This window comes from Silene latifolia, chromosome 5 (genome assembly GCF_048544455.1).
Source record: "Silene latifolia isolate original U9 population chromosome 5, ASM4854445v1, whole genome shotgun sequence".
Taxonomy (NCBI): domain Eukaryota; kingdom Viridiplantae; phylum Streptophyta; class Magnoliopsida; order Caryophyllales; family Caryophyllaceae; genus Silene; species Silene latifolia.
This window is the reverse complement of record NC_133530.1, coordinates 12060772-12199925: the sequence shown is the minus strand read 5'-3', so window position 1 is coordinate 12199925 and position 139154 is coordinate 12060772. Positions and strand designations below refer to the sequence as shown.

At 35.9% G+C, this 139154-nt stretch overlaps 6 protein-coding genes, 2 long non-coding RNA genes and 2 other non-coding genes across 14 annotated transcripts; 3 read left to right on the top strand and 7 right to left on the bottom strand.

Annotated features, from left to right (window-relative positions):
• Nucleotides 1-14554: 14554 nt before the first annotated feature.
• On the bottom strand, nt 14555-16357 carry LOC141654834 (uncharacterized). The gene is made up of 3 exons (XM_074461949.1): nt 15617-16357; nt 14887-15003; nt 14555-14776 (listed from the first exon to the last, which is right to left on the bottom strand). Exons 1-3 carry the CDS (start codon nt 16355-16357, stop codon nt 14555-14557), a joined length of 1080 nt encoding a protein of 359 aa, XP_074318050.1.
• Nucleotides 16358-20325: 3968 nt separating this feature from the next.
• LOC141656724 (calcineurin B-like protein 7) lies at nt 20326-26525 on the top strand. 3 transcript variants are annotated; one of them, XR_012548554.1, is made up of 10 exons: nt 20336-20596; nt 23178-23323; nt 23601-23683; nt 23815-23874; nt 23985-24093; nt 24367-24419; nt 24503-24583; nt 24666-24778; nt 25436-25685; nt 26336-26525. XR_012548554.1 is itself a non-coding variant. In XM_074463731.1 (9 exons), exons 2-9 carry the CDS (start codon nt 23245-23247, stop codon nt 25530-25532), a joined length of 675 nt encoding a protein of 224 aa, XP_074319832.1. In that variant the 5' UTR covers nt 20326-20596; nt 23178-23244; the 3' UTR covers nt 25533-25858. The 3 variants fall into 3 exon arrangements, 2 of the variants coding, with proteins under 2 accessions (XP_074319832.1, XP_074319833.1); XM_074463731.1 differs by lacking the exon at nt 26336-26525 and having other exon boundaries at nt 20326-20596; nt 25436-25858; XM_074463732.1 differs by lacking the exons at nt 20336-20596; nt 26336-26525 and adding an exon at nt 22917-23019 and having other exon boundaries at nt 25436-25858.
• On the bottom strand, nt 26089-29523 carry LOC141656725 (protein TRANSPARENT TESTA 16-like). 2 transcript variants are annotated; one of them, XM_074463734.1, is made up of 8 exons: nt 29310-29523; nt 28570-28783; nt 27478-27571; nt 27049-27213; nt 26918-26959; nt 26763-26804; nt 26502-26655; nt 26089-26399 (listed from the first exon to the last, which is right to left on the bottom strand). In XM_074463734.1, the coding sequence occupies exons 2-7, from the start codon at nt 28758-28760 to the stop codon at nt 26530-26532; spliced, it is 660 nt and encodes a 219-aa protein (XP_074319835.1). In that variant the 5' UTR covers nt 28761-28783; nt 29310-29523; the 3' UTR covers nt 26089-26399; nt 26502-26529. The 2 variants fall into 2 exon arrangements, with proteins under 2 accessions (XP_074319835.1, XP_074319834.1); XM_074463733.1 differs by having other exon boundaries at nt 27049-27216; nt 29310-29393.
• Nucleotides 29524-42424: 12901 nt separating this feature from the next.
• LOC141655904 (uncharacterized) lies at nt 42425-44974 on the top strand. Its single transcript, XR_012548232.1, has 3 exons — nt 42425-42591; nt 42690-42798; nt 44614-44974. It is a non-coding gene; the product is annotated as an uncharacterized LOC141655904 (long non-coding RNA).
• A 12989-nt stretch (nt 44975-57963) lies between these two features.
• Nucleotides 57964-58070, top strand: LOC141658064 (small nucleolar RNA R71). Its single transcript, XR_012548974.1, has one exon. It is a non-coding gene; the product is annotated as a small nucleolar RNA R71 (small nucleolar RNA).
• A 14178-nt stretch (nt 58071-72248) lies between these two features.
• LOC141655903 (uncharacterized) lies at nt 72249-74009 on the bottom strand. The gene is made up of 2 exons (XR_012548231.1): nt 73780-74009; nt 72249-72840 (listed from the first exon to the last, which is right to left on the bottom strand). It is a non-coding gene; the product is annotated as an uncharacterized LOC141655903 (long non-coding RNA).
• Nucleotides 74010-74550: 541 nt separating this feature from the next.
• On the bottom strand, nt 74551-83563 carry LOC141656723 (putative pectinesterase/pectinesterase inhibitor 61). The gene is made up of 4 exons (XM_074463730.1): nt 82924-83563; nt 79225-79661; nt 77166-77305; nt 74551-75419 (listed from the first exon to the last, which is right to left on the bottom strand). The coding sequence occupies exons 1-4, from the start codon at nt 83422-83424 to the stop codon at nt 74722-74724; spliced, it is 1776 nt and encodes a 591-aa protein (XP_074319831.1). The 5' UTR covers nt 83425-83563; the 3' UTR covers nt 74551-74721.
• Nucleotides 83564-87708: 4145 nt separating this feature from the next.
• On the bottom strand, nt 87709-90467 carry LOC141656722 (GDSL esterase/lipase At4g10955-like). Of its 2 annotated transcripts, none has more exons than XM_074463729.1 (3): nt 90192-90467; nt 89226-89304; nt 87709-88870 (listed from the first exon to the last, which is right to left on the bottom strand). In XM_074463729.1, the coding sequence occupies exons 2-3, from the start codon at nt 89291-89293 to the stop codon at nt 87847-87849; spliced, it is 1092 nt and encodes a 363-aa protein (XP_074319830.1). In that variant the 5' UTR covers nt 89294-89304; nt 90192-90467; the 3' UTR covers nt 87709-87846. The 2 variants fall into 2 exon arrangements, with proteins under 2 accessions (XP_074319830.1, XP_074319829.1); XM_074463728.1 differs by having other exon boundaries at nt 89226-89318; nt 90192-90377.
• Nucleotides 90468-92233: 1766 nt separating this feature from the next.
• LOC141654833 (GDSL esterase/lipase At4g10955-like) lies at nt 92234-97368 on the bottom strand. The gene is made up of 2 exons (XM_074461948.1): nt 97286-97368; nt 92234-93276 (listed from the first exon to the last, which is right to left on the bottom strand). Exons 1-2 carry the CDS (start codon nt 97366-97368, stop codon nt 92250-92252), a joined length of 1110 nt encoding a protein of 369 aa, XP_074318049.1. The 3' UTR covers nt 92234-92249.
• Nucleotides 97369-120894: 23526 nt separating this feature from the next.
• On the bottom strand, nt 120895-121001 carry LOC141658124 (small nucleolar RNA R71). Its single transcript, XR_012549028.1, has one exon. It is a non-coding gene; the product is annotated as a small nucleolar RNA R71 (small nucleolar RNA).
• Between the last annotated feature and the right edge of the window lie 18153 nt (nt 121002-139154).

The window sequence follows — 139154 nt, the reverse complement described above, 5'->3', positions numbered from 1 at the left end:
TTCCTAAAATATTTATATAGCCAAATGAAGATGCATTTTATGACTTTTAGATTTTTTTTTTATTATCAAAGTTAATATACATAAATATGTAGAAAGGTTTCATGACTTTTGAGTATTCGTTTTCATTATTAGTATATTTATTATAGACATAAATATAGAGTAAATAGAAAGAAATGTAAAAGTTTTTTTTTTCTTTTTTTTTTTTACAAAATTCACATTACATGAGAATTGTTTAGAGAATTATCTTACGAAACTAAAAGAGTTGGATATTTTGCCTTGCCTTTTATTTATAAATTATATTTATAGATTTATTTATTTACCAAATTTAACAAAATCGAGCAAGTTTATTTCAATAAGATTTAAAAGGGAGTTGCACATATAAAAAGTTTAAAATTAGAGTGGTGTAAATTTTTAATTTTTCGTTTAACTTATTCTAGGTTTAAAAATTAAAATATTAATGTTTGATGTTCAGTATGTTATTATTTGCTCTTAATATTTACAAAATATTTATTATTTTATAAATGGTATATAATTATGTGATATTTATTTGTTGCTTAAAATATTCTAACAATAAACGTAAAAATTTTAAATTTAGTATGAATTTATTTTTAGTGGTTGTTTAATTTATCTAAAAATTTAAAAAGCCAAAGTTAATGTTTGTCATGCTATTTACATGGTTCAATTTTTTTTCTTTTTAAATAAGAAATAATGACGTGGCTTTCTATAATTGGTGACATGGAATTTTGATTATGCAAGGTGGCATTTAGTAATGCTAGGTGGCATTGTCTACGTGGCTTTTAAGGTTTACCCTTTTAATAATATTTATAGATTTATAGATATCTTTGTGCCTATATATACACATGCATGATTGAACAAATTATTCATCTATATCTCTGCTTCTCTAGTTTCTTATGCTTGCATGTTAGGCGAATTTTTTATCGTAAACATTGATTGTATGTATATATTAAATGCTTTTTTTAGGAAGTACCCCGTATGTTACAAATATATAAAGTATCGATCTCTAATATTATTGTTTGCAATAAATTTTCAGGTACAATCGGGATTTTGATTTGTGCGTAGATGTGGTTGTTGAATTCAGAGATGGAACCTTATTAATGGGTAAAAGTGTTTATTATAAGATACCGTTTTACGGTAACTTTTTGTAAAACCGCCTTACACAAGTATTTGTGATCTCATAAAGATGTATTTGGGTATATATAAAACCGTATCGATTTGATAAGATGCGGCCGTGCTGGCTGACATTAGATATATTATTATTGCTTTCCCTTATATTCTTATTTTTGTTTGTGCCCAACTTTTTATATTGTCATATATACAATTATTCTGTACTTTGGGTATTAATTTCTTTGAATTTCGTCTCTCGGAACGAGTCTACGAAGAATATTGTGGAATTGGAGTGCAAAAATATTGGTAAGTCAATAAGTGGGATGACATGTACAAGTTGATTCATAGGTTCCTTAAACCAAACACTTATACTCTGTATATATTTAGAAATAATTTTGTGAGTACGGACTATTATATATGTGAATTTAAAACATGACTATTATATATGTGAATTTAAAACAGTACATAGTTTGATAACTTTCAAGGTTTTTAATGTGGGTTTTATATGGAGTATATATTAGTTGTATTCTGAAATCCTCAATTAGATGTAATAATAACAAATTTTAAGAATACATGGGCAACAATCAATAAAGGAAAATATCAAAATACATCGGCACGCCGAGTCCAAAGCATATACCATCCATATATTAAAATTTGGGTTGAGACAAAATTCTTATAAGCCGAAACTCAAAATATTAATGAGTGTAAACTTTTATTATAATTTAACGACTACGATAAAATCTATTTTAACTAATTTAAAAGATGTTATTTGCATGACAGACTAGAAAATGGGGACAAATAAAATAAAAAATTAAATAGCCATGATAAGATTATCGTTACAACGTTTCATATGAAAATTGATGCTAATTCAAATATAAAAATATACTCTCTAGCTGAGCCAAGAGAAAAAAAAGTCACAAATACTATTATATAACTGGTTGTACAAGAGCATTGTACAACCATAATCAATTTTGCTGAGCTTATGTGTATTTTTTTCGAGCTCTTATAATTTTTTATTTATATTTTAATTTTTTAGTGTTAAAAATTAAAATTTAATTAAGCTTCTATACATTATTTTTGAGTTTCATTATAAATTTTTAAGTTCAATACTTTTATAATAGAACTCAGATTCTCTTAAACAAAGCTCATAATCTATAGGTCTAAGCTCAAGTAAATAATTCTAAAGCCCGGGTTCTTTTCTATACAACAAATACAACTGGTTATATAGTCTATTTACTGGAAAAAAAAAAGTAGTCTTTTTTGAATGTCTTTATTCACATATCACTCAAACATAAAGGAAAAACGGAGTTTTTATAAGATGTTTATATTATAGACTTTTATATTTTAAATTCGTTGGACTTTTTAAACATTTTTTTATAAAGTGCATTTTAAGTGGATAATTTTAAAAAAAAATATTAGGGAGTTATTTTAGAAAATAGGTATGTAAAAGTGAATAATTGTTAATTTACCCTATTTTATAATAACTACATTGTATACGACAGAGGATATTACAATAGGCCCGTGTATCGCACGGGCATTAAATCTAGTATCTATCTATCTATCTATCTATCTATATTAATAAAGGAAGCTTTTTTCGAGCGATTATAGAGAGTCCAACTTTCCAGAAAGACTTAGAGTCTCCAACTTTTTCAAATTACCTTAAATAATAAATCTAATAAGTTTTAATATATAATTTTTAAATATAGGGAGGGAGTATATCAAGTTTACTAAAACTGTAACAAATATAGCTACGTAAAACCTATTTGAGTAGGACATAATGTCTATATGATAGTGTATATATAAACGCTTCTCATACATACAATCACGGTAGATTTCTTCTTCCCTCAATAACAAAATTTGACTCATGTTTTATGTAGTAGTATATGTTATATATTTGTCTCATATTTTATGTAGTATTATGTATTACGTGTAAGTTGTTGACTAGGAATTTTTTACTAATGATTTTTTTATTTGTGTTCATAGGATGAAGATGCGACAAATATTGTTTCTAAAGGTATTCTTAATCGATGATATTGTGTGGCTTGATTTATTCCCCATTTATATTACTATTACATTGTCTTAATTAAATTTGAATTTGTGGCTGTAGTGTTGACGATAGCCGGATTTCATTTATTTATTTGTTGTGTACGATCCTAAGAATTACTGAGAAATAATTAGCTAACGTAGGAGTTACGTATAAAAGGGGTAAAATAATTAATAATTCGGTTTTTCTATCCTATGCCCACTAGGCATAGGATAAGAAACCTAAAAAGGAAAGAATTAATGATGTTTTTCTTATAAAGTGATAAGATATTGCAATTTCCCATAAAAACATCATTAATTCTTTCCTTTTTTGGTTTCTTATCCTATGCCTAGTGAGCACAGGATAGAAAAACCCTTAATAATTTAGTATCCATTTTGCAGGAAGCATTCAATTCGTTCAAGTACGAACTACAAACAAATTAACTACCTACGAAGTCTGGCAAAAGGAAAACTACGTATGAATATTTCTAACAAAGTTACCGCAATGAATCTTTGAGATAAAAACTGAAAGACTTTAAGAGCCAAGGTAGCTTTGGCCTTTGGAGTTTTAGTAGTTTTCGACAAATAAAACTTATCTATATACCGGAAATAAGATTCTTAGCTTTTTTCTTTATTCATCATTTATATAATATATGTATGTACTTTGACACTTTTAGTCTTAACAAAAGTGGAAAACTTTGTTTGATATTTCCTTTGTCTCAATTATTTGTTTGCTTTATTTTTTGTATTCTTTATGAAGGTATTTTAATAAAAGTCAAATAAATGATTGGTACAAAAGAAGCTTGTCAAATAGATTTACGGTAATTACGGAGGAAGTACGTCAAAAATATTAAAAAGAATTCTTGGAGTGTAAAAAGAAACCTTGATAATGTATCGTATAGATCCTATATTTGTGTTCAAGGAGATACTTCCTATGTTCCAGTGATATGTTTACACTTCCTTTATTTCCCCCTCACAAAATAAAAGAGTGTAAATATATCACTGGAACAGATGGTGTAGTTGTCTTGCTAAGTGCTAACTAATTAATGAGTTACTCCACTCAGTTTCTTTTGGTTTTATTTTTGTATAATAAAAACGTAGTAGGTGAAGAGATCGTTGTTAATAAAAAATTTGTTGCACTAATGACTAAAATTCAAGGTTATTTCTGATCAACGTAAATATTACTCTATCTATTAATTTATAGAGTACTAATAAGGATAAAGTTATAGACCTTGCTTTATTTTATAGATGAGCATTCATTCCGAAATCAGCAAGAGATAGATAGCATCAATTATAGAACAATTGTAATAGTAATGACATAATAGTTTTTTTCAAACATCAGTTTGTTAACTGTTAACTTTGATGTACCGATACATGCTAGAACATCAGTTATGCGCTCATGTGTGCATAGAACTTGAACTCTGATGTACTTCAAATTTCATTTTCTAAAGTAAGAGATTCATATGTGCAGTCATCTACTTAACCAACTTTGCGTTGGTTGCTCCCAAATATCAAAGAGTGTTTGTCATGTACTCCGTATTAGATACACTCAACATTGCAGAGAAAGGGAGAAGCGTCTTTTATCTAATTGTACCAGTTTCAATTCCAACCGTCAGTTCTTGGTCGGAGATACATTGCTGAAATTGTATTACCTAATTGTAATGAAATGAAATAGACTCGCACGTTGTGATATATGATTCCTTACGTTAGCATAAATATATATTCCTTTTATTTGGCACACTTTTAGTAACAATTGTACTGATTTAATCATATATTGCAACCATTTTTTATTAATAACTCTTGAGTAATTCAAAAGCTTCTACAACTAATAAGTTTAGTCGAACTTTTATAAATTACCAAATTATTTAAACAAGTACAATAATAAATAAATATTACTATTACATAGAAAAGTTATAAATAAAGATTTTACCACTTTTGTTTTATTTAGGTGTGTGTGATCGTATGACTGCCATCCAAATTTTGTAAATACAAAAATATTATATAGGCTATGTGAGTTTTAAAAGAAATTAAAACAATATTGCATACACGTTTCAAATCACTTAGGACCTGTTCTTTTGAACTTAATTTTAGTTCGGTTAAGTTCAGGTACATTATGTTCAGGTCAGTTTAGTGGCTCTGTTCTTTTCGACTAAAAAGAGCTGAACTAAACTGAACTTAATGGAGCTGAACTGGATTGAAGTAAGCGTTAGGCCTTGTTGTTTTGAACTTAATTTCAGCTCATTTTAATTCATTTCAGCTCTATTTCGTTTAGTCCAGTGCAACTTCATACAGTTCAGTTTAGTTCATCTCTTCACAAATTAGCTCCATCTGACTTCAATTCAGTTCAACTATCCAATAAGTTTAGGTCATCTCTTTCAGCCGAAAAGACAAGGCCTTAATTTGTGAAGAGATGACTTCGCCACTTCGGTTCAATTTAATTCAAGTCCATTAAATTCAGATCAGAGAATTTCATTTCAAAAGAGCAGCGCTCAAAGTTAAGCCCACTTAAAGTTAGAATATTACATAATGGCCCGTGCATCGCACGGGTATTAAATCTAGTATATTTATAAAAGAGATTTTTCAGGCAATTCTAGAGTCTCAAACTTTTGTAAAACACCTATATACTTTAAATATTAATATGTACGAAAAGATACAAATTTGGCCACACAGATAATGCAAAAGATATAATAATTATATTATAATTAATCACAACTGACAAAAGATCTATTTTCCAGTTGAATTTGTTAAGAACTAAAACACTAAATGTGTTTTATATAGAAGTTAGGGCACCAATAAATTTGCTATGCTAAATAGTATTTTTTCTAGCACAAAAAAAGGGGCGTTTCGAAACTGATCCCACCAGCCATCTATTGTGCACGTACCTCAACATCAAGGAGAAAATCTAGAGAAGCTCTAACAAACAAAAAAAGGCAATGCAGTAGAATCTTATAAGTGCATTCTCAAAAGAAATCAGAGCAATACAAATCTCCAGACTACAAAGACACCACCAAAACTAGAGTATTTGAAATCAGTAAAACAAAGTTCAAAGATGAAAACAATGTGTTTATTTTCCGAAATACCCTTTACTGAAAATCTTGATGTTCTATCCTCTTGAACCACAATGACAAAAAGGAGACACCAGCAGGAGCGGATCTTCCCTTGGCTGGCCCTGGGCCCGACCCACCCTGGCTGAAGAAGATGCCCAAGTGTGCTAATTAGCCCTTTGCTTTATACGGACCAAATTGCGAGTAGTTTAAGTATGGGCTACGGGGTATCTAAGTTTTACGGAGTATTACAAGTTTGTAATACTAACACTTTTAGTTTCTTGGGCCATAACACTTTTAGTTTCTTGGCCCACATCATTATCAACTTCTTTATTTAGTAGCCTTTATATATTCTTTGGGTGAATTATTTGTTTTAAGTCATTTTTTTTCTTAGTTCATTTTATTATTTTTCCTTTTTTATAATCCAATACTCATATTTATTTGATCCCTTTTAAAATTTGTAAAAATGTGAGTATGTTATTATTAACATGTAGATATGTTGTTTGTTCCATTCCATTATCTACCTTTTTTTAGAAGGATTTTAAACAACGGTAAATAAATCGACTCTAAGTTTCGGTTTTAATGTTCTTTGCTTATGAAACTAAAATTAAAATATCTTTTTAGTTAATAATTTTAAAAAACAGACTGCGAATTACAGTTTTTCTATAATTATAAAAGTTCTTTTAATCATATAACTATAAAAGTTCTTTTAATCATATTATTTCCCTCCTTGGACCCCGTTTATTAACATCTTCTCCTTACCTTTTTTTTTTATAATATGTAAGCATAATTTGGAACAAACATCTAAAAGTGAAATAAAGTGAGCAAGTATTAGATAAAGTCACAAATATACAGTAGTTTTTTCTATTTTTCAAAATGGCACTCCATAATGTTTTCATATTTAAATTGGCCCACCTTGAAAAAATGTTCAAGATCCGCCACTGGACACCAGCAAGACAGCAATGTAAAATTTGAAGTATATATATAAACCAGGCATATTATCAAATGAGGATATAATAATGCAACCAGTATGTACCCTGTCAATACTACTACTACTACTCCTAAACTACAGTTTCCGTTTCTTTCTCTGAAAATTCTTTCAATATTCATGATTATTAACACCCTCGCCTAAAACATGGGAGAAAGAAAAGTGGTCAATAAATACTATCCACCGGATTTCGATCCATCGAAGATACCGAAAAGAAAGAAGCCGAAAAACAAGCATGTGACGGTTCGGACAATGTTGTCTATGAGTATTCGCTGTAATACCAAGATTTTTGAGGATGTAGGTACTCCAACAGATGTATTGGCAATCAGTGTGGATACAAAGAAGTCAGATTCGTCGAAAATAACATTTAATGTGAAGAAGAAATAAATAGACATGAAGAAGGACAAAATCAAAGAGGGAGTGTCTAAGAATAAAGTTAAACGTTTGCTCGCCAAATACGACAGTCAAGATGCTGGATGTTGATAACCTGATACAATGGGGTATACTGGTTATTTTCCATTAATTCTTTTTGCTGTGAAAGTTGCTAATGCCGTTGCGGAAACGAGTTGGCTACGCCTGATTTGGGAGTTAGTTTCCATTGCATTATATACTGTGTTTACATAACAAACAAGGTCAAAGGATCTCTACAAAATAAGGAGAAACCTAGCTAACTTAGGAGAGGAATTAGGAGAGAATATTGACTAAGTATATACAATAGATAACTACTAAATATATACGTCTAACACTTAGCTCTGTAAAACTTAGCAGAGTCACCTGAATTCAATGCAAATATTACAGCCTGGGTATCACCCGAAAACTCAAACATGAAGCACTCTGCAATGTTAGACCTTACAACTGTCCTTATACTGGATCCGAGTGTTCTGTTGTCGGTGATATACCTTTTCCTGGTTTCTTCTTATCTCAGGGATGATCACAAGGTCGACATGCACTCTGGATGTACTTTCAACCATCGCTATGTTAAATCCAATCGTCGTGAAGTAGAGAAGGCCACCTGGATGTTAACTGTAAGTTAAAACATTCCTTCCTAATTTCCTGCTGCATCTAGGAGTGAGCAGTTCTCATCTGTTAAATAAAACTACTTATCTGGTTTTGTTTCATTTTCTTTCTATATACGTGCACTGCGGATTTAGAGAATTTCTTTTCAGGGTCCCGATGAAATATTGAAGCTATTTTTGCATAAAAAGTACTCCCACCGTCCCGATCAATTGTTGTCCTTTCGTTTTGGCACAAACACCAAGGAAAGAGGATAAGGCCAATAACAAAATGACAAGAGAATGATCAAATTACTCATCAAGTTCATTCTTAAAATAGAAAGGACAACAAATGACTGAGACACCCTAAAATAGAAAAGGACAATAAATGATCGGGACGAAGGGAGTACATATTTTCTTTTTTTTTGACTGAAAAACTGTACAAAATACATAAAAGAATTAGTTGTGAAATATGATGGAATAAAGTAAAGCTACATACATCCGACCCTTTTACCCCGGGATTATGGAAACTCTTGTGACATATAATCCATGTTAATGCATGCTGTTGTAAATTTAAGTAGCATCATTTATCTAATCACAAATTTGTACTTGTGACAACTCACATCCGATTTAAATAGTGTTAAAAAAGAAAGGGGATGTGAGACGCTACAAGCCTGTGGACGTCTACAGTCTACTCGGATCATACTCTCCCATCTTTTGAATGGTAGGTGTCACCCTCAGTTGTTAGATGAAAAATCATTTTCATAAACATTAGTTGTCACATTGAGAGGTAGAAATTGGCATTGGAATAACTCAAACTAGATTGATATTTGCTCAACTTGTTTGATTTCTCTTATAGTATTTTTAGTCAATATTTTCCATCTGTGGGAACTATCATTTGGTCATTGTCATTCATCACAATGAAAGATGTCCTGATCTAGTTAGTACTATTCCATTAACACAAATTCTCATTGATGGCGGCCTATATCCGTCACAAGGTGTAGACGGGTCAAATAGTTGAGTATTTAGCTGAAATGGGCGGGTGGGGCAACTAGTGGGCTTATTATTATATTATGAAGACTCTCGTTATTTGTGCTCCTCACAATTATTCTATTCTACCAAACCCCACAGACACACCCAACCCATCACCCTTTTGAGAGACCTTAGTCACACTCAATCAGCTTTTTAAAAAAAAAAATCCTATGCAATCTTCTTCTTCCATGAACTTCTTCATTGTTGCATAATTTGTTGTAAAATTATGTAAATCTTCACCAAAAATATCAAAACAAGAAATTATTTTTCACTTAAATATATGGCAGAGGAAGAACTTTGCTTAGCTTTAGAGACGGTTTTACAAGATAATGTATGTGTTGTTGATAACGATGATATTGTCGTTCCAAATTCTTCGATGATGAATTTGTGATGATGATAATAAATAAAGGTTCGTTTTTTTCCCTTTTTATTATGGTTAATTTTTTTGTTGTGTTTCTCGTTGAAATTCATGGCATTATAGATCAATTTAGGTCATCTTTTGTTTTTGTGTTCTTCATTCTCTCGTCTTCTATATTTGGTTGTCTTCTACATAATATCCTAGCTATTTTTTATGTCACGATTTAGTGTTGTTGTTAAAAGATATCGGAGGATGATGAATATGAGACGATGATTATAATACTATTAAATTTATTATTATCAGATCTTCAAAATATGAGCATTCCTTCGAAATTGTCATGAGCTTGGAAATCCGACAAACAAGAACTCTCTATATATTCATCCCGTTGTCTATAATTTTCTCAAACTGCTTTTCTCAATTTATGATACATTGTATGTTGTTTTGTTGTTTCAAAGAGAGTACTATTTTCGGAGACCGTTCCACAATCACGTATTTAATGTTGTATTTCCCGTTAATCGACCTAGTGGGTCTCTTCTTGAATCAAAGTCGCCAAATGGGAGCACATTTACGCTCTCTATATCAAACATTCGCAATGATTGGATTTAGTGTGAAGAAATCCACATCTCGTAGGGCTCAGACTAAAGAACGACCGTTCATTGAGCGATACTTTCGATGTTCTTGCGAAGGGAATCACGGAACAAGAGTAAAGTCGCCCTCAATGGTGGTGTTGAAATATTAAACAAAGAACTTGAGGAATGTCTCAATTACTCGTTGTGAGTGCAAGGCTTGTGTTCGGACGCAAGTAAATGAGGCAGGATTATGGGAGGTAACGCAGCATGAGATTGAACATAATCATCCGTTAACCCCCGAGTGGCGATCACCATCGGTCCGAGCGTAAAATTTCGAAGCCGGGGCGAGTTAATAAAGGCAATGACCGATGGCCACGTGCCCCTTCTCGCGCAATTCGAGTTGCTGCAGCCGGCTGGTGGTGATGAGTTTGTTGGCCACACAAAGCGAGATCATATTAACTATGTTAATAGACTACGGATGAAAAAAATCGAAGGAGGTGATGCAAAGAACATTGATCAACATGTTAACAAGATTAAGCGGAGGAGCCGGGTTTCTTTTTCCGTGTCCAATTTAATGAAGAAGGAAGATTAAGTAACATCTTCCTCGGCGGGATGCGATGATCAGGGAGGACTATTTGTTGTACCGAGACGTTATCATATTTGACACTACCTATCGCATTTAATAGGTACAATCTTATTTGTGGCGCCTTTGTTGGTATCAACAATCATTGGTCGAATGTTATGTTTGGTTGTGCTTTCCTGTCAAACGAGAATCAAGAATCATTTGAATGGTTATTCAAAGTTTTCAATGAATCCATGGGCGATGAAATCCTACCAGTCTCTATCTTCACTGACCAAGACCAAGCAATAGCAAATGCCATCAAAGAGGTTTGACATTATCTCATTACAACTGACAACATAAAAATGTTAAACAGACCATGTCACCATATTTGTTTTTAAATGTTATCAAGTTCACCTTACATTACTGACTAAGCTATCAACATCTTTTCGCTCTAATTATCATGTCACCACCTGAGCTGATATATGTTCCTCCTGCTACTAATCTTAAAAGTGGTAACATTTATGAATGTTACTGACATTTTAACACATTTAACAGATGACACCATTGCCAGACTAATTAATCTTTTATAGTGCCTACATTTAGGTCTAAACTACCAACATTCGTATTTTTATATACATGTTTCATTATGAACTGATTTATGTTCCTCCTGTAATCAATATTAGGCAAATGCCATCAAAGAGGTTTGACATTATCTCATTACAACTGACAACATAAAAATGTTAAACAGACCATGTCACCATATTTGTATATAAATGTTATCAAGTTCACCTTACATTACTGTCTAAGCTATCAACATCTTTTCGCTCTAATTATTATGTCACCACCTGAGCTAATATATGTTCCTCCTGCTACTAATCTTAAAAGTGGTAACATTTATTATTGTTACTGACATTTTAACACATTTAACAGATGACACCATTGTCAGACTAATTAATCTTTTATAGTGCCTACATTTAGGTCTAAACTACCAACATTCGTATTTTTATATACATGTTGCATTATGAACTGATTTATGTTCCTCCTGCAATCAATATTAGAAGTGGTGACATTTAGACCCCGTGACAGTAACATTGTAACACATTTATCAGTTGACACCATACTCATCTACAAATGTTATCAAAACAAAATAAATTTTATACTGTTTACATTTCTCTCTAAGCAGCCAACATTTCCTATTGTAATTACTATGTCACCATCTTAACCCTTATATGTGTCTCCTTTTAACAAACTACACCACGTTTGACATTTCATACAAATATTTTGTTTGTACATCTTACAATACTGTCTAAACTACCAACATTTGTTATAACTCATTAATATGTTGCCATATGACCTGATTCATGTTCCTCATTATATCAATCTAAGGAGTGCTTACATTCTAAGACTTTAACTCTAACATTGTACCAGGTTTATCAAATGTCACCTTCTTCAGTATAAATGTTGGTGTTATAAGATCTTCACACATAAAATAAATAATTTGAAAACTCATTACTATTTTGTCTAACCTATCAACATTTATATTTACAATGAACATGTTACCATTTTTGTCAATTTCTATAAACAGCTACATTTGGAAGTTGACACATTACTGAACATTACAGTGGTTACATTTATGCACTAAACCATGAACAAAGCATGTAACCATCGTCACATTGATATTTTTTGTGATCACATATATTAATGGTGACATGTCCACAGGTGTATCCCACATCAAGGCATAGGTTATGTCAATGGCATATTCAACAGAACGCCATATCTCACTTTGGGAAATTAAAGGGTGATCGGCCGTTTCAGAATTTATTCAACAAGTGTCTAAATGGTTGTTACAATGAGGTTGAATTTGAAGATTGTTGGCGGAAAATGCTGAAAGACTGTGGATTAGAGGGCCATAAATGGTTTAAGAGATTATACAAACATCGTGTCAAATGGAGCACTGCATTGAACAACGAATACTTTTCAGCCGGTATATTATCGTCTCAGAGGAGCGAGAGCACAAACCATGCTATAGGTTTCCAAGCTTCAAAGACCACTTCAATCACTGCTTTTTTTGGGATATTTGAAACCACGGTGAAAAGATGGAGAAATGAGGAGGAGCGAAAAGAATTCAACGGTATAAGATCTACCCCAACCTCCGTGTACCCTCTTTCTGATCTCTTGCTCCATGCATCTCAAGTTTATACCGTTGAGCTCTTTCGCATCTTTGAGAGAGAATTTGCTCTTGCCATGGGAACTCGGGCCACTATCTTACCAGTTGATGATCCTCTGTTGGTGTACCGCGTCCAACCTGGTGTTTCTGAGGAAGGGCCACATCATGTTACATATGATTGCTCTAATCAGTTAATAGAATGTACTTGCCGAAAGCTTCAGGTTATGGGAATATTCTCGATCACATTATCCGTGTCCTCCACATGCATTCGGGGGCGAGATACCGTCCAGTATATATTGCGCCGATGGACTAAATTTTCAAAAATTGTGTGGGGAGCGGCTCCTCCCAAGCGACATTCGAAGAAGCGCGCTTAACGACGCCATTAATCAAGGCGTCGTTCAATGTTGATAGCTACGAACCATCTTATCACTAAATGCCACAATGTGGCCGAGGCAAGAACTATTTTTGAGAAACTCGTGTGTGAAAGCTAATGAAGAAGTGCAAATCGTTACTTTCCAAACTTAGTATGGAAGAAGAACTACGATCAAGATCCATCCAATGTGCGGACTGATCCCCCCCAACACTAGATCCAAAGACGTTGTACGACAAAGGGTCGTAGTGCACGTAAAAAAAGGAATTTGGGGCCAAAGAAAAGGGCTAAGAAAGCGACCAAGAACGCAAAGACCATGTACACCGCTGTTCCGCGCCTCATTTGAATTCCACGGTTCCAAATGAAATAGGTGAAACATTTTGGGAAGTTTTTGGTGAAGGTGAAGTGTTTTGTTAGACCGCTTAATTTTGTGGGAACACTTTGTACTCATATAAGTCAGTAACATATATGAAATCAGATTTATATATCTGCGTTCATACATGTTACCATTTTATGACGATACAAACTGGTCACATTTGTAGAACAAGGTGGTGACATTATTACTTCTACTCCCATGTCACCGTTTTTATTGTAATATATGTATTTTGACTTGAAGTTTAGTGTATGGCTGTTTATCTTGGATAATTTGTGACCTTCGACATGTGTGTTTCTGTTGAAAACATGGGTCACCCTTATCACATTTGTAAAAGAAGGAGGTGACATTATTAGTTTTACTCAAATGTCACCATTTTTTGTTATAAACTTATTTTATTCGAGTTCCTTTGCCACCTTTCACAAGTGGCTTTTTGTTGATAAGTACAAGGGGAATTTACCTGTGGATGATAGCATTGTATAACAATTGATTATTAACATTTCGTTTCATACAAAAGTTAACATTGTCAGTTAACTGTTAACATGGGTACATTACTCATTATTTATGGTGACATGTATGGAATGTTAATACTTCACTGCAACAATGTCACCATGTCTGTTCACACATGAGGACAACCGTGCTTTATAAGCTGCTGACATTTATGGTCAACATCAAAATGTTACCACTTTACTACAACAATGTGACCATTTTTGTTCACAGATGTGACAATATTCGCCCAACATAAGGTTGTTACAATAGTAGGAGTGTAAGACAACCTCAAAATGTTACTACTGTACTGGTAATAGTAATACCAATTTAGTCTACACATCGGTAGATCATAAGTTGTTAACATAACGAGGACAATACACCAAACCATTTCACAGTACGACGGACCAAAAGTGGTGCCCCAAAATACATCATTATCAACAAGCTGCAAATATCAGCCCCTTCCTCACTTCCTCTTATTACCGACAGGCTTTGTGACTGGACGGCTCGTGGCACGGGTGACATCGGAAGTGCTACTCTGAACAGGACCTGCAGGCTTAGGGACTGGACGGTCTCTAGCACGAGTGTACCTGAGCCCGTACGAGCGGCTTGGTGCTTCCTTGCCAATGTCATCTATCCCCAAGTCAAACGATGGTGGGGGTACCACGTTTTTCAAAGCTTGGTCCACCTGATCGAGCATGGCAATGAAGTCAGCACAGAACACGGGATCGTTATCCAACTTTTGCGTCAAAGACTCTGCTACTTCTCCGGTCTCTCCAACATCAGTTGTCTTGTCACGTGCCGCCGCCCGCCGAGACAGGGAGGATCCGATGTCCAATCCGCTACCATTTCACGATGTAAGCGTGATACTAATTGTTGGTTCCTCTTTGACTGGTACCACTTCAGTACACGCTCCTACACATTCACCAATATCGATGTTGAGCATATTTAACTAATCAATACACTAATATGGGGATAAACACACATACATATAATGTCACATTTATGCAGAACTACTTTAAGAATGTAACCATCCTTAATCAAGATGTCACCATAATTAGTCAGAATGTCACAACTTTAATTTCTCAACAAACACCTACAAATCACTGTTATGCTGGTCACATCTCAACTGTCCATAAGAATGTAACCATCTTAAGTAAATATGTGACCATATAATGCTTGTTATAACCAACACAGAACATGCTGACAAATATCAGACTACAAGAACCTGCATATCAGAACCAACATTGCCACATTTTAACATTATACCATAATGTAACCATCTTATCTCAGAATGTCACCATTTTAATTTGTACACACACACACCACTTGCTGTCACAATTAATACTACATCACCTACATATCCCATCTATGATGGTCACATGTTATCAGTCCACGAGAAATTGAGGTTGACAGTTTCAAATTTAAAGAGTTAATCAAAATGTATCTAACATGCTGATTAAGGGTTGTCCTCATATATCATACAATATTAATTAATTTTCAAGGGAAGGGAATTGTTGGTACTTACGTCGATATATAGACGGCGGAGATCCTCGTCAGTAGGGAGGTCATCTGGCAGCGGTAAAGACACAGTCCTACATCCTTGGACACGTGCAGCTGCACTGTTCTCTGCTGGACGAGCTTCGTCTTGCATGGTAGCTTCTACTTCAGGCACCACAGTTTCAACCGTCTGTCGATAGAATGACTTTTCCAGATAAAGGGAAACTGGGTATGTCTTCAGATCCCACACCCCTATACCAAATCCCCTATGAACTGTGTAAGCCTTGCATTCCTCCTTAACTCGCCTCTTGAGGTCGTCATAGGTCCAATGTTGTATCAATGGTATGGTACTTGGTGCAGGTAATCCCCTCCAAGTCAGTCGGTGAAAGTAGAGTAACTGAAAGAACATTAGGCATCCCCCAATGCTTTTCGAGTTGTTGCCCTTCCATGACCCCACTGAATAATCCAAACGATCCATAATGAAAGAGCACCAGTCCATCTTCGGGATTCCAGCCACATCCTCGACCGCGCCAATTAACCTCGTGTCAACTCGATTGTGAACGGTTGGGGCCAAGAACGATCCCATTGAGAACAACACAAACAATCTTTTAAAATCTGGTCCACCGCCTACTAATTTCAGCATCTCATCTCTAACCTTGTCCAACGATATGTCTTTATTCGGCAACGCACCAAATCGCTTTCTCCAAGACTGCACTAACTCTTTATCATCTGTACCCACTGGTACATCCTCCCCCGCACACGGCAGCATGAAAACGGATTTTGAGATCAAGCTGATGACGGATTTTGAGAAGCTAAAATGGCGATTCAAAAGAGAAAACAACAATTATTGGTGATTTGGTGTAGAGAGTGATAAGAGAGTGATTAAAAAAATAAAAGCTTATGTGAGAGTGTGATGAGAGAGAGTGGATTTTGGGTTGTATAATTACCCTGACACAAGACGAAATATGGGGAGTTCCCCCATTGTTTATTAATTTCTCTGTTTGCTTTCCCAACAATTTCTTCAATTGTTTATTATGTAGCCTGCCCCACTTCTATCCATATCCATTAATATGGTATTAATTTGACCCGTCTACACCTTGTGACGGATATACTCCGTCACAAGAGAGACTAATTGTTCCATTAATTTTGGTGATATAATAATGCTGACTTTATGAGGTCTTCCATTGTTTTGGGCAAGACTTTTGTCTCACTTTGAAGCATTCCAACTACTTTAAGACCACCATATCCGTTTTTATCAAAAAAAGGGCAAATAGATACTCCCTCCAATTCACCATATTCTTCCCTATTTCCTAAAACGGTTATTCAGGTTTTCTTCCCCTTTCTATTTTTGGTAACTTTTTACTCTTATTTTATTCATACCTCTCTCCTATTACCCACTCACCCAACTCTTTTAATCCTATTTTATTCCTTACTTTACTATTTATGGCTCACAATTCATTATTTAACTCTTAATTATTCATCCCTCCCTCCTATCACCAAACCCCACCCAACTTTTTATCAATATAATACTCCATTTCTTAATTCTTGTGCCAAAAGTAAAGAGGAAGAAAATAGAGAATTGGAGGGAGTATCATTTATGTAGGGCCAACTGTAGAGGAGCTACTAAAAGTTTGACTCTATATACTGTTATTAAGTAGTAGTATTTGAATCCGTTTTAATAATTAAATGGGTATGTCCGTCATCCTTAGTAAAACTAGCTGTTCCAACTAGGGATGGACCTGGTATACATGGCATTTATGCACTTCATGGGAGATGAAAATGACGGTAATTGCTCTTCCAAATATTGCAACCATTAGTTATGACGTATCATTTACCTATCAATTATTTATCTTTTATAATCTTTTTAAAATTAAAGGTAAACAAACGACTGAGATTTTTACAAAAGCTCAATTTGATGCGGCCAATTTTGGAGTCCGTAATTTATGGTACCCATAACATTAAGTACTCGACTTTAATGGCACCCGCCAATTTGAAAGATATCAGGTGTCCCCTGTGAGTTGAGACAGGTATAAGGCATACGGAGTTTTGGTATATATAGTAGTATATTAGTGAGTTGCCGCGGTATGTTACGAGTCACGACACTCATAAGTCATGAACGATGGTACTTATGAATTGTGACTTGTGAATCTTTAGACAATAAGTAGATTAATGGAGAGTAGATAACTAAGTTGATGGATTAAGTTTATTTTCAATCATTCAACTAGTTTATATACGACTTTACATTTTACTAAAACACGCATGCAAAAAACAAACGTAAAATACTAATACAATATAGAGTTTTAAAATAATAATCCAACGTTACAAGTAACTCGTAGAAGCGTAGCGTAAATATAGAAGCAAACTACCATGCAAGAATTCTTTAATCGTTAATGGCGTCGTGTTCTAATCGTTAATTTCAATAATTGTTGCTCTTTTTGGTAGTGAGAAGCTCGTCACTTTTATAATTTTATGTATTTTAGCAAATTTTGACATTTAATAGCTTAGGATGAAAATCGTGTCTAAGTTCTAAAATTAGCAGATTGAAAGACGATATAATGTTACTTTTGTGTACGATAAGTTATTAATTCGTTAATGAAATGAGGATGTTTATATATAATTAAAAAAGGTTTGATGTAGTATATATATCCAAATCGAATGGCCTTTTTTAAATTTTAATCGTACATGTGAAAAGTGATCACTCTCTGAATATATAAATTTTTGACATCTAATCTTTGTGGTAAGACTAAGATTATTGCCTCAACAAGCGTGAAAAGGAGGTCGAAATCAGGTAATTTAATTTTAAAAGCCAATACTTTGAGCTTATTTTATAAATAGTTAATTAATCTACAATAAAATTTCGCACTTCATATGAGAATTTATGTGATTTGTTTGAGTATTTTAGCAAATAAAGGAAGTCAAATCCACAAGTAGTCACACCATGAAATGATGAAAGTGAAGTCTTGAAAGAAAACCGTAGAAAACTGTATGAATTGAAGATCTTGGTTGCATCATTAACGTATGCTATATAAAGTGTATTTTTATAATCACATAGGTTCCAGATTCGAATTCCTCTTCCCTTTAGTGTAATGCGATTGAGTTTGCGTACTGTTAGACCAAAAAAATAATCATATAATATGAGTTAACGTATATTGATCAACAATTAATAAGAGAGCTCTCATTTACGAAGTATTTTAAAATTTTGAGATCATATTCTATGTGAGTTGAACACTTAGCTAGGGCTGGTCATTAGTGGGGGTCGGCCTTGCTAATCCGGACCCGGCCCACCTACGACCCGTGTATGAATCCGCCCTGCCTAACCCGTGCATGGACCCGGCCCGACCCGCCTTACATCCAGGCCGGTTCCGAGTCCCCCAAAGCCAAGCCCGATCCATCCTAACCCAGACCCGACCTAGGCCCACCCTAAAACCCGCCTCACGAGTCGCCTTTGACCTGATCTGCCCTCAATCTCGAGCCGGTTGTTACGGGCCTCCCAAGCCAAGCCCGACCCGCCCCTAGACCCGGCCTAAACCCGGCCTACCCGCACTGATGACCACCCCTACCCTTAGCTATAACTTTTCATCATCTAAAAATGCATTTGACTGGTTGAGATTCAATCGAAGTTAAAGTAAAAACTTAGGTCGGTATAATGTGGATAAGAGAGTGACTTTCGAGTTTGCTATTTTTTCGACAAGTGAAAACCAATGATATTACATAATCCCTCAATTCAATTTTTATCACTTCAATTCAATATAATACTCCTCACATATATTGGAGAAGTAGGACAGGGTGATAACAATAATGAGGATTCTCTGTCCCATATTTGTGTCTCATCTGACATCTCATGTCCCATGCTCTCTCCTTTTGACACATAGACTTAAAAACCATATATATGGTATATTTATTATTTCCTATGTTGATGTGTCAAGTAAAGAGTATCATGGAACAGGAGATGAGACACCATATGGGACAGAGGATCATCACTGGGGTGCAATGATCCTCATTGGGGTGATAAAAGTAGGATGTAGGGAGTAGTGATTAGCAAAGACGAAGGAAAACATCATTTTTTTTTCCGACTTTGGTAATATTGAAACTCACCTAATATATTCCATTTGTAATTTCTCAATTCTATTTACCTAGAACGAGAGGGAATTGATAATCTTATCCTTTGAGAGATTTCATTAAACCGGAGCAACTATAAAGATTTAATTTAAAATACTATTTAAGAAAAAATGATTACATAATTCTATCGTTTATCCAGCTAATTATATATTATTGGCATTCTAAATTTCTAACTAGACCTAGCAAATTAAAACAGACCCAACCCGACCCAAATGACCCGCAATTAAGACCCGAATCTGACTCAGAACACGAATTAACCCGACCATATTCAACTTGACCTGGATATTTATTATCGCAAACAAATTGTTATTCCTAAATATCTTGAGAACAACCGACATGAAATGACCCGACCTGAATTCTTGAAAACCCAAACAACTCAAACTTGACTTAACCTAACTCGAACTCGACTGATGGACCCATTTACCATATCTGATTCTAACCGAGTGGCAATATATATCCAACATTTTACACACATGCACAATACGTCCGTCTTAATCAAAGTAGCTATCCAACATTTTTTTCCCCTTCACGAGACAGTGATCTTGACTAGTTGCAAGATATCGAAAGCAAATTTGGCACATACACTACATTTTCACTACTTGCCTACGAGTTGACTAAAACAATAGATAACGACATTTACGGAGAAAAAGGCTAAAATTAGTGACATCTTTCCTAATTTAAATCTCTCTTTATATTACTGTATGATCTTGGATAACGAACCCAAATTTCATACTTACATACTAAATAAAACATAAATTTAGATTATTATATATCGTTTTCAAGACAACTAATAAGCATTTTGACACCATAATAATAATTAGTTCATGTCCAAGCAACTTAATCTCCACAACATTGCTTGTTTTCTGACATGCTTAATCTTCATACACAGGTTAGTTAACTATGCTTCGTCTCAGTCATTTGTTTACATTTTATATTCTTTGCGAGGGTTTTTTAGTTAAAGGTAAACAAATGATTGACGCAGAGAGGCTATGTGTTTATTGCTTTAAATGTTAATGTCTAGGATTTTCATTATCGAGCGGTGGCAAGTGCCCCTGCTAGCCCTCCCCTGGCTCCGCCATTGTTGGTAACATAGGGAGTAATGTTTGATGAAGGTGTAATGTTTTGCATGGAATAATTTGTATTTGCATTTGATTTTGGTGGGTATTTCTTAGATTTTCTTGTTTGATTATTGCCCATTTCCTGATATGTTTGTTTAATTGTTTTTATGTTCCAAAGTTTTGATCTTTTTGTTTTGTTGCTTAAAATTTGTGAATTTTTATATGTTTTGGTTCTAGTTGATTCCTGGGTTTTCTTAATTTTGATTAGGCGGTTGAACTTGGTTGATCAAGTTTTGATCTTTCTACTTCAGTATCACATTGCAGAATTTCCATTTGTTCCTTAATTATAAAAGACGGTTCTAAAACAACTCATATGCGCGATTAATAATGAACATTAATTAGTACTTCTGTTTCACAGTTGCAACGGTCTTAAGAGAGACTTACTGGAAATTGGAAGATATTTATGGTGTTTTGTAATGAAAACTATTAGTTAATTTTTAAACAGTTGAATTGATGTGCTAAACTGTTTTCTCCACTTAGTATTATACTAATGATGATGTCAAAACTTTTGTTACATTTTTGTGTCGGTTGATTAATTCTCTACTATAATGCTATCAGTATTAGAATATTGAAGACAAGTTGCTTATACCGAGTCTTTCACTATCAAATTCATGTATTAATGCTTAAACTGTTAAAATAACACGATTTATTGACTGTAAGGGTCTATCTAGTTTGCGAAATTTTATGGTTATTAGAACTCTTCTGAATAAATGAAAAGACTCGGTATGGTAGATTACCCGTAGCCTTGGAGGTAATAAGGTAATGTTGTGGTTGTTGACGTTACTGTGGGGTAACTTTAGCTCGTATGCCACAAATTAAGCTTACCTTTTGTACATCTGAGGAATATAGTTTGGTATCTTAGGCAAAGTGTTGCTGTCACATGTGCATGTATATGATGCGTATCAAAATGGGATGTCCAACAACCATTAGTTGCTAATCAACCTATGCCTCGTTTTGGGTTGGTTCCTTTAGTCTTTCGCAAGGGCTTATTCCTTTGTTTTCCGTTTTTACTAATTTGAGATTGATGTTGCCGATTTTGACAGTTGTAGATGACTTCGAATCTGATTCAGCTTTTTGTCGTCGTTTCAATAATGAACTTACATGTTCAGCATTTTCTGATGTAAAATTTTGTTCTAAGTTCTACCACCATTAGTTGTGCATCAACCGATGTTTTCCTTTGGTCTTTTTACTCTTTTCTAAGTGCTTATTCACCTTTTATGGATTTTGGGATCAATGTTACAGATTTTGATTGTCACAGCAGACTTCGAATTGGGTTACACTGTTTGTCGTAGAATATTGAATTTATCTGTTCAGTGTAGATAAAGTTTATTTAGACAGTTCTATCATGTTTCTGAGTCTTACATGTTCGGACTTCAGAGAAGGTCGGATTATAATTTACTTATGACGTGGGACTTAGTCCTCTATGGAAGGCGGATCCATTTTTAAGTATATAGGGTCCTAACTCCTAAGACATCATAGGAATATATATGCATATTGCTCAATTTCCGCGTTGATTTTCTTTGTTTGTTTAGTAAATCTGTTATCTTTACATAATACTCCCTCCTTTCAAGTCATTTCCATACGTTTGTTAATATTATGCAAGGGAAATTTTGAGCAGATGTATGGAAATGACTTGAAAGATGGATGACTAGGAAATTTGCATAATTTGGGAATTATGTTTGTATGAATGAGTCTTTTAGGTTATGCTGTCAGAAAGATACACCAAAGAGCCCTAGATACAATTGTGTAACACTGTTGATTTCATTTCGGACTTTGCAAACAGATGAAAAACTTACATTCACATCGGGAAAATTCTGTATCTAGTTACTGAGGGTAATTAATTTAGGTATCCAAACTCGAAATGTCATTGTTTGGCGAATTAGAGAATCTTGCTTTTTATGAAGGATAAGAGCGATAAATAATCGGTTGTTGAAAAGTTACTAGCCTGTTGAAAGTCTTGAAATGGACTGTGCTGTGTTTGTGGTCATGATTGATGCCAAGATCATGCAATTTTTGACTTTATAATAGTGGTTAAGAAATGGACTTGTATTAGTGAACTTCGTTGTTAAATGATTTTCATAGCGGGTCTCTCTGATACAAACACTGTGGGCTAAAGTCTGTCGTATACGATTATACTCTTTATCTTCAGTTCTCTCTCCATCCCATTTTTATTGTCTTATTTGTGAGAGAAAAGGTCCGTTTGTTAGTTTTTGATCCATGCTAATATCCTGCTTCGATTTGGATATTTATCCTTTAAATTATTGGATCCTTAATTATTGACTGCGATAGCACATTAACAGCCACACAACAATTTCTCAAGGCTTATCTAAGAACAGTTCTAATGTTTTGCAGATTTAGTTTTGGTTTATAGCATGCGCTTTCCAGTTGAAAGAACAAGTGAGTGATTAATTTGTTTTCTATGGGCTGCTGCTATTCAAAGAAAGTAAGCCGCACACCTGGATACGAAGATCCTATTATTCTTGCCTCCGAAACCCCTTGTGAGTAAGCATGCATCATATTCTTGGTTCAGTACTATTTACGAGTATATGTTTGCCCCTAGAACCTATATGATTATAAATTTACAGCCGTCTAATTTTGGTCATTACTACTTTGTCCACAAGAAAGCTGTGAAATACTAGTACTTTGTCCAGGGCTTTATATGTCTAAGTACCTCCGTATGAGTCTGAAACACTAAGCCAAGACTTTCTTGATAGTTTATGCTTCAGCTTTTGCATTTGTATTCTGATATGTTCTTTGGTTCTATAATTGATGTAGTCACAGTGAGCGAAGTAGAGGCTTTGTATGAACTGTTTAAGAAATTGAGCAGCTCCATTATCGATGATGGTCTCATTCATAAGGTAAATGTGCTATGTAGAGTATGTACTTCGTCATTTCGCCTCTGGTTTTATTTTGCTCTGTACTTATATAGTTATATAGACTTCTGCAGTTCAGCTGCTAACTTTAAACTTCTTTTTCTCTTGCGAAACAGGAAGAGTTGCAACTTGCTCTCTTCAGGAATAGTAAAAAGACGAATCTTTTCGCAGATAGGGTTAGTAGTCGCCCTCCACTTTTACTGGGCTGTTAAACTCCATGTTCTATTCTAAAACAATGAGATTCTGGTCCTTTGTCAATTTATTATATCTGGTGTTTTTTCTGTAGATCTTTGACTTGTTTGATATCAAGCGCAATGGAGTTATCGAATTTGGAGGGTTTGTAAGGGCACTGGGGATATTCCATCCAAATGCGCCAGTGGAGAGCAAGATCGACTGTATGTAGCTCTTTGCTGGTCTTTTTAAGCATATTTTCATTCATTAGTAATACGTTGCAATTTTCATTACGGGTCATATGGAAATAGCGTATTTTTGTGCTTACTACACAGGGGTAATATTCAACCGTGTACATTTGACCCCCTAACCTCATCGTAAGTCATTCGAGAATGGCGACACTGCCGTAGTGCTGTTTCAGTCATATACTAGGTGCATTAATTTTTCTTAGAAAAGTTCTAATTTCTTTACTAAGGTTAGCAGTTCCTTTTCTGCAGTTGCATTCAGATTGTATGATTTGAGACAAACAGGCTTTATTGAGAGAGAGGAGGTGAGTACTCACTACTTTGCAGTGTCTATTTCCTTTAATTCTCTTAGAGCTTCTAGTTCACACAATCAAAACTTGATATGCAGTTACACGAGATGGTTACGGCACTGTTACTTGAATCAGATTTAATCCTCTCAGATGATGTAATAGAGATAATCGTCGATCAGGTGAAGACAACTTCCGTCATATTCCTACTTATCGTTATGTGTCTGAACCACCTGCTCATGAAATTTTATTTAATGTCTACAGACTTTTAGTGAAGCTGATCTGAATCATGATGGTAGGATAGATCGAGAAGAATGGGATGAGTTGGTCAAGAAGCATCCAACTTTGATAAAGAATATGACTCTCCCGTATTTAAAGTGAGTTGACGTTCCTCAATTTTTTGGTAGGGGGTAGTTTACAGTAACTTAAGTGAAAAATATGTTTTGGCTTTTGCTTCTGCGAGTTGACGACAGGTTTGGGTAAGGCTGTCCTATGTTAAGCTGACGATATGATGTGGTGAGTTCTAAAGGTTTTTGGGGTGAGTTCTAAACTTTAAACTTCTATAATTCTCACCGCGAAACCTGGAACTCTCACCTGTACCATGAGATAGTCTTCCCTAGATTTTTGTTGACATTATAAAAAGACAGGCTTCATTTGCCTCTCACTAGCTCACTCTCATTTGTGTTCGGAATTCTTGTTGACATTTGAGCATTTCTGAAAACTGTCTTTTACTTTGTCAAGCTTCTGAGAGACGAATCATGGTTGATTACGCACTTGTTTTTCTTGATTACAAGTGAAACTACATACTTGAGGCAGTGCCAGCTAATACCGGGGCCAAAAATGAGTGTACAAATTCATCGGCGAGCTTACCATTTTTTTTTGAGTCATACTTTGAGAAGATTATTACTTTGTATTAGATAATTTGGGTTTCTTGAGCCTTGGCTTCTTGACATTATGGCCTCTGAAATAAATAAGACGGCCGGACGGTCCTAACCCACGGTTATACTCATTTTGTTATTTGCTTGAATTTGCAGGGATATTACACTAGCGTTTCCAAGCTTTGTTTTAACGTCAGAAGTTGAGGAACTAGAAGTGGATTGCTTAGAAGAAATTACACTCAAATGTGACTGAGTAGGATTTCTGATATGTATATGGCATCCCATTCTACTCTACGGAGCTCGGTTCAAACTTTGATGTCTATCTGAGACTTACTGAAGTCGGTGATGATGACAAGGATACGCTAACACAAAGAGTCGACTGAACTCAGAATGGATCGATCATAGGGTGAGTTTCAAACTTAGGGTCTCATATCTACTATACATACATAAAACGTCAAAATTGAAACCGATGGTCTCAATTAAGGCATAGAACTGTTGTAAACTTGTATGTCCTGAAACATGTACCTGAATGCTTGAAATTAGAAACTGTTCAGTTGAAATCTCAGAATTGCTGTTAAACCTTAATCTTTATCTCCCATTCATTTGCGGAGTTTTGATCTCAGTCATTACCCCATAAATATGGCCGATACTACATCAAAATGCAGCAGCGGTATCATAAAACCAGCGATTGCTGACAATCGCTCTGTTTATCCAGATTTACAATAAAACTAACATCAGTCGGGAACCTGACTTTCTTGTACCTGCAGCATTTCATTCTATAGGCGATCATTTGAGTTGCAAATTTTAACTGGAGAATGAGTTAAACGATCATAATATTACTAGTTAACAGCGAATCCAGTTTTGCACAAAAGCAAACTAATTTGGCTTGAAACCGATATATTCCTCTAGTATATTCCTGAAATGAAAACTACAGTTCAGGCTTTTTTTTTCAGTGTCTTAAAGCCTATAAATAGTAAATAAACCGTAGCTACCGAATGTAACAATCAGAATATATTTCTGAAGTAATACTGAAGTAAGTTCTATGTTGCTGTACAGGAACCGGAATTGAGCAAATGCCATCTTCACTATTCTTACTTAGCCACAGATTTCAGCTGTCATTCTGCGAAACGATTAAAAGACATTAATTCAATGATCAGTGTGAAACTGATAGTAATAATGTTAATGATTTATGATACTGTAGCCTTGAAGTTGTAAATATTACATTAGGATCAATAGGATGAGTTGATTAATTAATAGCGGTAAGGATAGAGCTGAGGTGACGATGTTGAGGCAGCGAGCTGAAGCATAGTGCTGCTACTTGGCTGATCATTTCCAAATAAGGGCAGTTCTAGCTGCTCTTGTCCACCTCCCATCAACTACACAGGTATAAAACACGCATCCCCAAAAAAATTCCGATTTTTTCAGATTAGATACACCAATAAAACTCCGGTACAGTTCAATAAAACAGATATAGTTAGCATACCCAGTGATACATGCTGCCATTGTCAACCTGCAGCATTTGTTCCTGTACATCAGCGACAATAAAACGCGTCAATGAATAAAGAAAGGTTCAGAATTAACATAAGAATTTTGGATGATTAAACTAAAAATAACATAACACAGTTTGATGAAAGTAACCTTTCGACGAAGATTATCTAGCTGCTGCTCCATGAGTTCATTCTACATACCAATACAAACAGTGTTATACAAGTCGATAAATTAAATGCGACAAATTTAACAATGTATCTCTATATAGCGTATGTATGTACCTTCCTAGCGCGAATGAGACTCAAGGAAGAATCGAGTAATTGTTCATGTTTGAGTAGTTCTTCAAGAGGAAGAGGAGGTAGATCTTCAGCCAAGAAATGCCTCATGTTTTGCTCATTTACTCGAATTGCCTCTTTTAGTGCTTCTATTTCGTGATACATTTCTTCCTGCTATACGACACCAATATCATCATTTTAGTTTCAAAATAATTTCGTAGTAGCTAACAAGGATCGATTTTAATATATTCCGTATAAATAATGTTATTATGGATAAGATATGATCAATATGTCGTGTTTCACGTCTTGTAAAGTTAAATAGTGAAATTAAAGATCAGTAAGACTTATACAAAATAACGATTTTATTTGTAGATAGGTCGTCATAGATTCGAGCTAAATAAAATTTAATTTAAGTTGTGCATTTGGTTGGTTTACCTTAGGATCATGCATTGGCAGCTGATTGAGCTGAATGTGGTTGTCATCTAGATATCTTTGTATGATTTGGTTTAGGCCAACATAACCTGGATTACTGCATGACAATCAAATGAAATAAACAAAATTACTATGATGCATTTCATTAAATTTTCGGTATAATGTCATATGTCGTCTTCTTATTCTTAAATTAAAAGACGGGTAAAGATAAGTATATCTAATCCGTTATACGGAGTATACACATTTGAGCCTTAGATCCATGGAAATTCGATTTATTACTGGAATCGGGAACATTTTGACTATTCAACATTTTGAGAGGAGGTACGTAAAAGAAAAGAAAAGAAAAGAAAAGAAAAACTCGTATATTCACTTATTTATGCTTACAAATGTAATCCAAGGAACATTTATTAATTCGACATTTAAACTCGTAAAATATATTGACAAACAATAAAAAATTGAAAAAATATCCTAAGAAATGTGACAAAATCTATTTAAAAAATTTGTTTTTTTTTTTGGAAGATGGTCAAAGTAATAATTTGTTGAGTTCAAAAATCTGCAACCAAATTAAAATACTCTAGTAAAAAATAAAAGAGTAATCATAACAAGCCACATGAAGAATCTCAGAAGAATAAATAATGCTCTAGCTAGCTGCTGAAAATAGTTGAACAAATAAAGAATGTGTGACAATTGTGTGTGACTATGTTTTTTTTTTCACTTCACAACAAATGCAAATTGACAGTTTTTTTACCTCATACCAATAATAATGTTCTTAAAAAAAACACATTGATGGCAGACCTAAGATCATGTAAATATAATCTTTTTCCCTATCTATCGTGTCAAAAACTCACTATTAATTTACTTCCAAATATGATTTAATCGAATAAAAATGTGAGTCCTTAGATTGTTATTTTATTATCTCATAAAAAAAAAAACACCAATCGACACAATTTTTCACACAATTTTCATTATGAATCATCTCAAAATTAACCAACCTCTCTAAATTTCCAAAACAAGAGTAAGGTAACGTACATCTGATTACAAAGAATAAATAATTAATAATGAATGATAATTAACATGGATTAGTAGAGAACTAACCTAGGGTTATGATTATTAGGGAAAGTGTAGACCTTGTTAGTTGAAGAGAAAATGATAAGACCAATTTGAGCATCACAAAGAACTGATAGTTCATTAGCCTTCTTAATTAAGCCTTGCCTTCGCTTCGAAAATGTTACTTGTCTATTAGTCTTGTTCTCGATCAGCTTGATCTCTATTACCCCTCTTCCCATGCTTTGATGATAATCTTCTTGATCTGTTGATCAAAATACATAAAATTATAATCGAGTCACAAATTATAGAAATTTATATTAGGGTTTCATTTTGTTGTGATGTAAAATAAAACAAGACATGTTAAGATGGAGGTAAAGAGTTCTTAGTGGTGAATGGTAAGCATGGTCGAGGAAGATTCATACAGAGGACGACATCTGGTGATACTGAATTTTAACATCATGTTCAATTTCACATGCATTATGTAGATCTTTTTACATGTAAAGCGATATATAAACCCAGTAGTACATGAGACGACGCTATCTCATTTTCCTACTGTGATACTCAGAAACAAATATGAAATTAAAATTAGTACCCCTTGTCATTTTCGAGAAAAAAAACTATAGGTAATACTTTGGCATATAGGGAAGTAAAACATGAAAATAAACAATGATATCATGCATTTATGATTGAATTCTAGAAAAGCTTAGGCAAAAATAAAAATATGAAATTATAAAAAGTTTACTTTAACACCATTTGAGGAGGGATTAAGGTATAACAAAGAAGCTTACCTTTTAGTCTTTCTCTACTTGTATAAGGACCTCAACAAGAGGAAAATAACACACTTTAAAGTAAATTAAATGCTTTGTTTTTAGGTTGTATTATTATAAATGATGCTCCTTATATAGGAGCAATTTTGGACTCTGCAAAAAGAACAATTTATTTATTTATTTTTTTCATTATTTTAAGATAAAATGTAATATATTCTGAATTATATGTTGTTGAAGACTTAACCAACCTTAACTCTCTGAATATATACACATTCTATTATTGAAAAAGGTTGAGTAAAGTCAATTAACTTGAGTTAATTTCCTAACTTCATTCACATTACACTTTGGATTTGTTTTCACACTACAAAATCCAACATTCATAAAATCTATTATGTTGTTTGTTTTTTAAAGAAAAAATTAGAATAATTGTATCTCAATTATTTAATAACTAGTGTAGATCCCCGCGCTATAGTACATACATTATTTTTTAGTTTTGTTTTACAAAGAGACATTCTCATTAAATTAATTGCTTAAGTTAACTGTACATTTAATGTTATAATGTACTAATCTATCTATCAATCAATATATATACTTAAAAGAGGAACTTTTGAAGCGATTTCATTGGTTATTACTTTTGAGCGATTTCATTGGCTATTGCTTTTGTTGAATAATATTTAAATATTGATTCAACTCTAGACAGATTATATATTTGTAATATATGATGTTCTAGGAGTCTTTAAATAATTGGATACATATGCCAATAAAACTACGAATTACACAATACGTCAAATAATTTATATTGTAGTATGTGCTTGATGCGTGTGTATTTAAAGCCTTAGATTTCCTTTAGAATGGCAACGGGTGCTTTAGCGCAAGTACAATGTCTAATATTATGAGCACAAAGGTGAAGTTTGGATAACAAAAGTTAACTTGGGTTGCAGTGGAATCATTAACAGATGAGGGTAGATTTAGAAACAACGTGTTTTAGACTTTTAGTTATTAGATCTTAATACCTCTTAATTTTGTCAGATTTTTTATGGTATTTTTGCTTTCAAAAATCTACCTATGATACCCTTGAGGTTCCATTTTTGTGTCCATAGTACCCCTAATGTAACGGCCGTTAAATGAACGTTAAGTTTTAATGATGTGACAATAAATTAGTAATTAAAATTATTAATAAATATGAAGTAAAAATGGAAAGTAGGGTACCATGAGAAATCTAACAAATTAAGGGTACCTTGAAAAATTACCGTAATTTTTAAGTACTAATTTATTGTCACATCATCAAAACTTAACCTCCATTTAACGACCGTTACATTAGAGGTACCATGGGCCCAAAAATGGAACCTCGAGGATACCATAGACAGATTCTTAAAAACATGGGTACCATGAAAAATTTGACAAAATTAAGGGTACCATGAAAAATTTCCGTAAATATATTAGTACTTAATTCTAAACTATTGAAAAGACAGAAAGAAAAAAATAATATATCATCCCACTAACTTAATGGGAATTAATTGGAAACGTAGCCCCAACAGAAGTTAAAATATAATTTCAATCTACTATATATATTCACACGACAATAGCTTCAACATCGTACATTATTTTCATTCTTCTTTTGTTTCTTACTCTGTATAGATTATTGTGATTTTTAACTCTGTATATATTATTATTAATTTGGTGTGACATGTATGATAATAATTTATCAAATGCCTTTCTAAAATATAAAAAAAAAAACTTTTCTAGAATAGGATGATAGTATTAATATATTACTATAAACAAATTGTTCAATAGTGGAGGACAAAATCAGTATTGATGATCAGGTGCATAAGAGATTGGACAACTGATCAATTTGGCCAATATTCGATTTTTTTGACACTATGAATTCTACCAAACGTTTGATGTAAAAATTACTTTTGTACCGATTTTTAAAATTTTCATTTTTTTTATTTGTTTTTAACTATAGTGGTATCGAGTTTCAGTACAACCCGTGAACTCCCTAACACTTTTTTTATGAGCATAACTTTGGAATTTTGACTTTGAATTTATTTACTGGTAAAGATTCGCTAGCTGAAGAATATTCATAGGTTTTAGTAAAAACAGTTTGGACTTTTTTCGAGTTTTCTATACCATTACCTGTTTGCCCTCGCTGATTTCCGTTATTGGCTACGCCACTAATTGCATTACTGCAACCGTAATTCACAAACTTAAATCATAAATATATCGAAAAAGATACTTCGTATGTATTTTTGGTATTATCGTCATACGAAAAATATTAGCATTGTTATAAAAAGAATTGTCTTACAATTGCACAAAATAAAGTTAAGTTTTCAACAAAAATACTACGGAATGCAATGAAAAAACGTCAAAGAGTCATCTTGAAATCCGCAAAATAATTAAGTAAAAACATTATAATGAATTATACACCCTTTTAAACTTGCAGCTCCATCATGGTTAGGATTATTAATTAGTCAAATGCTTTGTTTACGATTTTTTTAGTACCTGAACATTCATGTTATTTGGAAATTAAGAGCACGCTAATTAAAAGTTAGATATTAGCCATCTATTACAACTTAAATTTCAAACTATATAAGAACAATGATATTAGAAAAATCAACTTCTGCTAAGAGTGTAATTTTTTACACCAATAAACATCAACTTCATTTTTTTAACAATTTCTTAAAGATTATCATTTTTTAATGAATTTTGGGGAACAGAACTTACACGACATAAATCCAAGGTGTCTTATATAGTCTGAATTTACAACAGATAGTTAGCTCCTACATAAAAACTACAAAGAATCTTTATCATATTTGGGAACCTGGCATAAGTTATACGTAAGGTAAAACTCTAAGTAGTATACGCTTTCTTACTCTCAGAGTGCTGCGACCTATGGGCTATGGTTCGAGAACTTAGCCAGATACGCAATATAAGATATTGCATAAGAAAGCAATACGACTTAGAAATCTAAACAAAATTAAAAATTTAATATGACATTGACCAAGAAAGATTAATTGAAAATATATTAATAGTAGTTGGTTACATTACTCGGGACAATTTGCATTATGAAGCACCGATTTAGGTTCAAATTCGGAAAATATTGAATTTTCAATTGTCATGAGCTGCATAAAAGTCATGAGAAATCAAAATTCTTCTATTATATTTGTTATAAAAATGTTTTTAAAGCAACAATTTCAAGATAAATATTCAGAAATTATTTTTGAAATTACCCGGCCAACGGCCGGGCATGAAATCTAGTATATATATAAAAGAGAGTTTTTTCGAGCGATCTGAGAGCGTCCACATCATCAAAAATCAATTTAGGAAAGTATAATTTTTGATGTAAAAGATAAAGTGGAAAATCTTTTAATTATTATAATATGTATATTTCCTAAATTATATTCAAGTGATATTTCCAATTTTTATATCAAACTTGTACATTTCATTTGGCAAAAAAATATCGTTAAAAAAAAATTATGAAAATAATATAATTAGCTTTGTGGTAAAAAATGCTATTATTAGAGTATAAATTTCATATTATTTGCATATATTAAAGATGGTGTACTTCTTAATATGTAAAATTGTGTAATTTTTAGTGTGTTTTGTCCCACATTGGAAAACAACGTAGGTGTGGTGAATATACTACATATAAATAGTAGAATTGTCCAACATCGAAAGATTAGTATAAGGTGATGTGATCCTATGATTATAAATAAGAGGCATATTTGAAACTTATGTATCCACCCAAAATTTGTTGAGTCTCATAAATATTGTTTTAAAGAGCTCTTAAGATTTTCTATCATTATCTACGATATGATATAAAAAATAAAGTGGAAATCGTTGGGAAATACCCAGGAAAGAGTTAAGAACATGAACATGAAAATCAAAAAAATACAAAACTAAAGGTTTTACTAATGGTAGTCTCCTGACACAGTACAAAACTAAAGATTTTACTAATGGTTGTCTTCTGAATGCAGTAATAAAGTGTTAATGAGTCGTTATATGTACGATGTAGAGATCCCTATCTAATTAATGATCGAGACTAAGTGGTTTTACCTTTAAAGAAAAATAATATGTATACAGTAGTGATTTTTTTAAGAAGAGACATGTAATTCTTGGTATGTTATATCTTTCACATTGAAAAATAATGTAGGCATGATGAACATACTGTCTAAATAATTAAATTATGTATCTCACATCGAAAGAATAGTATACGGTAGAGTGATTCTATAAATATAAATATGAGGGATCCTTGAAACTTAGGTATTAACCCAAATTTTTTTGATATAAAAAATATACTTTTTAGTATGTTATATGTCCCACATTGAAAAATAATGTAGGTGTGGTGAATATATTATGTATAAATAATAGAACTGTCTCATATATATACATTTTCTATATTATATTAAAGTGATGTTTATAATTTTAATATAAAAACTTTATATTTCATTTAACAAAAAAATATCGTATGAAAATTATATAATTAGATTGTGACAAAAAAATGTTATCATTAGATTGTAGATTTTATTGTCATTTCTCATTATTAAATCGGGTTGATGTCAAAGTAGGTACAAAAAAAAATGGTGTATTTAGTATGTTATTTGTCCTACATTGAAAAGTAATGTAAGTGTGGTGAATATCCTATGTATAAATATTAGAAGTGTCCCGCATCGGAAGATTACCATAAGGCAAAGTGATCTTATAATTATAAATAGAAGTCATAACCCAAAATTTTTTGATTCTCTTAAGTATTGTCAGAGAGAGCTCTTAAAAGAGTTTGTATTACTGTCTCTAGAATAATGATCTCTAACCTAAGTTAATCTTTGGAAAATCTTTTAGTTATAATATATAATATATACTCTGTATTTCTTATTTTATATTCAAGTGGTAATCTGGGAAAGAAAAAGGTGAACACATGGGTACCATTTGTAGAAACTTAAAATTAGGGGTACCATGTGTAATCTATCAAAGTTCATGGTTACCATGAAATTTCCAATATTATAATGATATAGTAGTTAATTAAATTTTCATTTAAAAGAGAGAGAAATATGTACCAATAAAACAATAAAAGTGGTATTATTTTTTAATTTTTATTTTATTGTCACGCTATCAAACTTAACGTCCATTTAACAACCTTTACATTAGGGGGTACCATGGGCAAAAAAAATGGAACCTCAAGGGTACCATAGGCAGATTCTTAAAAGTAGGGGTAACATGGAAAATCTGACAAAATTAAGGGGTACCACGGGAAATTTCCGTATCTCAATTATGATAAAAAAAAATTGAAGAAAAACAAAATACAAATATTAATGGAGAGTGTTTTATCATATTATTAAATTTAAATATAACTATTAGATAAATGAGTATCAATTGTCCGTATTCGGTATTCAGGATCTGGTTGGATGTCGAACTAAGTGCAAAAAAAATGGTGTAACTTTGAGTATGATATTTGTCCCACATTGAAAAATAATGCAGGTTTGATGAATATATACTACGTATAAATAGTAGAATTGTCCCACATCAGAAAAATAATCCAAGTTTGGTGAATATATTACTTATAAATAGAAGAATTGTACCACACCAAAAGATTAGTATAAGGTGGAGTGATTATATGATTATAAATAAGTTAACCCACGTATATATTAATCCTTTATTTTTTTTAAAGAGATATTTTAATAATATGTAAACATATCATTAGACATAGTCTAACATAGAATATAAATATTAAACCCTTATAACGTTTTTTTACATTATAAATAAGTTAATTACCCCGTTGCAACGCACAGACACTCTAACTAAGTTAATGTCGAACATTATTAATGGAGAGTACTTGATCATAGTATTAAATTTAAATATAAATATTAGATATAATGAGTAGCAATTGTCCGTATTCGGTATTCGGGATCTGGTTGGATGTCGAACTAAGTGCAAAAAAAATGGTGTAATTCTGAGTATGATATTTGTCCCATATTGAAAAACAATGCAGGTTTGATGAATATATACTACGTATAAATAGTAAAATTGTCCCACATCAGAAAAATAATCCAAGTTTGGTGAATATATTACTTATAAATAGTAGAATTGTACCACATCAAAATATTAGTATAAGGCGGAGTGATTATATGATTATAAATAAGTTAAACCACGTATATATATTAATCCTTTATTTTTTTTTGCAACTCACGGGCATTCAAACTAAGTTAATGTTGGAACATTATTAATGAAGAGTACTTGATCATAGTATTAAATTTAAATATAACTATTAGATATAATGAGTAGCAATTGTCCGTATTCAGTATTCGGAATCTGGTTGGATGTCGAACTAAATGCAAAAAAGATGGTGTAATTATGAGTATATTATTTCTCCCACATTGAAAAACAATGCAGGTTTGATGAATATATAGTACGTATAAATAGTAGAATTGTCCCACATCAGAAAAATAATCTAAGTTTGGTGAATATTACTTATAAATAGTATAATTGTCCCACATAGAAAGATTAATATAAGGTGGGGTGATTATAAATAAGAGTTAACCCACGTATATATTAATCTTTTATTTTTTTTGAAAGAATATTTTAATAATATGTAAGCAAATCATTAGACATAAAATGTGAACATTAAACCCTTATAACGTTTTTTTTTGCATTATAAATAAGTAAATTATCCTGTTGCAACGCACGAGCATTCAAACTAGTATAATCTTAATAAGATGTAGAAAAGGAAAGTTTATTACCATCAAAAGACACTTAAGTTAAGTTAGGCTCTGTTTGGCAAAACTACCTAAAAAAGTAGCTGAAACCTGAAAAAGTAGCTGAAAACTGAAAAGTTAACTGAAACCTGAAAAGGCAACTGATAAGGTAGCTGAAAATTAGGAGTTGATAAGGTAACTGATTATATAAAAATGTGTTTGACAAACTAACTGAAAAGGTAGCTGATTTTGGTAAAATGACGTAAAAGGATATGAAAATTATTTAATATTATAGAATAAAGGGGTACAAAATGGAAAATAAGTTATTTCAGGTACCTGATTTCTCAAATGCTACCTGAGGTAACATTTCATTTCAGGTACCTTATTTGACCAAATAAGCTACTTGCCAAACACTTGCCAAAAAATTCAGGTAGCTGAAATTTTAGTCAAATAAGTTACTTTGGTCAAATAAGCTACCTGAAGTGTCGTGCCAAACGGAGGCTTATTTTTGTCTTAAACTATTTTTACTTTACTATAAAAATTTAACTCTATATTGCTATATCATTGCATGAAACTAATTTATGACGTTCAATTACAATTAAGTGATGTAAAAATGTAAAATCTAATTAAAACGCGTATAAACCTTATAACAAAAACAGTTAAATACAGTATAGCACGCACTTAAAAACACGATTTACGAATAATTAGACTCATATTTTTTTATATTTTTAATTAAAAAAATACATAAAAATGGTTACGTCCTTTAAAATATACACCATATTTAGAGTGTAACTGATGAGTATAATATAAGAAACAAATTTACGTAATTTTAGGGTGTAAACGATGCCAATAATTATGTTAAAGATTGCTTAAGAAGCAGGTTTGCGTAATTTTAGAGTGAAACAGATGAAGAATAATATCTATGGAAATGGAAATGATTGCATAATAAATTATGGATTTTGAAGTTTTCCATTTTGCACATGGTACCCAACTTTTTAAGTTTGTGTACATTATACCCTCCATGTTTGATTTTTATGCACAACATACATTTTTTGTCGCTGTAAAAAAACTCAATTGCGCATAACTCCTAGACCGAAATTTTGAATCGACCAATTTTTTTTCCTAAAATGATTATCTCATCATAATCTACGATTTGTGAAAAAAAAATTGTTGACTGACATTTTATAGGGTTTTTTTTAACGGAAATCTCAAATCAACCATATCTTCGATCTTAAATTTCCGAATTACCATTTTCGTTTTATCAATATATAGATCTCGAAGAGATAATCAATTTTGAAAAAAAAATTAATCAATTCCGATTTCTGGTCTATAATTTATGACCAATTGAAAATTTTAAAAACGATCAAAAGGCAAGTTGTGCTTGAAAATCAAATTTTAAGGATATTATGTGTGCAAACTTAAAAAGTTGGGTACCACGTGAAAAATGACAAAATTTGAGGGTACCACGTGAATTTTCCGTAAATTAATTAAGCATATGTATATATGTTATAGTATTTACAAATTCTCATTTGACAAAGTTGTATATAGAGCTAGCTTCGTGAATATGTGAGTACTTTTCGCTTAACTCAGCTAGTTGGTATGTAAAAAATCGTTTGCTTAAGAAAAATAGAGATAAACCGTGAAACGTAAGAGTGTCACAATTATCTCCATATAAATTGTAAAGATATCGGGAGATTTGTTGGTTTGTAATAAAAAATTACCAATTTTTAAAAAAGTAAATTATCGATTACTCAAGTAATTGATTGATAGAAACATTATCTAAATCGTTTTTGGTACTTCATATTTGCTTTAGGTGTTTTATAACGTATATCGGTATATATATATTCCTCATGAATTAATCATTTTCTCTTAAAACAATTGTCATTGGCATTGCAATCACAATGTTACATACAATTCCCATTCTTAATAGTCTTCTATAACTTTTTAGTTGTAAACTAGTTCTATTACTCGTGAAATTCACGGGGTTAGTTGTATTGTCACGTTGGTGGTGTTATACAATCCCGGATTTGCGGTCGCACTGAGCCCTATTGACAAAAAGGACTCCTAAGAATTTTTTTTATCAATCTATACTTATACTAGCATAATATATTGTCAATATATTATCAATATATATTTTCTACAATTTACTAAACGTTTGCTGTGGATTATTAATATTTTGCCACGAATATTGTTACGTTTATTAGTGTTTTCTCACGATTATTGTTATTATTGTTATTGTCTTCAATTTTGTTTAGTTATGTAATTAATTCAACCTAAAAAAATTCAAAATAGATTTTTGGGTAAATTGATTATTACTCCCTTATATAATCCACTTTTTGAAAGTTACTACCTTTTATAAATTTTTTTGAAACTTACTCCCACTATATGTAACTTTCATCAAATATTGCTCCCATTTAATTATTCCGGTCACAGAAAAAAGAGAATATTTCATCCAAAATTTAAAATTTGGTAGTAACTCTTGTTGCTTATGACTATATTGCCCTTTACCGTATTACATAACCAATTTAAATTAGGTCTCGTCCCCCCAAATGCCCTAAACAGTGATAGATAAATTTTTATTTGTGAACAATAATTCAAGGTAGATTGAATGGTTAACATTATTTTGAAAGATTATGGTGAGAATTATATTTGTGTTTAATATGAGATATATTGGCTTTAATTTTAAGTTTAATTTTTCTTAACAAATACTAATATTTATTGTGATTTAATTAGTGTTTAATGTTATCATTTTTTCAATTTTTTTTTAAATAATAATGATGATGTGTCATGCTCTAATAGTCTTAAAGGTGAATGTTGAAAGCTAATATTTAGGCTTGCCTTTTTATATTATACTAGTTTTGTACCCGCGAAAATCGCGGACTTGTTCTATTTGTTCCATTTATTTCCTTTTGTTGACGTCCATCTTTAACTAAAATATAAAATATTTTTTTAATCGCGAATAAGCTATAAACCAAACATTTGTAAATATTTACTTCTTTTACATTATTTTTCATGATCATAGAAATATAGATAGAAGTTTTAATTTGAATTTTATTTCCATATATTTTAATACATGTTAATATTATTCATGAATATTTTGTAGTCAACAATTTAATGTAACTAATTTTATAACTATAAATGTTTGTTTAAATTTTTTTAAAAATTTATTATTTTTATATATTTATGATGTACGTCATAAATAATTAAGCTAAAAACGGTTGCGTCGTTAGATCGATAAACAAAGAACTCCAAGATCGCGGTTACATATCTAATAGGTTTTTTTAAGAAAGTTAAATGGATACTATTAATTTAACTTTTCCTAAAAATCTATACTTTTTTATCAAAAATATACAAGTAAAATATAGAATCTCGCCGATGATGAATGGTGATACTTTGTAAGCCAACTAAAAGAGTAAAAAATATGTTTTTGTTTTTCACATTTAGATCCAAACATGTAATCTCCACTTTTTAATAGCCTCCTCACAATCAATAATCTGCAAATTAAGATAGTTAAAATTAAAATTAAAATTAAATAAGCATCATCTTAATTACAAAACTAACTATACAACTTATTTAACGTTTAAAATTTTAAAATCTTAAAAGATAGAAATATGGAGTACTTTAAGAAGACTATGAACATTTGAATCACATGCACATATACACCTTATTTTTCACTTTTTCGTAAGTGTGCTAATTACAATATTTAAGATGGTTTTGAAATAAATCAAAAGTAACAATATGAGAAATTGTGAAGCTTTATAATCCAAGATATATTGGATTTTTCATTTACCACATATAAGACCTTTTGGCTACTATCTTTATTACTAATGAGGAATTATATGGATAAATTTTACGATTTAAATTTTAATAATGAGAGTAAATTCTTAATTTATTTTTGTAATTTAGTACATGATCTTATGGTTTCCACTAAAAAATATTATTAGTAACTTTATAATCCAAATTATTAGACTTTTTATTTACTACATATAAGACATTTTAACTACTATATCTATGGTTAATGAAGAGTTAGATGGATAAATTGTACGATTTAAATGATGAGAGTAAATTGTTAATTCATTTTTATAATTTAAATCATGATCGGTATTATGATTTCCATCAAAAATTATTAGTAAATCTTATGAAGAATTTTAATAAATAAGTCTGATGTAGCCTTAATATTAACCAATACTATAAAAATGACATGTGAATTAAAATTAGATGTTTTAAGTAGCCTTTTAACTATATTGTATTTTTTTTTTTACAAAAACAGAGTTATAAAAAAAACAATTTACTAAGATTCTCTAAATTCGAATTAAAAACTAAAAATGTTTGGTTTTTATATCAAGTGAGACAATTACGTACCAAATAAGTTTTAATATCATTAGAACATGGTTCAAGGACGGATATCAAGTTTTTGTTCAACTAAATCCTTCTGTTGTCTACACATTTCCCATGTAGTTTTTTTAACACACTATGTTAATATTATGAGAAGACAAAGGAAGCATCACCTACAAAAATGGAATAAGAAACAAACATACATTTAACGATAATTCAATTAATCTTGTAAGAGGGTTTACATAAAGATAGTATAAAATAAATCTACCACAAAGCGATATTAGTGGATAAATTACAAAAAACTGTGCATTTTACAATAAGCTTATATAAATTACACAAACAAAACTCGTAGAACATACCTTATGTATAACGTAATTAACTGCACAATCCAACTTTGCAATAATAAGAAAATTGTACCATTCCATCTGCAAAAATAAATCAAGGTGAGAAATACAAATTGACATCAATAAAAGTTATTTAAACAATACCAAATAAAACACAAATCTTATGTATGATATAACTTTATTTTTTTCACAAATGCAAATGATTAATAAAAATTATATGTAATGGAAAGTTTCAATAACATATGAATATGCCAAAAGCTTAGAAAAAGAGGGTAAAAAATAAAAGTGCTTATTTTAAAGACTTTATTTATATTAACTTAGCATCAAATAAGGAGTTCAATTTTAGGGGGAGAAAAGAATCATCAAAAAGGAAAAGGAAGAGCTAAAGAGAAAATGAAGAGTTAGAAATGAATAAGGGGTCATAAACGTGAAAATAAGTATTCTATCTTAATTCTATGAATGAATATTATTAATTAGTCACACATTATCAAATGAAATTTTCTTAGTGCTTCTATGCTGTCGCATGTCTTATACATATGCTCAAGGTAGTCTATTTATATTATTGTATAGATATGACATGTAGATTATGATAGGTAATTTAGCATGCCTTTAAGTTAGATATATAGATTTTGTATTTAGATTATAGAGTTATTGATTTTACATACATAAATATGGAGTAAGGAGAAATGTAATGTAAAAGGTTTGCATGAGAGTGGTTTAAAAATTATCTTATGAAATTAAAATAAGACATATAGTTGATGGTTGATAGTTTAGCTTACTTTTTAATTATATTTATAGATTATTATTATTATTATTATTAAATCCACTTTGCATGAGAGTGATTTAAAAATTATCCTATGAAATTAAAATTATCTAAATTTAGTTTTTTACTATTAATTATGAGAGTAACTTTTAAATGTGGAATTGATAATTTTTTTTTCATGTGTACTACTATGCTAGTATTTCCACGTGGATTATATTTTGCCACGTCACAATTAATTATTGCCATGTCACATTTGTCTACGTGGCGTTTAATGTCTAGCCTTTTAATAATATTTATAGATTTGTGTGAAAAGAACTACAAATGCAAATATATATAATGTTGACAAGTGTTGAATCTAAGCTAAATATATCCGCGTTTAATGAGTTTACCAACGCAACAGAATAATATTTGTCATTGTTTATCTTCGCTTAGACGTAAAACCGTCTCATATTATTGTCAATAACTTTCATATGTATCATGTATGGTAGTGCGCTTGTCAAATTTTGCTATATCTAACGACAATTTTAGGCTTGGCTGAGTCATTAACCACAAATTTAGGTTAGTTTATGTAACGCCCCGTAATTTCGGACCGTTAATATATTTCGAAAATAATTTATTAATCAAATAAAATTTGATATTTAAGTATTTAAAGTAAAAATAATTCAAAGAAATATAATTTTATTATATTGTGAAGAAAAGTATTTATTTTGATAGTTTCGAAATGTTTAAAAATAATTTAAACCGTGTAAAACTTTTTATTTCGAAATAAGGGCGTATCGGGGGGAAAATGACAATTCTTTTGAACATTGGGTAAACGAATTTGGAAATGGGTCGTATGAGTATTCAATTTTCTTGTAATCTCGTGTTTAAGAACTTTGGTCTTGTCGGAATTTGCATTTGACCTACGGTTTTAATTATTATCGAAACGAGTCAAAACCGACTCGAAAAATCCCGACTCAAACCCGCTCTTTCCTTTCTTTCTCTCCTTTCCCGCGGACCACACCCCCTTCCCCTTCATTTTTTTTTCTGATTTTTCTTTCCATCATCATCTCCATCGTCATTCTATCATAATCATCAACCAAAACACCATTTTCATCATAATTTCTTCGTTACTAGTCCGTTTTTCGCAAAATTTATATTTCCGGAATCCCCTCGTCGAGATCTACAACCTTGTATGTTTTAATTTCAGTTTTCTTGAAGTTGTTTTAAGACGAAATTTCGGTATTTTCGGTATTTGTGCTTATTTATGGTGTTTTTATTGTTTAATTAGGTGAAGATTTGGAAGACGAGTTTGGGGACTCGTATATCGTCGAGGATAGCGGCTAGTTGTTGTTAGGGTTTGGGTTTTGAGGTGCTAATTGCTCATTTTCTAGCTTAAGGTAACATATTTCGAGTTACTCGACGAAAGATCGTCACATGCTTTGTTGTTTTTGTATGTTTGGTGATTTTTGTTTGAATAGTAGTTTTCACATGTTAAAATTTGTTGCATGCATGTTTAATTTATGCCTTTTGTTAGTTTAAATTAACAAAGTTGAATTGGGAACGATTAATTAGTGTTCAGACGGTCTTTTACTAAACAAAAATGGAAAAAAAGGTGATGTAAGGGTGACGGCCAGCAGCCGGCAGGCCCACGGCAGCCCACGGCCGGCCTTGGGGTTGGCCCGGGTCGGTCCGTTGCTTGTTTTGCGATTTTTCGTACAATATTGGTCATTTCGGGTTAATTAATGTTAAAGTTGTATAAGTCACATATGAGTACACTTTTAAATTGAACCATACTAGTAGTAGAAATTATTCTTATATTGGTAGTTAGCATGTGTTAGTATAGGTTATAAAATGAAATGGTAATAAAATGGCTTAAAATGAATAATGTTAGTAGCATAGATAATAAGGTTGGTAAAATTTAGCTTATGTTGATAGTTATCACATGTTAGGATAGTTTATAAGATGAAATTGTAATGATTAGGCTCAAGGTAAATTTTATAGCAATAATTGCCATGTTTTGATGATTGTGCCGAAAACTGAGCCTTAGTCCCTTTGACTGATGCGATGTCAGTTAATTGAGTGATTGGTCAGCCGCAATTTAACCCGCACTGCCGCAGGCTAGGGTTGCGGGTAAAAATTCGGTTGAATGAATTAGATAATCGGCCTTTTTCTTGTTTTAGGCCATTCATTATATTTTTATCTCACATGTGTAATTAGTTGATTTAAGTAGCTTCTTATATTGTAGAAACGGCCCTAGATTCCCTGAAGCCTTTAATATGGTTAATATTGTTAGAATTGAAAATTGGTATTTAATACTTATTGAGGATACTGTTGGATTTGTATGCATGCTGAATAGACATTTATATAGCCTTTCACATGATAGAATGTTAGAATTTATGTTGGTAAGTAGGACTCTTTGCCCTCTTACGGTTAAGTGGGTGTCTTACTTGACTTGTGTGGTGAGTCTTGTGTGGTGTGGGCTAAAGTATTCAAGCTGGGACTAGCTGAGACTAGGTCCTAGGTAAGTATTTCGGCCTTCATCATAGATAGGTCTTTATAGTCTTTGACGAGTATATGTTCACTGCTTGATAGCCTTTGTGTTCCTGACTAGTGGATTTATATCCAAGTTGGGGCATGACCTCGATTTTATTTTGATAGTAAGGGGTCGGCTTAAGTACTAGCCAACCCTTTGGTGGACTCCTTAGGGTACTCACTTTGTTTTTAGAAAAATTGTGGGTCTTGGGTGCGGTGGTGTGTATCCGCATGTCTAGGTCTCAAGGCAGATTTTAGGCTAGGGTTGTGTTGTCTCTTGGCCATGTTTTATTAATATTAACCGCTGAGCCAAGATACCGGTTCGATTACCTTCCCTACCTCGTGGTATAGACTCGAGTTACAAAGTGACTATTGACCGTACTAATAACTTATGCCTGTCTTTGATATATTGCCCTTTCTTGTATGGTGACTTTATGAACTCGTAATAGGTGAGATGTAAGCGGTTCTGATTGATAAAGTTTGGATTACTATTTGTTATATGATTCACATGATAGTTTAGTTTGGTCAGTTAGGGGTCATAGGTTAGATTACATGATAATTACATTGTTTATCATATTGTTTACATGTTACATTAATTTTGACGATTCGTGGCTGGGAGGACTCGAAGTTACTCCCCACTGAATTGTGGCTTTCGTGTTTGTATAAAATGCGATTGACAGGTTGTTGATGCTTGTTGGGGTCACAGACGAGCTAGTGAGCAAGGAACCTTGGACCTAGTTTTGGCTATTCTATTAGTAAACCTTTTACCTTTTGGTTTTGTATATTATTTGAAGGGACATATGTCTCCCTTTTCTATTTTGGGTTTGTATCATTCTATTTTCTTATTTAGCTATGGCATGTAAAGTAGTTCATTAGCATTGCAGGTTTTGGCACCCGCTTCTGGAAACGTTGGAAATGTTGTGATTGGTTTAGAAAATTTTTTGAAATTACAGGTTTTTGGCTAGTTGAACCAATTACAAACATATCCTACCAGTTTTTCTGTAGAATTTACGTATTTAATTAAGGCTAGATTTAAGGGTGTCACAGTTGGTATCAGAGCCTATTGCTCCCGACGCACGTTTGTGCACCTCACTTAAAAACCATTTGACCTTTAAATAATAAACTTGAGAGATGGATAGGATGGTAGATTTAGGATTTTATGTGGTAGTCTGTTTGTGATTGCTAATTGTTAGGTACTAATTGATTTTCTCTTTTGTAAGATGGCTCTCCAATAGATGTAGATAATGCAATCTTACCTTAGTCTTCTGATGGTATCAAGTTATACCTCGCAAGTGCACGATTTTATCGTTGTACACTATTAAGGGTCGATCCCACAAGGAGTTGAAAAGATTACTAATTGTTCTAATCCGATCGTTTAGCTAAGTCGAAAATAAGAGATGATGGTTGTTATACTAATGCTACCTAAAACAAAATGAAATGCAAACTTAACAAAAACAAGGAAAATAAGCAAGAACGAAGGATAGGTTGTAATTCAAATGGTTAAAAGGCCTAGGACTCGGTTCTTCCCAAACAATTCGCAATTCCACATAATTAAATCCCTAGGCTAATCACAAAGGTAGTTAGGTGAGGAGGTGACGGCTCTAATTCGCCTAAGACCCCCCTCTCGGGTTCGAAATAGGACACTAGCTCTACCCACCAACCCCCCTCTCGGGTTCGAAGGTCGGAATCCCTAACTCAATACCCGACTCCCCCAAAAACATGCATTTTCCCGAGGTAGTCCGATAATTGCTAAGGTCATTAAGCTCCATCAATTCCCGGGTCATCCCACTCCCTCTCTCGAGGGTCGATTTCAAACGCTAATTTAGAGGTGTCCTACCCCGGTTCTCCCTTTCGGTCTCAACCGGGGTCAACAATAGGGTCAAAACTCGGGCATCCAAATCACAACCTAACCAACTCTCGTTGGTGGTCAAGGGTCGTAAGTCAACACTACCCAAGAGTCAACCCATAACCCAAGTCATTCCTCTAAACTACCCTCACCAATTTCCCCAAATAATTAGCCTTTATGAAATTCAACTAATGAAATTACTCATGTTTGGTCAAACCGAGCCCTAGTGGAAGACTACTCACTAATCATGTTCCTAATTGCAAAATAAACAATAAAGATGGAAACTTTGGTCACAAACATGGTGAGAAGATGAAATTCACTACTAAACATGCAACAATCTAACAATGGGTGTAAGGAAAGATGATTTAATCTAATTATGAGAGTGATTAAGCCTAAAGACACAATCTTTTACCAAATCAACTCAAAGATTAAGTCTTTGAGGACAACTACCCAAGGATGAACAAAAGAAAGAGGAACAAAGGAAAGAAGAACAATGAAAAGATAAACAATGATGAAATCAACAACAACAAACAAACAACAACAATAATTTCAACATAAACATTCAAACAAACATGAAGAAAGAACAAGATGTAAACAAATGAAAATAAGGAGAGAAATAATACTAATCCAAAGCAAGAAAGGAAATAGAATAGAATCAATAAGTATAAACCTTCAATCTTGTTCTTACAACCCAACTTCAATCCCTAATTAATTGAAGAACTAGCTTAATTAGGGAATGATTAGCAAAATAATTAACAAAGTTTTAAACTTGAAAGGGTAAATATTCTGGATCTAGGGTTGTGTGTACAAAAGGGTTTAAGAGGGGGTATTTATAGGCTTGTACAAGATTAGGAAGAAAAGAGGAAGAAAAGCCCAAATCCCGTCTTCAGAGTTTTGCGGTCCACCGGCAAATGGTGATCCTACCGGCAAAACCGTGCAAAGATTTAAAAATAGCTGGCATCTGTGTTTTGCCGGTGGGCCGGTTGCCGGCCTGCCGGCAAAACACACTCTTCAGGACTTCTTCTTCTTCTTTATGGTGCGTAATGCCGGTTGACCGGCCGGTCTCTACCGCAGCGAGGCCAAGCTTGTTTTTCACCAAAATCTTCAATTAATTCCACTTGCTGTGCTTTACCGGTGGGCCGGTTGCCGGCCTGCCGGCAAAGCACATTCCTCAACTTTTCTTCAAAATCTTAAGTCATTCTCTGGGGTGTGTTTTGCCGGTGGCTAGACCGGCTGCCGGTCTGCCGGCAAAACACACTCTTCAGCATTTCTTCACCTCTTCTTCATGTAAAGGCAATGGGGTGCCTTTCTTGCCCCGAATTCTCCATACTTGGGTCGTTTCCTACAAAAGGATGCACAAGGTAACAAGTACGGGCATTGGGCACAAAACGCAAGGAAAAACACCCGAAACCGACTCGATATGAGTCGGTATGCATAAAAGAAAGAGGGAATTAGAAGTAAATTAATCGTATATCAAACCTCCCCACACTTAATCCTTACTCGTCCCCGAGTAAGTCCTTAAACCAAATGTACAAAGCATTATTATGATAGACATGGAGAGTGGATGCACAATATAAGCATCACTCAACTAAACTACTACTTAAGCCGATCGAGTATTAGCGCACTCAACGCCCCTTCAACTCACAATTTGACACCCATGAGGGGAGAGTGCCCTATTGCAAGGCAAGTTGGGTCTTGCTACAAAACTTTTGACACATTCATCATGAAAGCACATAATCAACAAATAGAATGCATCCGACAAAATGATCCACTTTCCTCATCTAAGTGGTCGGATTTTTCAAATAACAAAACATGGTCTCGGTCGGGAGTACCGTCTCAGGAGTGCCAATTGAGGTGCCAACCCCCTAAATGTGACAAAAGCAACCCTTGTGTGACCAATGCTCAAGAAACTAATTCAAGAGCGGGGAAAGGGAAGAAAGGGCAAGTCCGCCGAGAATTACAAAACCGACACAAGATTCAACCAAAGGACCCATGACTAAGGAGACCAAGGCAACGACATCCTCACGGTTTTCACTCGTCACTCAATGAAAGAACAAGGTGATTTTTGTGACAAAAAGTAACCAAAATCACTCAACTAACTCGACTAGCGAAAACGTGCCCGCAATCTAATGTGTAACACCGTCCTATGTCCAATGAAATGCAAACAATGGGAAAAATGCACAAAACATGAAGGGTTACAACGGGGCTAAGGAGAAGGTCGAAACGGGATTGGTGCAAGCACCGTTTGGACATGTGGGGCTCAAATCAAGAATCGTCGACACATCACATCCCATCTCTTATTGCAACACATGAGACACGTCTATGCCCTAACATAGCAATGATGACCAAAACTATGCAAAAATTGCATAAACCCAACTCAAGTAGGAAAAATTTGATAAAACTCCTTTTATTTCAACAAATGGTAACGTCTACACCGTAACAACGACTCGGTTTCCAAAGCCATGCAAAAAATGTGTAGACCCGACTCATTTTTGGAAAAACATCAATTTGCCCCTTTTTATTTGGCAACGGCTTTTTCTACCCCTTTAAATGATGAGTAGGGGTGTTGCACGCCTTTTTCTTTTTCTTGACAACAAACAAATATATACAACATAACTCATTTTTCTTTTGATTTTTCATGACTTTTTTCACTTTTCTATTTTTTTTTTTTTTTTTTTGCAAAACCTCTTATTTATATATGATGCCAAATTCATACCAAGTTCCGACCCAACGGATATGTGAACTATCCATCACTATGCCCCAAATCACCTCCTACAATACAACTACAAAACCGACCAATTCTTGATTAAGGAAAGGTGTTTATGGAATGTAGTTAATTTAGTGGGTTTGCCAATAAAAAGGCTAAGGCTCAAAAGGGGGTGAATCAAAAAGGGAGATAATGTAGGGAATAAAACAAGGCTATTTGGCTATTGTGAGGTTCATATAAACTGATTTTTGCTTCATAATATATGTACAAAAATGTAATGCAATTTCATGATCTAAGGACGATGCGACACACTTATGCGTAAAGATGTGACACGCCTCGCGAGGAGACCTACTCTCAAACCTAGATGAGGGCGGGGTATGAATGTACATACCTAGGAGGCTCTACCCTTACCTTTGAGTAGTTAAGTCGAGCCAAAGGTCTAGCCTACGGCCCAAGGTCTCACAAGTTCGGTCTAGACTCATTGGTCAAGCTCCCCCTTCCTCGGCTAACTAAGAGGCCACGGGTGCGAGTCACGAGGAGGGGAAAGGCACAATTGGGCACATTAGTTCATCATGGGGGTACTTGGTTCCCTTCCTTTGACCATGTTCTTCCTTAAAAACTTATTTACAAACTCAATGCAAAAGAAAGAAATGCAACAAGTATTTACATGTGAACAAGTGCATGCGGAAATTCAAACAAACACGAAATGAAACATGCAACAAATTGGCTAAACCTAGCAGCACATCAACACCAAAATTCCAAACGGTCTCCAAAGGAGACACCCAAAGCAACAAAATTCTCATTCTCCTTCAAAATATCCAAGATACCAAAAAGAAAGAATAGTAAAAGGAGCAAGAGATAGGAGGGATTATACCAAGCGGTCTTCTGGCTCCTTTTTGCCTCAAGTGATCAATGTGCCATGCCAAAGGTTAGACAAAACATATATATACAATGCAAATTTTTTTTTTTGAATTTTTCAGAAATTTTTCAATTTTTTCAATTTTTAGGCATTTTCTCTAATTTATAAACATTTACAATTATAAACAAATATTCACAAGAGTGGATATTTCCCTCCCCACACTTGAAATGTACATTGTCCTCAATGGACAAAAGCATAGGGAGAGAAGAGGAAAAATGAAGGAACATATTTTTGATTTTTTTGATTTTTTAAAGGCAAAATAACATATTTTTGTGATTTTTGGGTTTGAAAAATTTAAAAGACATATTTTTGGGTTTTTTGATATGAAAACTCCCTCCCCACACTTATTTATTTACATTACTTCCAAATGGAAATAAATGTGTGGAGGGAGTACAAATTAAAAGACATATTTTTGTTTTTTTTAGGCCCTCCCCACACTTATTTATAGACATGGGAGGGCATATTAGTGAAATAAATTAACATGTTTTTGGTTTTTTGGTCATTTTTCAATTTTTAGTTGGTTTTTATTTTGAAAATGCAATGGATGCTCTATTCTATATGCAAAATTGAAATGACAATGCAAATTATGCTAAGTGAATGCAATTACTAAATGTGACAATATATTACAAAATTGAAATCTAATGCAATCCTATATGATGCAACTAAATGAATTATCAACTAAATGCATGCGAAAAATTTAAACATGAATGAGAAATTTGGATAAAAGGGAGAAATCATACTTGTCATTTGGATTGATTGTGAGGAGCATACCAAAGGCTTTGGATTGAAAAGGGAGCAATAATAGGCCATCAACTCGGCCTCTTGGGACTAAGACCCCATCACATCATCTAAATCTTCATCATTGAAGTCATCTCCGGTATTCAAGTCGGAGCCTTGAACTAAATCCTCGGGGTTGAAGGTGAAGTTACCTCCACTACCGCCGTCACCCATAAGACCTCCCGTGAAATCACCACTCATATTCATCACGCCGCTATCTCCTCCCGTGAAACCACCACCGGACCCCGACGCACCCGCATCACTAGCAAAATAGGGCCGAACTCCCCCTAACCATTGGGCATCATGCCCCTCCGGTCTAGACTCGGGCATAGGCGGGAAAACGGGTCGCGCAAAGTAGTCCGGTTGGAGGTTAAAGCCTCCGCGGACCAATTTCCCATCCTTTGGGTAGTTTCCATCGGGCCAAGTGAAATAAGAGGGGTGAGGGTCCTCATAGCCCACGTACTCCCGTCGAAAAAAATCATCATAGATGGGATAAGTACCGGTAGCTTGATCATAGTATATCCGGTCTAACTTTCTCCCCAACACGTCCCTCTCACTAGCGGCCTTCGCCGTGGCAATGTCCATCCTCTCCATCCATTCGGTGAGAGATGGAGGCAAGGGTGGATAAGTAGGTTGACCCGAGGAGGAGGTCTCTCCTTGTTGAAATTGCCATGGTGGTGGTTGGTGAGTTTGAGGTGCGGCATATCGTAGGGAGGAGGGAGTGTCGCGTCTACGGTCCCTAGAATAAACCCGAGGGATATTGGGAGGAGGTTGGTCGGTTGGAGGGTCTTCTTCAATGTCAAGGAGATAGAACTCCTTGTCCTTTTCAATTTTTACCGCGGTAGCATTTGGAAGCCGGATTGAATTCTTATGATTGATTTGCCAATATTCAAGGTCGTCAAAGGGGTTCACCTTTAACCACTCAAGCTTGGTGGTCATGTAGTGCTTTGTCAAGTAGGTGTCCCCGGCTATCCAATTCATCGTGGAAAGGTCAACCGGACGGTCCAAGTTGCGGGCAATTCGGGTGATCATGCCACCCACATGTATCGGGGTTCTATGCCCCGGAGAACTTGCAATCTTGGATAGGTTAAGGGCGAGGTAGTGAGCCACATTAATTCGGAAGGGGGTGGGTTTCGTGAACAAGTAGGACCCTAATATTTCAAGCTCGTGGGTCCTAAACACCCAAGGTTCATCCACCGCAAGAACGGTGCACCCCATACATCTATGCCACACCCGAATGACGGGATTGTGGCAACTTGACGCGGGCCTTTTCACCCCCGGTTGATCATCAAGGCCCGAAATCGCCTTCCAAACACGGGAGTAGTGAAAATCAGTGGGCGGGGTATGAGACGGCGCATTTTCCAGCCCAAAAATTTGAGCCAACCGACCCAAAGTAATGCTATGTTCCCGGTTCATGAGTCTAAAGCTAAGGGTAGCTACCATCCCAGATTGCCGGTGTTTGTTAATCTTAAGACTACTCAGAAATTCCCATGTGATCCGAGGGTAAGTATACTCATGCATGGTAAATATCCCCCTCATTCCGCACCCCGCAAACAAAGTTTCCGTCTCCCTAGCAATCCCAAGGGTACACAAAGACGGATGATGAAGGAACTTAGTAGGGGTGAGGGGACGAGTTTTAAAGAGAATAAACTTACCCTTTTGCATAGGTGTGGTAAACTCGACAGTGGGAAAGTCCGGATCGGGGTAAGTATCGGTCGCCGCTTGAGCAATCAATGCCGCTTGGTCCCTTGCTATGTCGGCCCTTGTTCTTCTTCCGGCCATTTTGATGATTGGAGGAGATTGGTGAAGGTTGGAGGGAGTTTGATTGAGTTTTAATGGAGTTAGGGTTGAAAAAGGGGGAAAAATTATGGAGGAGTGAAGGAGGAAGAAAGGAGAAATGAAATGAGATAAGGGTTTCACGGGTTTTAATTTTTGCGTCTGATGATGCGTTTTGCCGGTTGGCGAACCGGCAACCGGTCAGCCGGTAAAACGCACTTCCCAATTTTCTAATTTTCGAATTTCCCTTTCAAATTTCTTGACCTCGCTGCCGGTGGACCAACCGGCTGCCGGTCCACCGGCAAAACACTCTTCCCAAGTGATTTTCCCAAATACCAGGTGTGTTATGCCGGTGAGCCGGTTGCCGGCCTACCGGCAAAACACACTCCATACTCAAATTTAGACTTCCCAGCTTCAATACATGAGTGTTTTACCGGTGAGCCGGTTGCCGGCCTACCGGCAAAGCACTCCTCTTCACCAATTTCCAAAATTTTCCAAGTCTTCAGGTGTGTCATGCCGGTGGGCCGGTTGCCGGCCTGCCGGCAAAACATACTCCCAATCATCAATTCTTCGTGTTTTCTGCCTGTCAGGTGTGTTGTGCCGGTTAGCCGGTTGCCGGCCTACCGGCAAAACACACCACTTCTTTAATTTCCAAAAATCTTGTTTGGTCTCGCTGCCGGTGGACCAACCGGCTGCCGGTCCACCGGCAAAACACAACACACAGCCATTTTTCATTGTGTTCTTCAAATTTGCTCAATTTTTCTTCAACTCAACTTTGAGCTATTTCATTGACCCCGGGATTCATGTTTTCCACAATTACTCCGACGCATGATGTCGGGATTTCGGGTCAACGAAAATAAAACTTGTGTTCTTCAAAAGTGACCTCCGTCACCAATCCAAATTGACAAAATACGACTCCAAATCTCTCACTACTAGTCTAGAATGCAAGTTATTTACAAAGATGCATGGGTTGCCTCCCATGTAGCGCCCTTGTTTAATGTCGTAGGCTCGACGGAGTTATGAATAACAATCAATAATTTGGAATAAAAGTGGCAATTGAGCTCACATTCTTGATAATAGGGGTTCCGGCAATGTAGTGCTTTAGCCGTTGTCCATTTACCTTGAATGTTTGGTCTCCATCGGAAACTTCAACCGACCCATAGGGAAAAGCTCGGACCACGGTGAAAGGCCCCGACCACTTTGACTTTAATTTTCCCGAAAAGAGCTTGAACCTTGAGTTAAAGAGGAGAACCAAGTCCCCCTCCTTGAATTCCCTCCTTATAATAGCTTTGTCATGGAACCGCTTGGTCTTTTCCTTGTACAACCTAGAGCTCTCATAAGCCTCTAGTCGGAATTCTTCAAGCTCATTGAGGTCAAGTAGCCGCTTCTCCCTAGCGCTCTTCAAGTCAAAGTTAAGTAGACGGATGGCCCAATGTGCCTTGTGCTCCAACTCAACCGGTAAATGACAAGGCTTATCAGTACACCAACCGAACGGTGAAGTTCCTATTGGTGTTTTAAAAGCGGTCCGGTAAGCCCACAATGCATCATTGAGCTTGGTAGACCAATCTTTCCTTGACCGGCTCACGGTCTTTTCAAGGATCATCTTGATTTCACGGTTAGAGATTTCGGCTTGGCCGTTAGCTTGTGGGTGATAGGCAAGGCTCCGCCTATGTTGCACCCCATGCTTCTTGAGTAAAGCATCAAGAGTCCTCTCCCGGAAATGAGTTCCACGGTCACTTATCACAATTCGTGGAACTCCAAACCGTGGGAATATGATTGTCTCCATGAGTTTGGTTACTGATTTTGCGTCACAAGTCTTTGTTGGAATTGCTTCAACCCATTTGCTCACGTAGTCCACCGCAACAAGAATATACTCATTCCCATTTGATGAGGGAAAAGGGCCTTGGTAGTCAATGCCCCATACATCGAATACCTCCACCTCAAGTATGTAGTTCATTGGCATTTCATGCCTCCTTGAAATGTTACCACTTCTTTGACACTTGTCACACTTCTTGACGTAGGTGGCCACATCGTGAAATAGGGAAGGCCAAAAGAATCCACATTGGAGCACCCTCGCGGCGGTTTTTCGTGAACTACCATGCCCTCCACTTGGCATGTCATGGCAATGAGAGATTATGGGTTGGACTTCTTCATTGGGGATGCATCTTCTAATTATCCCGTCGGCACAAGCCTTGTAGAGGCACGGTTCTTCCCAAAAATATTGTTTAAGGTCATGGAAGAATTTCTTTCTCTTATGGGAATCATAACCGTGTGGGATGACCCCGGATACCAAATAATTTACATAGTCCGCGTACCACGGGGTATCCATCAAAGCTAGTGCGAATAGTTGATCATCCGGTAATGTGTCATCAATTGGCAATCCATCCTTATCCTTGACATGGAGTAGCCGAGAAAGATGATCGGCTACCACATTTTCTACACCTTTCTTGTCTCTAATCTCGATATCGAACTCTTGCAACAATAGTATCCACCGAATCAAGCGGGGCTTTGACTCCTTCTTGATAAGTAAGTGTCTCAACGCCGTGTGATCGGTGTGCACAATTACCTTAGAGCCCACCAAATAGGAACGAAACTTGTTCATGGCATATATGACCGCCAAAAGCTCCTTTTCGGTGGTAGTGTAATGTGATTGAGCTTCATCCAAAGTCTTGCTTGCATAATATATGGCATGGAGTTTACCATTCTTCTTTTGTCCTAGCACCGCTCCCACCGCCACATCACTAGCATCGCACATCAACTCGAAAGGTTCTCCCCAAGTGGGAGGTTGCATGATTGGAGCGGTGATGAGAGCTTCCTTCAACCTATTGAATGCATCCAAACACTCATTAGTAAATTCAAACGGCACATCTTTTCCAAGCAACAAAGTTAAAGGCCGGGCAATCAAAGAAAAATCCTTAATGAATCTCCTAAAAAAACCGGCATGCCCAAGAAAACTCCTAATTCCTTTTACATTAGTGGGAGGGGGTAGTGTTTTGATCACTTCAATCTTGGCTTGATCAACTTCCAAGCCCTTACTTGACACTACATGACCCAAAACAACCCCGGACGTCACCATGAAGTGACATTTCTCCCAATTCAAGACTAGACCACTCTCTTGACATCTTTTCAAGACCTTACCCAAATTAGCTAGACATCCATCAAATGAGGTGCCTACGACCGAGAAGTCGTCCATAAACACCTCCATGATATTCTCAACATATTCGGAAAATATAGCTAGCATGCATCTTTGAAATGTGGCCGGCGCATTGCAAAGCCCAAAGGGCATGCGCCTATAAGCAAAGGTGCCGAATGGGCACGTGAATGTGGTCTTTTCTTGGTCATTAGGGTGAATCGGGATTTGGAAAAACCCCGAAAACCCATCAAGGTAGCAAAAATGAGAATGTTGGGCAAGTCTTTCCAACATTTGGTCAAGGAAAGGGAGGGGGAAATGGTCTTTCCTAGTTGCCTTGTTTAGACGCCTATAGTCTATACACATTCTCCACCCGGTTGTGACTCTTGTTGGAATTAGTTCATTCTTATCATTGGTGACTACCGTGACCCCGCCCTTCTTCGGCACAACATGCACCGGGCTCACCCATGCACTATCGGAGATAGGGTAAATTATGCTTGCATCATAGAGCTTCAACACCTCCTTCCTAACCACTTCTTTCATAGCGGGGTTAAGGCGGCGTTGAGGCTCAATGGAAGATGCACTCTCATCCTCCAAGTGAATGCGATGGGTGCAAAAAGAAGGGCTAATCCCCTTGATATCATCAATTGAGTACCCAATGACATCTTTGTATTTTCTCACAACATCAAGTAATTTTTGAAGTTCGGTGTCATTGAGTGCACTATTGACAATAATAGGGTAAGTATCATTAGGGCCAAGGAAAGCATGTTTAAGAGTAGAAGGAAGAGGTTTCAACTCCACTTGAGGAGGCGTGGATCTCTCCTCTTTCTTATCATCTCTTCTCAAGCTTTCAAATTCTTTGTCCGGGTCTTCTTCAATTGTTGCTTCCATAGCTAAAGCATACTCCCGGTGCTCCTTGCAATCCTTTACCTTGCCCTCAAGGAACCCTTGCAAACCCTTGTCTTCATCAAATTTCTCCATATCAACCCATTCTTCTACCACATCAATCATATAACAAGACTTTTCTTCCGAAGGCTCTTTCATAGCCTTGCTCAAGGAGAATTCAACCTTATCTTCACCCACTTGCAAAGAAAGCTTCCCATTCTTCACATCAATCATGGCACCCCCCGTAGCAAGGCAAGGGCGCCCCAATATGATGGGAATATTTGAGTCTTCGGGGATGTCCATTACATAGAAATCACATGGAAATGCAAGTTTCCCCACCTTGAGTGGGACATCCTCCACAAGACCAATAGGGTATCTTACCGACCTATCCGCAAGTTGGAGAGAAACCCTTGTTGGTGAAAGCTCATAACCCTTCAACTTCTTGAAAATTTTGAGGGGCATAAGACTAATGCTTGCCCCCAAATCACACAAAGCCCTCTCAATGTGCACGGTCCCAATCTTACAAGGTATGGAAAAACTCCCCGGGTCTTCAAGCTTTTGAGGAGCTTCATTCATGAGAATTGCACTACACTCCTTGGATAAGCTCACCGTAGTTGTTGGGCTCAAAGAGTTTTTGTTTGAGATAAGCTCCTTCAAGAACTTGCCATAGCTTGGAATCTCCTTTACGGCATCAATGAAAGGCATGGTAATGTTGATACCCTTCATCATGTCCATGAACTTCCCATACTTTTGTTCAAGTTTGGCTCTTGCCAACCTTTGTGGAAAGGGAACCGGTGGTACATAAGTTCTTACCACTTGTTGTTGAGGCTCTTCAACCACCCTTGTTGGGTTATCAATCACTTTTGGAGTTTCCACAACAATTTCCACAAGCTCATCTTTTCCCTCCTTTTCTTCAATTACCTTTAGAGGTTCAACCATAATTTGAGGTTCAATGACATTACCCGGTCTACTACTCTTCCTTTTCTTGACAAATTCCCGGTCTTCCAAATCTCTACCACTCCTCAAGTGAATAGCATTCATGGTTTTCGGATTTTCCTCGGTTTTACCCGGGAATTTACCTTGGGAGGCTTGTAGTTGGCTCATTTGGGTAGCCAATTGGGAGATTTGGTTGTCCGTCATTCGTTGAGAGGCTTGCATTTGGGTTCTAAGTTGGTTGATGGATGTGGTTGTCTCTTCTTGTTTTTGGGTGGTATGGTTGATGAATTGTGTTTGATGACTCATCATTTGTTCCATCATGAGTTCCATGTTTGACTTTGGTTGGGTGGGTTGTTGGAATGGTTGGAAATTTTGTTGGAATGGTTGGGTGGTTTGTTGGAATGGTTGGGTGGTTGGTGGGTTAAGTGATTGAAATTGTTGTCTAGGTTGGAAGGTTCTTCCTTGGAAACCCGGTGGACCTTGATTGAATGTCGTGTTTTGTTTTTGAGTTTGGAAGTTTGGTTGTTGTGACTTTTGTTGGAAGGTTGGGTTTTGGACATTTTGAGAGCCATAAGAGAAGTTTGGGTGGGCTCTCAATCCGGGGTGATATTGGTTGTTGTTAAATGCTTGCTTGGCCGGACTAGACTCCCATATCCCGTTCACTTGCTCCATACCACTTCCATCTCCAACCACCAAAGGACACTCATTGGGTGGGTGTCCTTGGTCTCCACAAAGCTCACAACTATAGACTTGGTTCCTCATAGAAGAATTGCTAGATGTTTTGCTTGAGCTCATCAAGGCAACTTGTTGCTTAAGCTCTTCTATCATCTCTTTCACTTCCACATTGTTGGCCGACTCGACCGTTGACTTCCCTTTCCTCTTGTGCCTATCATTGTTCCAATGAAAGGTACGAGAAGCCATTTCTTCAATAAGCTCTTTCGCCGTCTTGTGATCTATCTTATCCAATGCTCCCTTCCCCGAGCCGGAATCGAGGTTCATCTTCATATCATTGTTCAACCCTTCATAGAAATTGTTGATAAGCTCATCATCCCCAATACCGTGGTGAGGACATAGCCTTTGGAGGCCCTTGTACCTCTCCCATGCTTCATAAAGGGTCTCATCTTCTTGTTGGGTGAACCCTTGGAGCTCACTCTTGATTCTTGCGGTTCGTTGGGGTGGGAAATACTTGTTGAGAAAAGCCTTAGAGACATCATCCCAAGTCCGAAGAGAGTCGGGTTCACAACTTTTAAGCCACTCCTTGGCACTTCCCCTCAAAGAGTAAGGGAAAAGCCTAAGGCGTACGGCATCCTCCGTCACTCCATTGGCCTTGAACATGTCACAACTATCCAAGAACTCATTGAGATGCTCGTTGGGGTTTTCGGTGGCTCCCCCTCCGAATTGGTTCCCTTGGACAAGTTGTAGCAAGGTGGCTTTCACATCAAAATTGTTGGCTTGAATAGGTGGCTTCACAATACTCGGATTCACCACCTTTTTCGGAGCCAAGTTATCTCTCATAGGAACCGCGGCCATTGTTACTTCCGTTTCCGGTGTTGCAAAAGGATTTTCGAAAGCTTCAAAGACCCGTGGTTCTTCTTGAAGGTCCTCAATTACTGGATTTTCTTGAGGAATCGGTGTTTCTATAAGCCCTCTTCTACGAAGTGAGTTTAGTCTTCTTGCAGTAGCTTCGATCTCGTGGTCAATCGGACGAATTGGATGACCTCTTCGAGTTCTCCTTCTCATGCAAAAAGTCCTACACACTTAGGAGAAGGATTAGTAACACAAAGACTTAGTCTAAACAAGAATGAAAACAATTAATATCTAGCCGAACTCCCTGGCAACGGCGCCAAAAACTTGATGGTATCAAGTTATACCTCGCAAGTGCACGATTTTATCGTTGTACACTATTAAGGGTCGATCCCACAAGGAGTTGAAAAGATTACTAATTGTTCTAATCCGATCGTTTAGCTAAGTCGAAAATAAGAGATGATGGTTGTTATACTAATGCTACCTAAAACAAAATGAAATGCAAACTTAACAAAAACAAGGAAAATAAGCAAGAACGAAGGATAGGTTGTAATTCAAATGGTTAAAAGGCCTAGGACTCGGTTCTTCCCAAACAATTCGCAATTCCACATAATTAAATCCCTAGGCTAATCACAAAGGTAGTTAGGTGAGGAGGTGACGGCTCTAATTCGCCTAAGACCCCCCTCTCGGGTTCGAAATAGGACACTATCTCTACCCACCAACCCCCCTCTCGGGTTCGAAGGTCGGAATCCCTAACTCAATACCCGACTCCCCCAAAAACATGCATTTTCCCGAGGTAGTCCGATAATTGCTAAGGTCATTAAGCCCCATCAATTCCCGGGTCATCCCACTCCCTCTCTCGAAGGTCGATTTCAAACGCTAATTTAGAGGTGTCCTACCCCGGTTCTCCCTTTCGGTCTCAACCGGGGTCAACAATAGGGTCAAAACTCGGGTATCCAAATCACAACCTAACCAACTCTCGTTGGTGGTCAAGGGTCGTAAGTCAACACTACCCAAGAGTCAACCCATAACCCAAGTCATTCCTCTAAACTACCCTCACCAATTTCCCCAAATAATTAGCCTTTATGAAATTCAACTAATGAAATTACTCATGTTTGGTCAAACCGAGCCCTAGTGGAAGACTACTCACTAATCATGGTCCTAATTGCAAAATAAACAATAAAGATGGAAACTTTGGTCACAAACATGGTGAGAAGATGAAATTCACTACTAAACATGCAACAATCTAACAATGGGTGTAAGGAAAGATGATTTAATCTAATTATGAGAGTGATTAAGCCTAAAGACACAATCTTTTACCAAATCAACTCAAAGATTAAGTCTTTGAGGACAACTACCCAAGGATGAACAAAAGAAAGAGGAACAAAGGAAAGAAGAACAATGAAAAGATAAACAATGATGAAATCAACAACAACAAACAAACAACAACAATAATTTCAACATAAACATTCAAACAAACATGAAGAAAGAACAAGATGTAAACAAATGAAAATAAGGAGAGAAATAATACCAATCCAAAGCAAGAAAGGAAATAGAATAGAATCAATAAGTATAAACCTTCAATCTTGTTCTTACAACCCAACTTCAATCCCTAATTAATTGAAGAACTAGCTTAATTAGGGAATGATTAGCAAAATAATTAACAAAGTTTTAAACTTGAAAGGGTAAATATTCTGGATCTAGGGTTGTGTGTACAAAAGGGTTTAAGAGGGGGTATTTATAGGCTTGTACAAGATTAGGAAGAAAAGAGGAAGAAAAGCCCAAATCCCGTGTCATTGTGTTTTCTTGGGTCCACCGCAATGCAGGTGATCCTACCGCAAAACCGTGCAAAGATTTAAAAATAGCTGGCATCTGTGTTTTGCCGGTGGGCGGTTCTTGCGGCCTGCCGCAAAACACACTCTTCAGACTTCTTCTTCTTCTTTATGGTGCGTAATGCCGGTTGGATTGACCGGCAGGTGCTCCTACCGGCAGCGAGGCCAAGCTTGTTTTTCACCAAAATCTTCAATTAATTCCACTTGCTTTGTGCTTTACCGGTGGGCGGTTGCCGGCTCTCGGCAAAGCACATTCCTCAACTTTTCTCCAAAATCTTAAGTCATTCTCTGGGGCGTGTTTTGCCGGTGGCTAGACCGGCTGCCGGTCTGCCGGCAAAACACACTCTTCAGCATTTCTTCACCTCTTCTTCATGTAAAGGCAATGGGGTGCCTTTCTTGCCCCGAATTCTCCATACTTGGGTCGTTTCCTACAAAAGGATGCACAAGGTAACAAGTACGGGCATTGGGCACAAAACGCAAGGAAAAACACCCGAAACCGACTCGATATGAGTCGGTATGCATAAAAGAAAGAGGTAATTATAAGTAAATTAATCGTATACCATCTTCCAATCTCGTTGTTTATTCGTCTTTCAAATTTCTCTTCTCTCGCCTTGGTAATTACCTTTCAATTCTTTCTCCCGATTCATTTTAGGTTCATTTTCTTCTTATAATAAAGTCCATGTGGACACCTTCCTTTTATTCCACAGGATAGTTCCCTTGTTCAAGAGAACCCGGTTTTGAGAGAATGTATCATTGGAGGGCGTGAAGGAGTTGAGAAATTGATTGTTTAAGGGTTGAGTTGTATAGGAGAATATAACTTGGGATCCTTTGGTTAATCTTGTTAATTGTGCTTAATGTGAGAGTTTAGTGAGTTGAGAAATACCTTGGGATTTATGTCTTTTGAGAGCTTGTTTGTTATAGGTGATTGAGCGTGGGTACTACCTTAGCACATAAGTTAAAAGAAACCTAAGCTACTTCATTTGAGAGTCTCGATGTTTCTTATGGAGAATTAAAGGAATGATAGTTAGCCCCAATCTTGGTAGGCCTTGAAAGGAATACAATAGTACATGGACGTTGCTTAATGAATTGGTATCATACTTTGGAAATAGTTAGTTTGTTAAACCTTTTGAGTTGACCAAATCTAGTATAGAGTAGCCCTTATTGACCTTATTAATCATATTTGAATTTGGGAATTTTGGTGGAAAGTTGTTCGATATAGTTCGTGAGTTCAAAGATGCGATTCTAGTTTATGGTATCGGAGACTAGAAGTACAAAGTGGTGAGATGATAGTGTAAACAAGCCATGGTACTTGGGGATGACATAGCAAGTGAAGTTCGATGACGAGAATTGTAAAGGAGATACCTTGGGACTTGAATAGTAACAAATGAATTTGTGTGGTGAATTGATTTTGGCTCTTAGAACCAATTGAGTCGAGGAATACCTACCATTGTGGAGTCCTTGTTAGTCCTATAATTTGGTAGACTTTTGGGGCTTTTTTGAGCACCTTAGTGATGTAACCTTATCATATCGATCATAAGCTTGGATGAGTGTTTGGTAAGCGGTAAACCTTTCATTGTGCCGCTTCTATCCTCCTTTCCTTCTCTTTAGCATTTGTTGAACCCTGTTTTTTTATGCCGAAGTTTACGTATCTTCTTCTTGCCCGAAATATCTTCTTAACTCGAGTACCTCTTATTTCTGTCAACCGTTATTATTACGGTCCGACTCCTTAGTTTCCTAACTTGTCATACTCATGCATCCTTTTTAAATTTTTTTTTTACCGTTCCTCTATTCCGTTATAACTCCTTATCTACTTAGTATAGTTGGTACCTTGTTGACCATGTTTACAGAGTTAGTGGGATGTGATTTGAGGATTTTTGCATTTTGATTTTTGTCGGGAATTAGTGTAGGAGTTTGTGTCTGTATTTGACCATGTGATATGAGAGCTAGATTTTTGATGGAATTCTTATGATGGCAATGTTGTAGTCTCCTTGCGAGTTAAGGTTCGCGTGTTTTGGTGGTATAAGACCCACTTTGGTTTCAATTTGATGATGAGACTAATGGGATTAGTTTACCTGGGTGGAGTATTTCTATAGTTATTTTGGAATTGTTTTGGCCATTGTCGTTCGGGGATTGTCGTTTGTCATTTGATCCTTTCTTTACGGAATTGGAGATTGATAGTTAAGTCTGTGGATTGTTATTGTAAATTTGGACCTTATATTTAATCCTTTGAGGAATCTTTCTATTGGAATTGGAATATTGTTGGGAAGTAGGATAGTGAACCTTGAGTAAACCGATCAGATGATTTGTGTGATGAACCCATTTATCTTATAGTTAGTGCTAATTAAGGATTTGATAGTGCAACTTGTTGCTTGTAGGCTGGTTTCAAGCAGGAATGCGTTTTGGGAATACTGAATCTTGGTAAGGGTATAGTATTGTTACTAGTTTCGACTTTGGATTTTGATTTTGTTCGGTGGAGAATATTGGTGGAAACATTTTGAGTGGGAAATGGTTAAGTTATAATTGTAGAGGATAGAATTGTCTCAAGGATTAGCTTATGCGTAGACTTGTCGATGAGTGGTTCAGATGGCTCTTTGGATTAGTGTGGTCTCTGGTTGTTGCCCTGTTGATGTTCGGAGGACCTAGTAGGATGACTCTGTGGTTGGAAAATTGAGTGAACCTTTCTCGATGTACCGATCTTCCTAATTCCGATCTCCGACAATTGTCATTCTTGCTATTCTGGCTTGTTCCGTTGTGCTCGCCTTTATGGAACTCATTTGACCTCTTTCTATAACATTTGAAAATGATTTCTCACTCTCTTTCAACCCTAGTGTTTGATTGGATACCTAAGCTATTTCTCGTTTTGTGTAATGATTACTTTTTCTTACTCTTTTTCCGCGTTACTAAGCTGTATTTAATCATAATTAGTAAAGATATTATTCTTATTATAGAACTTTGTACTAAAATTTTGAAAATGCTTTTATGATTTTAATGGCTTTAACATTAATGAGTGTTTAATCTCGTTGTTGGAGACGTCCCAATAAAGGGTTTTCTCATTTATTGGTGTAGAAATATTTTCATATCTTGATATGAATATGGATGTTCTTGTCTGATCAACAAGAGTATCACCGTTTCATTGAAAAGATACCTATATTTTCTTATAACTATAATTTCTCCTTCTAAGTTTCGAGGGCGAAACTTTTTAAAAGGAGGGGTGATTGTAACGCCCCGTAATTTCGGACCGTTAATATATTTCGAAAATAATTTATTAATCAAATAAAATTTGATATTTAAGTATTTAAAGTAAAAATAATTCAAAGAAATATAATTTTATTATATTGTGAAGAAAATTATTTATTTTGATAGTTTCGAAATGTTTAAAAATAGTTTAAACCGTGTAAAACTTTTTATTTCGAAATAAGGGCGTATCGGGGGGAAAATGACAATTCTTTTGAACATTGGGTAAACGAATTTGGAAATGGGTCGTATGAGTATTCAATTTTCTTGTAATCTCGTGTTTAAGAACTTTGGTCTTGTCGGAATTTGCATTTGACCTACGGTTTTAATTATTATCGAATCGAGTCAAAACCGACTCAAAAAAATCCCGACTCAAACCCGCTCTTTCCTTTCTTTCTCTCCTTTCCCGCGGACCACACCCCCTTCCCCTTCATTTTTTTTTTCTGATTTTTCTTTCCATCATCATCTCCATCGTCATTCTATCATAATCATCAACCAAAACACCATTTTCATCATAATTTCTTCGTTACTAGTCCGTTTTTCGCAAAATTTATATTTCCGGAATCCCCTCGTCGAGATCTACAACCTTGTATGTTTTAATTTCAGTTTTCTTGAAGTTGTTTTAAGACGAAATTTCGGTATTTTCGGTATTTGTGCTTATTTATGGTGTTTTTATTGTTTAATTAGGTGAAGATTTGGAAGACGAGTTTGGGGACTCGTATATCGTCGAGGATAGCGGCTAGTTGTTGTTAGGGTTTGGGTTTTGAGGTGCTAATTGCTCATTTTCTAGCTTTAGGTAACATATTTCGAGTTACTCGACGAAAGATCGTCACATGCTTTGTTGTTTTTGTATGTTTGGTGATTTTTGTTTGAATAGTAGTTTTCACATGTTAAAATTTGTTGCATGCATGTTTAATTTATGCCTTTTGTTAGTTTAAATTAACAAAGTTGAATTGGGAACGATTAATTAGTGTTCAGACGGTCTTTTACTAAACAAAAATGGAAAAAAAGGTGATGTAAGGGTGACGACGCTAAAGCCCCGTGAGCCCACGGCCGGCCTTGGGGTTGGCCCGGGTCGGTCCGTTGCTTGTTTTGCGATTTTTCGTACAATATTGGTCATTTCGGGTTAATTAATGTTAAAGTTGTATAAGTCACATATGAGTACACTTTTAAATTGAACCATACTAGTAGTAGAAATTATTCTTATATTGGTAGTTAGCATGTGTTAGTATAGGTTATAAAATGAAATGGTAATAAAATGGCTTAAAATGAATAATGTTAGTAGTATAGATAATAAGGTTGGTAAAATTTAGCTTATGTTGATAGTTATCACATGTTAGGATAGTTTATAAGATGAAATTGTAATGATTAGGCTCAAGGTAAATTTTATAGCAATAATTGCCATGTTTTGATGATTGTGCTTAAAACCGAGCCTTAGTCCCTTTAGTGATGCGATGTCGATTAATTGAGTGATTGGTCACCGCAATTTAACCCGCACTGTCGCAGGTCAGGGTTGCGGGTAAAAATTCGGTTGAATGAATTAGATAATCGGCCTTTTTCTTGTTTTAGGCCATTCATTATATTTTTATCTCACATGTGTAATTAGTTGATTTAAGTAGCTTCTTATATTGTAGAAACGGCCCTAGATTCCCTGAAGCCTTTAATATGGTTAATATTGTTAGAATTGAAAATTGGTATTTAATACTTATTGAGGATACTGTTGGATTTGTATGCTGAATAGACATTTATATAGCCTTTCACATGATAGAATGTTAGAATTTATGTTGGTAAGTAGGACTCTTTGCCCTCTTATGGTTAAGTGGGTGTCTTACTTGACTTGTGTGGTGAGTCTTGTGTGGTGTGGGCTAAAGTATTCAAGCTGGGACTAGCTGAGACTAGGTCCTAGGTAAGTATTTCGGCCTTCATCATAGATAGGTCTTTATAGTCTTTGACGAGTATATGTTCACTGCTTGATAGCCTTTGTGTTCCTGACTAGTGGATTTATATCCAAGTTGGGGCATGACCTCAGTTACTTATTTTGATAGTAAGGGGTCAGCTTAAGTACTAGCCAACCCTTTGGTGGACTCCTTAGGGTACTCACTTTGTTTTTAGAAAAATTGTGGGTCTTGGGTGCGGTGGTGTGTATCCGCATGTCTAGGTCTGCGCAGATTTTAGGCTAGGGTTGTGTTGTCTCTTGGCCATGTTTTATTAATATTAACCGCTGAGCCAAGATACCGGTTCGATTACCTTCCCTACCTCGTGGTATAGACTCGAGTTACAAAGTGACTATTGACCGTACTAATCACTTATGTCTGTCTTTGATATATTGCCCTTTCTTGTATGGTGACTTTATGAACTGTAATAGGTGAGATGTAAGCGGTTCTGATTGATAAAGTTTGGATTACTATTTGTTATATGATTCACATGATAGTTTAGTTTGGTCAGTTAGGGGTCATAGGTTAGATTACATGATAATTACATTGTTTATCATATTGTTTACATGTTACATTAATTTTGACGATTCGTGGCTGGGAGGACTCGAAGTTACTCCCCACTGAATTGTGGCTTTCGTGTTTGTATAAAATGCGATTGACAGTTGTTGATGCTTGTTGGGGTCACGATTTAGCTAGTGAGCAAGGAACCTTGGACCTAGTTTTGGCTATTCTATTAGTAAACCTTTTACCTTTTGGTTTTGTATATTATTTGAAGGGACATATGTCTCCCTTTTCTATTTTGGGTTTGTATCATTCTATTTTCTTATTTAGCTATGGCATGTAAAGTAGTTCATTAGCATTGCAGGTTTTGGCACCCGCTTCTGGAAACGTTGGAAATGTTGTATTACAGGTTTTTGGCTAGTTGAACCAATTACAAACATATCCTACCAGTTTTTCTGTAGAATTTACGTATTTAATTAAGGCTAGATTTAAGGGTGTCACAGTTTAGCACGCTAAATCACTCCAACAAAAATTCCATCTAGCTAGCAAACACGTTAAAAAAAGGTAAAAACTAAAACATGGGAGGCAAACAAGAAGGAAACTTAATTCAGTCGTCCTTAACTTTCTAGAGGTTCAATTAAACGGTATGTTTTTACTATGTATAAACAAACACAATTGATTAACACAACAAGATTAATTAACAACTTTATAACTAGGTTGATGGACTTAATTACACTCTTAATTAACAACTCCAAATTTACCTCTTGCTATTTAATTACACTTTATTGTTTAATATCTCGATTTCTTATGTCAGTTTATCACATGTAAACTCGTCCCGATTGACCCATTTGCCAGGTCTAACGATGATGCTAAGACTGTTGGCTTGATAATATCCCGTGCATCATCGTTAGATCTGACAAATGGGTCAATTGGGGCGAGTTTTCGGTTAGTCAATTCGGATTGAACATGGGTTTGAAGAAATCAGGTCAGATCGGGCCAAGTCGTGCCCTTTTGGGTTTGCTTCATTATACAACCTGTTATTATCAAGTTATTTAGGAACAACAGTCAGTTTTCAGCAATAAATATTTGAGTCGAGTCAATTTGGAGCTCACGTCAAGTTCGGGTGTCAGGTCGAGTCCGAGTTAGCTAGGTTATTCAGATCCGGTCAATTTTATCGGGTCTAACCAATGTTATTACAATTGTGAATCAATGTTCTCATATCAAATGGAGTTATGTAATATGTAATGATGGGTGCAGTTGCATGTGGTAGACAGACATTATTATCCCAATTATTAAAATTTGTTGCATGCAGCTAAAAAAAACCCTAGAAGAAATAATATTTGCTTGCATGTTAGCCAGAAACAAAAGTAGAAAACTATCTTGCAAGTTACTGTCTACATGAAATGCATAGCATTGTGTATTATGAGGCGTTGGTCCCCTTCTTTCTTTGTTTTGCGTATCCCTATCACTTTCATATAATCTTAAAACATTATCACTTTATTGACTTGTAAATAAGAATCTTTAATCACTTTATTCCTTCAAATTAAACTATAAAAATCTAATCGCTTTGTTACATTATTTTATCTTATTACAATTTACATAGAGGTCGAAGTTGTAAGTTGCAATTTATTTCGACCAACTAAGACAAAATCCCATTTATTTTGGTTGGAGCAATATTCGTTCTAGGTCGTCTGGACACGTCAAAGATCGTCCCCTTATTTGGTATCAATGGGCATTACCACGTTTCAGCCGAACATTTTGGAATTAAGGCTCTGATGTTGTTGTTGTTGTATACTTCGTATTTTTTTGTGTGCCGATTGAGCAAAAAGGGAAATATAATATCGGGGTAGGAGGATTCGAACCTAGACTTATTACTAGTTACCATTAGACTATAACCTCTTCGATATTGCGAGTTGTGACTTGTGAGTGTTGCACTGGAGAGCTAGGATAGGCCCCACCTCATATATATTTCACCAATTATAAGACATGAGATATTTGAGCTTCATCATATCATGTAAGTGATCACAAAATCCGTCATTCAACCAAAACATATGCCAAAATGTAGTAGCAAAAACGACTATAAAACTAGAATATACTATCAAAACATAGGGGAACTAAGGTACCCCATATATAAATACAACATTATTTGAATTTTTTTAAACGAAAAAATCACTTTATTAATTAAAAAGTCATATGACATTTTTAAATGATGTCAGAATTGTGGGAATACATTATTTGCAAAATAAAGTAAAAACAATAACCTTTCAAAGCGGCCCTTATAAAAGATCACAAATTCTCCCTTATGACGGAAATACCCGTCGCAAGTTTGCGACGGGTCAATTACATACCATATTTTTCGCGGGTCGGGAAACATAGTATAGACAACGCACTGTTGATCATTTAATGCATATTGTACGTGTGTACTTTGCATGACACTTATTGTCAATTATTTGCAATAAGTCTTCATTGCCTTTAATGCCATATATCTCCATATCTCTCTCATTAATGCTACACTTTCTTCTTCACTCTCCTGCGTCTTCTTCTTCAGTTCCAAATTGTGATCTTTCCCATTCAAATGAGTCTATTGTTCAACATTTTTAAGAAACCCCAAAAAAATAAATCCCATTAAAATCTTGCTTGTGTTGAAAATTATATATGCGTCTTAAAAATCAGTTGTCAAAATTTACATTCATAATATCTCAAAAAGGACTTCTTGCAAATAATGGCTGAGGAAAATGGAGCCTTAATTGATGTTACTATGGTGGACGAAGATGATGATTATGTCATCATTCAAGGAGGGTTTACGGATAATAGTAAAGGTATGTATAATTAGGACACATTTTTAATGCTTACAACAGAATGTTCACATTTCTTTTACAAAGGTGTTTACTTTTGGGGCAAATGTCAACTGTCAACTAGAATAAGGCATATAATGTAAAATGCAGTTGTTGTGTTGTATTTTATTCATGTCAATACTTTTCCTTCTCATGTGATCCACTTAACTAGATTATGGCAGTTCATATAAATGCACATGTTGGTATTCATAAAGGTCTACACTTTTAGTTCAAATGTTACCCTGTCAACTATAGAAAGACAGATGATGGAATTTGCAATTGTTGTTTAGTATTGTATTCATGTCTATATTTGTCCGGCAAATGTCACCCTGTCAAGTATACTATCTCATTTTGCAATTGTTGTTTAGTAATGTATTGATGTCCATACCTTATGGGCAAATGTCACCCTGTCAATTAGACCATCTCAGTTGGCACTTGTTCTTTAGTATTGTATTGATGTCTATACCTTTTGGGCAAATGTCACCCTGTCAATTTGACTTTCTCAATTTGAACTGACAAAATATAGTTTATTTCTGTCTATATTTTTTGGGCAAATGTCACCCTTTGAACTTCATTATCTAAGTTCATTTTAATGCACTTGTTCTTTTGTATTTGATCAATGGCCATACTTTCTTATCTAATGTGACCCTGTCAACTTCATTAGATACTGATTATTCCAAGTCACTATGGGAAGAGCGTTAAAGAGGCTGTCAATTGGCGACGTTCAATGTTTACAAATGTCAACAATCTGATAACAAAGAGCCAGAGCGTTAAAGAGGCTAGGTCAATTGTCGAGAACTTCTATGGTACGGCCAACGCTGAAGTGACCTCTCTACTGTGGGGTAATATCCGTATAATACCCTTTAATTATAGGATTATAACGCAAAATTTACATGTGATTATAGTCATAAAACGAAAAACATAATGAAACGATAAAGATTAGAAATAACCTTCGGTCCTAGTGCAAAATGGCAATGAGAGATCAAAGTAGATCTCCTCCTAAATGTTGCACCCAAGATTGTCTGAGAAATGCCCTTGTGCTAGAGAGAATCCCCTAATTGCCTTGCAATATTGAGGGGATTGTTTTGTGAGTTTGTGTTGGATGAGAGATCCGAATTTCGGGAGGCACAATTCCCAAAACCCTAAAATTTTTAGCAAATGAATTGATTAGGTTAGAAGGGAGGAGAAACTCTCCCTTTTGTTCTCCTAATCTCGGTTTGGCCGAGTGGATCAAGGGGGAAATGGGCTTCCATTTTCTCCTTATGTTTAACTCGTGGTCCGAGGCTAAAATGTATACGACGCGGTGTTTATTATAAACTGTTATCGGTTATCGGAAATTAAGGCATCAACTAATAATACGGGTTAGTTGAATTATTAATACATGTCCGACAAAACAAAGATTTGTATAATTATATTCAATATACATTTAATTAAATATAAAACGCTTATATTCAATTTTACGAATTAACCGCTTAATTTGTCTTAGCCATTATTATTTAATCCGTATTAAATAAAATATCTCAACATCACATTTTGACTAATTATTAGTCAAATAACTCGAACTAATCGGTTAGTCAAAATTGGCATCTACATGTCTGTATTTTCATACCGTCACATCTCTCAAACGTATCCTATAGGTGTGACTTTTAGGGACCAGTTGATCACCGCCATCCGTATGACAATAACGTCAAACTTATCTAGCAAGCCAACCGTTATTGATAAACGTGGATCAACCGATAATAATACCAAAAGTATGCCCTTTGATCCTTTTAGAGATTTATAAGTCCTTGCACTAATCGTTAAGGACACCAGCCCAACAAGCTCCCACTTGTCCGTACAAGTGTATGTGCAATGACGTTATCCGCACTAACCGGAGGACACAAGCTCCAACAAACTCCCACTTGTCCGTACAAGTGTATGTGCGATAACCGATTCTCATATTCATTTAAAATTTCTCCCACTCAATGTAAAACAATGTGCAGATCCGGATCCACAAAGGTCGTATTTTACAATCGATCCGTATCTAGAGTGGTTTCCCCGACTAGAGAGTAACTTAACCGATAAAACGAATCCGTATCCGAGCATGGCCATGCATTTCGATTCTGACTCCTCGAGTGGCCCCGAGAAATATCGAGTACCTGATAAAGGCTGAATATTTCCTTCAACGCGACTCCTTCCGATCTAAGCACAAAGCATGAAATGACCCGAAAAAAATCTACTTGGCCCCCCGTTACGGATGACCGTGAGAAAGAAACCAAAGTCACCCAAAATCTGCCTTAGTCTCAAGAGACAGTCGATAGTCAAAAGAATCGACTCTTAGGATCACCATGGAAGTCCTATCCACGACCGGGTACCGAATGTTATAAAACATTTAGGACTCCACGTCGATGTCACAATTGTGTCCTACGAAATATCCGTATAAATCGCCTCTGTGATTGGTCAGTCAACCGGTTGACTTATGGCTCGTTGAACCCACCATCAACCAACGTCACAAAATAATTGCCAGAGTTATCAGCTCATGTGGGCAATTAAGGACTGAAAAATATAATGTTCGTTCAGTTCACTTTGTGGTGTTCAAAAATTGTCGTACAATTCCACATGAAAAACAAAATATATATAAAATATCAAAACGATGATGTTGTATAGAGTACAAAAGCGAATGAATCTAATCCATAAAAGAGTACTACAACTTAGGAACACGTTTAATTCCCATGGAATTAACGTGCCCTTCATGCTTATCTTGTCGTAATGCTTTAGTGAGAGGATCTGCTATGTTATCATCTGTAGCAATCTTTTCTATCACTACTTCCTTTTGCTCCACGTAATCTCGGATTAGATGAGCTTTCCGTTGTACATGTCTAGACTTGTTGCTAGACTTTGGCTCCTTAGCTTGGAAGATGGCACCACTATTGTCGCAATAGATGGTGATCGGGTCATTCGAACTAGGCACTACAGATAGCCCATGTAAGAATTGACGCATCCATATCGCTTCCTTTGTAGCTTCAGACGCGGCATAGTACTCGGACTCAGTCGTAGAATCTGCTGTAACAGTTTGTTTCGAACTCTTCCAGCTTATATATCAAAGTGGAAAAATATTCCCAATCTAAGTATTTCCTCTCCAAAATGTCACCATAAATTAATTGATAACATAATAGGAAAATATGGTCACGGAATTGGAGAATGATGTACACGTGACCATTATTGCATAATTTGGGACCTCTTCTTATGTGGTAATATAATGGTATTGCATGTATTGCAGTTTATATATCAAAGTGGAAAAATATTCCCAATCTAAGCTTTTCCTCTCCAAAATGTCATCATAAATTAATTGATAACATAATAGCAAAATATGGTCACAGAATTGGAGGTCTAATGTGAACATTTTACCAAATACGCATGTATGTCATTAAACTTCCAGCTGTTTATGTTGCCATTGCTGATGGATATGGTATCATAAGTACTATAACCACACACATTCTTACCAAAAGTTTTACTTGGCATATCAGATTCTAATAACCAACATCAATCCGTCTTTGCTTGTTTATGACGGAGATGCTACACTTCCAAAATAAAAGTTATTCACCAAATTTACAAGCTAAGAAAACGGACATGTCCAAAATACGAGGCTATAAACATCACCCAAAATGAGGCCCTACATAATTCGTCTTCCAAAATACAAACAAACCCAATCTCATAAACATCACTACTTAGGCTGTGCAGTAGCCTTCCTTCCCCTGCTGCGCGTGTTAGTCTGGGTCATTCTCTGACTTGGTACGGCAATCTCATCAAGTCCAAGTGAAAAGGATGGTGGATGAACCATTTCGACATCAATCAAGGCGTCCAACTTCTCCCCAAGTGCATTCCAGGCAGCAACAAACTCTGGATTCGCCAACGCCTGTGTGAACGACCCTTGCGACTGCGAGCCTGAAGCTCCACTAGTCATCTCACTGGACTTGGACTGAAGTTCCACACCACTCTCGTCATGGGATCCTAACTCTTGCATCAGGCTCTTGTGGATAACATTTACCACACTAAGATTCCGCCTTGTTGTCATCCAATTACGGACGCGGACCTATAGAATATGCAAAAACCTCACAAATGGTTACTCAATGACTGAAGACACATCAAAATTAACAACAAAATTCCACAAACATGTCACCTTCCACGGGAGCAAAATATAACGACATTAAAAGAGTAACACACAAACCAAAAATGTAAACAAATCCACCCATTATGTTACCCTTTTCATTTCATTACATTTGACCAACATTTGAACACCCAAATAGTAAACAAACATAAAAAATTACTACTGTCAAATTCTTTTACCAATATGACAACAAATTTCGGCATCTTGTCAACATTTTTACCATTGTTGTTAATAGTATAACTTACTTTCAATGTCAACACAATATAAGGACATTATAAGACTAACGCACATACCCAAAATGTATCATTACATTAAAACAATGTCAACAAATTCAGCCCAATTGTTTTCCATTTTATATCACCACAAACATCTCACAAATGGTTACTCACTAACTGAAGACACATCAAAATTAACACCAAGAATCCAGAAATTTGTCACCATTTTTCAACATTATTGTGTTATAGTCTAAGTTACCTACCAAGAGAACAAAATATATCGACATTATAAGAGTGACACACAAACAAAAAATGTTAACACATCCACCCTGAATGTCACCCTTTTCATTTCTTTACATCTCACCCACATTTGAACACCCAAATAATGATCAAACATAAAAAAAATTACAAGTTTGAAAAAAAAATGTTATCACTTTCAAGAGACTTGTCAATAATCAACATCACAAGTTTCAGATCAGAAAAGACTACTCACTTAAACAAAATGACAACAAAAGCACCAACGACATAAAATCAGAAAAGGAGACCATAATCAAAAAAATTTATATTCATTTGCATGTCTCGTTTTTAATCAACCATAACCATAATTATTACCCCAAAAAATAATAATAACAGCAACAGAAATACATACCTTCACCGACTTCGTCACTCTTGCTTGCGGATCTTGTGTTCTTCTTCAGTGTGATTCGTTTTGTCACCATGTTTATTGATAATGTTTTATTATTTTTTTGTTAATTAGGAACGATCTGCAAGAAAATGAAAGGTTTATTTCATAAACATTTGAATGGGGAGAGAGAAGGGGGTAGAGTAACGCTGAATGTAATTGTGATAGAGAGGGGGGAGGTTACATTGGGAAGGGGGGATTAGGATAGGGTTAATGCAACATAATTAATGCAGACGGAAAAAAAGTCTCACTTGACTATTCATATACAGTAATTAATGTCGACCCAATTTCCACGAATACACCACTATCCGACCCGTCGCAAGCTTGCGACGGGTATCTCCGTCACAAGCAAGACGGACTGAGCACACTCCGTTATATCTCTGTGTCAACTTTAATAAAATTATTATGGAGTAGATAAGGAATCATCTCCATTACAACATTCAGTTTAGCTAGATAAGTTTAAGTTTTATGTTGTTATTAGGGGTAGACTTCTACAAGCTCATTTTCAAATTGTTCATCGAAAAATAAATCTCTCTTATATATCCGTCTTAGAATGAAAACAGGTCAAAGATACTGGTGTTTGATTGGGTGATATGAAAGTTTGAAATGTATTTAATACATTCCAATGTTTGGTTGAGTTGTTTTGAAATAGAGTTTCATATTAATCCATCTCAAAACCATCAATATTTCAATTAATGAATAATGATTATCTAATCAATACTATATATCCATAGAATACAATCCAATCATGCATGATTAATCATTATATCTAATTGAACATCTGTGAAATAAAACCTCACCATTTTATGGTGCTTATTGGTAAAATGTTAACACTTATAGTATAAGCATTTGCCTATAAAATTATAAATAATTCCTATACACAAATTGACACATTGATCAAATGTAAAATTACGACGATAACCCTGAATCATATGCTACTCCTGTGGGAGTTATCCAACTATCACCAAAGATAAATTGGGTAACTGTAAACTTCAATGCATCTATCCTTGACATACTCACATGTAACCCGGGCCACTTGGCTCGCATTGATACGTCAGCTCGTGGCCCGGTGTTACCATACTCACCATAGTAAAGCAAGTTCAATGGAGATGTTGCATTCCACTCTAACCACCCTCTAGGGTCAATATGATCACCCAAAAACGACTCCATATAAACAACCCGTGAATATATTTTCCACGGGCGACCCAAATACGTTGGGAAGGTAGATTTGACGGGTTCAAGATCCGATGTAGGCTTGACTTCACAAGAGTGGATTGAAATACCCGTGTTTTGATTCGGGTCCTTGCGATTTTGGGCCGTGATGGTGTTCTTTTGTAGATCCATGGGCTTACGGGCCCACATGGCACAATGTTGGAACACAACTGCTGCGTTACCAAAAATAAAGTCTACCGTGCCATAGATGTCACACTCCCTAAAAAATTGTCGTTGAGAGTGTACGTAGAGTGTGTCTTGGTATCCTCTAACTTCACATTGGTAGACCACCGCGTGGTCGGCTCCAACACGAAGCGCTACTGCTTGGTGGTTTCCGGGGCCCGCCTCGTTCACGAAACTAATGCCCCGGGCTACAAATCCACTTCCGGTGGCAGCTGCAGAATTAACCAACAAAAATGTTATACGGAGTATTTGTTATTCAGCGCATCTTGCTTCAGACTGTTGTTTACGGTCTGAAATAAGACGGGCAACATGTTGTCATTTTACAATAAAATGTTATTTTCTTATAACGTGTTGCCACTATTTTTAACATCATTTTCAGGGTAAAAAGTAACACCCCCCTAATTATAACATTTTGTAGATTAAATGGTTACATTTTCTTAAAAAATGGCAACATTTTATCCGTCTTATTTCAGACAGGAAAACAGCCCGTCTGAAATAAGATTTTGCGTTTGTTATTAGGTCAATGATTAGACGTCACCTGGTGATATCGAGTCTCGGTTACTATCTTCACACACGCTCTTATATAAAATACATCATTTTAATAAACTTTACCTATTTAACAAAATGGTACCGACTACCAAGAGTCGATACTAACCCACCATCTCATTTTCATGCACACAACAAATTTTTCGAATATTTTGTCCTGAGATATCGTTCGTGACCATTTGACTAGTAAATAACCAAACAACATATCTTGTTGTTTTTATTGTTTTAAGGCCCACAAAATAAAAGTGAAGCACAAAAAACATTATCAAGAATTTGATTCTGAAATAAAAGGCCCAACTGCCAAACTGTGACAATGTTTTGCAAACAAAGCAACATTCATTTATATGACCATTTTTTCAACAAGACGTCCATACCCTCTTGTTTTGTTCTTTCAGGTCCCGATCTGATCTCCACAGGTCATCGTCTCAAATTAAAATTCGTTTTATTACACTTTGCTATCTCGAGGTCTAAGTTTAACTTTAGTGGTCCGACTTATTACACTTTGCTATCTCAAGGACTAGGATAGTTTAAAAAACTTTAGTGACCGACTTATTACACTTTGGTCGATCACCTAAGGTTTAAGTTGTTTCTCCTTGTCGACCATATAACATCCTAGTAGTCACTGTTCTTCTTATTTTGTTCCTTATCAGGTCCCGATTTGATCTCCACAGGTCATGTTCTCAACTAAAAATCGTTTTATTATGCTTTTCTATCTCAAGGTCTAAACTAGTTTAACTCTAGTGACCCGACTTATTACACTTTGCTATCTCAAGGGTCTAGGCTAGTTTAATTATCTTTAGTGACCCGACTTATTACACTTTATTCACCTAAGGTTTAAGCTGTTTTTCATTTTTGCAACCTTGTCAACACTATAATTAACATCCAATAGTAATGGTTTCGATATAAAGTTAAGTTACTTTTACAACCTCATATTATATTAAAAAACATTAATTATTATTATTATTATTATTATTATTATTATTATTATTATTATTATTATATTATTTAAAAAAAACATAAACTTTTATTAACCCATCAAAAGTTTACAAGAAATTAGTGGGCGTAGGATCTGATTTGGGCGCCTCTCCTTGCAAGAATAAAGAAAGCTACGCCTAAAAAAATAAAAACAGTCAAACTCCCTTATTATTATTATTATTATTATTATTATTATTATTATTACTACAAAGTACCTTAGATAGCTAAAATACGAGATTTTTGAACCTTAACGTAATAAAGGTAGAACTACCCGGATTCAAATCATCATCAAAGTAAAATCGGTTTTTAACAAAAGCACAAAAAACACAAAATCGAAAGCAAATCAAATCTAAAAGGGGCAATAATAATGCAATATGATTCGAAAATTATCGAAAATTATGTAGAGAGCAATAAGCTATTTTAGGAAGTGATATTACCGAAAGAGGCAGTGTGGAACGTCGTAATTTGATCATGGCCGACGCTCAATTTGCCGGTAATGACAGTTCGACCTTTGCCTTCACCTAAGAACCATAAGTTTGTTTTCTTCCGTCCGACTTTCAAATTATTTTCTCTATACCTATAAAAAACAATATCAAGTCATTTTCGAATTATGCGTTAAATTAAATCGAATTCATATTACACATACACCTTATTCATAGTCACAAAGGTGCTTGATAAAAACAACATTAACTTTGTTATCGCTAACAGGGTGCTTGCTTTAATTGGAAAATAAAAATTTCTAAATTTTTGAACTTTTTTTTTGAATTTCGCTTATGTTGTTACTTATTAATGTACGTAAGTATGTGTAAGTAGTCAAACTCGATCTACAATATATAATGACAAAAAGTTTAGAGCCTTTTTTTTTTTTTTTTTTGATTTAAAAAGGGAAACATCCCAGAGACCTACAGCGAGTAGGGTCCCAAACAAGTACACAAGTAAAAGCAAAACAACAAGTACGAGACACAAAAACCTATTCAACCACGAAGAACCTCGGGTACAAACATCACGCCTCCTCTCCATAATCCCTTCCTCCTTTCATGATCTTAGTGTTGGCCAAAAGTGTAATCAAACCTCCAAAGTAAAGGCTAGGCAAAACTTACAAGATGTACACCACAATCCAAGCCAATGAACTAAATAATTCCTCCAAAGCTTGATCTCTTCCAAAACTATCCCGTAAGTGAACCAGTTTGCAAGTCTCAAAAGGGCAGTACACTACAACGACCTCTTCTAAATCCTTAACTCTTCTAACTCCAAGTTCTAAAAATTGCCACAATTGTATCCCTTCTGCCGAACATGTATCCAAGCTTCCAAATTCTAAGAGATTACCAAATATTAAAAACCACAAAAATAGGCTTACACCAAACCAATGGAATAACCGCACTCCACCAGACCTAAGACCTCTCCCTACTAACACAAAATATCGACCAAAATTTCCACACCCCAGAAAAAACGTAACTCCTCCTACCTCAGCTTTTCCTACCAAATACCAACTTCCATATTGTGACCCATAAATTGACTCAAATCTTATCGGAGCAAGACCATACCAAACATGGCTGAACCAACGTCTCAACAAAATCTAGAGGTCTTACGTACTTAAGTACATGACCAAATTTAATTAAGTCCATGATCTAATAATTAGTTGTTGATTCCTTAAGAAAGAACCACCAAACATCAAAAACAAAAGGTGCATTATCTACCGACACCTTATGATAAATTCTTGACAGCAACGAACTCATTATTTACGTTAGGACTTTTCCAAAATTGCCAAATAGTAATTCTCTCTTATTGGTTCTTTTCGTTTCAAAGTCTATTTTTACTACAGTTATTACTAGCTGTAAAAAAGAGCAAAAAAAAACAACCAATTAAAAACAAATTTCTCACTTTTCTCCTTTCTTATACATTAAAGTTATTAAAGGTAATCATGTAAAAACATACTCCGTATTCCTTATTTTCGTGGTCCCGTACACTGGACTGGTATACAACCGATCTGGTCCAAACCGCCAATTTGCCAGACCGGATTAGTTGGTCTGGTTTACCGATCCAGACCACTTTATAAACACCACTAGGTAGAACTCTGTATTATTGACGCACTGACTACTAGATACTTCCTCCGTTTTTATATGATCTACCCATTTGTTGAATATATGAGTGTAATATTTTAATAAAATGGATAGATCATATGAAAACGGAGGAAGTAACATCTAACAACCTGAAGTTGTAACTAATTACTTTACTAGATTGACCTGATAATAAGTTTATTGTGCGACTAATCTAAATATTATACAATAATAAATAATCAAATGATTTTGAAATTTTATAAATGATTAAATGACTAAATGAGCATGCATTTGACTTATTTTTTACCTATTTTGACTTTTGACACCAAGTTATTAGATTCTCTTACTAGAGACTTTATTCAAGTACGTACGTATATATATGCAATAATAATGTAATGCAAGCATGAAAATTAATACAACTTTTGTCGAAAAAACTTACGTTCCGGCCTTGACAAGGATAATAATATGTCGATTACTATACTCGGGAGCCTTCTTAATCGCCTCGGTTATAGTCGTAACAGTACCCGACCCATCCTGAGCCACAACAATATCCGCTTGAACACCCGGAGTAGGAGTATCCAAAAGCACTCTTTCGGACCGTGACATCCACTTAGGAAAACCCGACTTGTCAACGATTTCGGGTTCGAATCCGAGTAATCGTCTATTTTGAATAGGAGCACCCGCAAAATCATCATCAATGCCATTAGTAGCCGAATATATGGCTAGACAATTGCTTACTAATTCTGATAAGTCTACCAAGTTTTGAGCCATTTGATTCTTGATTGTTCCACCTGCTTCATTTAATCCATCTGTACACGTGTCTTGGTTTGTCATGGCCCCACTTAGCCATGTCATCACATCTTGCTTCGACCCACCCTATACTTTCATTTTATGACATGAATAGTTAGTGCTTTAGACATTGACTTCACTATGAACAAAATACTCCTACAAAAGTAGTGGTCCTTTGTTTAAAAAAAGAAAAAAAAAAAGAAAATTGAAATAAATGTATAAAGACATAAAGTTATTCCTTCTTTAGTTGATCTTCCCTAAGACGGTCTGTCTTAAATATAAAACAGGTTAAATTATACTTTATATAGATAAATTGGATAATAGTTCGTCAATGTCATTCTATAAACATTCTGCTTTTTATCTCTTTTATCTTTTTTTAATTTTGAGGCGGAAATTTTTGTCTATTCTATTGATTTGCCCTATTTTATACTTAATACAAGAATTTGTGCTCTTTCTTTATCTACATGTTTTACGTTATTCTATCTTTGTCTATTTACCATTATATACGACAGTGGAGCCAAGATTTGCAATAAAGGGACGAAAATTTCAGCAAAGACGAACGAATTTTGTTATAAGATAAACTCAAAAAAGTTCCGAACATTTATATAAATATTTATGAAATTTTCATTTTTCAACACAGGAGAGTCCTTTTTTTTATTAGGTAAGAAAACTGGGTTGATCCTCTAGGGTAGGTCCAACCTATCTCATCCTTTCGTTGAAGTCACCGGCTATCGAACCATCTCGAACGAGTTGGACATGAATGTCCAATAAAAGTCATGAAGTCAGCAACCTTGTTAACTTCACGAAAGCAATGTTAATTATCACTAATCGAAAAAATGAAGGTCTAATTTCACATCCTTGATAATACTAGAAATTTCTCAATGAATTTGCCAAGTACTTCGACTTGAGTTAAGCACATGAGAGTCCTTGGCTAGCTTGATTTAACTCTCAATTAATGGTGAAAAATGAAAATTTTAAAAGCTCAAACTCTTTTCGAGTTTATCTTATGATATTACTCGTTTGTCCTTAGTGTAATTTTCACTCCTTTATTGTAAATACCGGCAAATCCTAGCTCCGCCAAAGGTAAATCATAGATTGGAAAGGTCTATCAAATCAAATTGATAAGATAAGAGAACTTTATAATTAGGACCTACTAACATGTTATTATGTCCTAAACTTATCAATAGTAGCTTGCTTTTAATGTTATTAGTCGGTTGCTAGTTTGCTACCACTCACCAACAAACAATGGGGGCAAGAATGTCATTATTTAACTATAATAATAGCAACAATGTTGTTCACTATTCCAAATTATAGGCTTTTGTCTACAAAAAGATGGGGAGATCAAATCTGAAATAGGTAATATTTATGTATTTATGTTGTGTTAAAACACAAAGCGGTTATTTTCGAATTGAACGAAAAATTCCCATGGCATGCAGGCTTAATATCAGCTATTCTTGGTTGTAACAAAAAATGATACGTCACAAATAAGAAATTATTGCATATAAGTTATAATATAACAAGGTAATCAGACACGAAATTAATCCAAAATTATCTACGACCCGTAATATAATAGGTACACAAAAATCGACCAACTATGGTGTTTTTGGAGGATTTCACTCGGGAGTAAAAAGATTAAAAGATCAAATGTCATATTCCAATAGTAACTTATGTCTAAACCACGAAGAAGGAACCTTAGCTTTTCTTTAATTGGTAGTACACTTTTTATAATTCCATACTTTTGTATGATTCTTCTTATCAATAAGCATCGTACTTTTAATACTAGAAAGCTGTCTTTTTTTTAATAATCGTTTCATAATAATGAGTTTCGAATTGTATCCAAAAACTTTAGAAAATACAACACATACATCAAACGGTTTTTCTAGAATGTGCCTTAAGTGCACATGCATATTAATTGATGTTTTACAATGTATCGTCATGTAATAAGCCAATTATTCTAATTTTCATAAAATGATGCTGATAAAAGCCCTAAAAGCAGTATAAAAATTGGCAATCTAGACAAAGGTTGTTAAACATTGGAGTTAGAATTTGAACTTAGTGAAATTAAACGGATAATAGTACAGTCTAAACATGAAAATGTTCTAAAATTTTAACTAACTAATTATATTAGGATATGTCGAGAATAATATATCATTGTTAGGGAATGATATCGATATGATGATATAGTGTTTCCGTTATTAAGAGATTCTAGGTTTAATTTTGGGTAGTAAGATTATTATATATATATCGATCATATTGTATTGTCAAGATAACAATTCGATATCGATATATTGCATTAACTAATAAATTATTTGAAATTTCTATCCTTCGACAATTACCCTTTCCCTAGCCTCGCCATTGTGTATATGGCTCCGTAGTCCGTACTACGATGTACCTGAAACTTAATATTGCATGAACTAAAAACCTACAACGTACACATGCAATTCTACGAAAAGTGGTATAAAAAGGATCCGAAAGTACGCAAATTTTTCAGACGGACAAATATGACAATTTTATGTTTAAATGTAACCATAATGATAAAGTCAGTGATACGAGCTTATGGTAACTTGTTTTTCAATAACGGTCATATTATATTGTAAAATGGTTACAAAATCTCGTCTTATTGCATGGCAAGCAAGACCAAGTACCGAAAGTATTTCTAGACTACTATAGTACTATCCCACTTGTGTTTGAAATTAATTTTGAACGTACATTTACTATTCAATGCGTGATCCAATTTCTAATTTCTACGCCTCATAAACCATAATACTCGAGACTTTCAAGAGACTAAAGTCAAGAAATCATTTTCGCGTAACCCTACCAACTAGTGTAAACACTTATTTTGTCGCGTAGGACTAGTTAAAACGATCACATCTGTTTTAAGTATAACTCAGGTCAAATACTACTTTATACTTTTATAGAGATAAATCATATAAGGAGGAATAGTTTCTTTTTGTCATGCACTTTCATCTATTTAATCTGTTTTTACTATTTAAGACGAATATATTCATTTTACTTTTTAAGTTCGAAAATTTGTAAACCGAATTAAGATTACAACAAACCGTAAATATTACTTGTAGAAAAAAGTTACTTGTATTTTGTCTCAAGTACAGAGTATTTCATATTTGTATTCAATATAATTTACCATTCATGAAACGTAATTATGTACTCGGAAATTATATGATGTGGTGCTACGCGAAGAAAGTGAGCCGAATAAAAGATGAAATTCATCCACGTATGACATAAGGACATTGCTTTCGTTATAGACTCATAATCATTACTAATCCGAAATAAATCATTTAAAATAATAAAAATAACTAAAAAGTAAATTAATAATAACCATGTCACCAACCTGATTAACGGTATTATCTACCGACATTGGCGAAACAACAGTTAACGCATTGGCGAGCAACTCAACTGATTCCTCCAACAACTCCATACAATCATCGTACGCCGACTTCGACAACGTATCCATCTCCCAATTCAATATCTCCGACGACGACGACACCGCCCTCTTAAACCGAACCATCGTCGCATTCACCGACACGTGCACCAATGTCCTCGGATCGGACCCGGGTGCCGACCCAAGCGTCTCCAGACACAACTCCGGATACCTCGTCACCCCGCACGCCTTCCGCACCGCAGCGGTTGGGCCTCGGACGGGCCGACCCGACCCGCCCCGGGCCCGTCTCACAGCTATAGGGACCCCGCACGCTACGGCGAGTAGGATTAAGGCAATGGCCACGAGGGCGATGACCCAGGCCCTGGATCGGGCCCGGGGTGTTGGGGTTGGGACGAGGTCCGGGTCAGTGACCCGGACGGATGAAGAGGGTTTTAGGTGGGCGTAGTTCATTTTGTGTTTTTTTTTTTTTTTGTTAATTTAAATAAAAAGAAGGGGAAGAAGGTTATTATATAATGTGGATGAAGAGGTGAATTTGTAGGATAATGGTGTGTGGAAAAAGGTTGGTGTCAAGTCTTTGTCTATGGAGTATGGAGTATGTAGTATATGTAGTACGAACTAGCTGTTATCTACTAGAAATTTGAAATATGAAATTAGTAGAGAAAGGAAGAAATATACGAGAATAAAGATGAGTTGTGTATGTGTTATATATGTATGAGAATAGTGGATAATTTATGGGAAGAATTTTTGGGTTTTGGAAAGGTGTGTTATATGATTTGGGAGTATAGAATAGACTATAGAGTATGTTTATATGAAAATATACGAAGATTATTTATATGGCTTATATATTTTAGGAGACAAAATACTTTTATTACAAAGGTTAATTAGTCAAGTTTTCCATTATAGTATGATATGATGGAATATCTTATACGGAGTACCATATTCTTTTAGGAGAGGATATATATGCTTAAGACGATCCTATCCGTCATTAGGTGTAAAACCTGTCAAATATTATTCCCGGAATATAGGTATTTTATTTTGGAAAATGAGTTGGCGCTATCGGGTGACACACAATCTTGGCGTCACCCTTTCACATACAATAAGTAGGGACCCTTTCAATAAAGGATGCATGTGAGAGGGTGACACTCAATCTCGGCGCCACCTGGACGCCCTATCATTATCCATCTATTTTTTTTGTCTCATCCATCTATTTAACCCGTTTCATTGTTTAGGACGGATATATTCGTATTAAACAACAATTTGCCTGTCTATTAGCGAGTATAGGTATAACATGCCTAAATGAAGTAATAATGTACGTTGGGTGAATGAGAGAGTTCCTTGGAGCTTGGGTAAGGAGTCAAGACCAGATTAGTGAGCAGCAAAGAGTCCCAGACGACAACTCTTGTTTTGTGGTAGGGCAGGAGCCAGTAGGTGGTAAAGACTAAAATCAGAATCTTTTTGCTGTGTGACTACGTGTATTAATAGTTAACAGTTTTTAGCAATTAGTTTCCCCCGATTGTGTCGTTTAAGTACCAAGTAGGCGAGGCGAGGACAGAATTACCCAATTGTTCCGCCAATTCAAATCTTATCAAATCCCTGCTTAGAGCTGCCGATCTTCGATATAGAAATAAATTATACTTGTATCACGTTATTATACACTTAACCAGTAATAACATGTTCACTTAGGACCTCGTCCACATTATCATGCACTGTTAAGACTGGCCAACGAGTAACGTGACAAATAAACTCATATATACTCTTAATTTTTTCAGAAATTTTAAATAATAGTCTTAGGCAATGAGCGTTCCTACTAGCTAGCCTAGGATTCCTCCCTTAGCTCCGTCACAAGGACAACATTCTAACATTATTGGATAATCACGTAATCATTCGATTTCCGAACATTTTCATTTATTTAACTTTCCAAAAAACAGTAGTTACACAAGTTGAAAGGGAATCCACATATATTAATCTATAGTCTGAGTTCAAGGAATTTTATAAAAAAGAAAAGCAGAACAATATAAGCGTGTTTGTCAAGCTTAGATTGGTGCTTTCTTCTGTTTAGCAAACGCACTTGTTATGAAGCTAAAACTATGTAGTCATGGAAAGTATTGACGTGGTAACGGTTTTCTCCATTATTGTAGGTTTATACCTATTTAAGACACTCCTTTAAGCTAGTAAGCTACCTTTAAGTGTGACTTCACTAGTAGTTTGCTTCCAATTTTTTCTAACTATTAGATATGTACACTTTTTGGCTATTGTTGGGAGGAAAATGAGATGCTATCACTTTGTGGCTATCGAGTTTCGACTCTTGATACTACATAAAGTAAGTAAGAGGGTGGTACCGAGACACATCAAACCACTTGGTGGTGCCTAGAGATAGAAGTGGGCATGCCAGCACGGTCCATCGTTCATTTTAGCACGACACGGGATAGACATGACCCTGCACGCCATGAGCTGTGGGCCGCACCTTGGCCAAAGTTTGAGAAAGAAGACCATGCATAGCCTAGGCACGACGACAAGGCCCACCTGGCACGATACGCCCAAAATACAAAAAAATAGGCTTATGTTTGAGGAATTGCTTGGCCATTTCCATTTTACCGACACAACACGGAACCCACTCCGTCGCTCCACCATTAATCCCAAGTCTCAACACATTGTTATTTATTTTGTTATAGAAGTAAATAACTTTGAATTTTAATCAATCAAAAGTAATAATAATGGATTAATATGGTGGTGGATGCAACATCATGGTCAAGTTGAAGAAAACATCAAATTATCAAAAAAGAGAAGACTTTGATACCTTTATCTACTTTATAGTAGGATGTTTCTCAACTTAGCAAGCTATATAACCTCAATCAAAATCAATAATGAAATTCTCTACACAAAATTACAAGCTATACAAGGAGCATAGAAATTAGAGTAGATTGATTGATTGATTATAGAATTTGATCTCATTCTTGGAAAACATCATTATCGATCAAATAGTAAGCATAATAAGGGAAAGATGCATGTGTCATAAGATGCAAATGTTGAAAGGCATTTACTTAAATGAGTGTGGAAGGTGGCCAACATTGTGCATGATCTTTGGTTTCCTAATGTTTTTCTTTCAATCTATTTCTTATTAGAAAGTGACCATCTACCAACTTAAATTATATTCATTTTGAGGTATACTTGTATGATGGGAATCACATCTAATTAAAGTGCATTTTTATTTCTCTATTTTGTGAACTTAAAACAATACGAAGTATAATTTTTTTGAGAGAGGGATTAAAGTGGTGTTCGATTTTAATTTTAGTAATTTAAGTATTACTTTTTTACATATATTTAAAATTCTCTAATTATTTATGATGTCGACAATCTACAAGTGACATGATTTACAATCAATTGGTCTCCCTTGTGACGGGTTAACATTTGTGGCGGATATTTTGTGAGATAAAATGGTAACAAAATGGGTTAGTGGAGAAAGGGGACCACATGAATAGTGTTGCAGAGAGAGAAAAAGTGGGTACTTTGTGAGGTAAAATGGTATCCGTCACAAGCTTGTGACGGATATGTCATGTCTTCAATGAGAATTTGTGATTTACAATTTATTATCATACGTAGTATAATTTTTCCTATTACTCCTATTTACGTTATAGAAGATGCTCAAATAGTCACGCGACTCACGCTTAGAGTTGGCAAAAACCGACCCGACACAACCCCGAAATTGGGTGAACCGAAACCAAACCGACCCGATAACCGATAGCAGCCTTATTTTTTCAAACCCGAACCCGACCTGAACCGACCCGAGTCGACTCGTGACCCGATGTTTTCTCAACCCGATAGATGACCCGATAATGATCTAGTTTAATAATGGTTTAAATAACACCAAATTGACATTCATCTTAATTACTTTCACTTAAAATTACAATTAATACACATACCCATTATTTAAACATAAAATTACCATTTAAAACTAAATATATAAGACAAAATATATGCCGATAACCTGACCCGACACTGACCCGCTAATGACCCGACCCAACTTCCGACCCGTTGATGACCTGACCCGAAGATGACCCGACATGAACCGAACCGACCCGAACCCGTCACTGACCCGACATAACCCGAACCCGTCATGAGCCGACCCGTAACCGACTCGAGTGACCCGATTGCCACCTCTAATCACGATACCGAAAAACTCGTCAATTTTCCGAAGCATGGTTGAGCCGAACATATTTAGACTTTATCTATGTTCAATAAACCGAAGATGTCTTAACCCAGTGGTTAAGAATTAAGTATAGTGGACAAAGTCCTATGTTCGAATCCCCCAACCTCCGATATTGTACTGCCCCCTGTGACTCAATTGAAACCAAAAAAAAAAAAAAAAAAAAATTACAAAATAAAAAACTATGTCCGATACTAGTAACAGAATTAATGTTACCATTGAGGCTACTTTGGCCCGAAGGCCCAAAATCATGGTAACTCAACTTAAAACATGTCTATCGAAACAAAAATACTTGTGGGCTTGAATTAAGCTGATAGAGTTTATGCTCTAGAACTTGAATATGACCCGAAAGCAAAATCGACTACACCGACCTCACATGAACTTCAATACACCTGAAACAGAACCAAACGTGAAATGACCCGGCCTAACCCAAACACAAATGTACTCCATAAGCATGCCTGAACAGTCCCGACCCAAAATAATCCCGTCTGTACCAAACTCAAGTAACCTGTTCTCTTAGTCTCTCTTACTGATTCAAATCAAAATTGCATATATGAACAATTCCAAACATTACAGAGATATGCTCAACCAAATTACAATTACTTTTGGATCTAAATATTAAACCGACAATTTCAAATAGTTCAATGAAAGCAAAAATGGCCATGAAATTAAACAAGAGAGCCTTCATCTTCTATATTAAAAGCTGGGCTCGAAATCTCTGAGTTAGGTTGGTAGAGTTTGTGCTCAAAAACTTGATGAGGCTCCCACCATTGACTCATCCCATGAACTTGTCGGAAACCGTACAGGTTTGGGCTCTTATTAATTATAAGATTAGCCGAAGGAATAAGATGTGTCGGATCAATATCTTTCCCAATTGCCATTGACACTAAACTTACTATCGAGTTTTGAGCTGCAACCCTCTCAATCGCGGAAGCACCTCTAGCCAACATCTTTTCTCGGTGCTCAAAATATGCGATATACTCTGAGCATAAAGGATCGCTCGGATGAACAAACAAATGTGGGGTCCATGATGATAACATGGCAAAATTAGGGTCATAGTCATCGCTGTTATATGAACTATAACCCTTAACAACTATCGCGAGGCTAGCTGTTAGCAAGCTTCGCGCATACCGAATACTATCTTTCACTCTTTGGTTCTTGAACCTTTCGGTGGGTGTGGATGGAAATGGAGGGTTGAAGAGATATGTCTCGAGGAAGTACCCTCGCTTTGCCATATCCTTACCTACTTGTAACGCTATTGCCGACCCTAGTGAATGTCCGGTTAACCATATGTTAGTGCTCCCCCAATCAGCCACCAAGTTCTCAACTGCTTCCATGGCTACTTGACATCTTGAACTCACGCATAGTCGGTTAAGGATAACTCTGACATCCAATTTGAAATCCCCATAACAAGTACGTCTTTTAACCATGGTGCCTCTAAAAGCAATCACATATCTAGGAACATTTTTGTATGATGAATGATGATACTCGCGGTAAAGCTTGTACTCAAAGATGGCACCAAAGATTGAAGAATCATCAGGATCTCTAAGGGTGTCTACAAGATCAAAATCGAAGAATTCCCACCAAGTATTCGCCACATCCTTAGATGTATCAAATTTCTCATAACGTTCTAAGATGGATACGCTTTGAACCAAACTACTTGCAATGGTTCTCCTGTGTTCAGCTACGCTCCTAACAAAGGGTTTGTAAATGCAGCATTAGATAGTCAACTAAGAGCAATATTTAAGATGCTAAAATAACAACACCACCACCAACAATAACGGATTAGATGTATCCAAGAAGTCCGAGTGGGAATAATTTCCCATTCGCTCTATATCCTAAAAGTCCGAGTGAGAATAATTCCAATTCTCGCCCCCATAATATTGTAAACTACACAATCCCAATTTATATAAAGATCCATGTTTGCGATTTATGGTTGTACTACACTTCCGCTCCCAAAATTCTGAACATACTGCAATATATAAGGTTAAGAATAATGACTAAAAAACTGTAAATCAGATAAGTAGTTCAGAAGTCAGAACCATACCAATCAACACGATCAAGATGTCGGGGTCCTGCAATATGAAATGAATCTTTTTTGCGGACATCAGCCATCCTTTTTTCTCCTATCAATGAATAACTGTAGTGTATTAATAGTGTTGTTCATCAATTAGCCGATCCATTTCTTCGTATTCTTCCCATTTTCAAAATTCCGCTCATATTTTGAGAAGTGGGAAAAACACGATAAAAAGGAGATTAGTTCTACTCTTTCCTAAATCAAACCTACGAAATTGTACAACAATAATACAACCATCGCCACAAGTCCACAACATTACCCCAATGCCAAACAGTAACACAAACATAACTGCCACTTGACGATAAAAAGAAACACGACCCATTTTGCTTTATTCCATCGTAATCCAAAATCTAAATCTTTATCCACAAATCTAACTTGAACCCAATTCATAATAAAGATAGCAAGGGGGTTCAAATGCACGCAATCATACAAACAACAACAAAAACATCTGTCGCTTCACAATAAAACGAAACACAACTTATTTTGCTTTATTTCATTGTAATCCAACATCTAAACCCCTATCCATAAATCTGAATTGAACCCAATTCATAATAAAAATCGTAAGGGGTTCAAATGTACGCAATCATACAAACAACAAACATCTGCCACTTGACAATAAAAAGACACCCGAACCATTTTGCTTTATTCCATCGTAATCCAAGATCTAAACCCTTATCCACAAATCTAAATTGAATCCAATTCATAATAAAAAATGGCAAAGGGTTCAAATGTACGCAATCATACAAATAACAAACATATGCCACTTCACAATAAAAAGAAACCCGACTCATTTTGCTTTATTCCATCGTAATCCAAAATCTAAACCCTTACCCACAATGGCACAAATCTAATTCGAACCCAATTCATATCCATAAGAAAACAACTGCATTAAGAACATAAATCATAGAAAAACAACATAATAAAATTAAAAATTACCAAGATTGGGGTGTGAAAATTGGTAGAATTAGGTGAGACAGATGCACTAATTTTGAGATGCCAACGTAAAAGTAAGCGATAAGAAGAAGAAATACTGTAAGACAGTAGAACAATTCTGGGCATAAATTTGTGGAACGTTATTTGTTTGTTGATCAAATCAGGAATCAATTAGAATGAGTCCTGCAAATCAGGAATCAGGAATCTTTTTGTTTATTTTTTTTTTGTGTTTTAAATGAGAGGTCAATTTAGAATAGTAGAATAGTAGAACAGTAGACTAGTTGAATAGTCTTTAGTTTCCAGTCAAGTAAACGGCCTAACCAAGTGGTTAAGAAAACGACAACACATGCGAAATTTCCATTCTTTTGTTTATTTTGTGGATCGGGTATGTTATCCGGTTTAGTCTGGATTCGAGTAAAACGGAAACATAATTTCGAAAGACTTTTTATGAGTTGATTTTGATATAACTGTGCCGGCGGAGCAAGTAATTAACTCAGTGAGGGCGAACATGTAATTAAGTAATGCTATAAAGGGAACACGGAAAAAGTTGAAAATTTGTAACTAAAAATTTTAAATTTTCCGATCGCGAGCGTCCCTACTACCTCCCCTAAATCCACCGGTGAGTGTGCATGAGTAACTTCAAAGGTTTGTTGGTGCATCTATATTACAAAATCGAGCCATAGGTTGGCCTTAGCCGCCTAGGCCATGTGACCCAAGACCCTGTCCGTGAATAGTCGTTAAAGAAGAGAGCCATTGAGGCAACAACTAGTTGATTTGAGGGTCGGGACAGGCCCCAGGTTAATTAGTAAGGGGAACGAGCTAGGATGCAGAACATAGACCATGACCTGGCTCGACGGGAAAGGTTGGTCAAGTCGAGCTAGGGAAGCAGACTTGGAAGAATAGGGTCGGACCAAGCCAACCCATAGAAGGGGCCATGTCTACAAATATAAGAACACTCGTCCAAAAAAGAGAGTAATTTTTCAAGGTAAGAAAATTAAATTGACTCTTTAACGTAAAATCAGCCTATTTCATCTGATTGAGTAATGAATCAGTAATTTATGCTTGGGGTTTGAGAGTGGCAGTCACGTTTTCACTGACTTGTTAATTGTATTACTCCGTATTTTTATAACTAAAAAAAGTGTGGGTAAATTATGTATAAGTTTTCATGGTGTAAAGTGTAAACAATTTGACCAAGTTTATAACATTTCATGTCAAATGTCATGCTAGGAAAAGTACAACGTATTATTTTTCAATTAATTGCATTACCCAATTCGTTTATGTTGTAGACTTTGTATGGCTGCTACTTGCATAGAGTATAGTTAGATTAAGTAGTAGCAGTCATATTCTTTCGTTTTCATAAATATGGCGAGGGTACGAGAAAAAGAGGATGAACTAGGCCGGTCGATTAGGCCGTAGCCAGGGCAAGCTTTTTTGAAAAAGAATATACGAAATGACTTTTTTTTTTTTCAAAATGCTAACTATGATTGGAAATTTTAGCAAGAAGGATGTACAATTTTCTCTATACGGAGTACAGGTAACATGTTACATTTAGCTCGTTGGAAATATGTGATGGTAATATGATGAAATGACTCAAACAAACATTTGCATTATCCTAGATCATTAGAATACTGTGATGTCAACATACTACTTCAATTCGAAAGTTGTTCAGATGTAGGTATAGTGGATATTAAGTCCAAGTTCGAATTCCCCTGTCCTTATAACTCATATACCTTATTTAATTTGAAAATCATTTTTAATTTTACAAAATTTTGGATGAAAAAATTTCCTACTTTCTTAATTTCTCGAACCATTTTGACATTTCTAATTGTATGAGAATATGAGTCAATGAAACCAAAGCTTCTTTAACCCCATTAAATCACTCAACCATGTTTTACAATATTGTTATATGAATTATGAAATAGACCTTAATACATATTTCTACGAAGTAACTTTTAAAAACAGACCCGTACATTTTAGGTGCGTTCAACATTAGTATCATACAAGGGCATCTTATTGACTATCAACATAAGCCTCTTAAGTCTTAACCTTGCACTGTCCTTATTACTGAGGACAGTTACACTCTGAAAATATGTGAAGTTTGGACATCCAAGAGTGTGGCTGCCACCATTGATGAATACCATGAGCAACCATTACATTCGGCTCCGAAAAATTCATGTTCTTAATAAGTAAAGCTGAAGGAACCAAGTGAGGTGGCTCACCATCTCTTCCAAACATCCCTGACAAATAATTCATTATTGAATTCTTAGTTGCAATATTTCCAATCTTTCCCATACCCATAGCTTCCATTCTGTCTCGATGTTCGAAATACCCGATATACTCGCAACTAATCGGGTCCCTCGGGTTCACAAACACGTTCGGAACCCATGAACATAACAAATTAAATGGATCATTTTTTGGTGTTGGAGTATAATCATCCTTGTTACTCTTAAAAGCAACTGATAACCCTGCTGTTATAAGACTTTTAGCAACCCGAATCCGTGTTTTCAGAAACGGGTTTTGGATCCGCTCAACCGGGGCAGAATGATAAGGTGGGTTAAAAAGGAATGTTTCAATGTAAGTTCCTTTTTTAGCAAGGTCTTTGCCTACTTGGAGCGCTATAGCCGCTCCAAGAGAATGTCCGGTAAGCCATACACTTTTATAATCGACTTGGCCAATCAACCAAAGCACGGCTTGGACCGCCCTATGGTACCTTGGATCATAGGGTAGGCCTTTTAAGGGAAGGTTCATGTCCAAGTAGATGTCTCGTTGTCTTGTTTCGGGTTTGAGTAGTGTCCCTCGGAAGGCGATCACGTGACTAGGTGGAGGGACACTTTGAGACGATGTAGCAGGGCGATTGTCTCGTTGTTTCGGGTTAGAGTGTAAGGGTTGGTAGGCATAGATTGCACCAAAATTTGAGTGATCAAAAGGGTCTGTAAGGAATTGTATGGGTTGGAAATTGAAGAACTGCCACCATTTCGGGGCTTGGGCTTTGTGTGGATCAGTTCGGTTAAGGTTACGATCTCTTTGTGAAATGTAAACTCCTTGGACTAAGCTTGCTGCAATTGTTCTCTTGTGATCTTGTATTCCCCTGTACAATTGTACCATTCATTCGTTTAGTACTTGGAATGAACATGAATACTAAACAGTACTACTCGGGCTGTGTTCGGGTTGGCCGGGCTAACCCAGGGCGGGCTGGGCTTACTTGACTAGGCCCTGAATCGGCCCGTGGTACCCCTCACCTTTTTCATTTTCTATGATATACCCAGGGCGGATATTCTCTCGTGTACCCCTCACCTTTTTCATTTTCTATGACATACCCTTCTTTTCATGCAAAAAAACTTTGACCGTCAATAACTCTTGGCTACAAGTTCAGACTACAATAAACTTTTTTTCCAAATTGACTGTCTTTAAGAGGTCTTCCGTTTGAAAAAAAATTCACCGACGTCTCAACTTGTAGTCGGGAATTATGGTCGGTCAAAGTTTATTCGTTAAAAAATGTTTGACCAACCATAACTACCGGCTACGAGTTCAAAAAGCGGTGAATTTTTTTTTTTCAAATTGAAGGCCTTGACGAGATAATTGGTTTGAAAAAAAAATACCGTTTTCTGAACTTGTAACAGAGAATTACTGTCGGTCAAAGTTTTTTTTTGCAAAAAACGAGGGTACACCATAGAAAACGAAAAAGTTCGGGGTACACGAGAGAATATCCCTAAAATATATTTATGGTTAAAATGTGATGATAACGCTTTATTTTACGTATTATTGACCCGCATTTTATATCTTATTTGATCAACTTAATAACCCGAGTTAGCTTTATCGACCCATTTTCGTGTTAAATTATGGGTTTTTTTGTCAAAAACTACCTTATATTTAGGGCTGTTTGTAAAAAGACTACCTTACATTATTTTTTTTGTTTTCTACTACCTTTGTTTTCTTTATTCTTGGTCAATAACTACCTACACTAAGAATCTAGACAAATTTGGTTAGTTTTCCGGCTTAAATCTATCTCCCTTGACTCTTTTATGTTTTCATCTTGCTTAGGGAAGATTTTGGGAAATCGTAATGTACCTTTCGATTAACTTTTGTAGATGTTCGTAATTATTATTGAAATGTTAAAACATAAATTTTGCTTATGTGAAGTTAAATTGAGGGTTGGACACGATTGGCCATTGTTGTTTGATGTTAACAAAGTCACGTGCAATAGGTTAATGTCGCTTAATCGACCAAATCTCGGCATATTTTCAGCACTGGTAGTTTTTGACCAAAAAATGAGAAAACAAAGGTAGTCTAAAGCAAGAAAAATAACATAAGGTAGTATTTTTACAAATACCCCTAAATATAAGGTAGTTTTTAACAAAAAACTCTTAAATTATACATTAACCGAATAGTTTTGAATAAAGTTATTTCATGTTAGTTTTTGGAATATTGGTACTGTGATTCGATATTTTATTTTGTAGGTACCAAGAAAAGAAGAATCGGATTGAATAAAACGAGACAAGACGGATCAATAGCGAATCAAGACGGGTCACGAATAACTTTCTCGTCACTCGTCAGTCATGTGCCGGATTGTGTATATTTGGCAGCCAACTTTCTTTAAATGTGGGCCTCTTGGTTTATTGATGATGCCATAAGTTTTCACATGGGCATGTAATGAAAGAAGCCCATAATCCCAATTTTTAATCCCTTTGGTCATTGAACAAAAGACGGAAGGCAGTGGATTCAAAAAGGGTAGTCACGTGATACATATAGAAAGGGCGAGCATCACATTTCGGTGAAGCAGCTTGATTTTTGTGTCTGGGGTTCTGGGCAGACGAGCAGAGAATAGGAAAACAGGAGCAGTAGAATAGTTTAGGACGGTTACAATTTTGTTCTTCCAAAATATCAAACATTCACATTTTCTTGATTGTTCTTTAGTCTAGATTTAGATTATCGTCTTAATTCACAACATTGTATGAAGATCTATCTTTTCAATTCCTTTTTAATTCAAGTTGGTAATATTTTCTCTCCTTCCTTTTCTTATTGTTATTTAATTATTGTCATGTTTTTAGTTAGTGTAATTACTTTAATTAGTTAAAGTTTTAGTCTTTATTACTCTTGGTATGTTTAGTGTTAATTTATTTATGTTTAATTCGTAGATTAGTCAAAGTTTCAATCTTTATCACTTTATTTTGTTTAATGTTATGTTTAGAGTAATTATAAATGTATTTAGTGTTAGATTAGTAATGATTAGTGAGTAGTATTTTCACTAGGGTTTGATTAATCCCTAACATGCCATGTTTACATAATTAAATCCCATTTTGATTAGTTGTTGGGTAATTAGTTTGGGTTAATTAAAGGACTTGACTTGTAATGTTTTATTTGGGATTGTTGTTGACTTTTGACCCTTGACCGTCAACGGGAGTTGGCTAGGTTGGGAGTCGGCTCACCTCACTTAAACTAGTTGCCAACTTGAGTTGAACCCGGGAGGGAGAACTTGAGAAGGGTGCCTTTAATTTTCGGTTTGAAATCGACCCTTGGGAGAGGGAGTGGGATGACCGGGAATCTATCATAGTCTTAATGACCTTGACCAATATTTGAGTTGGGGAAATCGAGTCATGAGCCCGGGAGGGAGTTGAGTCGATACTACTAGTGTCCTATTATGAGCCCGGGAGGGAGTTAATAGGCGAATTAGAGACGTTTTCCCCTTCACTATTACCCTAACGATTAATTAACGGGATTTATGATGGTAGATGAGCATGTTAGTGGATAAATCGGACCCTAGGCTTTCCTTGTTGCTTAAATCTTTATTTCTTTACTTGTTTATTTAGTTTAGTAGTCTTAGTTAGTTAATTTAGTTTAGTCATTTAGTTTACTATATCTCTCAACTTCTTGATTCACGTAGCTAACTCATAATTTAAGACAAAATTAGTATTTAATCCTTGATCTCCTTGTGGTTCGACCTCGACTACCCTTACTAGTTGAGTTAAATTGTTTGATCGGGTACGACGACCTCTACCCGCGTTATCATGTGATAATAATGATATCTGTAAAATATAAAGTAATCTTATAATGTGACACAGAGTATATCATAGAATATAGCATACGTAAAATATACGATAGTATAATATACTCCATTTCTCTATAAATATTGAGAAATAAGAATTATAAAGTTGGCCAACATCTCCCTTACTACTAAGAGAATAAAATTCTCAAGTAGTTTTCCCGCCTAACTTACACTACTCTTTAATGGGCCAGTCTAAGTTAGGTCGTCGACTTTTACTAAATCAAATTTGCTTTTGCGTCAAGTCTAACGTATGATTTGAATCAATTGAAAACCTATTCATGGAAACAAATGTATGCTTTGACTTTTCGAATAATGCAATCCTATACTACAACCTCTAAAATTATGTAATCTTTACAATATTATCCCGAAAATATACAATCACAATCAATTGTCCCTAATATATTATGCAATTTTACAACATATCAATTGCACTCTTGAATTATGAAATCTTTATTTTAGTAATATGGACTATAGAGTATTTTTTAAATAATGTAAACAAATTTTATGTATTTTCTTATAGGAAATAGAAATAGAAAGTGAAAATGTTAGTTTTAATAATTTTTAAATCGTCTTTTTAGACGCGTAATATATTATTTTTGCCAGTTTTCTGAATAAGCTAAGGCTAATATGTTTTTTAATTAGATTTTACATTTAACTTAATTTTATAAATTAGTTTCCCTTATCGATTTAACATTATAGTGTTATTATTAATAGTAAACTTTCTTTTCTATTTTCTTACTAATATTATATTTACAGTAGTATATTATAACATTAAATTAAAAGTAGCTTTAATTTATGCAAATAATTTTATTAAAAGTTCTTCTTTATAAATTTCATCTTAAATATACCGTGCTGTAGCACGGGAGCTACACAAGTTTTTGTATAGAATAAATAAAAATATAAGCCCAATATTTGAGAATAACCAAATCAATTTATTATTAACGCCTAGTTTGTAGTTGGTGGTGATTTGAGCGGAAAAATTCCTGATTTTACTTATTCATTTAGTAAATAGAGGATTTGACCGGTTGTAGAAAACTAATTGCTAGAAACATACCAATCAACTGAAGTAAGGTGAAGTGGTCCAGAGACCCCAAAAACTTCCCATTTTGATGGAATTTCCTTGCCATCTTCCTCCATTCACCTTGTAACTATTAAACAAGTTAGTTCAATAATTCATTAATCATTATAAGTTACCAAATGTATCTTACGTTAAAATGTTAAATATTTTGCGTAAACATGCAAAGCAAAGACGATAAAAGCAAACATATATTCCCTCCCATTAAAACCAAAGAACACTTCTCCAATAATATATGTCACAAGTATTATATTGTTGTGTTACCTTTGGTTTGGATGGAGGGAGTATACATATTCCATATGACCATATGCAACACGAACTTATACCTGTAATTCTAATTACTTATGAGGCACGTCGTACTCCGTATCACTCATATGGATCAATGGATGATGCATATAGGTACAATGGTGAAGATCATATATTCATATTATTATCGAAAATAAGTTTTTACATTCTACATTTATGAATATGTAATACTCCACAAATTATAATTAATGTGCATATATACCGACATTGAGAAAAAGAAGAATAACACACTACATATTATAGCTTAGTAGCAGAGCCAGGATTTGAGCTTAGGGAGTGGAAAATTTTAGGGGGGTAAACGACTAATTTTATAAGGTACACTCAAAATTTTTTCAAAAAATTTAATAAAAAACTTCGAAAATTTCATCCGTCAAGGGGCGACCGCCCCTACTAGCTCCCCTAGTTCCACCATTGATTTTTAGGAGATGAAGGGTAAAAGAAGGGCGGTGGGTGGTTGCAACGGAATATGGGTGATGAAATCATATAAGAGAAGAAATCTACCTTTGTTGAACAGTGATAGAAAGAGCACACTCAAGTTATCACTCACACTCCAATTTCTTTATAACTTGCGATATATATTGCATTAATTCGATATCTGTACATTCCAATTTATACTACGGAGTATGTATAAAATATATCACAAATTGTTGGTCTTACAAATTCGTATATGGGAATATAATCATATATGTATCTAAAACTTTTATTTATTAATTAATTTGTTTTCAATTCAATTTCACACGTTGTAGGCATCTTTCTAAATTATATATTTTCATGGATCAATTGCCCAAAGCATATACAGTTCTATCCTATACTACAGTATATTAATATTAATCATTGAGATTTGCTTAGTGACCTAAATTATAATGGAAAACTGCCCAACAATTTAATGAATATGTACCTTAGCTTTTGCTTCTTAGTGTATACAATGACTTGATAATATGATACCCTAGGGCCTAGCCCTTAAGGCCGAAAGTGTTATTTTAATTACGAAGTATTATATGACATTGTGATAGACGACTATAACTCGTACCCGGAAAATGAGATAATGTTATCTGATGGTATCGAGTTCAGTACTATGTAACAAATACTCTTATTTTTCAACTACGTGCATGAACCTATGGCCAATTAGGTCTTGTTCTTTTGAACTTAATTTCAATTCTTCTAAAGTTCAGTTTAGTTCGGGTCGATTTAGTTCAATTCAGTTCAGATCAATTAGTACACTTTTGTATCGCATATAAGTTCAGTTCAGTTTAGTTCGTGTGTCATATAAGTTCAGTTTAGTTTAGTTCAGATCAATTGGCACGGTTTTCGAGACATCTAAGTAGGCGTGTCAATCGTGTGTCATGAGTCGTGTTTTAGCAATTGTATTTAGATCGAGTTGTATCTTTAATTCAATTTTTTGCAAATCGAGTCGACGAGAATCGTCTGGGTTGTAGTAGCTAGTTCTCCAACGGCTCCCCCATTCCCATCTAAGCCATGTTTGTGAATGCTTGTTAGTATAGTTCAAATCAACTTCACATGCTAAATCACTTGGACAAAGTAGATTAGATGCATTAAACGATTAGAAACCAAGCTCACATGTTAGGGTCAAAATGGTGTTTTGCATTCTCTTACAACGAATCGTATTGTCTTGTACAATTAGCCATCGTAGTCCTTAGTAGAGGCTGTTATTGCAACGGGCGGGGTGGATGTTTTATTAACGAACTTCCTATCACGTAATTTCAACAACGAACTCAAATCTCATATATAGTTCCCAAATTTCCTTAAATTTGATGGCGACTCCAAACAATTTTCAAACTCGTGGATAATCCGAATCCCCACATCCACGTACAAGCTTGTTTTTTTCTCTAGAATCCTATAAAATATTACGTTTAATTTCATCTATCATCCTTGGTAAGTTGGTAACTATGGCAAAAGTAAAGGTAATCAATTAATATGAATGGAGGAGGTGTTAGGAAATTGTACACGAACTGAAAAGACAATAATAAAAACCGCACCGAATCGCTATCCTTTCCTAATAAAACAATTCGACCCTTACTTTGGTGCCTGGGTTGTATCGAACTTTCTATTGAGATAAGACGGTTGTCCTCTGTATTCGGCACAGAATACAGAGATATAATTAAGAAGTATTTTTGAGTAATTTGTGTTCTTTGTTCAGGAATGCAGAAGTTATAATTTTTCTGTATATTCCTTCTGTCCCTCAAACTCTATTTATAGAGGAGAAGAATGGGAAAGCAGAGGGAAAGGGGAATGAATTCTGAAGGGTTGCAACCTTTCAGATTTTCTGTTGGATTTAGAAAATTCCGTAATCCCGTAAATAATTATGCAAGCGTACACTGCGTACTTCCCGAACTAGCATTTTATTATTTAGAAATTACCCATCCTTGAACCAATCTTTAATTACGTCAAATGAACCGGTAATTACACTTAAATCACCAACAGGAGGTATAACATATTTATTCAGACATTCGTAAGTGAATACGTAAAGAATTAACCGCTTCAGAATGTTGAAGCATTGGTTGGGAAAATCTTTTGAGATGCTGTTAATTTCTTCCATGTTGCTCCTCTTACTTTATTTCATTCCAATTTCAGTCTGATATGCATGATGATATCTCTCGATAACATGTTGCAACTTGAGACACATGATAAATGGATAGAAAATTGCTAATATCGCTCAAGTAAATGACAAATAAATTACGAGTAATTTGAGGGAGGCAATAATTCTCAAATTGAACAATAAATCTTAATTCTTAAATTACAGAATGAAGAAGAATTTCTTCATAAATTGGACCTCCCTCATGATCTTATGACCCTAACTGAGGTGATGTCACTATAAAACTGTATCGAGTTTACAACAAAGTGGACGGGTTGATTACATTGGATCTAGGATCTTGTTGTAGTGTCGTGGACTTTATGATGATATGTTTTTCATTCGATCTAGGATCTCCACCCTTCCTTCACTTTAGTATGATATTGTCTACTTTGAATTGGTGTGTTTGAATTTGTTTCTATGTTTCTTTTCTAATAAGCTCATACGAATAGATCAGTGGCGTCTCTCTTAAATAATGCAGGACTCTTCTATTTTTCCAATACGGGGTTTTGAATGCCAGCGCGACATGTCAATCCAAATTGCTCGCCTAAGTAAACACCGCTTTTCAAGTTCAAAGACAAAGGCGGTCCCTTCATTTTTCATTTAATAAAAGACGATAACAAAAAAAAAAAAAAAAAAGAGCGAACACAATATATAATCCAGTGACCTTTAGATTTATTATTACAGATCAAAGAAACATAAAACATGAGGATGATGAGCATACAAGTACTTTAATGATAGTGTGAAACATATTACACTCGCGCATATTACGTAAAACTCAATGACAAACATACAAAAATACAAATGAAAAACGTACAATTGGATATTTCAATGAAAACATATCACACCGTAAATATTGCAACAAGGGTCACATATTCAACAATATGCATGCATGCATGCCATGCATCTTAAACAGGAACTGGAGTATTGTCTCCATTGCTCGGGCCCTGCATGTGAACAACGTATAATAAATCTTTAGTACGTATATATATACTCGTTAAGTCTATAAAGATATTGCTGTCAAAAAAAAAAAAAAAAAAAAAAAAAAAAAAAAGTCTATAAAGCTATACTCCGTTCACTCCGTTTCATTTATTTATCTTTAATTAAAATCTAATTGGGACGAGGATAAATAGGGAAGGGAGTATTTTACCTGATTGGGAATACCAAGGATAAATAGGAGAAAACCTGGCTTGAGATCATTGATTTGGGGAGAAACAGCCATTCTTACAAATTAAATGACACTCCTTACAATTAGAAGATTATATGATTTGTATGAACAAAGTAGTTCTTATTTATTTGGTGATATGTATCATTTGTATGGCCCTATTTATATACGCTACAATTGATTAAATTATATGTGTGTTTTATTTGTTTATATATATATCTACAACTTGGAACTTAAAATATTGAGGATTACTAATTGCTTACTCACATGCTCACATGCTGATAATGCCGAGAGATTCACAAATTGATTTCCTTATGTATTTTTTTTACATTTTTTTTTATCTTAATGCCCTGTTTATTCGGCAAACAGCAGAATCAGATCCATGATAGTAGATAACATAAGTATAATACGATTAACTGGTTTTAGTAGCAGGTTTAACTATAAAATTCAATTAGCAAAATAAAAAAAAAATATTTGGTAATTTACAGATTAAGGATAATTAGAATGGTTTCATATGGACGTTATCCAGGGAAGGGGTTGGGGATTTGGTGGGTGCAACATTTGGTCCAGGTGGAAGGCGGGATAGACGGCAATCGAGGGGAGAAGGGGAGGGTGTGGAGGATGGATGAAGGTCTGCGAGGGAGGGTTACGTTAAAATTAACGTCAATGCCGGAGTGAAGGAGAGGGGGAGGGAGTTAGAACGGGGGTGGTGTGTCGCAAAATGAGAGGTGAGGTTATGTGGGGGTGTCCGTGGTTCGTGCGACATCATGGGAGGCTCACTTCGCGGAAGCGGTGGCAGTCTTGGATGGGCCGGAAGAAGCGGCGCAACGGGGCATCCTTAATGTGGAAGTGGAAAGCGATTGCCTTCTCGTCATTGACGCTATCCGAGAACGGAAGGAAGGACGAAACATGTTTTCTTTGCTTAGATGATATTCTTGATTTTAGTTTACATTTTCAGTCTGTTATTTGGTCACATGTAGGTCGTATTAATAATTGTGTAACGCATGAACTTGCACATTGTGTTCCACATATTCCGGGCAAAGTCGTTTGGGAGGATGAGTTGCCTCCTCAGGCGAATGCTGCTGTAAACTTTGATCGTTTATTAATTGAGTAATGCCTTCGGATTTTTCCTTTAAAAAAAAAATGGTTTCATAATAAATTGAATATACTCGTACCACTTTTGTTAAAAAGTAATCATTTTTAAAAAGTGCTCATTTTATAGTACAAATAAAATATGGTCGTTATTTATCATAAAATGGTCATGTTTTATGTGCCTATGGTGCAATAATAATTGTAGGGTCGAAAAAAATGTTAACGAGCCTGCGTTAAGATAACATTAATTACGCCTTGTGTGATTCAGAATAATAATAAGATCCCGATAATGCCCTACTTTATGTGTGAAAACGGGAAGAGTATTACAAGTATGCGTTATTTGTGGATCGACACCAACATTTGAGGTGCCAAATTATTATACTTGCTCAATTATTCTTGGTCAATTATATTTGGATACGTTCTCTGATACGCTTTCAAAATACAACTCACACTTAACTCATCATTTTCCTAAACAAACAGAGATTATTGGGAGCTAGGGGACTAGCAGGTGCGCTCTCCCTCCCACACGGCATATGAGATATTTGACCGCCCCCAAACCACTGCAACCAGGTTTAGCAGAATGAGAACCTTTCAAAGTTACAAACGCATCAATTTCATCCTCAAGTTTCTGCTTCGACTTCTCTATTTCAAAATCGAATATTTATGTTAATCTATCAAGTTCAGAGTAATCAACCAACAATCAATATCTATCTATATTAATAAAGGAAGCTTTTTCCGAGTGATTACAGAGTCTCCAGCTTTTTTAAACTTCTCAAATTTAAAATAAATAATTTAACAAAAGATATAGATTCAAATAATTTTATTAGTATGTTAGACATACAATTGAACTAAAACTCCAACTTCTATTCCAATGCTATTATAATCCTCTCATTATATATACCTTACATTATGGCATATTGTTATTTGTTACTCCGTCATATCGTTATTTGTTATTCCGTATTTAGTTAGGCAGTATTATATGTTCATGTTCATTATAGTTTTATTCATAGCTATTGTATTAATATACACTGCATGTTATATTATACTTTACGTAATGAGTATTCTCATAATTTGTTGTTTGATTACAGGTTCTTATGATGATGCTAAAAGAAAGTTATGTCGTCATTAAGGTTGGATTTTCTATTATTATCTCAGATTTTGATTTGGTTTGTATTTGTTAGATTTTGATTTGGTTAGTTTTGATTCTTAGTCATATTGTATAACTCTTATATTAATGAATATATTTTACTTTTGAAAAAAAAAATAGTGTTTTGTTGTATATCAATTTTTGATGCAATTATTTCTGATTTTTAGAGCATGAAGAGGTGGAGAAAGAAGCGTTAACAAGGGCACTTGCTCCCATTAGAGTGAGAAAAATTCGAGATTTTAAGTTGAAGATTTGAACCTTTTTCTCGATTTATCTTATTCCGTTAATTGTAAGCATAAATTTTAACTTCGCTACTAAGCTCATCTAATTCTTATAAACGGAACTATTCCCGTACTTTTGCTTAACTTTGATTAAAATACTCTTCATAACTATGAAAGACAAATAAAGTTTGGATTTTATATTGGAGTGTATTGTTTTTTTTTTAAAGAAATAAAAATAAATTTTATTGTTGACAGAATTCAAGACATTCAAATCAACAAAAATTATATACTTTGTTCTTATCTAAAAATAGATTATACTCTCACTAATATTAATGAGAGACCGTCTCTTAAAAATTTGTGTTATACGATGGTTGCATATATTTTGACTATGAATCCGTAACAATATTTGGTACATACACAAGGAAATAACCGGAAGAAGTAAACAAATACAAGAATATTGTATTGATATTAGAGTTTGGCTAAGATGAAACCGCGACAATGTCATCGCAGGATCGCAAGTCACAAGCATATAAGAGGTCTATCACCTCTTCTTTTTTTACAGATTATATTATCATATCATTGCCCATTACTTTAAATGACTATATACTTGCATGTTTTATTTTGCCAATATCTATTTGTTCGATTGATTTGTCACCTAGCATTATTTCTTTGAACTAATATTAATCTTCGACGAAGTGCGTTAACGTTACTTTCTCGTGTGTTTAGATTGATTTATCGCGTACATTGCATGATGGTAGAGTCAACTTATTGACTTTTAGATTTTGTGGGGTGATTTATTCAAGATCAGATTCTATACTCATATATAGAGATTAACATACTACTTCTTACCTCAAAAAAATTAGTTTCACGTTTATTGATTTTATTTTGTTTATTAGATGTATGTTCACCACTAAATTATCTCCATCGTTATTCCACGAATATATAGAGCTTAGCTTCGACAGCCTGCCAATTCAAGATGATCAAAATCGGGTTCTTTAAGTTTCAAAATATCATTTCGCTTTCGTTGTCGAATTTGTCGGTTTGCTGTGTAGACACCAAAAAGTGTAAGTCTTTAAATATACTCCGATAAAATATATCAAAACTATGATATATAGGTTGTTCAATTTTGTTGTAATATTGGTGTTAATTACTAATGGAAGGAATTCATGGTTATGGTGGTGCTAATGACTAATGACTATCAAAACAAATATTTTTACGTCAATGCTAGAGAATATTCATGGTTGGAGATATGGTGGTGTTGAATAGAAATGTATGCGATTTATAAACTAAACAATATTTATAAGTTGGGTTACCACATCTACTTCATGCCTACCACCTCTAGAAATTTATTTACAATGGAATTCTATTGAACATACTACTCATTCATGTTAGGTCCACCGAGTAGGTCTCCTGATAGACGCTCTTTCAATAAGTTTACTGAGAGACTATTTTAAAATTTTAAGAAAAAGTGGTACTAAAGGTAATTAAATAGGTATAAATCCGGTAATTAAATAGGTACAAGTCCTGATTAAAGATAAAATTGGTACATTTATTATGTAAATAGATGCGAAATTACAATGTCACGATCAAATAACAAAAGGGTCACGAAATACAAATAAAAGAGTACGAAAAACTGATCTCTCAATAACTTATTGAAATACTGTCTCTCCAAAGTTTTAGTGAGTCCAATAAAGGAAGGATGAATTGGGTATGGCCTATGACGATTGAATGAAAAATTATGTGTACTATTACCTCATATTAACTACGTATTAATTTCGTTGGCGAATTAGAAATGTACGAGTATTAGGGTGAGTATTTAGTTAATTTGGTGATGGAGTTCGAGCCTCTTTATTGACATGACTTGAAATTTGTACTCCCTCCAATCAACTCCACTTTACAAGTTTCTTTTATCACGTTTGCCAACGCAGCTTTTACACGATAAATATCATTAGCTGCGTATTTGCAAAAATAGTTATTGGTGATTTATAAGACATAATATTACACGTGGCCCGTGCATCGCACGGGCATTAAATCTAGTATATATATAAAAGAGGCTTTTTTCAGGCAATTCTAGAGACTCCAACTTTTTCAAAACACTAAAATAAAATAAAAATAAAACTGAAATAAAAGATAATAACAAATAACAACAGAATAATAATAATAAATAATAAATATAGATTAAATAAATAAAGAAGATAAATAATATAGATTAAATAAATAAAGAAGATAAATATTGAAGTATATTTGATTATTATTTAGTTTTTCTCAAGAGTCTCCTAGATGATGGATCATTATTGAATCCTTCTATAAGTAAACTACATTAGTTGATTAAAATATATGTATGCTTTGCCCATAATGCACACGCACCTCAATCTCATTACTATATATATTGATCATATTTATCGTTTACGCTTCTCATACTCTTCTGTGTATACCTATTTGAATTACATGAATTTTATGCTCGATTTTATTGAATATAAATATATATATACTACTTGAGAAAGATAGAGATGATATTATTATAGTTGATATTTTGTCTTAATCTTCTCTTAATAATGTATTATTTCTGTTTTTTTCACAGGTGCCAGTATTTGATTCCAACGAAATGCTAGAAAGCATGGAGCCTGATTCCAACACAACGCGAGAACGCTCAACTTTATTAAATAGAACATTAAATTAGCTTTGGATCATCCTATATGCTCATCGTAATTATTTTGATGATGTTATCCCACACTGACTAGCAAGGTATCAATTTGCATAGTATTTACATCTTTGCTCGCATTGTTTTGCTTTCATATACTTTGTTAGAATTAAGTCCCTCCATTATGGAGTTAGATGTTTCTAATTGAGACATAATGAGGAGGAGTTTCTAACTCACTATAACTTACTTCTACATTGATCAAGGTAATGAATATAGTAAAGTTACATGGAAGTTATAGCTTTACATTTAGATATAAAAGAAGGAGAAAACTATGTAATTTGTATCCTCATATTGAGTGATCAATAAAATTCCTAGTGCGGACTATGGTGAGGATGTAGCCAAGTTGGTGAACCTCGTAAATATTGTGTCCTTGTTATTTTCCCGATTCTTGTATTTATTATTGTGTGTGTGGTCTATACCAAAAATCCCTACAAACTGGTATCAGAGCCCGGTTGGGCGAGTAAGGGAAGAGCGATCCACTAAAATTCACAATAATGGAAGGAGGTAAAATTTTGTTCGATAAATTCGATGGGAAAGATTTTGCTTTCTGGAAAATGCAAATAACGGATTATTTGTATTCAAAGAATCTATCTCTTCCTTTGGAAGGCTCTAAGCCGGATTCCATGGAAAAGGAAGAGTGGAAAATATTGGATAGACAAGCGCTAGGTGTGGAGGATGAAGGTGATCTTTTGGCAGTGAGTGTCGAAGATCCGATTGAGTCTTGGGTATTAGACTCTGCTATATCATTTCACACTTTTCCATATAAAAAAAAAATTCCTTTCATAAGTTTGTTGGTGAAAGGTGTGGTATTACTTACTTGGTAAATAGTAAGGCGATGCTGATTATAGGAAGATGTGAAGTAAAAATCCGGACCTCGATTAGGGGTAGGTGGGAGCTAACGGATGTCATGTTCATCCCGAACTTGAAAAAAAAAATTGACATTTGTTGGAAAGCTCAATGAAGCAGACTACAAGGTTGTCTTTGAGGAAAGTTCCTGGAAAATAGTCAAGGAAGCTATTGTTGTAGCTCGGGGGACTAAGAGTGGAACTTTGTACACCAGGGTGTAGTGACATGAGTAGTGTAACTGCGGGAGGGATGAAGAATGAAGTTGTTTCACAAGACTTGTTACAGGATCCGAAAACTATGCATAGTGGGCCTTACAATTTGCACCGTGGAAGTAAAATTGGTGGTTTGAAGGCAGGAGGTGGTCCGAAAACGCACAAGGTGAAACTGACACGCTTAAATGTGTGTGAAAATTCAAGAAGTTCTAATAAGGCGAGAAAGGGTGCTTCGTTTAGGTGGGAGTGCACGCCCCGGAAAACGATGAGTGAAGCCCGACAAGTATGGTTGCCTTTGGGAACAAAGTTGAATGGTAAATGGTCAAGGATGGGTAGTACCTTGGCTGGGCTCTTGCATTTAGCATGAGCAAAGACATGGTCGCATTAGGTGAAAAGTAAAGTTGGTGTTAACTCCATAATTGTCGGGAGGTGGGAGATTGTTAGAATTAAGTCCCTCCATTATGGAGTTAGATGTTTCTAATTGAGACATAATGAGGAGGAGTTTCTAACTCACTATAACTTACTTCTACATTGATCAAGGTAATGAATATAGTAAAGTTACATGGAAGTTATAGCTTTACATTTAGATATAAAAGAAGGAGAAAACTATGTAATTTGTATCCTCATATTGAGTGATCAATAAAATTCCTAGTGCGGACTATGGTGAGGATGTAGCCAAGTTGGTGAACCTCGTAAATATTGTGTCCTTGTTATTTTCCCGATTCTTGTATTTATTATTGTGTGTGTGGTCTATACCAAAAATCCCTACATACTTCATTCATTCGGGTTATTTGTTTACTTTTGTGGCACAAAGAATAAGAAGAGGGGGGTTGGGGGTGGTGGGGGTTGCGCATTTGACACATACCTAATATAGAAAGATAAACAAATGAATAAGACACCCTTAAATAAAAATGGTAAACAAATGACCGGGATAACTACAACATATTTAAAGTTTTTGTGACAAAATACAACGTTAATTAGTTTTTGTTGGTTTGATTTCGCAGGTTCAACAAATTTTCGATCAAGATGAATAATAGGGAGCATACATAATACTATTCAAATACACGTTCTCTTATTTTTACGGGTTACTTTTTCACATACGAATTTTACTCTTTCACATACACTTTATCATTAAGTTTCCATCTAATACCCTCTAACCTCAAACCTAATCAAATAACTCTTTCTTTTTTTTTTTGCCTGTTAATTATAATTGTTAAAATTAGGGTTATAAGATAATTGTTAAAAGGGATGGCGGTTGTGCGTGGCGGATGGTTGATGAGACAGTGTGGTGGTGCGCGACAGATGGAAAACTAATACGGAGTATATAATCAAATCTGATACACACACCATCTTGAATATCTTCGATACAATCCATTATTGCAAAATTCGTATGTGAAAAAGTACGACCATCCTTTGAAAATGAGATGGCGCCACCGGGTGACGCTTAAATTGGGCGCCACCGGGGTAATATCGTAAACTACATAGGTTTTTTTCATTTTCTCCCCTAAAATTTGAATTTTAAACTAATTAATAGCAAAAGGGTATTATAGGAATTGTAAATTGCATAAATTATTATAGTTGTAACAAATGAATCATAAATATAAATAATCCAGTAGAATTTTCCATGATTTTTGCCAAGTTTTGAGGAGGAATAACAACAACGAATAATACTATTTTGTACGGTAGAGAAAGAATGCATTTTGTTGTTTTCCAGTAATCCATAAACAAGTAGTTTAGGGTAGTATTTGAGTCATGTACTGATGTACATCGGAGAGAATTAGGGTAGTATTTGGTTCATGGGAAACTTGGTGGATACTATCGGCTAATGTTCGAAACGCAATAACATTTATAATTTTAGTGTCTTCTTTGTCGAAGGATCGTATTGAATATTTACGCTTGTTGATGACGAAACGTAATATTGAATCAATAGATAAATTTAGTTTACTTGAGAATTTTATTTTGATTGAATTGCATCAATTGTAACTGAATAGATATAAAATTACATGTCTACCCTTAACCCAAACGAAAACTAACATTTTTTTTTCTATTTTTTTTTTCTAGACGAAATGAGCAAAATTAAATTAAAGGAAACCAAGGTTCAAATATGTCAAGGGGACGGATCCGAGAGGAGCGGCGTGATAGCTGTTACCTAGGTAGCACCAAAACGGACACGGACACGGGACACGGACACGACACGGACACGTGACACGACATCCCTTGAAATTTAGGACACGGGACACGTTATTTAAATTTAATAAAATATATATTTTATAATTATAAACGTTTGATTTTATTTTTATAAAAGTATTTGTTATTAAGTTTAAATAAGTGAAGCTAAAACTTGCCCTTGATTATAACTCGTTTTCATTTACCATCCAAACGAATCTTTTAATCAATCTCTTTCGACAGCTCATTTCACGCTTAAAGAACATCATTCAGTCCAAATGATGTCCAAATGTCATGGACACGCGTCGGACACGGCCGAAATACTATGGACACGCGTCGGACACGTGCTCGAATAAATGTAGAAAGTTAGACACGGCTTTGTAGGTGTCCGACACGTTTCGACGTGTGTCCGAGGAGTGTCGGTGTCCGACACGGTGTCAGACACGGGACGGCTAATTAGGAGAAGTGTCCGTGCTACCTAGGCTGTTACAAAGTCAATTGTACAAGCATGAGCTATAAAAGAAGAGACAAACTCCCAATCAAAACAACCATTGTTTGAGCTTTTATCAATCTATTAGGGCCGGTTTAGGCTGATCTCGTCTTAATGTATTTTGTTGGGCTCTGACCCAATTATCATATTGTATTTTTATTGTATCTATTAGAACACTGATACCATGATAGAAATATGTTTTTGGTAAATGATTATCTTGCCTTTCTCATTAATCGAATGAATATAAATACAATATGATAATTGGGTCAGAGCCCAACAAAATACATTAAGACGAGATCAGCCTAAACCGGCCCTAATACAATCATTGAGAACTGGGCGATAGTATCTGCAACTCCATTCACGGACCTCTTCTCAAAAACGATCTTCAAATGTTGATGCAATAGGAGCTAAACCACAGGGTCCCGACTTTCAAAACTCAGGCCAACATTCTCGCCAGGCCCCTGAACCACCCCTGATGCAGGCTCCTAGGAGGTACACCAATTTCAGCCACCAGCTGCCAATATGGCCAGCTGGAAATATCCTTAATTAAGTCCAAGAAGGGAAGTCTTAAAACATCCAAGTTAGAAGCCAAGAAAACCAGTCTAGAAGTCGATCAAACTTGGAACAGGTCACATGATGCTGCAGAATTTTGATAAATCATAAAGCAAACATTCCCTTTTAGGTTAGGCAATTGTGGGGCTATCTGTTAAAAATTTGATCAATCTTCTCCTAAAGCAAGCCACAACAGAGCAAGGGACCTTGGCCTTAGGAAGAGCTCAGCTAGCAAACAAAGCAACAACCACCTGCACACAACAAACAAAATAGACTAACCCTTGCTTTATTTCAGTCTGTTTTTACCCCTAGTGCTTTATTTTTCACTTATTTGACTTCAATTTTAGTTTTTAAAATATTCTTTATTTTGTACTCTACCTACATATAATCTTGGCCCTTGGATGTAGTTTGTACTCGAATTGTAACTAAGACAAGCCTATATAAGAATCATTGCCTCAACTGTTTTCAGCAGCTTATTTTGAATGAAATTAAACCTAAGACTTCTCTCAACAATTATCAAACTTGTGCTTAGTCTGTAATTTGAGCAAAGTCTGGTAATTAACCTGATAAGTGCATATTTTATACATTTTAACCCTTTATATTAGTTTGATTTTACATATCATTTAGCACTTATCAAAGTGTTTTTAAGCTAATATTGTGTTTCTAGTGCAATTGTGTGTTCAAGTGTGTTTTGTAGAAAAATGAGTTAAGATACTACAAATTATGCAAATACTAGAAGCATGGCTAAGTGAGAGCAAGCAATGGACTTTGTACTTCAAGTTGCATGGGAATTTGTTGGATTAATTAGCAAAATGCAATTGTGATCAAATATCCAAGTCAAGCCCAAATTACAAGTCAAAAGTAAGGGGAAAGCATGGGATTCCAAAGTTCTTAAGATGCCAAATGAAAGCATTAACCGGGTGATTAATCGCACAATTAATCACTAACATAGGATTCTCCAAGTAATTAAAAGGAGAATTAAGAAGAAACTCGGAAATCACACGACCCCGATCGGGCCCCCCAACCCCGATCGGGGTTGCATGTCTCTTGAATGCTTACGTTTTCACCTTGCTCCCCTATATAAAGGGAAGCCACTTCATAGTTTAGGCATCCAACTTTTACGTCTCATTTCCTTACATAGCCTTAAGCATTATAATCTCTCTCAATAGTTTTCATATTAGTTTACAAAATAATTAAGCTTGTAGTTCTTAAACAATTGGTTCTTAATACATTTTCAAGCATTTGGTTATAATTTGTTCTTCCATACAAGTTCATCTCTTTAAGGTATTTCTATTTATAGTTTACATTTTTACATATCTATTTAGTTTATACTTAGTTTATAATTAAGCACTCTAATTAGATTACTTTAGTTTTATTTCTTTTACATGTTAAATCATTTAGTTTATATAAATCATACAATCATGTTTATCATTTCTCTTAATATAGTTCACAATTTACATCTTAATATGAGTAGCTAAATCTCTTAGTCTAAGGGCTAGGGGAGCCATGCAAAATCAAATATGTAATATGATAAAATAGGTTAATAATAATATTGTTCATATTGCTTCTATCACGTGTTTGCATCGTAACGTTTAATCCTTGTTTAAGGCCTTATGCATAGATTAAGTTTGTTCATTCATTCTAAAAGTCGAGAGGCATGGAATCGAATTAGACAAAGCATGTGTAGTAGGACGACCTAGTCATGGACGAAAGTTTCTATAGGACCCGGTCTATCACTACTACAAATTTAGGCAACTACAACGCCCCTTTAACAACGATTATTCACGAAAATCACAATAGACGTTGTAGAATGTATGGCGCGAATTTTACTAAAATCAATTACAACGGGTATAGTTATAAAAACCGTTGTTATTATTTTTAACAACGGGTCACACATGCGGAACCGTTGTTAATAATTTGGCGCAAAATTGGCGCAAAGTTAGTGAAAAGTAATCACAACGGTTACTTTTGAAACCCGTTGTTAAAACATATTTGACAACGGGTGTGTTCCGGGTATGAATTCCGAAGTAGGTTTGTTTACCACGCTAGCTTTGTCGAATAATGCCCCTTCTAGCTTTGATTGCTCTCCTCGACTTTCTCCAACGGCTGGTCGGTTAAGACCGTCATGGGATGTGCGTCGAAGTAGGGTTTCAACTTCCTTGCGGCAACAACCACGGCAAAGGCTGCTTTTTCAATCAGCGGGTAGTTTCTCTCGGCAACAACAGTGTATGGGTGATAAAGTATATTGGGTGCTTTCTTTGTTTTTCTTCTCTCGACGATTACGATCGACCGTGGCCGAGGTTACTTGCTAGATATAGATATAGCGTTTCCCCAGTCGTCGGTCCGGGACGGGGTTGGGAGAGTTTGCGAGATGGGCTTTCGGTTGTTCGAAGGCCGTGCTCTGTTCCTCCCCCAAAGGTCTTTATTCCCTTTTTAGCACTTTGAAGAATGGGGTGCTCTTGTCGGCTGACCGAGAGATAAAACGGGCAAGGGCCGCCATCCTCCCGGTCAGTATCATAACCTCTTTGCGATTCCTCGGCTCCGGCAGGTCTAGAATTGCTTGGACTTTCTCCGGATTGGCATCAATTCCCCCGGCGCTAACAAGCACGCCGAGGAATTTGCTTGGCCCGGTTCCGGTTGCATTTTGTAGGGTTAAGCTTCATCTTGTATTTCCTTAGTGAACAAAATGTCTCGTGTAAATCGGCTAGGTGCTCGCCGTCAGACTTACTCTTGACAATAGTATCGTCGACGTAAGCCTCGATGTTTCGCCCTTTTTGATTTTGGAATACTTTGTCCACCAGTCTTGTGTAAGTCGCGCCGGCGTTTTTCAAACCAAACGGCATCATCTTGTACATGTAGGTGCCGTGTATGGTGATGAATGCGCATTTAGGCATGTCTTCCTCTCGCCATGAATACCGATGGTATCCGAAAAGGCGTCGAGCGGGCTCGATTGTGTAGCCTGCCGTCGCATCTATTAAGCTATCTATCCGAGGCAAGGGGTAGCAATCTTTCGGGCATGCTTTATTAAGTTGCGTAAAATCAACACACATCCTCCACCCCCCTGATGACTTTTTAACCATTACAACATTAGCTAGCCATTCAGGGTATGTACAAGGGATGATAAAGCCTGCCTCTAACAACTTATCAACCTCGGCTTTGATGGCATCCTCTTTTTCGGCCGAGGAGTTTCTCACCCTCTGCCTCACAGGGCGGGCGCTGGGGAGTACGTTCAGCTTGTGAACGATGACCTCTCGGCTTACACTGGCATCTCGGCGGGCGAGTACGCAAAGACGTCTTTGTTCCTCCTCGCAGTCTAGGAGATCGGCCCGAATTTTGGCTCCAGGCCGACACCGACAGCGATTACGGTGCGTCCCGGATCGATCTCTATCTCGCTCGGTCTCTCGCCCCTTCGACCATGCCGACGTGGTTGGTGCTCATCGGTTCGTCTTCCTGTCGTAAGGATGGGTTCTTCCCTTTTTCCTCTTTCTTTGCTACCTTGAAGGATTGCATGTTGCATCCTCTGGCCGATATTTGGACGTTGACCACCTCGTCCTTTTCGTTCTTTGAGACGAGTTTATGAACCTCCCCGCGGTCCGAGACATACATCGTTGTCGGGCCCGGATGGACATTACAAAGATCGACCTCACTCAGGGTGATACGACCGATGAGAACGTTATATGCGGATGAGCCGTCGATGACCACGAACTCGGACATCACATTCTTGGCCGCGATCGACCGGCGAACATCACCGGTAACTTGATAGACCCCGGGGGGACCAAGCCCCGCCCGAGAAGCCGTACAATGGGTTGGTGCACGGGCTAAGGTCCGCAATTTTCAGGCCGAGCCCTAGAAAGCACTCCCTGAACATGATGTTCGTGTAAGCACCCGTGTCAATCAGGCATCTCATGACCAGGTGGTTGGCTATGTCTAAGTGGACTACGAGTGGGTCGCTATGCGGGGCGATGATTCCTTCGTAGTCCTCCTTCCCAATAGTTATGTTCGGGATGTTGGAAGCGCGGGCCGCTGTAGTGGGCACGAAGTTGACGGCCTGATACAGATCCGTTCGTGCCGTTTGTGTCCGCGAGCGGATCCGCCGTTCTCGTTTCCCCCGATGACAACATGAATTGTTCCTATCCGTTGAAAGACGGATTTTTTATCCGAGCCACCGGTGTTAGTCTTTTGGCCTCCGAACATACTTGCCGAGGCTCCCTTTTGGATCGCTCTTCAATGGCATTCTTCAAATGCCGGCAGCGTTGGTTAAGTGACCTGGTGTGGCCGTGGTACTCACAAAGACATGGCTCGTGTCACCGTCCCCCCTAGGTTTGGGGGGCCTTTCCCACTTCTGCCCCTCGTTTCTGCTCAGGGAGAAGACCTCGGCGGCCGATACGACCAGGGGGGTGTGATCTTTGTACTTCTTATGGTAGTACGGACCTGAACTCCCCCCGGCGTCCGCTGGGTTCTGCTTCCTGGCGGGCCTGTCGGTCCGCGACCTATTATTGTCACGGCGCCCTTCATCCGGCTTGTCCTCCCGGTGGCTCTTTCTTTCTCGAGTGCCCGCCTCGCCGTGGCCTATCCATATTTTGTGATAGTCTTCGACCTTAATGGCCTGGTCGGCCAATTTCCCCGGCGGACTCAAGGCTCGTGCCACCGCACTTGATGAGCTCGTTTTCAAGTCCCTCCGGGGAGGCCTTTCATCGCGAAGGCCGCTAGTTCGCCGTTCGGCTCCCTAATCTGCTGAACCCTGGCATCGAACCTCTTCACATAGCTTCGGAGTGACTCGCCTCCCTCCTGCCTGATGGTCAGGAGATCCGATGTCTCGACGGCTCTCCTTTTATTGGTAGAGTACTGGGCCAAAAACGCGTCTCTTAGGTCGGAATAGGAGTATACCGACCCATCGGGTAGCCCCTTGTACCAGCTTTGCGCCATTCCAACCAAGGTCGTTGGGAAAATTCGGCACTGCCTCGTCAGTTTCTCCCACACCGACATGTGAGACTCGAAAGCCTCGGCATGATCGGTTGGGTCGCCCTCTTCTTTGTATGATATAGATGGTAGCTTTAGCTTTGGCGGCACCTGGGTCTCTAGGACGTAGGCACTGAGGGGCTGTCTGACCACGTGTCTAATGACACGCGGCGATCGGCTCCTCGCATCCTTAGTCCGGCCCCTCTCCCCGTGGCGGGAAGGGCTTCTTCTCCGACTCTGGTGAGTCGGACTCCTTCTTCGACTCTGGTGAGTCGGACTTCTTCTCCGACTCTGGTGAGTCGGACTCCTTCTCCGACTCTGGTGAGTCGGACTCCTTTCGCTCGTCTGGGGCATGCCTCGTGGGCGTCGCGGCGACATCGTCCTTCCGCGAGTGCGGGAAGGGCTTAGTTCTACCACTGACACTCTGGGCTCCCCCGGCGTCTTGGTAGGCTCAGCCTCTCTTAGTGCTTCGTTCGGGTTTCTCGAGTCACCTTTTGGGCCCTAGCTTCCTGGACGGGTCCCGCCGCTCTTGTCGGTGTGACAAGTGTGAGCCGGCGACCGACAATCAGTCCAGAGTCGTCACTTTGCATCAACCACACGCCCATGACGGTGACTGGTCGGCGGGCGGCGGCGTATCGGCATTATTGGCATCCCGAACTCCGGTTGAATTATCCGGGTGGTGGAGGGCCGCACAACTCCCGCAATTGTGGACGGTATCATCCGGGTGGAGGGGCTCTTGATTCTACGAACACCTCTTGTTCTTTTGACATCTTCTTAGCTTTTTGGGTGGGTTTTTTTTTTTTTTTTTTTTTTTTGGTTTGGGAATGACTAGCTTCTAGTATCTATCCCCACAGACGGCGCCAATTGTTCCGGGTATGAATTCCGAAGTAGGTTTGTTTACCACGCTAGCTTTGTCGAATAATGCCCCTTCTAGCTTTGATTGCTCTCCTCGACTTTCTCCAACGGCTGGTCGGTTAAGACCGTCATGGGATGTGCGTCGAAGTAGGGTTTCAACTTCCTTGCGGCAACAACCACGGCAAAGGTCGCTTTTTCAATCGCGGGTAGTTTCTCTCGGCGGCAACAAATGTATGGTGATAAAGTATATTGGGTCTTCACGCTTGTTTTCTTCTCGACGACATTAAGATCGACCGTGGCCGAGGTTACTTCTAGATATAGATATAGCGTTTCCCCAGCGTCGGTCCGGACGGGGTTGGGAGAGTTTGCGGATGGGCTTTCGTTGTTCGAAGGCCGTGCTCTGTTCCTCCCCCTGAGGTCTTTATTCCCTTTTTAGCACTTTGAAGAATGGGGTGCTCTTGTCGGCTGACCGAGAGATAAAACGGGCAAGGGCCGCCATCCTCCCGGCCGAGATCATAACCTCTTTGCGATTCCTCGGCTCCGGCAGGTCTAGAATTGCTTGGACTTTCTCCGGATTGGCATCAATTCCCCGGCGCTAACAAGCACGCCGAGGAATTTGCCGGCCGGACACCGAGTTGCATTTTGTAGGGTTAAGCTTCATCTTGTATTTCCTTAGTGAACAAAATGTCTCGTGTAAATCGGCTAGGTGCTCGCCGTCAGACTTACTCTTGACAATAGTATCGTCGACGTAAGCCTCGATGTTTCGCCCTTTTTGATTTTGGAATACTTTGTCCACCAGTCTTGTGTAAGTCGCGCCGGCGTTTTTCAAACCAAACGGCATCATCTTGTACATGTAGGTGCCGTGTATGGTGATGAATGCGCATTTAGGCATGTCTTCCTCTCGCCATGAATACCGATGGTATCTCGAAAAGGCGTCGAGCGAGGCTCAAGATTGTGTAGCCCGCCGTCGCATCTATTAAGCTATCTATCCGAGGCAAGGGGTAGCAATCTTTCGGGCATGCTTTATTAAGTTGCGTAAAATCAACACACATCCTCCACCCCCCTGATGACTTTTTAACCATTACAACATTAGCTAGCCATTCAGGATATGTACAAGGGATGATAAAGCCTGCCTCTAACAACTTATCAACCTCGGCTTTGATGGCATCCTCTTTTTCGGCCGAGGAGTTTCTCACCCTCTCGCCTCGCGGGCGGGCGCTGGGAGTACGTTCGGCTTGTGAACGATGACCTCTCGGCTTACACCGCATCTCGGCGGTGAGTACGCAAAGACGTCTTTGTTCCTCCTCGGCAGTCTAGGAGATCGGCCCTGAATTTTGGCTCCAGCCGACACCGACGATTACGGTGCGTCCCGGATCGATCTCTATCTGCTCGGTCTCCGCCCTGTTCTTTTGGATGAAACTTATCTCGATCTCGAATCGAATCGAACTTATAGGATCGAATCGAATCAACTTAACTTAACTTATAAGATCTCGAATCGAACTTATTGGATCTCGAATCGAATCGAATCAACTTATAGGATCTCGAATCGAATCGAACTTATAGGCACTACTACAAATCTAGGCAACTACAACGCCCTTTAACAACGATTATTCACGAAAATCACAATAGACGTTGTAGAATGTATGGCGCGAATTTTACTAAAATCAATTACAACGGGTATAGTTATAAAAACCGTTGTTATTATTTTTAACAACAGGTCACACATGCGGAACCGTTGTTAATAATTTGGCGCAAAATTGGCGCAAAGTTAGTGAAAAGTAATCACAACGGTTACTTTTGAAACCCGTTGTTAAAACTTATTTAACAACGGGTGTTTTGTACAACCGTTGTTAAAACATATTTCACAACGGTTGTTGTTTAATAACCGTTGTCAATACCTTCCATACTATAAACCACACAAACAGAAGTCTGCTGCAGCCACAAAACACAACCCTTAATACACAAACACAGCAGACAAACAAACACAAAACACATACACACTCTCTTTCTCTCTTTCTCTATTTCTCTCTTTCTCATCGTCGCTTTATCTTCTCGCCGTCATTGTGATTTCATCGTCTATTACGTTCGTATTTATCAGGTAAATCTCGCCACACCGTCATCGTCATTATTTTCTTTTTCTATTTATTTCTTTTGCATATATGTGTTTTTATCGACCATTATGTTATTTGTTTAAGTATTGTTCGCATAATTAGTTACTAAAACAATGAAGAAGCAAGATGAAGAAGTAAGATAAACATAATTAATATATATATATATTTATAAATACATAAATTAAAAAAAAAAAAAATTACATATGTAAAAATGCAATTCTTATATTTTCATGGAGGATCTTATTGTGCTCTATCGTATCCATCCTCTCCTCCTTGGCTATTTGGAGGTTCCGTTCAGCAGTTGCTATATCGTCATATAGCTGCAACCGCTGCTTCTTTGCTCCGTCAAGCCATCTTCTTTGGCGTGCTTGGTGCGGATCGAGCTTCCGCAAGGTAGCTCCTGAAACTTTCCTCAATATGGAGGAACCGACGGATGAAGTTGTTGTTGTTCTCGATCATGGTAAGAGTCTTTAGGATGAAATCATTCATTTTCTTAGAGTTTTTGAGTTTGATTTGAAAGATTAAGTAGAGTTTGTTTTAACGATTAGAGTTTGGAGATGAATATATGAGATAATGGAAATGTTAGTTGAGATATGCAATGTATTTATACTAAGCAATGTGTGGGTTGAGTTAATTGCTTTTTAATTAATATATATGTTAGGAAGTTGTGCCATAATCATCATCATCTCTCTCAATAATGCTGCTTCAAATCCTATTACTAACCCTTCTCATTCCATATTATCCGTTCATATGTACGAGTGAATGTCATAATAATGCATGCATTGGAATTCTAACAGTAGTAATTATGCATGCATCTAGTAATATTTAATTTTTTTTTTTTTTTTTTAAGAACAAACAACAACGGTTATTTTAAAACAACCCGTTGTCTTTAGTTATAACAACGGTTTTGTATATTACAACCCGTTGTTATAACTTTCCCCCCAAAATTGAGTCACACTTTCCACAACGGGTTTTTATACATAAAACCGTGGTTAATAGTTTTAACAACGGTTTCCTTAAGTAAACCAACCGTTGTTAAAACCTTCTACAACGGACGCTTTAACAACGTCCGCTTTTTTATATAACAACGGTTTTTGACCGTTGTTATAGCCTGTATCTGTAGTAGTGTATGGTTGATACTAATGTCGTAAGGTGGTATCTTTAAGTCTAAGCAATTGACAATGTTATTAGTACCAAGTTTATCATAATCATATATTTACCTTTGCATGTGTGACCCGACCCCCTTAGACTCCTTTTTAGTATATAATTTACATTACAATTTTTGTTAATCATTAAACAACCAAACAAACCCAAAACGAAATCGATCTTGATAAGAATCCTCCCATAGCATTTCATAACGTAATTCCCGTCTCCTTGTGTTCGACCCCTATTACTACATTTATTTGTTGTCTAGGGAAATTATCTTTGCATAGGTACGCGATAAGCCTATCAAATTTTGGCGCCGTTGCCGGGAAAACGGTTTTATTACGTTTTGAATTGTCGATTTTTATCTTGTTTTATTTTGTCTTGAGGAACACTTGTTCCTTGAGACCGTTACTTATCATTTCTATAGAAATTGTTGTCTTATGCCCAGGTCCTCTCGTCGTGGAGAATTGATTTCACCGGATTCCGACCCCGAGAAAACCTTTAGGAGAAGACGACGGTTTTGGAAGGAAGTGAAATAAGCCACATCTTCCATACAAGTTGAAAGTGCTATAAAGTCTTACTTAGACGATCTAGAAGTTCTTGAAGAGGAGGAGGTTTCAAGTTCATCATCTCCACCACCACTATCTACTAGCAAAAAGATGGTGAAACTTTCCAATCATTCAAAGCTCACCACCGCCATGCTTCCGGCCGGTATCACCACTACTCAAATTACCGCGCCGGAATTCGAGATCAATCCGGCTTTCATTAGCCTTGTGGAGAGAAATCAATTTGGGGAAGTCCTTTGGAGGATCCCAATTTTCATGTGCAAAATTTTGTGACTATTGCTCCATGATCCGACAAACGGGCGTTACTCAAGCCCAAATAAGGGAGATATTTTTCCCTTTCTCTTTGAAAGACGAGGCCAAGCTTTGGATCAATAGCCTTGACCGCACCGCCATGGGAATCACCAATTGGGAGACATTTGCTCTTGCTTTCTATCAAAAGTTTTTTCCACCGGAGAAAACTCAAACTTTGAGGAGCCAAATCACCGGATTCCATCAACAAGCTCTTGAGAGCTTATATGAGGCTTGGGAGAGATACAAAGAGCTACAAAGGCAATGCCCACATCATGGGATAGACGATTTGTTTATAGCAATAACATTCTACAATGGATGTTGTGCCGAGTCCCGAAGGATTCTTGATTCCGCTAACAATGGGCGGTTTGATCAAATTGACACCGACCTTGCTCATGCCACGATCGAATCTATGGCGGTCCATGATGCCCAATATGTCAATTCTCGCATTGTGCCACTCAAAGGTAAAGAAGAATCCTCCAACAACTCCGCCTTGCTAGCTCAAATTGCCTTACTTCAACAACAATTGGCGGAAAGGGATGCTAGAGATTTCGTTCAACAACTCAATGCCATGTCTTCTACAAGTCAAATCATCGTTTGTGATGGTTGTGGAGGTGCGGGTCATTACGCCGCTCATTGCCGAGCTCCTATTGAAGAGGTAAATGCTTTTCAAGCTTTTAGACAAAGTTCATATCCACCGGGTACATTTTCCAATACTTACAACCCGAATACAAAATTCCATCCGAACTTGTCTTACACTAGCAACAATGTGCTTAACCCTCAACCCCCACCACAACATAATGCCTATGTCCCTCAATAACAAAATTATAATCCTCCACCGGGTTATCAATAATCAACAAAGGCCCCCACAACACAATTACCAACAAAATCCACCACAAAATGACCAACAAAATAACCAAGAAGGAGGTAAGCTTGAGGGCTTGATAGTCCGAATGCAAAAGGAATTGTTGGCTCAAATTCAAAAGAATGATCAAGCTCATAGTGCCGCGGTCAAGATGTTGGAACAACAAGTGGCTCAATTAGCCGCTTCTAACTCTCAAAGGAAGAACAGTCAACTACCTCCCTAAGGTACGCCATCACACGAGACCGTTAATTTTATCTCCTTGAGAAGTGGTACAAGTTATGATGGGCCCATCCATGACTTTGGATGACGAAGTGGTTGTTAAAAAGGCTAAGCTTGGGGGAAGTGACAAAAAGAAGGCTAGTGAAGAGCCTCTTGTTAAGGATCGTGTGTCATTTCCCCATCGGTTATTGATGCTAAAAAGAAAGAGCAAGCTTGATGCCAAAAATGTTGAGTCCACGATGCCCAAAGAAAGCAACGAGGCAATTGTTGAAGAAGTCTCTCCTAATGCTAAGGAGAGTGGTGTCGTTTCAAAGAAAGTGGATACTCCCAATGAGAGAATGAGAAAGAGATAGTGAAAGATGTGGAGGATGCTCCTCCAAAGAAAGTTGTTCAAGTACCATTTCCCCATTGTTTAGCAAAGCACAAGGAAGAAGGTAAGTTCGGTAAGTTTATGGAAATGTGTAAGAATTTACAAGTCACCATCCCGTTTATGGAATTGCTTACCCAAGTCCCTTCATATTCAAAGTTCATGAAGGAAATACTCTCAAAGAAGCGATCCTTCAATGAGGTCAAGACCGTTGCTTTCAGCGAAGAGTGTAGTGCACTCTTACAAAATAAGTCTCCCCCGAAACTTAAGGACCCCGGTAGCTATTCTATTCCTTGCACTATAGGCACATATACCATTGATAAGGCCCTTTATGACCTAGGTGCTAGTGTAAGTGGCATGCCTTACTCCCTTTGTGAAAAACTTAACATGGGTGCTTTAAAATGCACAAGTATCACATTGCAATGGCGGATCGTTCTTTAAAGTGACCTTTAGGTGTCTTAGAAGATGTGCCCGTCAAGGTTGGCAAGTTTTTCATACCCGTTGACTTCCTCATACTTGATATGGTCGAGGACTCACAAACCCCAATTATATTGGGTAGGCCATTTTTACACATCGCGGGTGCGCTAATTGATGTGGAATGGGAGGTTGACATTAGAAGTGGGTGATGACCGGGTTTCCTTTAGCAAAAACAACATCATTAGAAGCTCAATGTTACAAGAGTCTTGTTATTTATTTAGCACTGTGGACTCCTCTCATGCCTCTACTACACTTGGCTCCTTACTGACGGATTCGTTGGAGGACGATATGGGTGTTGTTTGTTTTATAGGTGACAATGCTAAGGGCACTAATGCTAAGAGTGCCAAACGGAAAAGGAAATTTTATTTGAACAATTTCAAATGGTTGCGGAATGCAAAGATAGCTAATTTATTGAAAGTATCGACATTGACCGTCCCCGAACCCAAGAGCCAACACTCTCTCTCATAACACACCCAATACCGGCAGGAAGAGGAAGAGCGGGAGAAAGCCGCATCGACATTGACCTTAAGTCGAAGGGAGATGGACGGGCAACACTAGAAACGGGAGGGTGAGAAACAAGAAGGTCGACAAAGAACCTGCGGATGCTTGGGCGAAAATGGCACTATAGAATCGAGAGAAGGGCGTGGGGAGAGGAAGAGAAAGTAATAAGGTCACACCTTTTAGTCCAAAGACGCCAAAGAATGAAGGTGAAAAGGGTGGACCAAGAGGGGTCATTAGAAGTAGAGTTTTCACAAATCCAAGGTTGAAGATCGTTGAGCTAATTTATTGAAAGTATCATATACAGAGTATAAGAGAACCGGATAAATCACCTATAAAAGCGTTGTCAAAATACTCCTATTTTTTTATATATGACTTTCTAACATTTCGAGATCTTTCCACTTCTCTCATTAATATCTTTCAAAAGATATGATTCAAATTGTGATATGTATAGTCATATGAAAGACCTTTTCGTAAAGAATCTAATGATATACTCCCTCTGTCTCGGGCATTTGTTGTCCTTTTCTATTTTGAGGGTGTCTCAGTCATTTGTTGTCCTTTCTATTTTAAGAATGAATTTGATGAGTAATTTGATCATTCCCACCCAATTTATTCCACTTGTCATTTAGTTTTTAGCTCCCTCCCATTTCCTTGGTCTTTGTGCCAAAATCAAAGGACAACAAATGACCGTGACAGAGGAAGTAATTTTTATAATTTTTGACTAAATATATTTTTATAAATATTAAAATCAAATGCTCGTCTCGAGAAAACAAAACGTCATATATATAGGGACGTGATAACGCCACGAATGATTTTGATAATCCACTGGATTTTACTCACCACTTGACTACCCCTTGTTTCACTGTTGTACCTAGAAAGTATAATATGGGTTGTTCATTTGTCAGACTCCCAGCAAGGCAGCAAGGGCCCACTACCCACTATTTCATAAGAGTATTTTCGTTTCACAAATTTGAAGACGGACATTATCCGTCACAAGCTGAAGACGGATAGCGTCCCTCTCACAAAATGGAAATGGATAGTACAAGTGGGGGGAAATGGATACCCCCACTTGCCCACCCACTTGCATTTTGTGAAAGGACCACTATCTGTATTCAGTTTGTGACGGATAGTGACCGTCTTCAATTTGACAGACTGTTTTCGTTTAGCCTTTGATCAAAGCGTCTCATTTTAGACAGCATTATCCGTCTAAAGTTGCCAACTTGCCCTCTCACTTTCATTTCCAACTTGCCCTCTCACTTTCAATTTATAAGACGGTCATTCGTCTACAACTTTAGACGGATAATGCTGTCTAAAATGAGACGCTTTGATCAAAGGCTAAACGAAAACAGTCTGTCAAATTGAAGACGGCCACTATCCGTCACAAACTGAATACAGATAGTGGTCCTTTCACAAAATGCGAGTGGGTGAAGCGAAGTGGGGGTATCCATTTCCACTCTACTATCCATTTCCATTTTGTGAGAGGGGCGACGCTGACGCTCCGTTTTCAAAACCATGACGGATAATGTCCGTCTTCAAATTTGTGAAACGAAAATACTCTTATGAAATAGTGGGTAGTGGGCCCTTGCTGCCTTGCTGGGAGTCTGACAAATGAACAACCCATATTATACTTTCTAGGTACAACAGTGAAACAAGGGCAAAGTAGTCAAGCGGTGAGTAAAATCCAGTGGATTATCAAAATCATTCGTGGCGTTATCACGTCCCTATATATATATTAGAAAACGAGGAGAGAGTATCAGGTTAAGAAGAGACTGAGAATCCGAAAAATATTGTTCGTCACTTTGTCCAATGACCTTAAATCTGGGGCAGATTAAACTTACCGATCATACATTGATTATTTGATTGGTACTCACGGAACTTGGAATAAAAAATTAGCTAGGGTAAAGTTTTTGTTGGCTCGCTTGTCATTGTTTCTCCTTTTATTTTCCATTATTTTATCAATTACTAATGACGACTTTGTTAGATTATTGCTCCAAAATTAGTTTAAAATGTTTCCTATGTTTTAGTTAGAATTAATATTGCGAAAATGAGAACGTTGAGTGACATCCACCTATGCTAGGTTTAGCTTCTATTACAACTAGTTTTATACCCGTACAAAAAATGTACGGGTCGTAATAACAGACACTGTCATTAGATACATGAGCATATAATTGAGCGTGATTAAATGTTCAATACCGTGACAATATAAATAGTTAAATTTGGAGATTCGAATATTTGATAAATATTAGATTTGAATATCACATAATATACAACCGTATTTTATTAGAATATCATTTTCGCAACACACGGATCACTTTATACAGACGTATTTAGCATCATTCTTGTAGTGCTTTCGAGTTTCAATCACTCTCATTTGTGTTTAGATGATAATTATAATGACTCCTTATATTTTTTCTATTTTCTTCTTATTTGTTTTTAGGAGGTCAGAGTTTCCTAACTTGGACCATAATTATGTTGGATAATAAAAAATATTAATTCATAAAGCTAAACCATTTTATTTAATATATAACATGTCTTACAAAATATTATTTTTGACAAAAAAACACATATACTTACACACAGGTTGGTGGTTTCTTCATTTTTCATTGAATAAAAAAAGACGATAACTTAAGGGGGGAAAAAAAACAAGCGAACACAATATATAATCGAGTGGCCTTTAGATTTATTATTAGAAAACAAAATAACATAAAACATGAGGATGAGTATTAAAGAATATATTCTGAGAGATTATTATTGAAATAATAATCAATAATAATATCTCATAATATATTCTCTAATAATGAGCATACAAGTACTTTAGTGATAGTGTGATACATATTACACTCTCACATAGTGTTACATATACGCACAACTCAATGACAAACATGTTAAAAAAAAATTTGAAAAGGCCATTACACCATAAATATTACGACATGCATGCATCTTAAACTGGAACAGGAGTATTGTCTCCATTGCTCGGGCCCTGCATGTGAACAACAAATCATAAATCATTAGTACGTATACACTCTTATAAGAATGTACATACTCCTTCATCATAATCATTTGTTTAGCTTGCACAAAGAATATAGTAAAAGATAAACATATAATTGAAACGAAGTAACTTCATGACATCATAGAAAATGAAATGTCGTAAATGGGCGGTATTCATTTTCATAGTATCATGCAGCTAGAGTATTATTATTCATTTTGATGCTCCTCATAAAATGAAAAAAAAAAAAAAAAAACCAAATAAAAAATAAGTACGTACCTGATTGGGAATACCAAGGATAAATAGGAGAAAACCTGGCTTGAGATCATTGATTTGGGGAGAAACAGCCATTCTTACAAATTAAATGATACTCCTTACAATTAGAAGATTATATGATTTGTATGAACAAAGTAGTTCTTATTTATTTGGTGATATGTATCATTTGTATGGCCCTATTTATATACGCTACAATTGATTAAATTATATGTATGTATTATTTGTTTATATATATTTCTACAACTTGAACTTAAATATTGAGGATTACTAATTGCTTACTCACATGCTCACATGCTACTCATTATACCGAGAGATTCACAAATTAATTTCCTTATTTTTTTATTTTATTTTACATTATCCCGTAAATATTACACTTTGTATATTCACTTACTCTATTTGTATTAGCTAGCTAGTTAGTACGATTAAAAAATACTTACAATTGGAGATATTGATTACGTTATTTGTAAAGTTACTGAGGTAGCTCTATTTAAGCTAGTATTATAACCGAGCTAAATAACTTTATAACAAAAATAGAGCATATTTTTACAGTAATAAAGAGATTATACTTTAAAAGTTTCTAGCTAAGGGATTCTAGACAAACTCCGTTAAAAATATTTTAACACGCAATAACCCTAGCTTTGACAATCCCCTCGTCACACAAATACATGAACTTATTTATTTTTTAATAAATGGCCTACATAGAGACTATTGGAAAGATAAGTTTTATTGGGAAATTGCATGAATAATAATGAGATACAAAATCTCCCTTATACTAAAAGAATAAGAAATTTTAAAGTTTTCCCGCCTAAATGAGTTATTTTATATTGGGTTTTGGGTTCATTATGTCCTATCTTTAACTAGGCCATACTGATGAATCCCCCCTTATACTAAAAGAATAAGAGATTCTAAAGTTTTCTCGCCTAAATAAGTTGTTTTATATTGGGCTTTGGGCTTCATTATGAGAATCAAGGGCATTTTCGTCCTAAATGTACAAAAATAGGGATTTGGGAGCAATTTAAAAATTTCAGCAATTTTCTGGGTGTAATTTTTAATTTTTTTTTAAAAGGGAGTAAGTTTTAAAAGTGTACTATAAAAGGGAGTAATTGATAATTTAGCCAATATAAAATGATAATAAATTTGAAATTTAAAATTTTGGAATAAAATATGCTTATGTTTATTTTAAAGCATAGTTTTATCACATGGTTAATTAGTCAAATGATTATCATATAAATATAGGCAGTAGTGTTGGTCACATACGTCTAACAATTGATCGATACAAATATTTATAGTGTTGTGATATTGAATATACTAAGCAATCTTACTCCAACAAATATCATATATTAAACAAGATTATTATAAAATTTAAGAATAATTATATGTTTGTAATTAAAATTAAAGAAAATAAACATTTGTAAGAAGGCGTTAATATATCAAACTCGTTTCTTACCCAAAACTCGTATAAACCCGACCCGTACAAGCCTATATTTTGCAAACCTGAAACTGACCCGACTCGCATTTTACCCAAGCCCGAAATGACCAAACCTGAAACCCGCCTTTTTGACATGTTTGACAGATCTAATTATGCATGTTATTTGTTCGATTTCACATATTTTTTAAATAGCACCCACAAAATTATCATCAACATGGTTAGTCCAAGGCATTATTGCATGCAAATTATCGTTTTTTGGATTTTATTCGAATTTTTGTTTAAAGTTGAGATTTCTGTTTTATTGTTAAAACGGTCATATATTATTCACTTACATAGTTTATGATAAAAGAATAATACATAGGGCCTATAAGAAGGCTTCAGACGGGTTTTTTGCTGGCCAATTTTTATGGTCAGATCTTACCATTTAATAATGATCACATTTAATCATAAAAATGTTCATATATAAAGCGTGTGTGAAGTCTTCAGACAAAATAGGCGGTCTGAATGAGTATTCGTAAACATTGTAAAAGTTGTTCAATGAGTCTAAAACTCTAGGGTTGGAGAAAGAACGTTCTACACAGACATACAGCAGCTAAAATGTGTTAGTTATCTGCGTTAAGATAACATTCATTACACCTTGATTCACAATAATTAGAAATCGATAATGCACTATTTTATGTGTAAAAACTGAAAGACTATTACAAGTATGCGTTATTTGCGGATCTACACCGACATTTGAGCTGCCAAATTATTATATACTCCGAACCCTTTCATTGGTCAATTAGCTCCTTTCCACCATATTTGGAGTTGGACCACTAACTCATCATTTTCCTAACAAACAGATAATATTGTTTCAATAATGATTCGAGTTTACATGAATTTTACTAAAATAAACTTAAAACTTTTATCTGATCGGGTTTAGTAAAATTAACAGAGTGATTCAAAGCCGTAAACGCATCAAAATCATCTTAAAATTTCCGCTTCTACTTTTCTATTGCAAAATCGTATCTTTACATCACCAAAATTTGCGAATAGTGTTATTTTAGAATTGGATTGATTTCTAGTTTCTTAGATTGCGTTTATCTCGTCTAGGAACAAAACCTAGATACCATTTTCAAAATAAAATTTCAAATGTTGATTTTTCTAGATCGACTATGGATGCGATTTTTATCATGAGACAGTTGATGGAATATCATCGGGACAAGAAGAAGGATTTGCATATGGTTTTTATTGACTTGGAAAAGGCATATGATAGGGTACCAAGAGAAGTACTTTGGTGGGCTTTGGCAAGAAAGGGTGTGTCGCGAAAATATATTGACCTCATAAAGGACATGTATGAGGGGGCTAGTGCAAGTGTTCGCACTAATGTTGGGAGAACGGAAGAATTTCCTATTACCATCGGGGTGCATCAAGGTTCCGCACTTAGTCCTTTTCTCTTTGCTATAGTTATGGATGAGTTGACAAGGGATATTCAGGACGACATCCCTTGGTGTATGATGTTTGCTGATGATATTGTGTTGATTGATGAGACAAAAGAGAGGGTGGAGAGAAAGTTGGAATTGTGGAGGCAGACTTTAGAGACTCGTGGGTTCAGTGACGAGGAGTAAGACCGAGTATTTGAGGTGTCGATTCACTAAGGTGGCGGGGTTGAGATCGACGGAGGCGGGGAGTATTATTTTCGATGGGAATGTTGTTGAGGTTGATTTCTTCGGATATCTAGGATCTATTATTCAAAAAGATGGAGAGTTAGACGGAGATGTGGCTCACAGAATTAAAGCGGGATGGTTGAAATGGAAGAGTGCTTCAGGGTTTCTATGCGATAAAGATATGCCCCAAAGATTAAAGGGAAAATTTTATCGCACGGCAATTAGGCACACCCCTACTTTACGACTCCGAGTGTTGGGCCGTGAAACATGGTCACATTCAAAAGATGAGTGTGACGGAGATGCGCATGTTGAGGTGGATGTGCGGACATACAAGGAAAGATCGGTTAAGGAATGAGGTGATTAGGGAAAAGGTAAAAGTGGCGCCAATAGAGGACAAGATGATGGAAAACCGATTAAGATGGTTTGGCCATGTGAGAAGGAGACCTATGGACGCACCCGATTAGGAGGCCGGAGACTTGGAGAATGAGAAAAAGGTCCCTAGAGGCAGAGGAAGACCGAGACAGACATGGTTGAGAGTGATAGAGCACGATATGAGAGTTCTGGGGCTTGAGGAGAGTATGGTGACGGAGAGGGCACAATGGAGGGAAAGAATACATGTGGATTTTTAGTATTTGATGTTTTTTGACAGATTTAGTGTTTTTATTTATTTATTTAATTTAAAGAAATTAATTTATTTATTTTTCTCTCCTTTATTACACACTTTTTCAACAACCACTTTCTTATAGATTTTACCTGGTTCATTCCGGATCCCTAACTCTATTTCGGTTTTTAAAAATCGTTTTAATCTTTTCTCTCGATTTAAATTTTTAGTTTTTATAAAAGAAAGACGGAATTCGATTTTAAAACCCCTAAGTTCAGTTTGACTTTCCATTACATTTTCGTTCTCCCTTTTTGTTTTTCATCTTCTCTTTTTTTATTCGCATTTTGAGGCGTGCGTTCACCCATGGACGGTTCGAAAGGATGATTCATGTCAGCCGACCCCAAATCATTTTGGGATTAAGGCTCTGATGTTGTTGTTGTATATGGAGTTATACCATGCAATTTGGAGGCATGGTGCTCTACCTAAAAACATCAGCATAACATTAATCTATCTAACAACAATAATACTAATGCAAGTTTAATTTCAAAATCTAGTTGGGAAAAAAAAAGGTAGATGTTGAATAATGCCTTAAATATGTTAGTTGCCACGTGTAACAACTAGTACGAGAGAGTTAATTAGCTAATAATCTATATAGGCTAAGGTACCTGATTATGGCTTCCATCCTAATAATCTGTTTGGGTTATTAGGGTTCTATTTTCGACAAAATTGTTCAAGTTTAGATAGTTTCTGTTAAATTCAACAACCGGTCTGGACCGTACCCAAATGGAGAATAACGAGTCCACAATACAAGATTAAGAGGATTCTACTCTAAAACCAATTGACAATAAAGGGAGTAGCCCCTCCCTTGTATAGTGGAATATTTTTCTCTAATTCTCCAATGTGGATCCTTACATATGTAACTGATATGGGTTGAAGCTTTATTTTCAACACGTGTTAGAGTATAAAATCAATCTTGGAACCCCAACCAGGAGCTTAAGCTTTTGGTTGAGATGGTTTCTTAACATGGTATCAGAGCCATGCATGTGACTAAAAGTTTACGGGTCAAATCTCACTGCCCCCAAGTATGCAGAAGCATGTACTTGCATCCACACTTCAAGCTCAATGGGCATTCGTGTGAGGGGGTGTGTTAGAGTATAAAATCGATCTTAAGACTCTAACTATGAGCTTAGACTTTTGGTTGAAATGGTTTTCTGAGAGTTTCCTATGTATACACTATTTCCATCACCCTATCAATTATATATGCATTTTATAATTTCTGTCATCTGAATCCAAAATTTGTATGAGTCAATGAAGGATACTGGCAATTGTAATAAAAACTTTGTATGGCATGCCGTACCACCTTTTCTTATTTCGTTACGCATACATAATACTTTTTAGAACATATAAACAGGTCGGATTGCATCCAAACGAAGAAGAGACGGATTATTCGACAATACAAGCTAAGGTAGCTAGATTCCATCTTAAAATCAATTCATTATAGAAGGGAGTCCCCTTGATTATATACTGGTATAATTTCTCTTTCTTCAACGATCTAATGTGGAATTGTATTCCAACATCCCCTCAAATGTGAGGTCCCTTCGAAACTCTGGGCAAAACCATAGAAGCTCATCGGTGTGGAATTAACGAATTCTCAAAAAGACCCTTCATCAATGGCATAATTTAAGCTAAGTTTAAATTCAAAACCCAGAATGAAAAACCCTGGGCTCCGAATCTCTCGATATCATGAGTTGCATGTGAGCATGTGAGTAAGCAATTAGTAATCCTCAATATTTTAAGTTCAAGTTGTAGAAATATATATAAACAAATAATACATACATATAATTTAATCAATTGTAGCGTATATAAATAGGGCCATACAAATGGTTCATATCACCAAATAAATAAGAACTACTTTGTTCATACAAATCATATAATCTTCTAATAGTCATATCATTTAATTTGTAAGAATGGCTGTTTCTCCCCAAATCAATGATCTCAAGCCAGGTTTTCTCCTATTTATCCTTGGTATTCCCAATCAGGTACGTACTTATTAGTGTTAGATAATAAAAGGGTTGATTAATTTTTACACCCTTGTAAAATCAACTTTTCTAAATTTACATTCTTATAATTTTTTTTTAATATTTTACACCCTTATATAACATTTTTGATCAAATCTTACCCCCTTAGTCGGATAAAACGAGAGATAATAAAATGGAAAATGGAAATTATAACACTTTCCACTTCAGAAGACAGAAAATGGAAATAATAAAACGAGAGATAATAAAATACAAGTACTCCGTATCAGAAAGAACAACCCCAGTTACAAGACTATCAAAATGAATTCCGTTCATTGACAACATCCCCATTTTCTATGATGTTATTAAACTATTACGGAGTATGTTCTTATTATACGCAGGCCGCAGCTAGTTTTGTTTAAGACGCATTATCTTTTTAATCTTAAGACGGGTTATATATGACACCACATAGGGTTTAAAAATTCTTAGGTCTCCTAGGACAATTAATATGTCCTCCCTAGCCAATAAGAAGCTTTCATGACTATTTAAAAGCAATAAATATAAAAGTAAATATAAGTTAAATATAGTCATAAAGACTTCTTATTGGCTAGGGAGGACACATTAATTGTCCTCCCGGAGGACCTAAGAATATTTCGGTACGAAAAATTCTACTTTTATCCTATTCATCCCATATAATTATATTTGACTCATTGTAACCTTAAAACAAATAGTACCCGTCTTATCACTAAAGATTTCTGATTCGCTATTCACATGCAGAGCCCGACCGATGGAGACAATACCGCAGTTCCAGTTTAACCACATGCACGATATGAAAACCCTGCTACAATATTACAAAGTATTTATAGAGTCATCCAATTTACTAAATGGTCCTATTGTACGTATTTCATTTTTTTTTTTTTTTTTATATTTGTTGAGTTGTACTTCCTCCGTTCCAGTCAATAGTTTACACTTATTTTATTTTCTCTTTTATAAAGAAATAAAGTAAGTGTAAACTATTGACTAAGACGCTATCACCATAATATTTGTATTGTATGCTCATCCTCTTGTTTAATATTTCTTGGATTTGTAATAATAAATTTAAAGGCCATTGGACTATATATTGTATTCGCTCTTTTTCCGAAGAATTTGCAATTCTTCCATGGTGGAGAAGATGAAGATTGTAAGCTAGGTAGCACGGACACTCCTCCTAACTAGCCGTCCCGTGTCCAACGCCGTGTCGGACACCTGGACACCCGACACTCGTCGGACACATGCCTATAGTTTAGACGAGGAATAAAATGTCAAAAAAGATTGATTAGAAGATGAGTTTAGGTGGAAAATATGTATTAGTTATAGTCAAAGTCATATTTTACCTTCAATTATGTAAATTTAATATCAAAAACATTAAAAAAATTAAAATCATACGTTATTTATAACTATAAAATATATATTTTATTAAATTTAAATAGCGTGTCCCGTGTCCTAAATTTCATGAGACGCCGTATCACGTGTCCGTGTCCGTGTCCGTGTCCGTTTTGGTGCTACCTAGATTGTAAGAGAGTATGAAGATTGAGAGAGAATTAGAGAGAAAACTTTGTAGAGAGATGTTTGAGTGAAAATGATTCAATTGTATTATGATAACTTGTGTCTATTACAATAGGAGGAGATTGCCTTATATACTAAGTGATACAAACAGATAAACCGACTTATGGTAATTCTTACAACAACTTTGTAACAAACTGACAGCTAGACTAACTAACTTTGACAGCTGGCCTAACAACTTTTATAACCGACTGTTACTAAGTCTTCTTATGTCCAACATCCCCCCTCAAGTTGGAGGTTGTTTGTGACAAACCCAACTTGTTATGTAGTATGTGATGTTGAGCACCATTGAGAGATTTGGTAAACAAATCTGCAGGTTGTTGTAAGGTAGGGATGTAAGACAGTGTAATTAAACCATCTTTCAATTTTTCTCTGACGAAATGACAGTCCAAGTCAATGTGCTTGGTTCTTTCGTGAAAAACTGGGTTTTTGGCTATGTGAATAGCAGCCTGGCTATCACATTTTATGGGTATAGGGGTGATGTCAGGAGCTCCTAGCTCAGTAAGCAACCGGCTAAGCCAAGCAAGCTCAGCAGTTATTCGTCTTAAGGATCTGTATTCTGCTTCTGTAGAGGACAATGAAACCGTTTGCTGTTTCTTGGATTTCCAGGAGATGAGACTGCCTCCTAGGAAAACAACAAACCCACTCACTGATCTTCTGGTATTTGGGCATGCTGCCCAATCTGCATCACAGTAACCCTCCAGTTTGAAAGAGAGATTGCTATTCATCAAAACACCCAATGAGGGATCCTTGGCAATATACTTCAAAACGTGTAAAGCTGCATCCCAGTGATGAGTCCTAGGAAATGCCATAAATTGACTGAGCAGCTGGACAGCGAATGCTATATCTGGCCTGGTGTTGGTTAGGAAATTTAGTTTGCCAACCAGAGTTCTATATTGAGCAGGGTTATCCATGAGGTTAGCATCTTCTGAGTGTAATTTTATGGTGTTATCAAGAGGACAGGTAACTGGCTTCCAATTGGCTTCACCAAACTCTGATAGAAGCTCCCTTGCAAACTTTCTTTGAGTAATAACAATCCCATTGGAAACATGAATAAACTCCATACCAAGGAAATAACTCAGGCTTCCCAAATCTTTGATTTTGAATGAAGAGTTCAAAAACTCCTTTAGGGATTGAATTTCTTCTAAGTTGTTTCCAGTAACTAAGATGTCATCCACATATATGGCTAAGAACACCACTTTTCCATCTGTCTTCTTAAAGAACAAGGAGTAGTCATTCAAAGACTGTTGATAGCCTCTTGACCTTAATGCTGTGCATAACTTGGCATTCCATTGCCTAGAGGCTTGTTTCAAGCCATATAAAGATTTCTCCAACTTACATACCATGTTTTTGCCTTGAACTTTCAACCCAGGTGACACCTTCATATATACTTCTTCATCAAGCTCACCATGCAAGAATGCATTGTTTACATCCAATTGTGTCATGTCCCAACCTTTCTTTGTAGCAACAAAGAATGAGGCTTCCGATGGTTGTCATTTTGACAACAGGTGAGAAGGTTTCAGTGTAATCAATACCTTCTCTTTGAGTGTACCCTTTGACAACCAACCTAGCCTTATATCTTTCAATGCTTCCATCTGATTTTTGTTTGACCTTAAATACCCATTTACAGAAATAGATTTCTTGCCGGATGGTAAGGGCATCACAGATCCAAGTGTTGTTGATGTTCAAAGCATCAAATTCAGCTGAATAGCTTCTTGCCACTCAGAAACCGAGCAGCTTCTTCATAACTCTTAGGTTCTTTGATAGGAACAAAGACAACTTATACTGGACATGGGATTAGTAGCAACAGATATACAAGCAACTGATTGACCCTCACAGAGAGATGTAAGGGTGTGATAACAAAGATTACAATTTTTTTTTAAAGGACAAACATAATGTTGTAAATAAGTTGGAGGTCTAGAAGCTCTAGACGACTGTCTTATAGGAGCACTGACAGTGGTACTTTGTGTATTAATGCTGGGATTATGTTGAGTGGATATGGGATCACTTTGAACATTATCAGAAACAGTATCCAAAACATCATTGACAGCAATTGGCACAAAATGATGAACTTTATTATCAACATATGGAAAGATCTCTTCATGAAAGACAATATCCCTTGAGTGAATAATTGACTTAGTTTTCAAATCAAGTAACTTATAAGCTTTTTTTTTTCCAAAAGGGTATCCTAGAAAGACACAGGCAGAGGCCCTAGGAGACAATTTGTCTCTACCAGGCTTAGGTGTAGAAGCATAAACTAGACAGCCATAAGATTTCATATGCATAAGGTCAGGGGCTGTACCAAACAGTATTTGATAGGGTGACAAGCCATTCAACACTTTTGATGGAACTCTATTGACAATATAGGTTGCTGTGAGAACACATTCTCCCCAATATTTGAGAGGAAGATTAGATTGAAATTTTAAAGCTCTAGTAGTTTCTAACAAGTGTTAGTGCTTTCTTTCTACAATACCATTTTGTTGAGGTGTGTGTATACAAGATGTTTGATGGATGATACCATTTTCAGCTAGAAAAGCTGCTGTTACACCACTAGTACCTAGTTCAAAGGCATTATCAGATCGAATAATTTTTACTTTGCTGTTGAATTGTCTTTCTACCATAGTCAGAAAAGTTTTAATAAAAGGAAATGCATTACTTTTACAAGACAACAAATGAGTCCATGTGCACCTTGAGAAGTCATCAACAATAGTTAGAAAATACTTATATCCATTGTAAGTAAAAACATGATAAGGTCCCCACAAGTCTATGTGAATGAGCTCAAAATGATGAAAAGAAATACTGGAACTAACAGGAAAAGAGAGTCTGTGTTGTCTAGCCTGAGCACAGATGTAACAAGAATTCAATTCATTACTATCATTAGGATCAACAGTACAAACACCCAGTCTTTTCAATTTATACAGAGGTAGATGACCCAATCTCTTATGCCAAACATTACTATGTACACTAGAAATGGCAGAATGTAAACTGGTTCTGAAAGAAGTACTGTTATCTTTATTACAAGTTTTATTTGCAGTACTAGGTAAAACTGGCTCCTTGTCTAATCTTGTTTGGAGGAGATACAGATCATGAACATTTTTACCAAGGACCAATGTTTTCTTGGAACAATCCTGCAAATAACATATTGCAGGGGTAAAACTTATTGTTGTGTCTAACTGTTTTGCTAGTTTACTAACAGACAACAGATTAAATTTAAAGCAAGGAACATATAACATATCAAGTAAACAGAAACCAGCAGTCAACCATATAGTACCAACAGTATCTATCTGAACTACATGTCCATTAGGTAATGACACACTGTATGGTTTTGCAATAGCATGACACTCAGAAAACAGTGCTTTATTAGAACAAAAATGATCACTGGCGCCTGTATCCAGGATCCAGGAATTAAAATAAGCATTAAAATTAGTGTTAATGAGAGTGTTACCTGCAAAGTTAGCTGATGCCATTGCAGATTCATCATTAGCATTTGTAGCATTATTCTGATTAAATTGCACACCCCCATTAAACTGATTAGTCTGATTGTCAGAGAACTGCATACTACCAGGTCCACCAGTCTGATTTTGATCAAAGAAAGCATTTCCTGCAAAACGCCTGTTCCTGTTCTGTAAGTGTCTGCAATTGTCAACAGTGTGACCACCCTTCTTGCAATATTTGCAGAAACTCAGAGGTTTGTCCCCAACAGAATGTTGTTGCTGCTGATTACTTGACTGATTCTTGTAGCCACCTTGCTTGAAATTTGATGTTTGCCCATTATTATAAGAATTCTGGCCATTATAAGAATTCTGACCAACATTCTGATACTTATAGTATCCTTGTGTGTGTCCTTGAAAGCTTTTGTTAGGATTTCTGTAATTCATGTTCTTTGTTAGCATTGCAGCAGCATCAGTCTGAATTTGTGAGACATTGTGTAGCTCTCTTTGCCTTTCTTCTTGAAGCAAGATGTTATAAACCATAGCCATTTTGGGCAAAGGATTTTGCATAAGAACAGTTCCTCTAATCACTGAATAGGACTCATTAAGCCCCATTAGAAATTCAACCACCTTTTTGTCTTCCTGAAACTTGAGTTGTTTTTCTGTTGCCCCACAAGAACACTGACAAGAGCATCTGGGATTCATCCCCATGCCTTCAATTTCGTCCTAAATTGACTTAATCTTTGTGAAGTATGTAGCAATAGATTCAGACCCTTGTGCAAAATCGTTCAGCTTCTTTTGGACACCATAGAGCTATGCTCCATTGGACTGCCCAAACCGATCCTCGAGTTCTTTCCATGCTTCTTCTGCAGTGGTGCTATATAGTATAGAATCAGAGATTTCTGGGGACAAAGAATTGAGTATCCATGAGAAAACGATATCGTTGCAGCGTTGCCAGTTCTTGGAGGTTGCGAAAATTTGCAGCGGTTTGGGAATCACCCATCAATAAAACCTGTTTTGTTCTTGGCAGACAAAGCTATGAGCATAGATCTTTTCCAGTTGCCATAACCAGAACCTTCAAAGATGCTTCCAACCAGTTTGACACCAGGAATGTCTGAAGGATGAATATAATGTGGATCATCCACACCAATTGCGTTGTTTACCACGTTTTCAGGCATTTTTTTATGAATGATTTTGTTTCAAGAAAATTAAACAAACTGAAACTGAACTAACTGTAACTAATTGTATTGTGCAGCGGAAAATAAAACTGAAAAGAAGAACTAAACAAAGACAGAAACAGAATCACGAAGATCCTGCTCTGATACCATGAAGAATTTGCAATTCTTCCATGGTGGAGAAGATGAAGATTGTAAGAGAGTATGAAGATTGAGAGAGAATTAGAGAGAAAACTTTGTAGAGAGATGTTTGAGTGAAAATGATTCAATTGTATTATGATAACTTGTGTCTATTACAATAGGAGGAGATTGCCTTATATACTAAGTGATACAAACAGATAAACCGACTTATGGTAATTCTTACAACAACTTTGTAACAAACTGACAGCTAGACTAACTAACTTTGACAGCTGGCCTAACAACTTTTATAACCGACTGTTACTAAGTCTTCTTATGTCCAACATTTTCCTTGCTTTTGTTATCATCTACTCTCTTTTATTGAATGTAAAATGAATAAACCACCAACCTACGTTTTACTTTGTACAGTGGTACATGTTTGACATCTAAATCTGAAGTACAACTAGCATTGATAATTTTCTTATTTTTCATATAACAAAACAATAATCATAATATAATAAAATATACGGAGTAAGTAAATTGAATAAGAGTAAAAGGAAAAGAAACTAAGTCCTGAATTGAATTAAACGGGACGGACATGTGTGTCTATGGAACAAATCTTCTACTCCCTCCAATTCTGCCTGAAGTTCCCCAAGGCTTTGTGCACAACATTTAAGGAAAATGAATAAAGAAAGAAAAAAAATGACAAGTTGACTTGTATGTAGGAAAGA

Excerpts from the sequence above, each read along its gene's own strand:
- LOC141654834 (XM_074461949.1), bottom strand. The coding sequence starts at position 16,357 with ATGCTGCCGTGTGCGGGGGAGGATGTACCAGTGGGTACAGATGATAAA. Across the intron at positions 15,004-15,616 it reads TCCGCCGTCTATATATCGAC|GAGCGTGTACTGAAGTGGTA; the intron begins GTAAGTACCAAC and ends GTGAATGTGTAG. Across the intron at positions 14,777-14,886 it reads GTCTCGGCGGGCGGCGGCAC|GTGGACCAAGCTTTGAAAAA; the intron begins GTGACAAGACAA and ends ATGCTCGATCAG.
- LOC141656724 (XM_074463731.1), top strand. The coding sequence starts at position 23,245 with ATGGGCTGCTGCTATTCAAAGAAAGTAAGCCGCACACCTGGATACGAA. Across the intron at positions 23,684-23,814 it reads ATGATGGTCTCATTCATAAG|GAAGAGTTGCAACTTGCTCT; the intron begins GTAAATGTGCTA and ends CTTGCGAAACAG. Across the intron at positions 24,094-24,366 it reads AGTGGAGAGCAAGATCGACT|TTGCATTCAGATTGTATGAT; the intron begins GTATGTAGCTCT and ends CCTTTTCTGCAG.
- LOC141656725 (XM_074463733.1), bottom strand. The coding sequence starts at position 28,760 with ATGGGAAGAGGGGTAATAGAGATCAAGCTGATCGAGAACAAGACTAAT. Across the intron at positions 27,572-28,569 it reads CCTAATAATCATAACCCTAG|TAATCCAGGTTATGTTGGCC; the intron begins GTTAGTTCTCTA and ends ATTGTCATGCAG. Across the intron at positions 27,217-27,477 it reads TGCCAATGCATGATCCTAAG|CAGGAAGAAATGTATCACGA; the intron begins GTAAACCAACCA and ends GGTGTCGTATAG.
- LOC141656723 (XM_074463730.1), bottom strand. The coding sequence starts at position 83,424 with ATGAACTACGCCCACCTAAAACCCTCTTCATCCGTCCGGGTCACTGAC. Across the intron at positions 77,306-79,224 it reads ATCCTTGTCAAGGCCGGAAC|GTATAGAGAAAATAATTTGA; the intron begins GTAAGTTTTTTC and ends TGTTTTTTATAG. Across the intron at positions 75,420-77,165 it reads GTTCCACACTGCCTCTTTCG|CTGCCACCGGAAGTGGATTT; the intron begins GTAATATCACTT and ends TTAATTCTGCAG.
- LOC141656722 (XM_074463729.1), bottom strand. The coding sequence starts at position 89,293 with ATGGCTGATGTCCGCAAAAAAGATTCATTTCATATTGCAGGACCCCGA. Across the intron at positions 88,871-89,225 it reads CATCTTGATCGTGTTGATTG|GAGCGTAGCTGAACACAGGA; the intron begins GTATGGTTCTGA and ends ACCCTTTGTTAG.
- LOC141654833 (XM_074461948.1), bottom strand. The coding sequence starts at position 97,368 with ATGGAGGAAGATGGCAAGGAAATTCCATCAAAATGGGAAGTTTTTGGG. Across the intron at positions 93,277-97,285 it reads CACCTTACTTCAGTTGATTG|GGGAATACAAGATCACAAGA; the intron begins GTATGTTTCTAG and ends ACAATTGTACAG.